General features: G+C 41.1%; 4 protein-coding genes across 10 annotated transcripts in view; 2 read left to right on the top strand and 2 right to left on the bottom strand.

The window, feature by feature from the left end:
• Positions 1-9,500, bottom strand: part of dlgap4b (discs, large homolog-associated protein 4b) — a 108,626-nt gene extending 99,126 nt beyond the window's left edge. For all 6 annotated transcript variants that reach the window (XM_084348149.1, XM_084348153.1, XM_084348152.1 and 3 more), the window contains exon 1: positions 9,072-9,500. The gene's annotated coding sequence lies outside the window, so the exon portion shown is untranslated. The remainder of the gene's footprint in view (positions 1-9,071) is intronic.
• A 36,312-nt stretch (positions 9,501-45,812) lies between these two features.
• Positions 45,813-75,399, top strand: quob (quattro b). 2 transcript variants are annotated; one of them, XM_084349412.1, is made up of 24 exons: positions 45,813-46,083; positions 58,598-58,795; positions 59,428-60,988; positions 62,415-62,621; positions 63,491-63,614; positions 64,375-64,468; positions 65,629-65,715; positions 65,816-65,932; positions 66,476-66,574; positions 66,668-66,816; positions 67,925-68,063; positions 68,182-68,304; positions 68,494-68,691; positions 68,820-69,790; positions 70,018-70,267; positions 70,692-70,781; positions 71,093-71,317; positions 71,944-72,114; positions 72,814-72,991; positions 73,309-73,425; positions 73,521-73,775; positions 74,125-74,402; positions 74,562-74,605; positions 74,692-75,399. In XM_084349412.1, exons 1-23 carry the CDS (start codon positions 46,081-46,083, stop codon positions 74,583-74,585), a joined length of 5,658 nt encoding a protein of 1,885 aa, XP_084205538.1. In that variant the 5' UTR covers positions 45,813-46,080; the 3' UTR covers positions 74,586-74,605; positions 74,692-75,399. The 2 variants fall into 2 exon arrangements, with proteins under 2 accessions (XP_084205538.1, XP_084205539.1); XM_084349413.1 differs by lacking the exon at positions 71,944-72,114.
• A 3,815-nt stretch (positions 75,400-79,214) lies between these two features.
• Positions 79,215-91,495, top strand: tgm2b (transglutaminase 2b). The gene is made up of 13 exons (XM_084349515.1): positions 79,215-79,307; positions 83,228-83,407; positions 84,540-84,758; positions 85,791-85,909; positions 86,323-86,451; positions 86,560-86,737; positions 86,904-87,036; positions 87,476-87,582; positions 87,696-87,935; positions 88,220-88,495; positions 88,585-88,745; positions 90,013-90,149; positions 90,973-91,495. The coding sequence occupies exons 1-13, from the start codon at positions 79,298-79,300 to the stop codon at positions 91,121-91,123; spliced, it is 2,040 nt and encodes a 679-aa protein (XP_084205641.1). The 5' UTR covers positions 79,215-79,297; the 3' UTR covers positions 91,124-91,495.
• Positions 91,496-92,354: 859 nt separating this feature from the next.
• Positions 92,355-115,851, bottom strand: vstm2lb (V-set and transmembrane domain containing 2 like b). Its single transcript, XM_084348561.1, has 4 exons — positions 115,549-115,851; positions 95,870-96,039; positions 94,033-94,077; positions 92,355-93,496 (listed from the first exon to the last, which is right to left on the bottom strand). Exons 1-4 carry the CDS (start codon positions 115,661-115,663, stop codon positions 93,203-93,205), a joined length of 624 nt encoding a protein of 207 aa, XP_084204687.1. The 5' UTR covers positions 115,664-115,851; the 3' UTR covers positions 92,355-93,202.
• Between the last annotated feature and the right edge of the window lie 28,328 nt (positions 115,852-144,179).

Here is a 144,179-nt window from a genome sequence, read left to right as displayed (position 1 = left end):
ATTTGTGCCACACTGTGTTATTTCTGGTGAATGTACTGTATTAGCTAATATACAATTAGTGACAGAGAATCAGCCTGCTGTAACAATGCAATTATGCATCATGGCTCACCCCAGCACGCACTTTATTTTGCTGTAAAGCAATAATGCCTGACATTTTAATATAAATACAGTCCTGTTTTTCTACTTGCTGAAGCTGACAGTTGTACACAGTGTTAGTGCTGCACTATATGGTCAAAAGTGACATTGCGATTATTCTGACAGATATTGCGATTGCAATATAATTTGTGGTTATTATGGATGATTAAATTTTACATCACAATTTTCATTGTCATTTATAAAAATAGTTATTACATCTAGAGAATAAGCTCTGTAGGCCAGTGAATCTTTGCAGCGCTGCCAAATGTCATGAAAACACTATTAATTAGTTGTGCAGCCCTACACAGCAAGTCTTCAGCTGTTTCGCACTCGACGCACAGGTGCGTCTTCCTCTGGTAGTCAGAAAGTGAGGAAATCTCTTCATTTTTAGAGCACTTGGATGACTAGAAACTGTATTACAGGAAATGTAAAAATAAAAAGGTCTCATCTATTTCCTTGTACAAATCAAAGCACTTAGACATGATAAAGCAGCTGGCAAAGTTCTGCTATTGCTTAAGAGCCTTATATTGGACCAGTATTTAATTAAGTTTCAGCTTCTTAGATCTCCTCTGAGTGCTAACATTTGTTCTGCTTCTTAGCGATTCAGTCTAATTTTAGCTGAATATGCTTGTAGCTGCAACAGATACGCAGTTACTACACAGTTATTGCATTATATGTTTTAATGTGTATCAGTATTTCTGGTGATACACACACACACACTCACACACACAGATACATCACATACCCGCACAGTGTGACAGAGAGAGATGAACAGAGGGAGAGTGGTTATTTCTGCGGGCAACTGAGGGCAATAAGAGAGCCATAAAAGTGTTTAAAAGCATTTTACTGATCACTGGGGGATGTTGAGGTCAAGCCTCGATTAATTTGAGCAGAATTTGTTTTCCTAGTGTTTGTGAAGGCCAGGGCCTGTGTGTGTGTAATGTCTCATCTCCATGGCGTGGTACTGCTCGTCTCAACTTGGAACCATGCTTTTTTTTTTGGTACTCCCATTACCTAAACAACCATTTTTTTGGTATCACCTCAGTCGAGGTTCCAAGTGAGCTGAGCCAATACTTAAAAGGTAAAGTAAAAACAGTGTAGACCACTGACTGGCCGGACAGAATTGTCACTTACGCAACACGAGCAACCAAAGTCGTTCTCTTGTCTGCGCCCTGAAGTAGGCGTTTCCATACTGTCTCTCTCTTTATTTAAGCGATCTCTGTGTCATGTCTTGCTGTGTTCAGATTTTTCTGAAATCTTCGACAGCCACATACCGAGAGTCAAGAACATCATCCTTTCCATATCCTCCATTGTACCTGTGTGTGTTTGTGGCGAGTTGAAGATTATGTCATGGTTGTTTCACAAGGCATCGCTATGAAGATCCTCAAAGAATCACGCCTACGTCGAGGAGCTGCTGTCTGCAGAGGAAAACGAAATCGAGAAAAGCACCTGGTACCAAAAGTAAGCCGTTCCATGCAGTGGAAACAAGGCTTATGTGTGTTTCAAAGTTTGACTGACACATTATCAGAATGTTTAAAATAGGGGATTCAATTGTTAATGTGCTTGAGTGAAATTATACTCATACAGGTGAACTGTGGTGGATTTTGCTAATTGTATAAACAACACAGATCAAAATTTTCTAATTACGAGAAAAGATTTAGTTCATTTTGACCAAACATTTCTGAGCACTTGTGAAACACTTTTTACATTATTAATTTTGAGCCAACTACTGTAATATACTGTAAAGAAAAGTGAAACACGATGTGTTATTTATCAGCGAGACAAGTTCTCCTCCTGAACTGCACAGATGACATTATTATGCGGTATTCACAAACTGTATCTGAGTGAATCTATTCATCTCAGCACAACGTGTGCATGTGTGTGAAAGAGAGAGGGAGAGATGATTACCGAGGCATTGTGAGTAGATTTAACAAGAAAATTGAACACAGAGGTGGGTCTCATCTCCGCGTTTTCTTGTGTCCTTTAATTTCATTTTTCACTCTAGTGGGGGGCCACGCATCTCAATGAGGCTCCGTCCAGCTGAGAAGTGGCCTCACTACTAATAAAGAGCAATTCTCTCACACTATTAAGAAACTGGCGGGAGAGGAGAGGGGCGGCGGTAGCAAACGTTATCGGGGAAAGAGTGCATGGTGTGGTCCTTTAAAGGGGAGTTCGGAGGAGTGAGAAACACAGTGAAAGTGGCGCAAAACATCTGCTTTTCACACAGACACAAAATGAGAGTCTTATAGTACTTAGCTTGGCATAAAGACTGGAAGCACTGCAAGCTGAAACAACACACGAGGCTATATGCTGGACTATTTTTTGGCTAGGGAGACTCGTGTAAACTGAGGGTCACGTGCTATATCGTAGGCAACTGGACGTGTTTCCAAGACGCTCCTTCAGTTCTGAAGAAGCCTCTTGGATGAGAGGTGAAACTCCAAGAAACTGAAACACGTCCAGTTGCCTACGATACAGCACTCAGAATCCGACATATAACCCAGTGTAAGACCTTTACTGTTTTCCCTTTGGCTTTCATCCAAAACAAGAGAACAAGATTCACTCATTCCAAAGAAAACTTCAGATTTCAGGATATCTGCAACCATGGTACCTAACGTTCACAGAGAAACTTCACAAATTTGTATCATAACATGAATTATTGGGGGTTACCCAAAAAAGAGGCTTGTGTCCGCCATGAAACTATCCACATTCTCTGCTGTGGGCCTGACGGGGACACTTCCTCTTTGTCGGTCTCCCAGGTCAACGCTCCCGCCCAGCTGACGGATTGACCTCTCCTAACCGAGACACAGCTTTTGACTGTGGCCATTTTCTCACCATTATGTTTAGAGACGGGCCTCTGCCTGCCAGAGACAGGGGGCTAGTTGCTGAGGCTATCATTCATAGCAGAGAGGAGGAAAGGATTAAGGCCACTGAGAAAGAGCAGGAGAGAGAGGGGTTTGCATCTTAATGCAAGCCTGAGTGTGGAACAGCCTTGTTATGAGGTGGCTCAGTGGAGGAGGAAGATGCAGCGGCAGGGTGGGGTGGTAGGTGGCTGCTGGTGGGAGGTGGGGGGCAGGATTAGGGTGACGAAGAAAGAGCAAAGATGTAGAAAAAGAATTGGAGAAAAAAATGAGGATAAGAAGTGTAGAAGAAAGTAAAGAATGCATGCAGAGTACAAAAACGCCCACATCATGTACGGAACAAAAGTAGAACAGCTCTTTTTAATACTGCCAGTACTGTAAACATCACGTTGTCACAGAATATTTCAACTCAGCTATCGCTTTATTGATAACAAGTTTTGGCAGCAAGAGAGAATTATTTTGTTCCAATACAACTTATGTGATTTCATTTTTAATGACCTCTTTTTACTCTCCAAAAAAATTCAAAGCAAAAAGCCTAAATTGTCACATTTGGAGCACATAGTGTTCATTTCAAACAAATCTACAATAATCATTAATTTGTCTCCAACTCCAGAAACATGACATGCAACAAAGGTCCTTGACAAGTTTGTATTGTGGTATGAGTTATAATTGTAGTTGGCTATAGGAGCACCTGATTAATCTGCTCTTTGTTGTGTTTTTTGTAATCTGATGACCCCTAAAAACATAAACCCAAAGCTCATTAACTGAATAAAAGTGTCACGCTAACTATGACAACATAAAGCAAAAGCGGCACTGTTTCTGAAATATTTTTGCTCATGAAAGAGGAGAGAGCACAAACTAAAATATCAGATATAGGTGAGAATTGAGTTTGGTTTAAAAAAAGAGTCCCTTTTCAACATTTGGCAGATGGGTCTAGAAATAAATTCACCAAGAGAAAAGTAAATCTTACAATGCTTCTGCATTACAATCAGACACGATCCGCAGCTCAACAGACACACAAAGTGGGACTCACTGTCACACACACACACACAGATATATATATAAAGAGACAGTCTACGTGCAGACACGAAAACATAAATCCTAACACGGATCCATCATAACAGCATTTCACACTATTGGCTTTCTTCAGTCATGGCTGTTGGCTCTCACACTCTGTTAGGTTACAGTCAGTTAATCACCCCAAAGAAAACAGATCTTCTCTGAGCCAGAGCAGCTGAAAAAGAAAAGATCTCCTGATAAATAACTGACGTTGCACAGAGAAACTGAATCGACTTAACTAAAACACGTTACACTCTTCTGGGTATTCGGTCTGTTGATCGCTTTAAGCTATCGGCCAGTGTGACAACCTGACATACACATGGTTATATTTGCTGAGTCTGGATGTTTGTTTCCATCAAGTTATTACGGCGCCAAGAAGGAACGTTAGCGTGTGTCGCCCGAGGAATACAGGCTATAGCTGAATCCATCAAACACACAATCAAAACACACAAAACACGCTTCTTACTGTAGCTGGCATTGAAATTAAAACCTGAGAATCGTTTGAGTTTCTCACAGGTATACCTCTGCTGACCTACGGTGGATGTTTTGCATACGTTTACATGGTCATTAGCAGATCTTTGGAAGAATGTACAATCATCCTTGAGGTTCCACTGACTTTAAGCTTTGCAGAATAGAAAATGTGGAGAGCCACAGTGTGCAGAATCTCCTTAGTGGATGCTTATTTGGATGCATGACATGCATTTCAAACAGGCAGCAGATAAACACTTGGCAAATCAGTATGCAAACTTTGTACATATTGTACCTCTCTCCGTGTCTGACCAGGATCCTCACATGATACCGCATCAACTGACATTTTCATGTTCTGATTAGCATGAGTGCCTCCAGGATTAAAGATTGGCATGTCGAGAATGAGACTCAAATTCAGCATCATCCAAGGAGAGCTGCCTGTGTGTCTCAACCAACAGTCAAATGTCAATACTGTAACAATCTTTCTCTAATTCAAAGTGTGTTAGTTGTCTTAGCTTAACCACATTTCATTTTTGCTATGCACACACACCGTAGAAGTAAATCAATGGAGAAACAGTGCCATTAAATGTTCGAAAACATCACTAATAATCCACTAAGAGACTTTGTGTTATGTTGGGCTGTAATTCATTTCTAAATCCTTGACTTGTAGGTGCACAAAGAGATTCTTTTTGCAGTGTTAATGACTTCTTCATAGCATCGCACCAACCGCAGCAGCATGTTATGTTGTGTGCAGAATTACAACAGCCTCAGTGGTAAAGCTCCCTCCTTGCCAGCCTGAACCTGTGCCAACCCTAGTATCCCAGCGCAGCATGGCTAGCATGGCTATTAGCTGCAGGCCAGGTGAAAAGAGGGTTTGGCACCCCTTCCTGAGCCCGCCGCCTCCGGGGAAGTGAGACGTAAGGTTTAATTACAGCGGATAGTCGCAGAAGAGGCTTTAATTGATGTCAAAAGTGTCTTTTCTTCATGTCAGCTACATCCACACTACACTGCTTTGATTTCAAGGGGGAGAAGAAGTGGGAGGTTTGGAGCAGGAGGAGGGACATGGCCTCTTTCCAAATCTTTGGATTTAAGTTAAAATAGAATGATCTAGTCTGTGCTTAAAGGAGCTTAAATTCGAATGATGGACAGGTGAGAGCGAGTGAGAGAAAGGTAAGCAAAACGAGGTAAAAGAACAGCATGAGCAGAGCTGACAATGACATGAACAATTTTTCAAAAATCACACACCGGTTTTGTGACTGTAAAACGCCGTAATCAGCAGATGGTTGTGAATTGTGCCACGGCCGAATTTGAATGAAAACGTTGCTTTCATTCAGGTCCATTATCCTCTGTGGCAGTCACTGCAGATTCCTAAACAAATTACGGATCGGGACATTGCGCTTTTTGCCGAGCACAATCAAGTTTCCCAGGAATATTCTTGTTGATTTTCTGGCACCTCAAATAGCTTTCAGTAAGGAAGGTTTGCTTGTTTTCCAAAGCTAAATGGGACTGCAAGGCCGAGGCAAACAAAGAGCAAAAATTGAGGATTGTTTGACGATTTCAATGTGTAAAGTGCTCAGTTTCGACATAGCTGGCTATCCCTGTATACCGTACTACTGCAGAATGTGATGCCTATATTTGCTCTAACATCAAAACAGGTGCAGGCTCTTCATCCAAATCAACCTGTAACAATGTTGTAAAAAGGTGCAAAGCTGTGATCTATTTCTACAAAAGCTGTATCGAGAACAAGTTGAAAAAAGACGCAGAGATATGAAAGATTCGGTTTCTTCTGCAGACAGTTTCCAACTGGGGGGAATGACGACATCTTATCTCTCTAGCGAGGCCGTTTAAATATAGACTTCTGCTACTTTATCTGTTTCTGCAGCTCTAGCGTCGGTTGATACACGATCATAGACTTCCTTTGAATGTTTTTATCCTTGAACTTCAGCACCAGGAACTTTTTGTCTTTAGACATCAACATTATAACTCATATTTACTGCAGCGACATTAAAACATCTGCTCAAATATTAATTACGACCGAGCCCACACACTGCAAAAAGTCGTAACACCCTGGCGAACTCTCTGCAGAAACACAAGAAGGAAGAGATTTTCTTCCCATTTCCCATATAGCCTTCATCCTTTCATTGATGCAATATGGTGTAATGTAGCCCCCCCTGACTGAGCGGTGGAATACACACCTCCGACTCTGCAGATATTTAATACAGGACTGCTCTATACATTATAAATGGCCCTCTGCAATATACCGTCCCTCTAAAATGAAGCCACTGCGCAAATAGAGAAAATAGAAACGACCTGCCCTTGGAATACCGCTGGGGTTTAAAATCTCTATTGTGGTGCTTCTTCTTTCTGTCCAGTACGTCACATGAACGACACGCATTCCTAACAGATAAGGTCAAAGAGGTCATCATGTACAGTAGTCAATCAACAACTCAAGAGGAAGTCAATGTCAACAAATGAACCAAGAAAATAGTCAGAAACAAAAGATGGTGCGTATGAGAAATAAGTGCAAAGATCACCGATTTAGCAAATAATATCCAACATGGCTGGTGTGCTTCTTTTTGAGCGTGTGTGCATGTGCGTGTGTGTGCATGTGTGACGGAGACAAGCAGAGAGGGCAGAGTGCCGCCGAGAGTGACGAGATGCGATGAGACACAGTTTGAGTGAGTGCATACTAGCAGGAGGGCGAGAGAGGTAGAGTGTGTGAAAGTGGACAAGAGAGCGAGGGAACAAGACAGGCAAGATGGACATAAATGGCTGTGAGTTAGCATAGCCTGCTAGATTTTTTCAGTGTGTTTTTTTTTTTTTTTTTTGCAGCTGAAGCAAATTGAGGCCACTAACGCAGCAGTAAGGCTGCTTTTCAGGTCACTCAAAAAGCTGTGCTAAAAGGGTAGCTAGACCTAAATCCATTGTTAATTTGATGGAATGAAAGACACCGCAACCTACTAAAGGATCCGAGTGTGTTGTAGTACATCAGGCGATTACAGCTGGTCTCATGTCATCTATATAGTAGAGCCACCCTGGAGTTAATTTGATTAAACAGCTGGGGAAAAAAACACTATTGATTTGTATTGATTACTACCCATGGCTAAGTGAAGCTAGGGGGTGGCAGGGTCCGCCAAATATAAACACAGTAAAACAGTATGAAATTGACTTGTCCTTTAAGGTCACTTTGTTTATTCAGTGTATTCAGTGATGGAAATGAGAGAAGTTTGTCTATTTAGTTTGTTCAGATAAAAAAAAAATCAGTCAATGAAGATCTTTCTCTTCTGATTACAATTTCTTACCCAAAACTACAAAGTGCACAACTGAAGTGGCTCACAGAGAGAGCCAGAGTCCACTTATTGCTCACACAATCACAGTTTTTCGTCATTATATCTGCTTCTCCATCCTCAGCGTTGTGAGCGGGCCCTGCTCAGTCACGCTGTGGGAGAGTGACTGCTGAGTGGACAGAGCTGCATGGGTGATTCATTAGAGTTTGTGGAGTAACTGACCTTGTAAATATGGGACTGGACTGGGAGCTAAATCATCATCATCTCTGGAAGCAGGGCTAAATGTGAGGATGCTCCAGTGGCCAACATGGGCAGCCATTTCTCATGTGTTTTATCGCCTGCAAAGGACGCCTCCAATTTTATATTTGTTTTATATTTGCAGAAATCTAATCTCACGCTGGATATATTGTCTGTCATCCTCCATAAAACGCACGACAGATCTGCTCCTATAGAGTAAAAGACAGACCTACTTGATTCATGACTCCAAAGACTGGAGTGTTTTAACCAATAAAACGGCGCCTCTCGATGTTGAAGAGCGACAGGCGTAAACAGGTCTCCAGTTTTTCCTCAGGGCCACCTGACAAGGCAGACAGCAACTTCTCAAGTCTGGCTATGCAATAGAAATGCACTTATAGGAAAATGTAGAATAAGTCATATATAGCCTATACTCTGTCTGTAGGAGCCAATAGGGATGTGGTGACTTCTTCTCCACCTGGATGCTGTCTGTCATTAACACACACATCCTGTTGTCTTTGACTGACATGTCATAAACCCAATTAGAGGAGTCACAATGTCAACAGGCCAGAACCGACCCTGAACCTCAGGTAGCATTTCTTTACCTGTCAAAATTCAAACTGCTGAGAAAAAGCGTGGAGGGGGGAGCTGCATTATTTCACACACACACACACACACACACACACACACACACACACACACACACACCACAACAGCACACGGACAGGTCGCCCACTGTTGTGTGCTTTACACTGACACTGTTTGAGTGCATGCAGAAAAGCATAAAATGCCAAGAATTAGCCTGAGCCCTCAGCCTGTTTGTCTTTTTAAAAGCCGCAAAGGCGCAGTGTAAATACTGAGTCCAAAACAGCGCTTGAATCAGTATGAGTCACCTTCCCACCCACTTCGGACGAAATGTTCACTACTGTCTAACACATTTCACTTCGTATGTAACACACACACGCACATACAAACACACACACACACATCAGACAGCAACAGTTTTTGGTGTCTTTGGAGGCGTTTTTACCTTCGACCGAGAGCGCCTCTTGCAAATGTTGGAGACTTGGGAGGATTTATCCGTGTTTTGGTCCGTAACTTCCCGAGCGGAGCATCTGTTCGTGTCGGCAGAGGAGGAAAAAGCAGAGTGAAACACTGAACACCGTCACACCGACCGGCTTCTGTCGCCTCTATTCGTCCGGTGAGTTTGTGTGTCTCCGGCGGGGAGAAAAGCGAGAGCCCCGGTCCACAGCGGTCTCCTCCATCACCATCACCATCACCGACCGAGCTTTACATTCACCTCAGCGTTCACAGGCGACACACACACATGCAGTCAGACAGACAGACAGACAGACAGACGAGGAGGCAGACAGATATGTAGGCAGGTAGATGTAGAGGAGGGCTGCCGCTGTCTGTCTGTCAGGCGAAGCGGGATAGATACTGAGATACTGCTGCTGCACCCGAGCGACCAACTCCTGAGAGAGAGAGACACATACACAGAGAGAGAGAGAGACAGAGAGGGAGAGAGGGGGGGGGGGAGAGACACACACAGAGAGAGAGAGAGACACATACACAGAGAGAGAGGGAGAGACACATACACACACACACACACACACACTCAGAGACACACACACACACACAGAGAGAGAGAGAGAGAGAGAGAGAGAGAGAGAGACACACACACACACACACACACTCAGAGACACACACACAGAGAGAGAGAGAGAGAGAGGGAGAGACACACACACACACACACACACACACACACACACAGAGAGAGAGAGAGAGAGAGAAGGCAAATCACAAGTGAAAGGCTTCAGTGTATTTAGGCTGACAGTCATTCAATATTGGTTATCTGTGTCCACTTGTTTATCCCACATACTGCACATTCTTTGCACTTTACCTCCCCAGCTGACCACTCTGCACACTGCTCTGTTTTTGTTTTTAGAAATGTGGTTGTCCGACTGTTTGAGGCGGCCATTGGCCTCCACTCATTTCCACTGGGTCTGAAAATCTGTGAGCAAATTCCTCGAAACTCGCTTGAATCGTCTAATCCATGAATGTAAACACCAAGTATGTATTAAGTCTTGTGGCAGAGGTCAAGATACGCTGATTTACTGGCCGATGACACCCAAGATATGTCGCTAGAAACGCATCACCAGCAAAACCAATATCTTCATACGGCGCAGATACATTTAATATATTCTCAGATCCTGTCTTAAAGGTGTTGTTTTTTAAGGATTTTGTTGAAATCATTCAAGAATGAACTAAATTTACCAACAGAATGTGCATTTTTGACCCTATGTCAAAGACTTCCTTTGCAAAGATATCTATTGAAGTAAGCATGCTAACCAGCTAGCACCTAGCCACTTTGTACCTCATAAGGTGATAGTGTGATAGAAAACAAATGTCCTGGCAGAGTGAGCAAATACGATGGCTAGCTGCACGGTTAACCCACTAGCTAACAGTGGCTACAGTTAGCAGTTTCCCTGGTGATATTTAGCCTTCTTATAGCCTGGAGTAGGATTTTGACAGCTGTTCTCACTGCACCATTTTACTACAGCAAGTTGTTGCACCACGCTAATTTCCGTTTTGTTTACATCATATGTGTCCAAGTTGGACCAAATTTGACGATGCACTTATTTGAGTCCTCGGCAACAGACCTGCCAATCATGAAGTTAATTGGATGAACAGTTCTCAAGATATATGAATAACAGACAGACAGACAGACAGACAGACAGACAGAGATTTATTGCTTAATAGTTAGATTTGATCACCTGGTTGACCATGCAGCTCCACTCCACAGTGTCTGTAGGGACAAATATATCCTACATTTCCCATGTTGCAACTTGATGTCATTATTTGTTACACCGTCCCTGTCGGCTAAGTGACCACATCTTTCAAACTCAAAATGTGACACTGGCTTTCTGTTATGACTTTTTTTTTATCTCAAGTCAACAACCCTCATGACATCATCAGGTGGAGTGCCCCTTTAATTTTGGTCAAAGTGGCATTTCATTTACTGCATGTAAATACCACACAGCAGTGATAATACAGCTTGTGACAGAAATGAATGCAGACTTGATCTTCGCTTTGATGGACTGCACAACATAAGCAAGTCTTCTGTCGACTGCTAGTCGAGTACTGAGCAGACATAAATGAAAACCAATGGCTGCCTTGAACTGCAGGAAAATATACATGAAAATACATAAAGCGCACATTCAAAAATGCAACATGATTCATAGCTCGGGAGAAAGAACAAACAAAGAGCACAGTAAATATTGCTCCTCGTATAACACTCACTTTCAGTATCATGGATAAATTGCTTTGGCAACCCTAAAAGCTTATTTCCTGTAAAGCCTATACGGCATATAAGAAGCGAAATGAACTGAGAGAGAGAGAGATTTCTTTCTGCAAGATGTGCTGATTGTTGTCTCGCATTAACGGAAACAGGCAACCATACTGAATGCAAATAACACTGTAGATCTTCCCATCTGTTCTTATCAGACTGCTCTTTCTGTGCGGGGAATGTAATTCATTTTGTCACCCTCTTCTTTGGCACTGTGAGGAGCCTGTACATCGTGCCAATAACAGCACAGACTGAGGTAAACTGAAAGAAAGTAGAAGACGGAGAGATATGAAATGGATTCAGGACCATGGACAGCGCTCTGTGTATCCTAACTAGGCCAAACACTTTGCTCTGGTTCTCGCTGTCACCTCTTTTTATCGTGTCAGTCGATCTAAATTCAGCCTGGAACAGACTAAAGATACGCTGAGACTAGTGTTGCTGTGCTAGAACAACATTAGTTCATACACAAGCTACCGGGACAGAACACAGAGGAAACATGCACTGCTGTCCAATGACGGGGAGGAACATGAAGAGCAGTGAGATATCAAACAAGATTTAGTCAGGCTAATGCAGCAGGAGGACCTCGGGGTTATTGCTTTATTATAGGCCTGCTTCCACCTGTCACGTTTGATCGCTCTCGTCCCCGGGAGTGGAAGGCCGTGGAGAGAATACAAGTATTTCATAAAGGTCGACATTTACCTGGATGTATTGCAAAGCTGAGCTCTTTCCCTCACACACACACACAACGGAAGTGAGAACAAGCCCATTCGTAATTTTTATTACTGCTGTGCGACTGTAAAATACTTCCTGTGACTGATTCTGTACCTGCCAGAGATGGTGATTTGAAGCCGGAGAATAAAAATCAGCGCTTTGAATTTTTAAATGTTGTTGGCAACAGCTTAAATTGATATCAGACTTATTAACCCTGACTGAGCTCTGCAGTAAAATAACCATTAGTGGGTGAGAAGGCAGCAGCACAGTGTGGATCTATTCCAAAGCATCTTTCTCTGAATCAATACGTCTCTGCAGTCTACAGTTACCACTTCTCTCCAACGCAGGGCGAGTTCTTGCTCATTGATCATCACTCTTTCATTAGACCTCCCTTCAAGCACTTTGAGTTAAACATTTTACACTGAACTGGTAATGAAGTGACTCCTCAGTTCACTTGACACTTTCTCCAGGAGAGAGAGAGCCAGGAGTGGATCTGCACACAAAGGTGCAGCTTAGCTTTTCACATTTCTCTCTGGCATCCTCTGCAGCAGATGAGTAGCTGAAAGGCACCAAAGAAGACAAGTGTGACTGTAAAAAGCCCTGTAAGATCCAGACCTGGACCCACGACGACGCGTGGCAGGGCACCTCGACATGTATTCTGATCATGTCTGCTGCGGCGTGAACCTCGCAGATAAGCCCAACTCATGTGCGTTTGAATCAAAGAGGCTGCCTGCTGCTCTCTCCCTCTCCAAGCATGTCTTTCAGCAGCATCTGTGCCGTGTGAGAGGGGAATATGAGGGAGGATTACCTGCTTAATTAGAAGGCGAGGTGAGTTTTGTGTGTGTGTGCGTGTGTGTGTGTGTGTGAGGGCGTTATGTGCACACGAGAGAGAGGGTGTAATCATCAGTAATCAAACACCTTAATAGGCGTCTATTTGAGATTTCCCACAGCATTTGCTTCACAACAGAGTGATTAATCGTGTGTCTATTACACCACATAACCACATACGTTAAAAAACATTCATTTACATTTGAGTTAATTCAGCTTAATTGCCACAGCAGCCTAGGATGCGTTCATATTACACATCGGTGCTCGAGGTAAATATGCATTTGTTAGCAATTTATTAATGGATTGAAATGAAGGGCAGAGAATGACTGGCAGGGCAGTAAGTCATGTGATGGTCCAGCTGATAAACAGATGGTCTCTCTCTCTCTCCCTCTCTCTCTCTCTCTCTCTCTGTCTGTCACACACACACACACACACATAATCAAAGCCGTTTAATGTCCTCACTTCCTCTCAGGAGAAGCAGATAAAGTTTCACACAATTAGGGAAAAAAGCAGGAGATTACCGGTTAAAACTGCACGTCAGAATCATTTGGCAGAAAGGAGAGGGGACCTTTCGCTCTGTTACATGAACACTGGTGCGACTGTGGCCTGGACTAATTAAGGAAATAGTCTTATTTAATCGTAATGTCTGCACCTGCTCATCAACGTCCGTGACAACATTGATTAACTGCACGCTGTGTAAGAGAAGGCTTGGCAGCTCATTAACCGGAGAAACAAAAGTTGAAGGGCATGTTGTTGGAGCTACGCAACAGATGAGAGCTCTGTGTCGCCGGGTGCTGCTGAGTCTTGTCTCCGGCAGAAAAACTGAAAAGACTCCATCATTAGCAACACAACTTTTCAGAGCAAGTTTTGATGTTTTGTAAGACGATAGAAGACAAAGAAGAAGAAGAAGAAGAAGTACAGGGATGAGTGTGTCAAAACAAATCCCTGGAACGGTGGTGGTTTAAATAGATAGCTTAGATAGATGGCTTAAAGGAGAAGTTCACCCAAAAATGAAATCTACTTACCTTTATGGATAGTCAGGTGAAGTCAGGCGACATTTCTGGAGCCTCACAGCAAAACAGCATTGAATAATGTGCATGAATATTATTAAATCTAAAAATGGCAGCAAATAGGAAAAAACAATCATAAAATGTGTATTCTTAATAAAACACAATGGCTATTAGCTACTGTATTGTATCAAAAAAGGCAATTCAATACAACAGATTGATTATTCGTCAGATTAGTCAGTTTGTCTTTCTATTGGTTGTAGACAAACACAGTCCACATACCTTTACACCATCGAATTACACCTGGTTTGAACTCAGTGGTGCAGCCATTGAATAATACATCATTTACTCTGGAATACAATCACTTTGATTAAACAAAAGCTTGCATATGGAGTGGCTCTTAGTGGGAATGGGGAGAACATAAACAATAGCACATGCCTCCATTTCTAAATTTACCCTGCCCGCCTGCGCTGCGATAATGTTACGACCAGCACCTCTGAGCATCGCTCCCTGCCAAACACCCATCCTCCTGTCAGATCACTCATTTTAATGCCGACACTGCTTTATAAAAGTCAACAGAAAGGGAGCGCTGCCAATTTAGAAGTCAAACACACACTTATGTGCACACGCACGAACACACACACAGATGCACCTGCCCGCCTCTGCTAAACGTTACCATCTCAATAGGCTGTCAGTTGGTGTCAGTTGCAAGGCTTTTTTCGCTCGGTGGGTAATTGGATTTCAAATTTAGAGCTTCCTACACCGTGGAGAGGACATGGTCAAGTAATCAACACACTCAGGCCAACGTGGTGGGAATGAAACCACCTTTGATTTGTTTTTGTTATGGAAGACGACGTCAACGCTAATCCTGTAAAAGTAATGGCATGCAACAGTGTTGTGCTGTAAAACAACCGGTTCAAATGCTTCGTCTTTATCCCACAATGACGGCACGCGGAGCACACAAAACACTTCCATTCTGAACTCCAACAAAATAGTCTTTGATCGTGTTGGCTGAGTCTTTCTTAATGCATATAATCAGCACTCACTGCCTGTAATGAGCACATTATACCATTCCACAGCGTGTGTGAGGTACACATCACACTGTATAGTGTATGTGTGAGTTCAACCGCGTGGGATTTCAGTGCTATATATTGCCCTGTCAACACCTCTAAAATGTGATACAAACTAGTTCTAAAAATTTCTCTCTGCTAATTTGATTTATTATCACCTCCAGTGCTGCACTTTTAAAAGATGGTGAATAAAGCTATAATGGCTGTGGGCTTCATAGGCAATAGTAAGAGGCAATACATACCCAGGACTGTGCATCTACTCCTTGTGTGTGTGTTTGATTGTGTCTTGTGGTAACTTAGAATCTCCCAAAATGAACAATATTCATATTTGTTATTTGTATTACTTGTTCACATACCTTAACCTCATTGCCTCAGTTGTTGCTGACTTCCACTTAACACTGTGTCCTAACTGGCCACGAGCAGTGCAGTGCTGCGCAGCGCAACATGGTGTTTTGTTTCCTGTTGCTAATGTTAAAAGTGAGACATGGACAAGGATTGGTGGATTATTGATGTTTAAGTGAGGAATTATTGACGCAATACCAGCTCCTTTTACTACAAAAACTTAAATATGGTGCCAGCTGGCTGGAGGGTGATTGTCAGGGAACTGAAAGTTACTGATAAGATAACACACCAACTTTACTCATTGTTGGCTATATTGTATTTACCAGTAGAGAAACATCTAAATATCACAGCATTAAATGTGTTTTCTTTTTAGAAAGTACAAAAATAGAAAGATTGGTAATTTTTGCGACTCATCCATCCAAGTGGTTAAGTCTCCAATCTGATCTCCAGCGCACAGCTAATAGGCATGTGGTTTGTTTGTATGAAGTAACAGAAGGCATATTTAGCGGATTTAGTGTGGACAGCTAGCTGACATTGTGCTTCATCGGGTGCTTGCATGCAGTAAGGACACGATGTAAAAGAGTTACAGGACATCTTTTGACTGATACACAGTTGTTGGCAAAACAGTCTGGTTTTCTTTTTTTACACTTTTGTAAATTCAGGGCCATGACACAAGATATAAAACCGTTGCATCAAGGACGCACACAAGGCAATAACAGCCCAATTGGTCTCTTTGACTGAGCTGCTGCTCAGGAGGAAAACAATGTTACAGGTTTATACCAAATTAAATCACCATATCATCCAAACTTTTATTAGTTTTTGATGGGCATGCTTCCAGGACACACACCTGCAGATGAAAAAAAATAAATAATAAAGATGACGCAAAGCAATACCCTACTGTATGTCTCCTGTGAAATGACACTGCTGCATCCAGACTTGGTATTATTGCTGTTGTGTGAGGGCTCCAGGTGAGTCTTTGAAAGTTGTGGAAATAACAAATGGTATAACTCACTATGTAGCGTCTCATGTTTGCATTACATTGCACAAAATTGCAATGTGCAATCACATGAACCAATAACAGCTAGCTGGACGTCCCCACAGCTTGTTGCAAATAAATAATCATTATTATTTCACTTTATCATTTTTTTCCCCGTATGTGTACAGACTGTAAGAATCTTATCCCAGCTAAGGGCTCTGGGAGGCTTTACAGTGCTCCAAGCTAAATGCTAATGTTAGCATGTAAACATGCTGTTTTATTTGGGTAATGCTTATTCTGTTAACCTTACTCCTTTATTGTGTTAGCATGCTAACATTAGCGAAATAGCACAAAACACAAAATACATGGGAATGTACTTGCAGGTAAACAAAATTATTGGACGAATTTAAACATTTCTCAGATTCAACCAAAAATGACATGGCAATACATCCAATAGTTGTAATGTCTGCCTGGACATAAGTGTTGGACCGACTGACAGAACGACCATCAGACACAGAACCACGCTGCTTGCATCACTAAAACATCCTTCTACAGACCCCAAGTCTGTGCTTGGCTTCCTGAAAAAAAGATTGAAGACCAAACAAAGACAAGTGTAAAGCAGCGTGGTGAACATTCAAAAGAAATCTCTCTGTGGTTAGTCAGGTGATGTGTGCTGTGCCTGTGTAGCTATTTCACCTTCTGCACCAACAATCAGAGCTGTTCAAACTGTGCTGCTCAAATCCAGCAAGTCACGTGTACTGTAGGGCAATTTCAACAGCCACCACATTGAAAACAATACAGTAGATACATTAAACATTAATTGTACACTGAGCTGATACAATGGCTGAGCTTTGCAGAGCTCAGGATTTGTCAGGAGGTCACAGCAGGACTGTGCAGACCTTGTTTCTGGTCTTAGCCGGCCTTCCTTCCATGACTCTGGTCCCTGGAGTGAATGGCGACAAATGAGACTTGAAGTCAGTGACAGGAGCACAGGGGAGTTTATGGGCCACTGGGAGAGGCTGATGGCTGATGATGCCCAGTGGAGTTTACTGCCTCAGACAAAAGCATGCCTCTGCTTTTAGCAATCAGAGCTGCAATACAGCGCAGGAATTTATCTTTGTGCAATCAGGTTAAAGTGCAGTAGGAATCATGACAATGCCTTCTCAGAAATAACCTGTGTAGGATTTGCTCTACATGTAACGGTAACGATACAGTTTTGTGAATTGTATTCTTGATCCCGTGCAGATTAAGAATGAAATGAATTAATCTCTCCACAGGAATCTGTTTCCTGTTTGAACCAAAACAAATGGAAACGAACAGCAGATCACTTGATGCTTTTTTCTTATTACACCATGCATTAAACCAATTGTATTTCAGCCAACGTATAAATGAAAATCCAACACTGTCTTTAATGTAGCCCGCTTTGTTTATGCTGAGGTGTCATTTCTAACTCCCTGTTCTATTTCTTACAACAACATATTGCACAATTCATCTTCCAGCAGTATCTCACATCTGTAAATTACTTTCCACGCCAACACAATCAGCACATTTTCTATTCCTTTTGAACTGAAACAAAAGACGTGTTTAGATTACAGAGCCAACGTTATAATGAAATTCTGGGCTCAATGCTAGTATCTCATTTTGAAGAGCCTTTTTACTTTCATCCACTGCTCGGTTATACACCTTTGACGTGGTCCTACCTGCCCAGCCTGCTGCCTCCTCTCTGACCTTTGCCTCAGCCAGACTGTAACAAGACGGCTCTGACACACAAACACACTTAATTGATCTGTGCTCGACTCCCAGAGGTCACACCAATTATTTCATGTGTGAAAACCGAGCAAAGCACGACAGACTACGCAGCTCTATCTTGAGAAGAGGAGCTAAATTGTTGCATTGTTTCCTTTTTTCGACATATTTCTCTCTGTATTTTCCTTCCCTCTCATTCCGACTGGAAATGTCACCAGAAGAAAATGTCAGAAAAATGTGCTGCCTCTCACTCAGCCGCAACCCAACCGGTTTGTTTCTCAGTATTGCTCTTCCAGCTAACGTCTCTCTTTCTATTCTGATCAGCAGACTCAACATGTCAACATCTGCCCAGTCACGTGACCTGTGACTCAAGTGCAGACGGACACTGACACACACACACACAAACACACACACACACATGCACTGGCACAAAGGTATAGTCTTTACATACATTAACTGTGCAGGCGGGCGTGAGAAAGAAATAGCTAGTGGAGGTTAACCAGCATCTGTGAAGCTCATTTTTTTCATTGGGAAAAATCAGATGAGGGCATGTACTGAAATGTTGTAATGAGTTATGTTATTTTATGTTATTACAGCGTTTCGACCTCTATTTCTTCCTCTCCACTCTCTGTGCTTGACTTCTGCCCTCTTCACAACATTCCTCATACTGCTCCTTCTCACACACACACACACATGTACCAGGCAGTACAAGAAATATTGTAAGCTAGCACAGCATTCTGTGTGGAGTTTACATGTTCACCCTATGGCTTTCCTCCAAAGTCCAAAAGTCATGCAGGTTTTAATGTCATGATGTTTGAAGCCGACACATTTATATCAGAAGTAACTCACGAGGTGTAAACACAGTTCCTGTACTGTAGGGTAGAGAGTTCAAGCATTGTACAGACTGAGCTGTTTTTGCTGACATTTTGCACTAGCAGAAGTCTGTATTGACATACGTACTGAAAGGTCGTGGAGGTAATAGAGATGTAGCTACACATGCTGTAGCTTGGTGAGAATGATGAGTCCAGAGAGATGGCTTACAGAAGCAGATCTCATCCTCTTGCAGGACTCATTCCTGTTTCTTTTTTTAAGTGGGTATGCATATAAAAATATTCATCCTCTAATACACTCAAATATTAATGCTTACTCATGCACAAACATCTCCAAAGCCTGACCATGCTCCATTTGGGGCTCACCCTTCCATTGCTTCTATTTAAAAACCAGAGCCTTGAGCCAGTGGCCAATGAAACACAGCCACAGATGGTTCCTTAATGCTAGCATGGACATTTAGAGATGGGGGGAAAAAGAATGAAATCAGCCAAATGGGAGCAGAAGCAGCTTTGCGACAAAGGAGGAGACTGAAGGATTAGCATGACTGGCTACAGAACAAAGCTAACAGCGCCATGATGCTTTTCTGACCCCTATGAAGAACAATGACAAGATATTGCTCTTCTTCAACACTGTAGGATGAGTTGTGGTGCTAAAAGGCTGTTGACCAGACGAGGAGGACCCTGCTGTCTCGCATGGTAACCATTAACTAAGTGAAGCAATGGCATAGCTCAAACTGAAGATCATCTGTGATGAGATTAAATATCCAGCATCACAGTGGGATATCTAACAGTGACCGAACCTACCCTGAAGACTTGATAAAAACATTGGATAAGCATTACACTTGCAGAAAATTATCACATCACCCTAAAATTATGCAATTAAGAAAGCCTCACACCAATTAATATAATACAGAACTCTACTGTCAGCATGGAGAAAATCCACACGGATGTGCGAATCCCAGTCATTATTCTGCTGGGAAAACCAGCACCAGCTGCCAGTTTATTCTGTGGACTGTCTGTCATATATTATAAATACATAGGCTAGTATGCATCTGTTCTGCACTAGTGCATTAATATATTATTCAGGCCTACAAGGCATTTGAAACACTTGGTGCATTCATGCAAAGTGATACTATTCCTTTGTGGTACGACGACATTAAACACTACTGAAGCAGCCACACTGTTGAGTGTTTAATGCACAAGAAAGCTACAGAACATGTAGGTGAAGGACGGCACGGAGTCTCTGTTTGTCTTCACTTCCTCTTTGTGCTGTTAGCTTGTTTGTATGCCTTTAATATCTACAATTTATGCCTGAGCCACCCACACAGATTATACATATTTACTTTATCTGGCCATTACAGTAATTCTAATTTAAGTCATCCTCAACATGTCAACACTTAACAGTACAGTTAAACTTAATAAATAACAGATTAAGGGTGAATGTAATACGAGAGCGTCTACTGAATGCTCAACAGCAACGCTACGTCTTTACCTGTGTTACTGTATGACATGACATGCTGGTTTGCATGTCACTGATATTATGCATGACCTTGTATGTGTTAATTAGCCTGGACATATGCCGTGTTGGTCCCCTCACTCCTACCATCACCGCACTTCCGAGGGCATTGTATTGACTTACAGTCAGTCTCCGCAGACTGTAATCACTGTTAATCGTAGGGTCGGTGGCTCAATCCGCATCTCCCCCTGTCCACACGTTGACAAAGCCTTGAGCAAGACACTGAAAAAGATGGAGAAGTACTTCAGCCAATCAAAGGTATTGTTGTTCTTATATTCATTGCCAACCTTTAATCGAAGCATATTGTGATGGAGCTATGTGCCTACTTCAACAGTAAGTCATACTGTATAGCACTTTCAAGCTTGCCATAAAACATTTGGCTCCGGCTGCGAGCAGTTAGGAGTTTGCACTTTATGTAAGGTTGTTTTTCTCGAGGAAAATCACAAATTTAACTGTAACATATGGAAGAACTGTGAGCTAGCATAAGGAGTTCCTGGAAAAGGAAAACAAAAATAAAACCGAACAACGTTCACTTTCTACTCGTACCAATCTTGATAGTCTTCAGACCGTTGTTCTGTAATTGCAGATAAATAGAGTCCAAGAAATGATCAGTGATCTGAAGCTTGGTTGGACTGTTTCTTTGAGTAGTATACAACTAGAGTTTATACATACTTGTTATAAAACATGTCTGTGTTGGATTTGCTTCAGAGATTCGTGCTTTTCATGTGCCTGCCAAATTTGTGTCCTTTAATGTAAGTGTAAAGAGAATCTGAGAGTCTGCGATAAGTGTTTGTTTGTGTCAACTGTGTGCGCATGTGTTTATGTGCGTCCATGCGTCTTTATCTTCCCATCTCTCCTCAGGCAGCCTTCTCTCTGTTTTTACAGGATGTTAAAAACTGTTGTATCCTGAAGGGATTCCCAACTGTGCATCTAATGCAAAAGAACTAAATCCATTTAAAGTGAGATAACAGCATTAACAGTAAAAACTCTAAAGACACATTAACTTCTTTTGCTTCACGCTCTCACAGCTCTTAGGTTTAAAATCCTAAACCTTCATAATACTAAAATCTGCATTGCAATGTTGTGAGTTGTCTGCTTTGAAGGAGCGTTGTCCGTGGGCTGTGCTACAACCTTAAAACTCAATAGTGTGTGTTTAATATCCATTATCTTGTATTTCATATTGATATTTCCAATGATCTTGTTCACTTCCCAAACACACGATAACTTTTTCTTAGCAGGCATTTAGACTAACAGCAAGAGAAGCACAGGTGGAACAAATTTTGTTAACAATGGCTCAAGTCCATCGGATGTCCCAGTCTGTTGTATTTCCTCTTGTATGCCAACATGTCTCTTTTTCCACACACTTGTTTTATATTTCCTATTTCATGAACTGTCATTTGGTGCAACACAAGAAAAATGAAAATTACATTACTGTGTGTGATGGTAAGTAACGTTTAAACACATTGTGCAAACTGAACAAGGTCATTTTTGGCTTCCATCTTTGTTTAGATGTGGGAAAAGAACTTGCAACTTCCCAAACAGTAGAGGAAATACATTCAACCTACATTCAACCACAAGTTACTGAACCATTGTTTTCCCTTTCTGGAACAGGCACATGGACCTACAAAGAAGAAATACCATATATTGCATTAACTTACATTAACACAAATTAGCCAAGCAGTATTTTTGCTTTCTTTGGTCAGAAGATCACTCAGCTAACTACTGTTAGCAGCTGACCTGCCAGCAAGGGTATGTAGCTAGCTAGCTAATTACAGTGTAAGCACTAAAATGATATATATTGTTATAATTCAGGCTATATACAAACATAGATCAGATAACAACAAAGACTGGAGTTAATTGCCATGTTTAATCCAAACATAGTTGGAGTTTTGCCTACATCCTCTCAACTGAGATGAGAAGAAAGCAAAATGACTCACTCCTTAGCTACCTTCATCATCAGCTCTAGAATAAAAAAAACAATGTGTTTCATTCCTTTTCATGACCACTAGATTTACTAGCCCAATGTAGCATTTTACTTGCCCCTCGCTATTGGACAATCCTTATCGCTGAGCCCTGCATTGTGTTTTCCAACATTAAGACATTTGTGTCCATCAGCAGGAATAATTTCCTTTTTTTACTTTAACTATTTAATTTTCGTTTGCATAATTCAGAAGAGACTCAATATTTAGCTAAACTCAGATATTGTTTTAAGTTATTCATGATTTTTCCGTTCCCCCCCCCCCACACGCACACACACACACACAGCTCACACCCTAGACATTAACAACAACCCTCTCTGTCTCCTCTGTGTCCTTCACTGTCATTAACCCAAGTGACATTCATGGACAGCCTGCTCAGTACAGAGTGATTACTCGTGACTGGCCCTCACTACGATGTGCATAATGAGAGTTTTACCCTGTCACCTAGCATTGACTGAGGACAGTAGATTCACAAGCATCCCAGAATATCTTGAAACACTCTGTGTCTGATAAATTGTAAATGCGTGTTCATGTGGCCAGTGACTCTGAATAAGTACTGTACCGCAGGAGGGGAAGCTTAGATAATGAAAGGTAATGCGACAAAGCGATTTGCATAATAGGAAAAATAACTCTCCTCTTCACAGTGCCTTCAGATGCAGGTAGGAGGGTGTCACTGCCTGTGAGGATCATTTCCGACAATTAGCTTTTGATCATCTCTGTCTAATTAAGAGTCCCAGATAATGACGGCTTGGTGTCTGTTTTTAGCCCCCTGCCTCGCACGGATTCAATTATTCATGTCATTCTATCTGTTTTTCTCTGCATTGGGTCATCCTCACTTTTAAAATGACATATGGGGATGGAATAAGAGTGAAATTACACACCCCATCATAAATCTGTATCATCCTGTGATTTGATCAGAGAGACAGTTATCTTGCAGTGTATGTGGTAACATCATTTGTTGTCTTGTTTGAATCTGACCACGTGACTATATGGAAACCATTCAGATGTTTTTCTCTGCTCAGGTTACGAATGACTTTGCCACCGCAGCAATACCTACTTGACCCTGCCGCGACTCTTATTTGTGAAGGCAAGCGCTCAAAAACCTGAAAGTCAGTGTTTCTCTGTAGAGCTTCAGTTTTGTCATTTTCTTTTGATATGTTTGTTTGCTCCCCAGCTCAGAGCCTTTCTCAGCATATCCTCGATGCAGAAGTGACAACCCATTTGGTTTGCAGCCCCTTGAAACAAAGCTACTGTGACCCCAATCACAGTTTGAGTCGTGAGCAACCAGAGAGGGATTTTTTCATTCTCACATTGCTTCATTTGAAGGGATTTTGCAGGCATGAAAAGGTCTTAAAGCAGAAATTTGAAAAAAGTCAGAAAACGTTTATATTTTCTCAGGCTTAGTGTGTGTGTCTGTGCGTATTTGTGCATGTTCATGTCTGAAACGTGGAGTTCCTCAGTGTCTCGGATGGTTGTTTTTCGAATTTTTACTCAGCTCAGCCATCAGGACGTAATGTAGACCAGTTAACGTTTCTGCAAACCAAAGTTGGCATTTGTACCCAACGTGGCATTTCACGACCACATTATACACTCATTAGCCACTTCTCACATCAGCAAGTGGAGGGTGTTACTGCAAGCCAACAAGGCTGCCAAACGGCTGTCCAAGTCACACCACTGGATTTTTTTAAAGGACACCTGGGGAGATATTTCCAGCTGTTTTTGTGGTGATCGTGGCAACAGGTATTTCAAGCCAAGCCATGTTTTTTTTTTTTTTTTTTAAAAACCCCTAACCAAGTGGTTTTTGTGCCTAAACGTTAACATTTAACATAAAGTAGCGACATAAAGAAATGGTTTTAACTTATCTGTGGTAATTGCAGAAAGGTATGGAGCTAAATGAGATGTATAGTAGGTCAAACTTCCTCGCCCTGCCTTGCCTCACACCTGCCCTTTTGTTTTTGTCTCCCTCTACCCTCCACCTGTCTGGAGGAAGATTAAATAAAAGATGAAAAAGGGAGCAGACGTCTGACAGAAGTAAACTCTCAGGGCATCATTCATCCCTCCACACAGCATCGCTGCTGCTAGTCTCTGCAGATGAGATCCTTCAATACACCACTCTCCCTGCTGCAGAGGTATAGTGATCATACAACACACGTGGGACATACGGTACATTAACACATTTACACATTGGAGGAGATAAGCATATTGAAAGTAGTCTTGTGAAAATGTCTAAATGCAGTTGACAGCAGTTAGAGAGATCATACAAAGTTACAACCTGGTTCCCACATATAAAACTGAGTTGTGCTCTGGTGTTTGCTAAGTGTCGACAGCGCTGCGTCAAAACGCAGCTACAGTGCCGCACTTTGCGCCCATGATGCATCAACATCCTCTTTTTGATGAGTGTAAATGGAAATCAAATACATTCAAATTTTATTCAGACACACAGCAGGAACAGGATGAATAACCCCAGCACGAGCCCACACACACACACACACACACAGTCACATTCAGTGTTAACCAACTTTCTGCGCTCTGCAGGAACACACCCACACTTTTACAGTGTTTGCAGACTTCACAATAAAATTGATGTCAGAACACCCCCGAGCTCTCTCACTCGTTTCCCTCTCTCACTCACAGTCTTCAATCTCCCCATCACAGTGTTTCCACCAGGCGGCCACCCACCCACTCACCCAGACCTTTTGATCCACTAGAGGCTGCTGTTGCTCATGTATTACACACCTTCACTGTGTCCTACATTTCACATGCATTTAGTAGCATCCTGTCCGTCATTTACTCAGCCAGTGCAGTTTTAATGGTCCTCCTCCCTCCTGTTGCAGCTCATGAGTGTGACATCCCCCTAAAAATATTTAACTTCTCAGCACTTTTTTGAAGGAAAGCAGCTTTTTGAACAAAACAGAAGCGATGGTCTTTAGCCACCATAACTGACAGCATGAAAATAAGAACATGCATCCATTTCAAGCATTATTTTTTCGGGTAATGGTTGTGAAGTGATACAAATATGGACAGGCAGGGTCATCCAGGGTTGCATGAGAGTGAGTGTGGGTGTATTATCTATGTTGTGTAACAGTGTGAATGTGTGTTTTTGTATTTGTTTGCATTTTAGCAGCTTAGGATCAACTGATTCTGATCACAGCGCTTGTGCGCGGCTGAGTTATGAAGTTTGCTAAATTCCAAATCTGCTTCTTTAATTTGCATATCTTACCCGACTGAGGCAACATCAGCACAAACAAAACATTTTATGTTGAAATATAAGATATTTTTGATTTGATCCTAAAACATTTGATCTCTCATAACTTGGAAAGTGATTGAGTGATGAATAATTACTTTGACCTACCATATGAGCAATCCATAGCAAAACAACACATGCAGTATCAGTGCTTGTCATTTAGGTGAGGACATGTGTGATGCTAGAAGGTCATATTTTCATTATGTAAGACCTTCTCAAGCTGAAATGTCTGTAGTAATGCTGTTTTTAGTCTGCAAGTTACTGCTCCTGATGTGGTCGTTTTTCAGTGGAAGGTGAACGCTGAAATAACCATTAATATCAAAGATTAATATAATGATTTGATATGTTGTATGTGGGCTTGATCCGTTGATGTCAAATTAATTGCAGCAGTTGTATCAAAGCATGCTTGTTTTCACTCGGATCGTTGGTGTTTGTACGTGTTTGGCATCAGGAGATCAGCGAGCTGACTGTACTGATTGATCACCCAGCTCTCCATATGCACCAGATATTATCCTCAACTGTGGCACAATGCACAGCAGGACTGTCTCCATTGATTTGCCCTGTGGTGAGGCTTTTAATAACATCTGAGACGGATGTGAGGTTGAACTCCATGCAAACACAAAAATCTGTCAAGAGACGCTGTTCAAAGGTCAAGCTGAGTTCTTTTCAGCCACGAGCAACAATGTTCTCCTAAAATGCAGTTTCTTTTAACGTTATGTAAAACATAATATCATCAGTTTTTTTTAAATAAGGTGGGCCCAAGATTAATTTTTCATTCATACACCATACACCAGGCATGTTGTGCTTCGAACAACATGCCTTTTTGGATGTATGCCCCCATGTTGACGGGAGGAAATGAGTCATATTTTCCAAAAATACACATCTTTGAAGTCAGAGTTAGCCCAAGGACGAGTAGTATTCCTACAGAGGAGTGTAGTCATGGGTGGGTAAGCGCAGGCTGCATATCTCATCAATAAGATCTGAAAGGCAACACAAACAAATGCTGAATTCCCAACATTTTCGCTTTGGTCTCAGACCTGCAGCTCCCACGGCAGATCAAAAACCAACTCATTAGGCTTTCTGTTTGGGCTACACGCAGTTTTCGAAACAGCTCGCTTACTTTCAGCGCTGCATATCAAGTCCTTTCATTAGCAGTTTTGCAGGAAATAGCTGAATGCCTGGAGCAAGTTTCATATCTTGGAGCAAAAGGTAACAAGAGAAAATTTAGCTGTGAATTGTCAGATTAACTGTGAAAACAACCACCTTCTTGCCACTACATTCACATAGTGAAACCTCCTATCATTAGACTGGAAGAAGAGCACCTGTTGTGAAACAGCTGAGAAATAATTTACTATGAGTGGAGAGCTGCCAATGTTATTATTATAATGAGAATTAACAGACCAGTTATGACAAAGTATTTCTGTACTGTAAAGTATAGCTGGTCACTGTCAGTGTCATTAATTTTTGTGTTTTTTCATTTTTATTTTTCATATTTATCTGTTCTTCTGTATGATTATTCAACCATTTCGAAAGTCTTACAATTAAAGCATTTTGTTATGATGATTATGTTTCTTCACTTTAATGAGCAAGTAAACTTGTCTGAATTTGAAATCCTTCACCAGAAAATGTACAGTATTGTTACTTGTTTTCTTCTCATCGTAACAGCTCTGTGCGTCAGTAGTTGTCCACTGGCATCATCAAAGTCAAGGCACAGCCTGCAGGCTAAAAGGACATCAGGTCTGTGGTTTGTCTCTGAGCCACTGTGAATAATTAAAGACTTAAAGGAATTGGTGCTCAGACTTCCACTGGCCTACATCTCTGCATCAGCAGCACAGCAGGGAGCTGGTGATAACATCTCCTCTATAGGAGGAGACACAGTCATGCTGACACAGTCTTGTACTGGAAGTGGGAGGCGCTGCATGAAGCATACTGTATACTGCATGAAGTAAACAGAACAGTTTACGCAGCAGTCTCTGTTGTCGAGCACATTGTCGGTTCTTCTGTACATCTCACTGGGTTAAAACATGCACTGAATATTACATACAGTATGTACAGTATGAGAGCTCATTTATACAAGAATAAAACAAAAAACAACAACAAAAAATTGTCCAACTCACACTTACTTACTTGTGTGTGAAAATGATGATGTTCAAAATTCTGAAAGTAATAATGAGAATGACAATTATATAAATATTATGGTAACACTTTATAATAATGATCATTAGTAAGTCCTTTATAATACATTAGTTAATGATGAACAAATCATGAACAAAACATTAATAAACCTTTGTAAATGATTAGTTAATACTAAATTGACATATCACAACTATGTTGTAAGTCATCTGCAAATGACTTGTTAACCATGGAATATTCATGAACAAATCATTAGTAAATAATTACTTAATGATTTGTTGATATATTATGAATGACTTGTGAGTGATTATAAGAAATTATTATTAATGAATGCTGTTAACATATCACAACTATGTTGCAAGTCATCTACAACTGATTAGTTAATTATGAAATATTCATGAAATAATCATTAGTAAATGTTTACCTAATGATTTGTTATGTAATGAAAGAGGTCTGTTCTTCATCTTTTATAACTCATGTGTAAATGTATTACTGAATCATCTATAAGTCATTTTCAAGTGCTTTTGCATCCCCCTAATCTAAAGTGTAAACACACCACTAGCCCTTTTCACACAGCAGTTTGCATGCGGGGATCCTGCACCAATTCTCTGCATCCGCCTCTGTGTGAGAAAGTTTCAGATGCGGCGAGGGGTGTTTACACTTTAGATTAGGGGGATGCAAAAGCACTTGTAAATGACTTATAGATGATTCAGTAATACATTTACACATGAGTTATAAAAGATGAAGAACAGGCCTCTTTCATTACATAACAAATCATTAGGTAAACATTTACTAATGATTATTTCATGAATATTTCATAATTAACTAATCAGTTGTAGATGACTTGCAACATAGTTGTGATATGTTAATTTAGTATTAACTAATTATTTACAAAGGTTTATTAATGTTTTGTTCATGATTCGTTCATCATTAACTAATGTATTATAAAGGACTTACTAATGATCGTTGTTATAAAGTGTTACCAATATTATGTATAATGTAATAGTATTATTTATATTATTCATAGTATTTTACTGTAGATAAAAATGTAATATGTCAAAATTGAGATTAAATCCTTAGGCTAATTATAAGTCTTTATGTTGACTTCGACTTTTATAGTGTAGAATCTAGTATCTCATCATTTTGAGTTGAAGTCAAAAAGTTGTGGTCGTGTAATAATGTTAACGAAGTCTAAATAAAATAATGAAATAAAAATTCATTTCTATAGTGCCTTTCAAAACCAAACGTACAAGGTGCTGCATGAAGCACATTGCCATACAACAGAGTGTAGAGGAGCCAATCACAGAGAACTAAAACAAAAGACAGACATCAAACCCTTTGAACAGACATTACGCTGCGTCTGCACAGGTGTGTTTCTGAAAGCTTTTTAAATCGAAGAATTGACTCAGCTGATCTGATATGTAGGACGAGTTTGTTCCATAGTGTTGGGGCATAAATCCATAAAAGCACAGTTCCCCTTTTGTTTTCAGCCTGGACCATGTTGCTGTTAACAAGATTTGGTGCTGTGACCTGAGGGGTCTTGGAGAAGAATAAGGGGTGAGTAGTTCGTGTAGGGATTCAAAAGTAATCAATACTTTTCTCATAGTCTACTTAAAGAGTAATTTTTGTAATGTTTACTTTGAGCTGTGCATCGATGCACTTACCTTCCAGACATCTGTCAACCAGCATTATATAAATACATCTACTGCACTCTTTTGCTGGCATAAATCTGACTACAAAATGTGTCATCTGGTGGATTTTTATCAACTACAGATTGTCCTCCTGCATTCATGTATGCACACATCCACGGACACAAAGAGGATATTGTATGGTATAGTAGTATACTGTATACTCTTTGTGTCACTGGATACTGGCATACAAATGGGAATACCACAATCCTTTTCCTGTTTTCTCAGGCCATGTAGCACCAACTTCAAAAACATTTGTGTCTGTCTACTGCAAAGACAGCCCGGTTGTATGCGAGGACCATCTTTCCAGCAGCGAAATACTTCTTTGAGTGTCACCTCACCCCATTGTGGCTAGACAGAATATGTCCTGTCCCCAAAGCTTTCTTGTTGCAATTTGGTGCATCTGCACAAGTAAATAAATAAATAGACAAGGAAAAGAAATCAGAAATGTTTCATTAGATCTGAGAGCGAAGAAATGTTTCGTAGTATTTGTGTGTCGTATCAAATCTTAGTATTTGACTAATGTTTGGCTCTTTCAAGCGTTCAAAGGATTTAAAATCCCCAGGCTTTTGTGAGAGAGCACATTAAGCAGATTTTAAGATGTCTTTTTTTCAGTTGAATTCTTTGTGAGTCTTCAGGAAATCAAAACATTGCAATGAGTGGGTAAACCTAACTATCAGTTTGAATTGTTGTGCGGCATTGGCTTTGGTTAAAAATCACTTCAACCGCCCCATATGATTCTGTGTATGTGCTCTGTCAGCTGTACTAACCCACCACCATGGTGACAATTTAAGTAAGGTGGCTATCAAAGCACGTGAGCATAGGGGTAAAAAGGACGCCTGCGATTCTGATTAATGTTGCAGAACACATACTATAATCCACGCAATGATACTGCAGCCTGAACAAGACAGCCTCGTAACTCCTGGGGCTGCTTGACCCAAATTCAGAGCTCCATTTTGTGTGACGGGTGGAAGGCAGGCACACTGGGCACAGCACAGAGAACAGGGTCGGGCTGTGCATGAGATAGTACACAGCTATATTTATTCAAAAGAGGTTACCTCCAGCAACCTCTATCACCAGCTGATGTCTTATGAAGGCCAGTGTGTTCTCTGTGGAGTCTTCAATGGGGGCAGAGTCACTTTGGTGTTCATATGTTCCTTTATTTCATCCTTCTAGAGGAATGTGTTTCATAATGCTGGCTGAGGAGAAAACAGGATGTTAAGATGGAGTTAAATCAAATTTAAACCCTTCCTCATCTTTAGAATATGTTGGATTAAGACGTCTTATAGTTTCTGGCAGCATCAGTCTTTTCAATTCAGACACACTGAAAAAGAGACACACAGAATAAAAGCCTTTGAATAACTGGATCATGAAAACAAGGCTTGCTGTAGCTTGACTACAGATTCCCAGTAAAACAGGCCCATGTGCAGCCTCCGCCCCAAATAAACCTCAGCCCTCCTTCTTTTTTTCCCTCCACCCTTCCTCCAAGGCTACACCTGTTGCATTGGATATGTTGTTACAGCTTGCCTTCTGATGTTGGGCCTACACAATGAGCTGATTTCACGCAGCACAAGGATGATTCTCCTTTGGTAGCTGGACATAAAGTTGGGAAACGGAAAACTCAGGTGACATCACAAGGTATGGCTTTCTTTTTACTTATTTACGTAATATTATGTGGCTCAAATGCTATAATTAAGCTTTTATGATGATGACAACTACTGGTAATTTTTGTTTTTTATGATTTTCTTTATTTATACTTAAAAAAAAATCATTGAGGGGAGGAACTCATTTAAATTATGTTGAGAAAGAGTTTCAAATAACTTAAAAAGATACAAAATATTAACAGATCCCAAACAAAAGAAACAATTAGGCCTAAAACAAGTATATACATACATTTGTGGTTTCCTCAAAAGTTAAGATCAGCAGGGAGAAGTTCTGGCCTCCAGGTTTGTGAGGGAACTTTGTGGGAGAGTAAGCAACACTCTGCCTCCGGGCTTGTCTGAACTGATGAGGCTCACAGGTTCCTGTGCCTGAGGTTTAAAGTGGAGTGATAATTAATATTTTATACACATCTCAGCAGTGAGGCGTTGTACGGGTCACAATAAATATGCAGTTTTGCAATCAGTTAAACCCATGAACAGTTTCCACAAGAATGAACCCTTTTCTGGTGGCAATTCGAAGCCATGAAGTAGCTGAACGTGGGGTATTCTTGAAAACATGGTCATTAAAATGACCTTTTATCTTTTTTGAGGATTCAATACGCAGCATTAACAATCTATTTAGAGTCAATAAAAGCAGATTACATCAGTGAATTCAGCTACTGTATGCTAATTTAATGGTGCACTATGTAGTTTTGGGGAACACATTTTAATCAGAAGAGAGATATCGTCATGGATTGATATTCATGCCTAAACAAATGATATAATCAAACTGTCCGTCTGAATAAACTGAATAAACAGACAACATACTGTTTTACTTTGTCTATATGTGGCGGACCCTGCCACCTTTCTAGCTTCTAACAGTGTTCTGGGACCTTATTTTCCTCTGAGAACAGCTTGTTCATTCAGTCATGGAAATAATAAATATTTCTGAGTTTGTATTATTACCTCATTAATATTGTAAATATTAAAATTCTGAGTTTCAATTTCTTCTCCAGAACTTCATAGTGCTCCTTTAAGTTATTTCATTTTTGCTGTCTATCTGACCCAGAACATGTGATTCCCAACTGGTCAACATAACAATTATCATGTAGCACTGGATGTAATTGGAGTTCTGGTTTATGTTCAGTGGCAGTGAGAGTTGGCCACTAAAACGAATTCGGACACAGTTTCTAATCGAAAAGCTGTCACCAGAGTGCCACTCAAATATGCAGCATTTTTTTTACATCTGTGAAGTCGAATTACACCAAGTTTTCTGGCTACAGTTAAAACATGTTATGTGAGAGAAATGGTCCTTCCAAGGCTTTGAAGCTTGTCTCAGCTCAGCTATGTGTGTGCAGGTTTCACATCCGTTCAGTAGCAACAGGTTTTCTTTTTACTTTTATTGTTTTGTACGTCCAGATATTTGAAAGTGATAGCTCCAAATCCTCAAAGAAATAAAGAAGTCTGAATATGTTATTTAAGGGCTTCAAAATATTGTGTCAAAAATAATAGGACGGAAAGCTGATACAGGCTATCATCTTAGAGACCTCGCAGCAAGATTAGGACACAGAGCTGTTTCTGTCGGATGTTTAGACAAAAGGCAGTGGCACAAAGTAGGTCAACGTATTTTTTAAGGTGGTATCAAGCTATTCATTTGATCCTGGAGGTCATGTTTCCTACCTGTAGGGCTGTGAACCTACACAAAGACACTAGTTTCACTGACTTTCCTGTGGAGGATTCTGTCTTCTGTCAGGGATTCACACCTGTTGGCCACAGACGTATCTTTTGTTTTCTTTCTAGACTTGTGGGATACGTTGAGTCACGGAGACTAAAGGTCATGACCTCTTAATAGCGTCCCGTGGCCTGTCTCGAGGTCAGCTGCCTCTGTCGTGCTTGAAGACGTATAAAGACTTGGTCTTTATTTATGTGCTTTGGCAATAAGCTGAGCTGCAATTAGGCTTTTCGTAACAGTGTCACTTTTATATTTTATCCTTTAAAGGGGCACTATGTAGTTTTGGAGATGAAATTCAATTGTCTTCTGATTAAAATGTCTTCCCCAAAACTACAGAGTGCCCCTTTAACTGAAATAGATACATGTCATTTCCTCGAACATAGTTTATTTATGTTCGTTGAAGAGGAGTCAAATGTTTTGCCAATCTGCTTTCAACAAAATATTGCCAAGTGCCTTAAGGAACAAAAAAGTGTATTGATTTGAAGAAATACAACAAAAATCAGCAAATACAAAATCTAGACCTTTGCCTGTCCCCCAGGGTGCATTTTGCCTTATCTTGGCAGACAGCAGCTATATTAATCCTGGCTTTTCTATTATTAGTTATTGTTGTTTTTGTCATGATTTCCAGCAGATGCACAGTCACATTTCCCACATAAAAGCTTTTAATGTTTCTAAGAACGGAAAGTCTTACAATCCTGTGCAAACACAAGCACAGACAGATAGGTGTGTCAGTAAACCCATAAAAAAAATGCACACGCACACACACACACACACACACACACACACACGCTCTGTGATTCACACCAGGTTTGTTTTCTATCCATTTGTACAGCCTAACCCAAACCCTCACCTCAAACCAATTAATGCCAAACCTTAACCCAACCTCCATTTGTACCTTATCCCTAAATTTAACAAGGACCTCAGATATAATGTTTTGTGGCATTAGGATCGGTCTTTGGTCCCTATGAGGACTATTGGTCCTCACATGGTCAGTGTCTATGCCAGAAACAGTCCCCTATATGTAACAAAAGCACGTACACACACACAAATGCAGAGTTATTTAAAGGTAGTTGCATGTGTGTTTTTTTTTTTTTACATTTCAGACGTGTCGACATTTAGAATCCACAGAGATTGATGAAAATTGACAAATGCGATGACTCAACTTTAATTCGAACATAACTCCAGCAGAGATATAAAATGCCTGGATAAATCAAGCGATAAAAGAATTCAGTGGGAAGTAAATCTTTAAAGATCTTTACCACCCGTTGTCCTGTAGGCGCTCGCTCTTGACGTCTTGACATTTTGAGAACTGAACTTCCAATCATTACGTTAAAAGGTTAAATCTATGCAGCGTAATGTTTGTGGGAATCATCAAGCTACTTAGCATGAGTAGCTTGTAGCTTGTATGGTGCCCCTTTAAGAACACATCCTTTGTGTGTGTGTGTGTGTTTGTGTGTGTGTGCACGTAGGTAAACATGTCCTTAATGACTAGGCTCTTTGCTACTAATGCCCCTGTCAGGTCGATTGCTTAAACAGCTGCACACTTGAATATTAACACACACACACACATACTCTCTCTCTGTCTGTCTCTCTCTCACATACACACAGACACACACACAGACACACACAGGTGGTTGATTTTTTGCACAGAACACTTTTGACACACCCTATGTTGGACAACTTGTGTGTGGATTTGTGTGTTTGTGGTGTATTTACATCAACACAAGTTAATCTGTTCAATCTTTGTTTTGTTGTTGGGCTGAAATTCTGCGACGCTCACAAACTGAATCACTTTACAACACTCACTTTGTCGTATCACTGCTCTTTGCAACTGACAGTGTCTTTAAACTAAGATGATTTATAATACGACACACTGAGTTTCACTTTCGTATGAGAAGTTGGACTTAATCCAGATTTACCTTTCTTTACAGAGAGATGTGAAAACCTTGAAGTATGCTCGTGTGTGTGTGAATCCCTCATCACTCAGCTCTGCCAGCCAGATGTTTTCTGGTGTTGTGATAATAAGCCCTTACAAGGAGGCAGGTGAGGAGAGGGTCATAATGCCCTTAACGATGAGTGAGTCCACCACATGCCATCTGGATCGATTTATCCCGCCAGTGGAAATGAGGGCCTTCACCTGGCAGCAGGGAGGAAACACTTATCATTAGTCCTTGTTTGGTTCAGGCTCCTTCCAGTGGATCATCTTGTCCTTTTTAGGAAAGGCTGCTGCTGCACTTGAACTACACTTCTTTTACATTCCGGATGCTTTGAAGTCACAAGATGATATGTGGATGCTAAACAGAGCATATACAGAGAGGCACAGACCTCTGAGCTTCTCAAGTTACAGTCACTACACGATTGTGACAGTTGATGAAATATGACACCTAGTGGTCCAACACTTAAACTGCAAGTTCAGATAGTGAAGGAGCCCATATAAGGCAGGGACGCAGGCCGTGTTCAGTGTAAATGTACAAGTAGTTAGGTGTATATTTTCCCCATATATTCTGTATTATAAATGCCCTCCAAAACACATGTAATATAATAGTATAAGTGCTGCAGCATGTTTACTCATACCCAACTTTAAACGTTAAAGGATAAGTTCTCACAAAAATGAAAATTGAGTCATTATCTACTCACCAACTGATGGAAAGTCAGCTAAAGTTTTGTAGTCCACAAATTATTTGCTTCACAGCAAAACAGTAAAACAGAATTCTCCTAAACAACTGAAGTAGATGGGGATTTGTTTAAAAAGGGGTTAAAAAACAGGCATGAAATGGCTCCACACAGCTCGTTCGGTGTAATCCAAGTCTCTGGAAGCCTCAAATTGATTTGAAAAGATGTTATTAGCAGCTACAGTGAAGATTTCAGCTTTACAAAGGGTGTAATTTATTTGTATTTTCAAGCAAATTTGGGATCTTAGAGACTTGAATTACACCCATTGGGCAAGTCCCCATCTACTTCAATTGTTTTGGAGTATTCTGCTTCACTGTAAAGCTCCAGAAATGTTTTATTGACCTACAAAACCCCCCCTTACTTTCCATCAGCACAAAGGTGAGTACATAATGAGGAAATTTAATTTTTCGGTGAACTTATACTTTAATATCTCAATGGAACGGCTATCGCGTGCCACCAGTGCATTTGGTAATAAAACCCTAATACAGAGACAGAATATCCTCTGCATATGGCAAAGTACACTTTTATGAAAGTGGTTAAACTGTAAGTTGTCTTTCATTCAATGTTTATTTGATAGGAACAGATGCATTATACAAAGAGAAATTCACATCAATTATCCAATGGCCTGTCCCTAGAAAGGCCTTTGAAATAACAGGAGTAAATCATGATACAATACAAATAATGTTCATTGACAACAAAGTCAAACTATTTGATACACTTTGTAGATCTTAAAGGAGCAGCAGTGTAATTTGGCATCTTAATATAGGAACAGTATAAACACATCCAGATATGTGCACATACTATATATGCATACATACCCGCCTCCCAACTTGACCTACAATACATCAAACAAAGTCAAGTATTTGACAAGTTGGGAATAAGACTTTAATGTCATATTTAACAATCAGCTAAATGTAAAGACAAGATGAAATGAAATATTAAAAAAAGCAAAAAACCTGTAATGTTCTTCCAGAAAAGTCAGACTTTCAGACCTTGAGCCAAAAGCAAAATTGTGTGTTGTACATTGGGTTGTTCCTGTGGACCATCAACCCACCGCTGTGTGGCGTGGTTTTATGGTTGTGGTTAGCCAAAACATCTGCTGCACCCACAGCCTCAACCCAAACAAAGCCAGGCAAGCAGGCGTGGCTACGAATCAAAGAAACTGAATGCAAACACTGTAAACACAGTTTTACATCAGCAGACTCGCCTCGACGAAAAACAGGAATAGTATCAAAGAAGACAAGAGGGAGGAAAAACTAAAAGAATGTGATCGTCCAAACTAGGAAAAAAAAATATTTGGGAGGAGTAATGAAATAGAAATAAGAGGGTTTAGAGTACAAAGAGAGCAGAAATGACCAGAGAAAGAGACTAAAAAACACGGGAAAGAGAAAAAGTAACAATGCACATATAAGAAATGTTCATGCTCAGTGTCTCAGTAAAGGATTAACAACTCTGTTCAGTTCAAGTTCCTGTTACTGAGTGATAAATCAGACAGATTAGCTCCACTCAGAGGCAGCCACCTCCCAACAGCTGCTCCAGGACTGCTTACTGTAAAAAAAAAACTAAAAAAACTGTGAGAGGGAGGAGAAGAGGGAGAGAAGAGCAGGGACAAAGGAGCTAAAAACAGTGTTCAGCTGGGAAAGGATTAAGCAGAGTGGGAGTTAAAAGAGAAATTAACGCAAGAAGACAAGAGACGTTAAGGGGAAAATGGAGAAACAAAGAAAAAAGCTGACACAGAAAATCATCAGTATAAAAACTATAGCAGTTCGAGGCGATCAGAGACAAATGATCCCAGGAGACACTGAAGAGACAGCAGATGAGACAGAAACTGGGAAAGACAGGGAAAAAGAGGGGTGGGAATAGTTGACGGATCAGAATTACACAGACTTGTGGTGACTCAGTGGTATTTTAATAAAGCTCACACATTACTGTCTTATTGTCTCAGGCGTTCACAACAAAATTAACACCCCTGTTTACTCACACGTCACGCTCTGTGATTCACACCATAAATCTGCAGTCGATACTGGCCACCATGCATTCCACTTCATCTGACAAGAGGCCTCCTCAAATAAAGCTTTTGGATGTCTTATATCCTCCAGTTCCCTCTGTTTATTAGTGGATCTGGTGAGAACCAAACATCACATTCTCAGTATGCAGCTATATGTCCACTCTTGGCTGGTCATGTGTTCGGAGGAGGATAGAGTGAAGATAGCAGCTCTTTTCTCACACACACACACACGCACACACACCTGTTGTCCCCCGTTTCACCTGAAACAACATTGTCTGTGAGTGCAGTTATCTATCTCTGACTCAGCGGCATGTTTGGGTCTCCGTGTTTCCCATGGCCCGGCAGCAGGCGTTGTTTTCATATACCATTCTCCCAAAACACCATTGTGTCCACAGCTTTACTTACATAAGCAAACAGAGTCGAGAGTTAACCGTTAAATACTGTCTTGGAGTGTCCTAATTAGTACCTCAGTCCAGTGACTTCCCCAAAAAAAGCAGTGAGAAACACTGGATGGCTTATGGGATTATTACGGTAGAATGAGCAGTGCTGTGTGCACCTGGTCACTTGAGAGGAAGTTTATATTTAGCAGTAATACTCAGTACCTTATGTCTTTGAACATATTAGCTACATTCTGAGGTTGAAGGTTGAAGGTCATTTAGTTGTCATTATATAACACTTGGCTGCATAACATAAGGAAAGCTTGTAAACTCCTTTAAGATACACAAACATACTGTAGGTGAAAGTAAACCACAGCAACAAGTTAGTGATGATGATACTGTTGACATTCTTACATTGAAAGTTCGACTTCTGGGAAACACTGTCCATCATCTTTGACTGCATGTAAGCACCAAGCATCAATGAGGTAAACATTGAGTCCACCTCTCCTCAGCCTGCTGAGATCTGAGCCAGATCCTAATCTGTTGGCTCAGAACAAGGCCCGCCTATGGATGTTGTGAGACAGGTCTCTACACAGATGTGGCCACAACGGCCTCTGATTTCCTGTTGCTTGGCCGGCCTCAGTCCAATTCGAAGGTGCTACTGGCTGCTGCATCTGCATGCGCCACCATTATGGGGTTGGTCCATCTGTTTGCCCAGCATGAAATATATTGGCACATGGATTGATACAAATTGTGGTACAGGCATTTATGTTTTCTAAAAGATGTCTTTGGTGATGCAGAGATGAGTGCTCGCACTATGTCTAAATTGTGTCCTATGACTATTGATGACAATATGTGTGAACATTTACATGAATGCTAACGACACATGCTAACATACTAACCTTTAACATGCTACCCTGCTATCTGGATTAACATTGAATACCAATTTAGCATGAACAAAATCCTGTTTCTATGTATTTACTAGCTACACTGTGTGAACCATGGCCAGATAAACATGGTGGCAGCATTAAATGTGTGGTACACAATAGCTGTTAACATAAACATGCTAATGAAAGCCATGCTCACATAACAAAGTACAGCATATGCTGCATTCATGTCATATCATTCAGACCATAAATATGCACAGCCGAGTTGTAAAAACAGTTCCCATCAGCCTCCTGGTTGTAATACCAAGTCGGAGATATCAGGAATTTTGCGTCCGGTTTCACTCTTTGACAAACCGCTCTGAACATCGAACACAACAAGACTAATTTACTTTATTAATTCAGCCAGTTTAAATGGTATAAAAAACAAGGCAAGCACTGGGGTAAGCATCTTTTGGAAGAAGAGACGTCATGGTTCTTTCCATTCTGCTGACAGTGTGTGAATGCAACAAAAGCCTGATTAATTTGAGTCAGGGAGGAGAATGTAGAGCTGTCTGACGTGTCCTTAAAAAGCATTTCATGCATCGTTTGTTTTCTTGTGTGTAACGAGCATGACATCCTCTCGAGGCCACTAGTATGCGGCTCTAAACGGTCACTCCTGTTTTATTCTGAATTTCTTCATAAAAAGGGAGGAAAACTTTTTGAGCCAAAGTCTCAAGCTTCCCACATTCTTGTGCCTCAGCTTGCAGCCATTTTTTTTTCTCTCATGTCCGCTGTTGTGAATTTAACACCTGCTTCCTACACTGGACCAGCACCCAGCAGTGGCCAGCTGAGGTTCAAGCCTCTCACTGCTGTGGCTCTCAGGAAAACACATCAGGACAGAGCGGGACCAACCAAAACATGTGGAACTGCTCAGTGGGTGCAGCATGAGCGTTTCACATGTGATAATAATCAATATTACATCTGAATTCTTAGTTCATTCTGTTGACCACAAGCGTGCCCATATTCCACAAAGATGGAAAACCCTCTGATTCAATTTAACAATCCTGTGTCTGTTCCTCTTTAGAAGCTTGTTGCACAGTCCTTAATAACATTACTGTAAATTGAGGTGAGATCACTGAACCGCTAACACTTCACATACAATCCCCCGTTTGAATGTCCAGTTCAAAAAAGCCTATGGAACAAACATGCTTTGTTCTTTTCAGCTCTGGCAAAGATGTTTCCAGTTTGGGAAGTCTTTCATGTATCTCCGCAGAGCATGCACGCTCCTTCATTCTCTGGTTTTGATGTACTTACACAGAGAGACTCAGGCTTTATCCTAGATTGCAACTGAGTGGGATTCATTGGGGAAGCGCATTGTTTTCCAAAAGGGATTGACATTAATATTGTGGATTTGCTATAAAAAGGATTTCCCGATATAAAAACATGAGTAAAGGATGTGCAGAGCATGACCAAAAGGATATCTGAGCTGCTGAACTACAGGCATCAGCAGAGGATTATAAGGAATCTCATACTGATCAAACATGTTACAACTTGTTAGATGGATTTTTTGCTCATGTTTTACCATAATTAAGTGAGAAAATTACATAAGTCGTAACTATTGTTGAATGAATAAACAACAATTTTTAAAGAGATTCTCTGCATAAACTAGTATTTTTTCAACCTCATCACCAGAATAAATGTTGGCAATTTCTGCAAATTACGGATGTGTTGAAACTATATGTTTGATTTGTGAAACTTTACTTTCTTGAAAGCAACATTGTCATTTTTTAACGTTAATATAACAGCTATGAAATCATGTTGATGGTACAGTGTCTTGTAATGGGGTGAACGGTGTCTGTCTCATCCACTCTGCCTCCCTATCACTTGTTTCTGCACTATGTAACTTCAGTGAGAGGGTAGGATCACAGCGTTACACACATTTTTACTTCAACATACACGTTTTCAACACATAACGTTATTATGATGTAATGAGTTTTGTTTGTAGGTAGCACCTACATTACATCTGACAAATTGTTGCAGACCTGGGATTTGTGTATGACAGTGGTGTTGCACTCTGTGGGGAACGCCAAATCACACAAAATGCCAATTTCTACATGATGTTGCTTTAAGGTTGTGAGAAGGCTGTGCTTATTGGTCGAGTTATGTTTATTTATGTTTATTTTTTAGGACATTAAATATTTTGGCTTACCCCGACTTGTCAATACAATCACGGCTGGAAATTGTCTAAAAAATCCTGTTTTTGTTTTGCAAACTGTCACAATGTCTCACTGGAATATCTGGATTTGTTGCCATTAACACGGCTGGAAAATGTAGTTACAGCTCGTTAGAAATATCCAGTTGTTTGACACTTACAAATGTTGAAACGTGTTCTTGAACAGTGGTCTCTGGCTTGTCACGCCTAGCTGTTACAGCTGTTACACCACCACCACCACCAACAACACAAACCCGCGAAATGAGTCGTTTCACTGTCATCATTTGAGCCATTCAGTCTATTTACATTTGGAAAGTCTAGAAGAGCCGCATGATTAATTTCTTTTTGTCCTTATTCAAGTTAGCCGAGCGCTAAATGGGAAGTTAGCCGGCTCAGTCGGCGGAGGTCTCTAGTGCGCACGCTCTATGGGCCACACAATGCAGAAGAACCCCGGCCGGAGCATGGCCCGAAGTCCAGCATTTTTGGCTTCATGCGCCACTAAGCAGTTTTCATAGGAATGAACCGGGCTCCACCTCGAGGGCTGTGTCCACTAGTTATAGGTCCATGACATTAACATTAGCTAACTAGCGTTAGCCTCCTTAGGTGGTGCAACAAACAGGCAACCACTTGAGGGGGCAGATGATTCGAGCCACAGTGGACCAATGTTATCAACAACACTTATAAATCTATTGTCTTTTTTTTGTAAGAAGTCAAATATCTTTGAAAAATGAGAGGTGACTACACAGACAAAAGATTGTATTCATATCCCAGTGAGGCCTTCTCATTGTATTAAAATGTGATGTCTCATTATAAAATCTCAGTGGGAACAAAGCTGTTAAAGTGGGACAGATGGAAAGCAATTTAAAGTGCTGGAGGCATTTCTGTCCTGTCTTTTATTAGCCATAAAAAATGGAGCGTGATATGTAGACCTCCATCGACTGATGGATTTACAATTACAAGAGAAGCGAACATTTGGGAACATTTAATGTCACCATGTATCACTCGACGGCACCTGAATGAACAATGAAAGACAAGCACACATGCACACACATGCATGCAGAGTCCCACTGACCCTGCTGGAATGTCCTTGAATGTACGCCTTTTCTTCTCAAGACCCTCATTTTCTCTTTAGTACCACACAGAGTGACACGCTACTCAAAACATGGCTTAAATCCTCTCTTTAAAGACCCAGAAATCCCTAAAAGAAGAAAAAAACATCTGTGGTGTAGACAGATATTGACGGGGAAGAAGCCAGGACTTCTATCCCTTCTGTTTGTTGAAAGAACAACCAAATGTCTAAATCACAAGTTCAAGCCCCTAATCTTGACATGGCAGGAAATGATGTCACAGTCACAGCAGCAGATCTCCAGACGCTGATAAGGTCGCCCTCCCTGGGAAAAGGAACCAGGGGAGGGACAGATAACCTCTTTGTCTTCTCTTTCCTCCTTTCATGTTGTCCCATCAAGACAAGAGTGATTACAGCCGAAAGCTATTCAGACATTCGTCACTGAGACAGTACACTTCATAATAATGTCACCGGGACATGTTGAAAGTGTTAGGGATCACCTCAAAGAATAATCAATGCTGAGGTTGCTCAACTTGTGTTAAATGAAAACAGCCCGCGACACATAAAGTTAATGAATATGAACTTGGAGCGGGAACGCAGTCGGGTAATTGATCCAAGAAGTGATGCAGGGGGTAGATTGCCAAGAGGAGAGGCAGTGCTTTCCCATCATCTAATAACGATATTAGCCCATACGCTCGCTGTGAGTCATGCTTTATAAACCGTCAAGACTGTAGGCGGCTGTGTCTGGGTGTACGGGAGGTTATGTGGGCGAGTGTTGGTTTGAAATAAATCACTGAAGGGGTCCTGCTCACTCGCCTTCGGGGTCTCCCACTCACTCGAAAGGAATTAGACGAGGAGGGAGGAAGGGGAGACGGAGCGCTCAGGTTCTCGTCCCGCTGTGTTTGCGTGCAAGTGTGTGTGAATGTATGTGTTAAAGAAATTGCAGTGTGTGTGCGTGTTTACACGGTTGCTTAATGAACCCATGTGGGTGTGTGCTCCAAACTTCCTGCCTCTCGCAGTATCTCAGGAAACTCGCTCTCTATCTCTGTGTACATTTCTTTGTCTAGTTTTGTCTGGTTCTGTACCTATGTGTGTTTATGTCTGCATATTTGAGTGCAGCCTCTCAAATCTCCACATTCACTGACTCACACAGCACAGAGCAGCCCCCTCCACCCTCTCCGCCGTCTCTGTGTTGCTTTAGATGGACAGCCCATCTGGTTTTCATGAAGCAGGGATCAAAACTGAGTGTCAGCCCGCCGTGGCCCACTTTCATCCTCCTCGGCCTCTGATTCACCGTCACGTTTCAGCTGGGGAGACATCCTGGATCGGTCTGGAGCTAGAGTGAAACCAAAACACAAAGTAGATTGCCTCGCTTTGCCATAAATCTGTTTTACAGATAGAGCCCGACAGATAGGCATAAATTATTGGCTGAGTTTATCTCATTTCAGATATTTATTATTGCCAAATATATCAGCGGATAAGTAACAAGAACTCGAACCCATAGATAGGTTTGAGGTCACTTTGAAATAATGACATCATTACTTAGTTTGCTCCCCATAAAGCACTGACAAATGTATCTTTCAACAGTAAAATATCACGCTTAGTACGCCTACATATACTGGTCACAATTTAGATTTAAGGGATCCTTATCAATAATGTGCATTCATGTTATGTGTTTATGTTAAAGCTGCTATAATCAAATTGTTTTATATGAATCAAATAAGTACTTGTGATGTGAAAGGTGTTGCTTGTAGCGATGACCATCCATAATTATTACCCCAGTGTACAGATCCCCACAGCTCTACGGGGCTTTTTAGTGTCTTCGAGCTCATAGTTCTCTTTCCAGCAGTCGCCTGTCAGAGCTAACGTTAGCATGTCTGCCCTCACTAGCTTGACATTTAGCTCATTCTTTTTCTTGTCAAAGCGGCATACAGTGTAACGTACTCAGGCTCAAAAACCAAAACCAATAACAAGGAATCATCCACCACCAATTCAGATATTTTTCTTGAGAGTCGGTGGAGACCGAGCTAAACAGAGAGTAAATATTGAACCTTTGTCCAGCAGTTGGCCTGAAACACACATCCAAAGCAATACTTGCAAGCCGAAAACCCACATTTTTCTCTTTTTGTTGCCTTTTCATGGATTTATTCGATGGGACAGATGAGAGAGATGACAGGAAATGGGATAAGAGAGCGAGGGGGGATGACACGCAGCACAGGGCCACAGGTCGACTTTGAACCCTCGGGCCGCTGTGGCGAGGACACAGCCTCTGTTTAGGGGCCCATGCTCTGCCGACTGAGCTACTGGGGCGCCCCAGCTCTAACACAGTACTAATGTTGTTCCACATCTCACATGTATGTGAATAATCAACTTTTAGTCAGAATGTTTGCTAATTATAATCTAACTTTTTTTATACAGGTATAATAAAATCTATCTAATGCTGGGGAGCAGGTAGAGATATTCTCATGCAGAATAAAACATTAAAGACAAGAGTGGTGGTAAGAAAGAGTTAAAGAAAGTACGATTGAAAAGGAGAGAATCAAACAAAGAGAAGAAACAGGGAGTGGAATCGTGCGCCGCATTTTTCGAGAACGTCACCTACATATTTTTGTGGTTTAGGGTGAAAGACAAATTAGCATGGCTTTCTTTCTGTGAAAGAAAAACATGTGAGGAATGCTCAAAAGACTGCAGTTTCTTCAGAGCGGGAAACCACAGGTACGGAGAGAGCCAGAGCCAGAGAGAGGGAGAGGCTGAGGCTTGTGTTTCATATTTCCAGCTGCAACTTCACCTGCTGAACAAAAACACAACTTTTGATTAAAAGAAATATATTCTGCCCTTTTCTCCTCGCGATGAAAATATTCATGGGCCCTCGTGTGATTTCTGGAATTTGAATGAACAAACAGACAGAGGTTGAGGCCGACTGTGAGCTGCTTGTCTAAGCCGCCTCGCTCACACTCATTCTCTGGCGGCCGGCCGACAGAAATAAGCGAACGCCTGTCAATCTTCCTCCTCGGTGATGGACCTCGCTTCTTGCAGCGGCAGGTCTTGGGTTTCGCACTCTATACATCTTCCAACTCCAGATGTAAAATGTAGTCCAGGGGGTGTAACCACGCATTCCTCTGGGCTAATATGTAGGTATAGCAGCGCTCTTCGCAGGCCTGCTGTTTGGCTCGGACCTCCGCAGGGAAGCCCCCTCTGCTGCCTCTCCCTTTGATATGAGTCAAAGACTGGGCAGTGTGCCGGAAGACAATTGCTGAGGAGAGGAAATGAGAAAGCCCGGTGCAGACAGTGGAAGTCTATGAGGGATAAGAAGAGAGGGGAGAAAGACTGACTTAGCCCTCTAAAAGCTTCCAGTGATTAAAATAGAAAGAAAGGGGCCACAAACGAGGGGCTGGATTTCTGCAGCTCTCTGATGCTGGGAGAGCGTGTGCATCTGAGTCCGTGTGTGTGTGTTTACATGCATGGCAGTGTAGGAATTCCTACATTGCATACAGTGACACACACATTCAGCATGGCATGCTTTTGTGCATCCAGTTGTGGCATATTGTGTCTGTGGGTGTGTGACAGAGCCTGTGTGTGTTTGAGAGAGAGCGAAGAAACTTTGAAAAGCCTCGAGGGGGATTTCCTCTGAAAGGGAAAGCTTTTCTCCTCCCCCTCTCAGACACTCTCCTGCCCTCCTTCTCTCTCTCTCTCTCTCTCTCTCTCTCTCTCTCTCTCTCCCTCCCTCTCTCTCTCACCCCCAAACACTCAGAGTGGCCACAGACGCTGTGAAGGAGAAGTGAAAGAGGAGCTGGAGGATCAACAGGCAGCCTGACAATTTTTGCTGCCTTTCTTTGCAACACGCTCACAGACTGGAAGATGACTTTAGTTGCTTTTCGATCGAGACAACTCGCTGTCATGTGGATGTACTTCACTCGACTTCTGTTGTTGATGCACTAAACATGGCAAGTCTCTCTGCTCAGAGCCCAGGGAGGCTGTCTGGAGAGGATTATCAGGAGCAAAAATGAAAAAACTTTCTGCCTGATAGAGGAGAAACTCCTGCAAAGATGGTAAAGTAACAACAAAGTTTTACGCCTGTGTGACATTCTTGTCTCTGGTTGGTTTAAGTGCTCCACTGACCCACTAACTGAGAGTGTGAGTTACCAGTCTGGACAAGTGACTGAAGTTTAAGAAGTTTACACATGCCAGTGCTTTTTCCACTTGCATGATACTTTCTTCCTTTGTTCCTTTTATGAAACTTTATCTTTGTTACACACAAAGGCAGCACAAAGCTAATGTCACTGCACTCTTTAAAGCTTTTCTTTTTTTTTTACCCCGAGCACAGTTGGTGGGACTGTTTCACATCAACAGCCCACAGCATCTCGAGCTTTTCAAGAGTGCACACGCTGACAAAGGGAGGGAGCGACAGAGAGGGGCACATTGTCTTTTGTCTTGCATCTTTAAGTCCTTTTGATTAGGACTTAATTGAGGCGGATGGCGCACATACTTGAGAGAGTGTTTTGGGCGTATAAATGATCTTTGCATGCAAACATAATGGAATCCCCCGGTTTGATTCAAACCGCAGGGCTTTTTACGACTGGAGAGGACTCGTCTAATCCCGGTCATAACAGAATCTAATTAATGGAAGTGAGCGAGCCACAAGATGGGAACATGATAAAGTTTAGTGATGGGTTTGTGGGAGGATGTGGCTTCTTTTGAACTCTTATTTACTGGTTGTTGCTGATGCGGATAAAGTCAAATAAATGCAGATAAGGAGTGAGGGTTGGAGTTAGATAAAGGTTATACTGATGAATATTAACTTGTGCTCTCAAAGACTGGCTAAGGACACATTTTGGATTTTTCATTCAATCTCCACAGTATCCAGTCTACCCTTCTTCTTTATATGGAAAGCAGTCAGACCTATAAATTCTGTCCACACGTGACAGATACATTTACAGAGAGACAGGAAGTCAGGATGTTTAAAAGAGTCTGATCTTGGCCACCACTGTACTTTGTCCTCCCGACACATCCACTCCAGCACTTGTTTGACCAGCTTTTACAGTCCCAGCTGTTTGTTTTACTTACTGCATGACTAATGCTGTTGTCCCTGACCCCCCTCCAACTTACAGTCATGAGCCTGCACAGTCTAAATCATTAGATGACTGCACTGTGCACGACCAAGGGGTTTCTATCAAGGGTAAACACTCAGCAATCATACAAAACCCAGAGGCCTGCTGCTGCATTGTGTTTGCATTTAGTTACTGTGTGACGAGCACAAGCAAGAGTAATTCATTCACCAGCAAGGTCAAGAACTTTCTTCTTAAAGCCTTAAAGCAGCAAGAAGCGTTTCTTCATTCACTGTACAGTCAACACGGTGACCTGTGCAGCGCTGATTGTTCGAGCCTGTTGCAGTATTCAGAGTCTATTCAAAATTAATGCAAATGATCAAAGCGTGTATGAGAGTTGCTCTCTGGTTTTGGATGTGGTCTCGTCTTGTCAAAACATGTTCAGCCTGAGCTTAGCAGGTTTTTCTGTGATTCATCCGAAATGGTAAAAATGCCAACTGCCATCAGCAAAGGTTATTCTTTAGCAGAGCAAGTGAACGGTGGTGGATTCAGCTTTCACGAGGCAAAACATGCATTTTAGAAGAAGAGTGATCTTTTTGATTGAACATAATGAACATTTCTTTGCTAAAATTGATCTTTTTTTTATATCAATTTCGTTGTGCTGTGTACTTTTATCATCCCAAATGTTTCCAACACTGGCCAAACCAGAGGAATCTGTAATGTTATTCAAGGTTACAGTTGTGTATGAAATGTAACTTAACTTAATTAACATTTTTAAACATTACCTCGACGGTTGTTTAACAATATAGACAACTCCCATGATCATGCACTACTTACATCTATTGTTTTCGTTGGAGACCCATAGTTTGCGTTATTTGCTTTTGGATCTGCCTGGGAGCAGCACAGCTAGCAGTAAACCAAAATATTGACATATCACCACCTCAGCAACATAAGCATTCATTTGGCATCTTGTTTTTGTCCATCTGATTAATGCAAGTCCAATATTAGCTCTGTTTTGCTCTCTATAGCTCCTGGGAAAGATATCTGGCTCTTTAAACTGCTAAATGTTGAACTATTATCACTAGCTAGTTGCTAACTTTGCCTATCTGCTGCTAAGTGATAGGGGGGTAGCATACAGAGCTTTTGTTTGCTGTTGCAGAGCTTTTTATGCTAAAAAAAACTACCTATTAACTATGTCTAGAAATGACGCTAAAGGTGAGACTGAAGACAAACAACAAGAAAAATGCGGTAGAACCAAAACAACAAGCTGAAAGATTCCAAAACGCTCAGTAGAGCTGGGGAGAACTGCAGAGTCGGGTGATAAGTTTTTGTGGGTTCGTCCTTACAAGTAACCATCAGTCATTTGACCCATTGTTGAAGCTGCTTTGAGCGTTGTGATCATGTTAGCTAACTCCCTGTCCATTTTGTAGTTAGCAAGTGGTAAATTGAGCGGTAATTGTAGGGACCACCTCCTTATGGACTTCTCTGTCCTGATTGGATAAAGTGGGCAGGGATACCAGAAATGTTTACTTTTCTATTTTACGGCATTAGCGGGAGGAGGAGAGACATGGGGTACTGACCGAACACTCTATGAAAGTGATTACTGTGTAACACTTATTTTAACAAAAATATATCACTTACTGCAGCTTTAATATAAAATATTGATTAAAGCAGCTTGAAGTCTCATGATAACTGAAAGTAACAGTCACAGACTCTCACAGAATCACACAAACCTGCTTCATACCTTCATTCAGCTTTTCAGGCCACTCAGATATGCTCATCAGTCACTGTTTATTCTTCAACCACTGAGCGTAGAGTATACATGCACATACGTTAATCTATTAACCATTCGAAACACTGTGGACACGCTGTGTGACAGCTTCCAGATTGTGATTGGCCGACAGTACACTGTATGTCCTGACCTGGCTTTAAAGGGTCACAGCTGTGTCTGTCTTCAAGAGCCATGGGACGGTCATCAGTAGCTCCCTCCCCTGCCGGTAACAAGTCATCACGTCTTTACATTACTGTAGTCCGCACTCCCTTTGGCCGACACAGAACACTTCCTGCCGACCGCTTCACTCGCTGTGATTTTGCCAAATTTCTACAGAGGCAGCAGGCAAAAGCTCTGCAATAAATTGACGTGATTTGTAGAGAAAATATGTATAATTGCAGACATCTGCCTCGTGGAGCTGCATGAGCCGAATTATTTCTATTTTGCTTCGGTCAGCAAGTCGAGGTTCTGAGACTAGTTATGGAGCTGTCAACCATATTTTCAGTGTGTTTATTATCTCTGTATCGCGAAAGTGGGTCAAACTCAGCAGAGACTGTGCAGTGTATTATCAAAACAGAGCCATTGCCAAGTGTTTGGGGGGAAACGTCTGCACAGCTATAGGCTGTCTGAGTCACTTTCTTTGTCTCTAGAAACACAGATACTGCAGCACTGCCATTTCCCTTCCCGACTGTGTGTTTGTAAGTCTCTGTTGTTGTGGCTCCTCTGGTCGCTTTTCTAGGACGATGTTGTATTACAGCTCGCTCAGTGATCATGACACATCAGTCTGCTGTCAAAAGAAGGCATGTCTTCATCGCTTGAATTCAAAACCAGCTGAACAGCTTCAATCAGACCTGTTGAGCGGAGCACGAGGTGGCACCCTGTGTGACATGGCAACATTTACCGAAGGATAAGCCTTCAATTTTTGTATTTTCAGCAGTAAACCTTTCATATTTTTTTTCTCTGTCGTGCATTTTTAAAAATGTGGAGGATGCCATGAGGGTGCTCCAGCTCTGTTTGTGTATGTGTTTGGACTGAGGGAAACTTTGCAAAGCTCAACAGCAGCAGATGTTAGTGTTTAATACACTCCCTGTAAACACACTCACATGCTGACCAACTAACAAATACCTTGTGCTACGGCTTAATGGATTTCACAAGGCCTTCCTTCACTTGTATGATTAATCTTTTTCAATATCTAGGCTATTTTACCATTGTGATTTGAACTGTGGGAGCTATTTTAATGTGATGCAGTCTCCAAAAACAAACCATTTAGAATAAATTCCTGACAGTTTGCCAGAATACAAACTTTGGGGAAACGGACTTCGATCCAAATTTCTTTTTGTCCTGTTACTGGGAGCGTTTCATTGTGAGTCAGTCATAGAGAAATTCCAGATTAAAAGTAAATGTGAACATTTCAATTGTTTCTTTTTTGTCTACATAGTGTACATATCTCCTGTTTATTAAGCTCCGTATGTGCCTGATACAAACCACACTGCACATCCTTGCCAATCACCTCATCATACATTGGGCAACATTTGCTAAACCAGACACCTGTCTGATCTTGTGGTGCCATTTGAGAAATATGCTGACCTGGCACGACAGGAAAGGAGATAATCAGTCCTTTTGTTGTTGATGCATCCAAAACAGTAGCGTCCTCCGTTCAGGGAATGAAGGAAGGCTTTGTTTCAGATCACTTCACGTTTCATAACTTGAAGTGTGCAGACGTGAGTCAGTGCATTTGATTTCAAAAGAGATTCATGTCTGACGCGCGTGTCAGACTCACCTCCGTCCTACAAGCAGTGACAGAATGTAACAAAGGCTGCACTCACAAGAAATGCTGATTATCGAATCTGATAATCTGTCTGGTGTACAGACAATACATACAAGTAAATATATGTATAATTTACTTTTACTTTTACTTTTAATACATAAAGAGGCTCTGTGGAACTTCTGTTTCGTCCTGGAAGCTTTGCATTAGTTTATGTTAGCGGACTGCATTTCTAAACTAACATTAGCTACTGTTGCTCTCTGTTAGCGGAGCCGAGAAGTCCCATCCCGTAACATCTGACCCTTCACAAAGAACCCACAGTCCAGCAGCATTAAACAACTTAAACAAATTGTCCATAGGCCTGTGTAGGCAAACAAGAGAGAGAAGGTCTAATTTCTCACATCACGTTACAATGTGCTCACGTACGGCCAATAAAAAAGTGATTAGTACATGTTAATTGCTCAAATTTTTTCTGTAAGTACCTTTATTTCCATAAATGTACTTTTGAAGGAGTGATATGTAACAATTGGCCTCCTGTCAAATTCAAACTCAAAACAAATATTGGCAGCATACCAGCAGAGTAACCGCTAATTGCTGCTAACTGTAGCTGCCAATCGCTAGTTAGCTCAATTCGTTGCCCATCAAAACCGCTATTTATTTACATTCTGCTGATCATTCTGGTCATTTTTTAATGTTACTTTTAGCAACAAGTACCTTTAATATCAGATACTTTAAGACTTTAAAGACTTTTAAAAAAAAAAAAATACTATTCATATGGAGGACTTTTTACAACACTGCTTACAAGATGGTGAAAGATGATATTCAGCAGTGTTGTTTTAAGACTTCCAAGAACCATGGTAGATTACTGCAAGCCAGACGTTCATTGTTCATTATTTACAGATTTGGGGTAGATTAATGAATCACTTGTGAAATCAAATCTCAGTCACCCTCATACAGCATTGCATAAACTTGCCAGTTTTAAATCGTTTGATCCTTCACATGAGAACAGAAACCTGACACTCCTCACTTTACAATCACAGCTTGAGTTGTCACAAACTACAACAGAAATGACTTACAGGAACTCATGATTAAAGGTCTGTTACACACACCGTGTTTACCCTTGGCAGCAGAGACCGAGGAATCATGTTGGGAGTTTTGTCTGGTTGGAGCCTTTTGATTGGTTAAAAGGATTCGCGATGGCTTAGCTGAATGGAGTGGCCTTCTGCTGGATCATACACAAAGACAGCACTGTCTCACCGGCCAACAGGAGATACTGAATGTTTGAGGAGGAAGTGGTGGAGAAGGGAAGGGAGTAACTGAGAGATACTTGTAATGTGGTTTTGATTATAATGATTACGCTGACAAAGACTAAGACTGGGATTGATTATAATTACGACTGATTAAAAACTCAACATCTTCCCACTTTTGGGTTCTGTGTGACAGCTGAAAGCTGTAATATATATATATTTTTTAAAATCCCTGAATAAAGAGAAAGAAAGATGAAATCTGCATACGGGCGTGACGGACAGTCTTGTCAGTCTTGTGGTGAGGTGTCATATCCCATCAGCCCTTTGTGATTAGCTGTTGTTGTGGCTGAGTTTGTGGTGAGATATTTGCATGTCCACACATGCAGAACTCAGGCAGTCTTCAGGATTTACCGGCAGGTCTTGACTCAACTGTCACTTCCGCTCATGTTTTGGGTTCAGCCCGGAGGTAGAGTGACAGTCCACTGCTACTATGAGCATTTCAAGAAAATGTGATGACCAGTCAAGATAGAGACATCAACAAAATCCTTCCAGCGTGTCACATCAGGAGCTGCCTCCATTTAGTTGAAGTTAATCTTCTTTACAATCACATTCTGCTCAGCTTACCTGCTCTAATCTTTTGAGCCATCGAGGCTGAGGACACAGATACACATTGTGAGTTACACACCTTGACAGCTTGTTTATTCTGTGGCTCAAATCTGGGTCCTGACTTTCTTCGGCCCAAGCCCGAGGCAACATGGAGAAACCTGCGATTATCTGCTTAATGCTCAACACTGCAAAAACTCCCAGGGGGGGCTGAGGCCTGGACAAGACAAAGAAAGAGTGAACCTTCAAAACAAATGCCTGTTGTCCACACTAGCATGCCAAGTCAGGTCAAACAATGATCTTTGTTGGAGACTGGAGCTCCTTCAAGAGTTAAGTCACAGACCGCACTGGACAAAAGAGAGGGAATCCCCTTGAGTTGAATGTGAAGAGGAGGCGGTGGAGGAATGTGGTCGTCAGCTAGACATTGATCAAGTCCTACTGTCTCTGCAGGCCGAGATAAAGGATCAAGATTTAAGCTTGACTGAGTGCTCCTAACTTGGCTGGTTACCTTGGAAAAAGAAGGAGCAACTCTCCGTCTGTCAACAAAAGGAAACAAGAGCTCGATACTGTACACTGATATATAGTAAAAGAGTGTGTTATCGTAAGGATGGAGGGAAGTGATTGTGTCTGTGCACTCACAGGGGAGTGAACAAATTGCTGTTAACCAGCAGTTTTTGTAGAGGGAGGAACTGTTGAATATACAAAAGGAGTGGTGCAAATCAGCAGGGACACTAAAGCCATACTGAGCACTTTAAATGGGCGTTACAGCTGTCTGGCATCCTGACTGGCAACATGGAGGAATGTGTGTGCATTGGAATGTGGGCATGTTGTATTATCATGTTTAATTTCTGCAGTTAATTTGCTTTTATAAGATTGAGCAGCACATTACTCTGACCCTCAGCAACAGATACAATCTCGAAACATTTGCCAATTGAGATGAGATGGTATGTTATGGCACACATGGAGGTGTTGCTATCACGGTTGAGTGCAAGCTGTTAAATAAACCCGATTCACTTAGATAACGATGCCGTTTTGAGACCACTAGCACATTTTCTGGAGCTTAACAGCTGTGATATTTGTATTCTGATCATAATTCATGTTTTTCGTCCTCTAACGGCTGTAACATATTTTCATTTCCACTGCTGATGGATGCTCCGTCCTTGATTCCAGTCAAAGGGAGACTGCATGTAAGAACGGGGAAACTCCGGCGTGTAACTCAGAACTTAAGGCTTATTTCTGGCGTTTATAGCGGATATGCGTTCACATGACTGCTTCATGTGGTATTGCTATTATAAGCTGGGAGAGCTGTGCAGTGGAGGACTCAGGACGTTTGAGAGGCAGGGGTGAAAAACAATGAAAAGGGCACCAGCTGTATGTGGTGGGGCACCCTAAAGGACACTTCGCCACGTTGTGTCCAGTGGAAGGGCACCCAAGAGGGCACTTTAACATGTTTATCTACCATGAGGCCCCTGTTTTTTAACCTGCCAAAACTTCACAGAAAAGAAAACAACAAAAAAACAACTTTCCAGGCAAATTTTTTTTTAGGTGTTCAAACTGTTTTTTTAAAAAAATTTTTTTAAATGTATCACCTGTCACACATGTTTTTTTCACACTTGCCTTTCAGGGCTTCAGTGAGTGTATCACCACACAACTTTGCTTCGCCTCACAATTATTCATGCTGATCCTCCACAGTGCGGGCCTGTTTGGCATGCTCTCTGGCAGTCTGTCAGATGTAATGAAACACAGAAGAACTCGCTCACAACACCGGCAGCTACCCTCAGTTCATTTGGCTGGCTAGCCTGTCTGAACTGGGTCCAGCGGAGCTATGCTTAGTGAAATCTCAAGAGGGTCTCACTCTTATGAATATCACTCGCCAAACCACCCACTGAGAGGAGTTCCAGTCGGGGGGAAACATCTCAAGCTTTTAACCTTCTTTGTTTTGAGAGAGAGTTTATCCGGGCAGGAGCGTTAGTCATGTCAGCCAGAGTGTTAACACAAAAAGAGGTTTAAATCTCAAATGAGCCTGCAGTAATGTTATGATTATAAGTCACTAAAGCGTTAGTTTAAGGTCGATTTACAGTGAAGGATTGATTTAAAACGAGGTACAGAAAAGTGGACATGGTCCAATCATTTTGTTGAATCACCGATGAGTGCATTTACATGTGCATTAGTATCCTGGTGTTGAGTTTTATCCTGTCTGATTATATTTGGGATATGACTTTTACATGGAACATGAAAGACCTGACTATTCATTTCCCTACATGACCATAACAGTATCCAGGTTTCTGATCAACTGCCTGCAGGTGTGTCTTAAACTCAGTGGCAGACTCAGGATGTATGAGGGGCAGGGGCTAAAATGTAAAACAGGCACCACATATGGGCTGGGGGGGCATTTTTGCAGAGTTTTTTCAAACATGGCGTCACCAGTTTACCTGCCTGGGGAGCATATCCAGATTCCTCATAAGCGGGATAAGGCCTACACACTAGATAATGCTCCTATGAACATTTATTACCCCCACGTGTGACGTTTCAGGCCCAGGTCCTTCTGCAAACATGATTATCCTGGTTTCTGAAACCACAAGTGCAAAACATAACCAGAACTCCAACAACCCGATCGTAACCAGGATACGAGACCGCATATAAAATCTGCATCAGTAAAAGCACCAAACTACAGTTTATCAAACACAACTTACACATAAAGGGATTGGATGTCCCAGCCCTGTACAGTAACTTCACAGAGCTGTGTTGTATTAACTGCGACCTCAGGTTTATCTTTGAGAAATACAGTAGAGCCCGGAGCTGAATGGCTGCAGTCAGTCTAAAACAGCTGTGATGCATTACCAGTGGAGAGCCAGCCCCGAAGGTATTCTGTTCTCCATTTCCTAATCTATTGTGACAGATGTGCACAATCAGAAAAAGGAAGCATTCTTTTGCACTGAGGGCATCCAACGTCCACAACAGATACAAAGACTCAGCATATCAAATATTGATGTTGATTTACATCCAACATCCTGCGTTAACTACTGTTCATTAACTTTAGCTTGTTTCACAGACATCACCAAAGTGTTAGCTAGCAGTGAATGCGAAGACTAAACTGAGTGGTAAAATCAAAGTTAAATGATTTACTGAATCAGTGAAACATGAAACAACTTCATGACCTTTGTTCCTCATGATTCACGGCTGTTTGAGGCGCTCGCATAAGTCTCTGTTCAGCACAGTCCCAGAGCTAACCAGTGTGAGGTCTTTGAAGCTGCTGCACTTGTGTTTACCCTGGGCTGGTCTCTGCTCTTGGTCAGGCCATCAAACTAAATGAGGAAGGGGCTAAAAACAGACTCCTTTGTGGGTCTGGGAGATTAACACAGTGGGGTACTGTGAACTGATTGTATGAATAGCACTGCCTGCTGTGGTTAGCGGTGAAGACCTGTCCAGATCTAAAATAGGTGTCAAGTGCTTATTTTCAACCGACAAGTCAACATGAATATTATTCCTTTTCTTTTCACTACAGGAAAACATTTATTTGACTCTTCTGTGTGTGAATATGAGAACAAAACTGAACATTTCAGTGTGCACGTCTAGTATCTTAAAAATACGTAGAAAGACTGACTTACCTGGAACAGAAAGGTGAAAATGAGGAGTGTATTGCCGATTTTAAGCCAAGCTATGGCTTGAGGGCAATGTTGGTCAGTTCATCGATCGATTGTGACACCATGATGTGGACTTTTTCCTTTTTCAGTGAAACAGCTCAACAACGATTGGATGCATTCCCATGTGATCCTTAAGACTTAAGTGATCCTCTGACTTTTCCTAAAGCCCCACCAGTAGTTTAAAGTTTTCACTTGTCCTGTAAAATGTCTCTTACCTCCATGATGGATTAGCATGAAGTATCTAAGGTATGAGGTTGATATTGTAGATGTTTAGTGAAGTGTCTCAACAACTATTGGATGTTGGTATATTGCCATGAAATTAAGTATGGATATTCCTGTCCAAGTTAAAAAGCACAAAGTCCGCACCAACAGAAGCTCCTCTCTCCCACAGAAAACGCTGCTCCTGAAACGCCTCGTCAGTAGTCTCACCTGCTGCTCTATTGTTGTCGGCAGTGCTGACTCAGTCATGTGTGAGCTGACCAATCAGAGCAGACTGGGTATTCAGGAGGTGGGGCCTTGAAGGTACAGGAGCGTTTCAGACAGAGGAGGAATACAGTGCTGCGGCGCTGGACAGTATAAGAAAACTGATGTGTTTTTGAGCACTAAAGCATGTAAAGTTATTCTAGTAGTAACCCAAAATAAAATTATAAACCTGAAAATGAGCATAAAATGTCTCCTTTAGTGACATTCCTATCAGACTTAGCTGTAGCCTAAACATTAGCTCTGCTAAAATTGCCACTGTGTTCATGTTAGCATGCTAACCTGTTTATAGCAGAGCATCACTGCCTGCTGCAGCCTCACATCTTTTGCAGATGGCTATGAGGTATCTGTGCAACAACACATTCTGAGCGATGATTTAACTGCGACATGTTGCTCCTCACTATCACATCAAAAGTACAGAATTTGCATTGCACTAAAATGCTTGACTCTTACTACCTTATGTTGAGCGCTCGTACATTTCAAAACATCAACACCTCAAATTCATCCCATCAGGCAGGATCACCAACAATACTTTAAAGATTTGGCCTCTTTTCATCTGAAACGTTCCCATGTGTTTAGCTGGACCTCTCCCATGGCACAGCTGGTGCTAGTGGCCTATCTTATCCAGGGCCGACATCTGTACAGGCAGTAAACATTAACACCAAGTGTGCCGCTTCACGCAAAATGGTGTCATGTCACGCAGTCGGATCTTTTATGATGGGACTGTGCATTTCTTTTGTCTGCTTTGCTTCTTCTTGTCACTTTGAATAAGATCAGACAGTTAAACCTAGTCTGCTACAAATACACCAGCTTAAATGAAGCATAACCTGGCCAGAGATGAAACAAGTTGCACATGCTCATGCAGGACAGACTTAATCATCTCCAGATCAAGTTGAAAAGCTTTCCCATAGGCTCACCCACAATCCCCCTCTTGATCCCCTATACATGACAGTTTCTAATTTACCTCAAAGCCTTACGTTAAGTGGATAAAACTGTTCGTTATGTTTAGATTTTGGTGAATTTGGTGTTTTGCTGCAAGTTTTCATTTGTTGGAGATGATGTTGCCTTTAATGATACAGGTGGAGAATCACTTTTTCTTTTTAGTTCCTGGCTACAAAAAACTATCTGAGGGATTCAGTCCAGATCACTATAAAAATCCCTGGTTTACCATAACTGAACCACACTTACATGCACATTGCATAAAAACTGAAACCTAAAATTAGCAAAGACACAGGCATTAAAGAGCAGGCCATAACTGGTCTGTATGAGGGCAGATGGTGTGATTCAATAGACACAATAAAATGACCGATTTAAGGATTATTTTATGTACTTTTTCCCACTTCACTCCTCCAAATATGTCTGAGTATTTCCATTCACAATAGATTCACCTTTTCATGTGCTTATTGCTATTTCCAATTAAATTAATATTGCTGGAAATTACAGAGGCCATTAAATATCATTCAATAAAGATTTAAACTGTATTCAACACTATTAAATTACTGCAATAGCTGATTTAATTATATGACACAGGACCGTCTGTAATGGAAGATTTATTCCGTCTTAATTGAATATTTTATTGTTCATGGACCCTGCTTGAAAGGTCAATACAATTCTCATTTGAGAAGAATGTGCAGATCACACCACTGTTTTATTAATGCACTGACACTAACGTTTTGTTAAGCCTTCATCTTATATGCAGCAGCTGTATTCCTGTGATCATTTGCTCTAAAGTGTTTTTAATTTGACTAGTTTTAGGGTTTGGTTTGGGTTTGACACAGGAGCACTAGTCAAAATGAGCTAATAAATTATGAATCATAAAATAATGCACAGAAATAAAATAACTTTCTCAGACAAAGGGTTTGTGTCTTCATAGTTTCCATTAATTTATCATCTTTTTGATGTTTTGCTGTTTGTGCTGCATTTCTTAAGATGTCTCACAGTGTATATACAAGATAACGTCATTCCACAAACCTCATCTCGCTGACCACCATCTCTCCTTGTCCTCCAGAACCCAGAATCTCTGGACTCGTCCATCCAGAGTGCCCTCTCGGCCCTCTTCCCACCTTTTGAGGCCACAGCACCCATCGTCCTCAGCCAGCTGTTTCGCTCTATTGAGGAACGTTATCGCGGTGATGCGTTACAGTGCCTGCTGGACTTCCTCATCCCCACCAAACACCTGCTGGAGAGCGTCCAACAGGCTGCGTGTGTGAGTATTAATACATTTCAGTGCCTGCTGCACATCTGCACGCACACACTTTTCTTCCTTCCTGTGACTACATTTTCAAGATATCACTATCTCTAATGTCAGCTGTGTGTAAACTTCCTTTTCTAATCATAGAAAAAAGGCACTTCATGTAACTACAGAACTTGCCTGAGAATCATCACGTTTTTAAGTTTTCTTCAGTCTCAAAGTAATCCAGAGATAATTGTCTGTTCATCCACTTGCACATTGCAAAAAAGACAAGCTAATAGCTGATCTGCATACAAAATGTAACCAAACAGGCAAGAAAGCAGGGCTCAAGCTGTAGGCCACAGTGTATTTCACTGACTCCATGGCAACATCAAACTTCCTGTTTACATTTCACAAGCCCCCACATTGTAGGTCAAAAACTTAGAGCAAAGTTTCCCTCCAAAGAAAAAATAATAGGAGTGACAAAACACATGAATATTATTTTTCTCAATGTCAGTGTTTTTTTGACATTATTAAGGCTCAGAATGTCCCATCGACATTGTTGTGATGTTCCTGTAACACTGAGAGTTTGTGGTGGTGAGGGGTGCAGTTCCATAGATAATTTTAGCAAATTAAACAATTAAACAATGCTTTTTATGTTTTTCTAGGCTGGATACTCGGATGTGGTTTTCCGCTGTGAGGGCTGGCCTCTGTGTCTCCATGACAAAACCGTCATCCAGTTAGCGCCTGTGAACCCTTTGCTTCTGCGTCCCGGAGACTTCTACCTCCAGGTGGAACCTTTCGGGGACCAAGCGGCTCGCATTGTCCTCAAAAGTCTCCTGGAGGAGGGCTGTCGAGAAGTGGAGGAGACCCCTGTGCCGGAGACTTCCTACCCCTGCATCTTCACTGAAGAATGGTTGCAAGAGATCAATGAAGGACGCCATGGGACTCCTCTGTCTCGTTGCTTGCTTTGCACAGATCAAGGAGTAATCAAGTTGCCCTGGGCTAAAATCGCCATCCCCGAGTTTTTAGACAAGCCTAAAATCATGCCCACTTACCGAGAGGCTCCTCCTGAACCAAGACAGATCTCCGTTCCCTCACATTTTAACTCCTCCACCCTCCCTATGGAAGCCATTTTCCTTCCTGCAAAAGACAGGATGTCAGCGTCTTTGAGACCTGTGGACTATTCCTCCAAACTTGTCAAAATGGATCATGACAGACGCACCCCGAAATCATGTTCCAAACCTTTGATCAAACCTGTGGGTTGGGTATCTCCGAACACCTGGGACAGCCGAGAGACATATCGAGAGATTGAGGGGGATTATGTAGACCTGGTGGATATCGCCAAAGAGAAGCAGTTTCTAGATAAACAGAAGGGCAGCCATCCAAATCCACCCAGTTCGGTTTTGTTTAAACCTGTCAGGCCACCTCCACCTGTACCATTTGGGAACAGTGTTGCCTGTGGACGCACCCTTCAGTACGCAGAGGAGCCTTGTACACCCTGCAGCCAGAGAAGGCTGGGGCACGAGCTTACCGATCAGGACTTGAAGTGTAGGTACAGAGACTCGTACGTGGCAGCACTGAGGAACCCAGTCGCTTTTGAGAGGGGGAGTGTTGACCTACTGGCTGCCCTGGAGGAGGTTGGCCTTTGCGAAGAGGGAGGGTTAAGGTCCAGGGGTGCATTTGAAGCTCAAAGAGATCTACTGGGAAACTTTTGTAACCACTCTAACAAACCCTTGATAGGTAATGAGCTCTGCCAGTACAAACACTGCCATGAACCAACACCCGAAAACTTTGCCTCTCACCTCCGAGATCGTCCTGTGAGTTTTGACTCGGAAAACCTTATGAAGGAACCACCCATGGTTTTAAAATCAACCCCTGGTTTGAGCCATAGTCAGAAAGTTCACATGAAACTCCTTTCCCACCCATCAGGACACAATGCTAGCGTGCGTCCAGGATCGGATTTGTTCTTCGAGAACTGCGATGGAGACATTAAACCACCTCAGAAGGTGGAGGTTGTGAAACCATCAGGAAAACACAAAGTTAAGGTCAGGTCTCTGTCCACCGTGTCAGACACTTCTAAAGGGAGTCCACTTCTTTATAAACTCAACAACAGGAGCCACAGTGATATCTGCCCTGAAACAATCACCAGCATAATGCAGTGTAAGAAAGTTGAACTGTTGGATCAGGTGACTCAGAAGCTGGAGAGACGAAAGTCGCCTAAAAAAGGTAAGAAGACAAGGCTGAATATTCAAACTTCTTTTTGTAGGGATGGGAATTGCGACGATTTTATACATACCAATGTCATCATCGATTGTTCTTGTGGGTCCGATTCTTTATTGATTCCCTTATTAATTTCTGATCAATTTAGGTGAGCTGGATATAGCCTGAGACATAGCTGTAGCAGCAGTCTGTGGCCCAATCATAATACAGCCCTGACCCCCTCTACGTAGCCTTACCCCTCAGTTTTGTGCATTCACGTTTAGGGGTAGGGTGTCCCAATTCTTGAGGTGTAGGGTGAAGCGTTCAGGCTTCATGGCCCTCCAAACTGAGATTTTTCAGAGGCGCACTTATAAAGGTTATGAGAACTCTGTATTTGTTCAGTGTATAAGGGCCCTTGATAACAAGCATAAAACTATGGCGATAAAACCCTTCCTTGAGGTGTACAGTTCTTATGAATCCGACAATTTGGAACCAGTTCTCAAAGGTTCCAGTTGTCTATTCCCATCGCTACTTTTTTGATACAAGCTTTCATTCTCTTCTCCTTTCCTCTCTTCTTTTTAACTGCCACCCACATACAAAGTTTGTACATTGTTATTACTGCACACACAGCCGTTTATTATGATCTGTTGCACAAGCTAAAAGGTCCAATGAACATTCACGTCAAACAGACTGACTGAAACTCGACCGTGACCTCGCGTGTTTGAGGGAATGTGCTCCACAGAGGGTCGCAGATCATGAGGGCTCTTTAGAAAGAGGGTTCAAAGGTCAAAGATCAGGCTCGAGAACGATCTTCCCACTGCTGTCTGCGCTCTTCGCTACATTCATGTTATTCCCATTACCGAAGGGAGTGAACGGAAATAGCATGCAGCACCCCAGTGAAAGGGAGGGTCTGAACCCGTTGGGTAAAAAGAAAGAGCAGAGCGTTTCTCTAATGCAGAGGGACAGAATAACATGCAAGAAGGGGGTTTCTGTGTCGCCTGCACCCGCCGGCATGCACCCTCATGCCCTCAGAGGAGCATGGTGAGATCCTGACTGGAGACACGCTCGTCATGAACTATTAAAGTAGCAAAGAGAGAGAGCACAGGCGAGGCTTTGTTGGCCGTAAGGACAGGCCAATTAAGATGTCTGGAATCAAAGCCAGGCTTAGTAGCCAGGCCACCGCAGTGTTTTGTTATAGAGACCATGTCCAATGTGTAAAGGCTGTCTGGACACAGATGCATCCATGCTGATAGACGACTATTAAGAGTTATGGATGAAGAGCTGAAAAATGTACTGTTGGTATAAAAGGTCAAAGGTTACTGTAGAGAGTAAGGTGAAGGGTTACAGTAAATCTCAGTGCTGTCTTAGACAGTGATGGATTAAATAATAAGAGAAACAAAACACACACAAACACACTAACTTAACAATTATGTTTGTATTCAATGACATGCAGACTCCCACTCAAGCAGGAGTCAAACTCCCTCCACCACAGATGGACCAGATGTCTCCAAACTCCACAACTCAAAGACAGAAAAAACATCTTCTCCACAAGTTCAGCTTCCTTCTGCACCGCCTGACACTTCACAGTCTCCACAAACCGAGGAATCCAGTCTCAGAAGCATCAGCCGTCTGCTTGAACTGGGCATTATCTGTTTGCCAGGTACTTGATACATAACATACATTTCTGAGCATTCACCCAAATAATGTCTTCTGTATTCTTACTGTATTTCAAAATCTCAGTCATGTTATTCTGTACTGTCATAGCAGCTTTAAATGTGAGTGTCACATGAAAACAATGTCATAACATTTAGTTAGCATTCTTATGTTATTTTAAATGAATACATGTTACGACCTAATTGCATTTATATCTATTTAGCTATATAGATGAACAGTGTCTTTATTTGTCACCATGCTCAAATAACAAACATAAACCACTCATGTCAAATGAAGGTGTGAATGGCCAGATGGTAAAATCTAACTGAGCTAATTAGGCTTCTTAGGTGAATGTCAAAAGCTATTCAAGACCAAAACATCAAATGCAGTCACTCAATACTTGAAGATATTCAATGACTTGGATGAGTAGGAATCTTCATAAACAGTACTATAAAGGGGCACTATGTAGTTTTGGAGAGGAAATTCAATCTCAGAATTTTGATATTTACAATATTAATGAGGTAATAATACAAACTCATGAGTATGTTTTTTTTCCAAGCTGTTCTCAGAGGAAAATAAGGTCACCAGAACACTGTTTGGAGCTAGAAAGGTGGCAGGGTCCACCACATATAAACAAAGCAAAACAATATGAAATAGTGTGTTTCCTTTAATGTCAGTTAGTTTATTCTGTCATGAAAACAGAATAGTTTGTTTATTTTGTTTGTTTAGACATAAAAAAAATCTGTCTTTTTCTGCACCTTTAAGAAAAGCCACAGCATTTAGCCAAACTTTCACGGCGCCGTTGCTTTTCCGAGTGTCAGAGTGATGAGTTTATTCTTGGAAAACAATTCACTGACTCTTTTCTTTGTCTCTCAGGCAGCAGGGACCGGACAGGCAGAGCAGTGGTGGAGGTCCACGGAGACAGAAAGGAGTGGACGTCTCCTCATGTGTCAGCACAGAATGTCTGTGAATTACTGCTCTACTTACACTCGATACCAAGGTACTGGAAACAATTCATACATATCTGTATCTGTAATTGAGAGGCTTTTTGTTAGTCTGAACCATATTTAGAGGACAGTTTGACCCATTCCTGATATGTGGTGCTGAGGATACTGTATTTGTTTTTTTGTTTTTGCATGTAATAGTAGGTTTGACCACAAGAGGGCAGCAGATTACTATTTGAAATATTTCAGCTCTCCAGAAAAGTTTGCTTTTGAATCCAGACTCCCTTTTTGTGTAGTGTACAACTAATAAAACAATACATTTAATGCAGAATCACAACTTTATAAACCGGATCATTGTGCCTCATATAAAGCACTTTAAGGTCAGCTGGCAGTCACGCTGACCTCTGCTGACCCTCTGCTTGCGAACACTTTACCAGTGTTATTTGTTTACTCTGATTTTAATGGAGTCTTTGAAGTTCAAAAAGCCACTTTACCAGATTGCCTGGCCTTCGTCTGTCCCCAGTAAAGAGCCACACCACAACAGTCTCTAGCCAGGCTGGCTGCCAACTGTCTGGTATGCAGCGCCTCGCTAGAATTAGCAGCCATGTCTGATGTAGGCTCACACAACAGTAACCCAAGAAGAGGCCATTAAGAGGGCCGTGTGAAGGCGTCAAAGTGTGGAGTAGGATGTGTGAAGAAGAGTGTGTGGGTGTCAGAGAGGGAGGTGGAATAAGTGAATACCAGTGATGCATCGATCACATAAAGACACTGTGGACTTGTTTGAATGCGCCCTAACACAATGCAATGTTTCGGTAGGAGAGAAATTCGAGAGCTGGGAATGACTTTGGTCATCAATGCCAGGAAGAAACCACCTCCACTTCACCTCTACAAGGCTCTGCTGATGGCCCAGGTTAAAACAAAAAGCCTGCATGCACACGTTGGAGTCAACAATGCCAGCACACACACACACACACACACACACACACACACACACACACACACACACACACACACACCATGTCATCAGATGCAGACAGATGTCAAACTGTCACGTTCCTTGACTCAATGATAAGGAACCTGATGCCAAGCTTAGTGAGTTTGTTTCTGGAAATGCAGTGACACAAGTTCATTTCGAGTCTGTGCATGATTCTGGACGGTTGGTGGTGAAGAGAAACACAAGGGGGCGTCATCCCCATTTTTATCATGTTTACAGCGAAAGAGGCCGAACGCACTGCAGTACAAATATAGACTTATTGTACGCCAAGTACACTTAATTATTATCACTTAATCTTAATTATCAAAGCAAGAGTGCAACTTCTGTTGAACTCGAACTCCTGTTTTAGTCTGCCCTGACTTCTTGTCTTTAACCTTCATAGACTTAGACAGCTGCCGGAGACTAAAAATGGTTATTGTTCTAAAATGTTTAATTACTTTTGAACCACTAGTCCTTTTCATTTGCTTTAAAATCTTGTGTAAAGTGGAGTTTCTTGGACATTCAGGCACTCTGTAGTGAAAGTTTGACATTACTGTATGTTCAGCAGCATTGATTGAAGGAAACCCAGAAAAGTTTCTTCCTCTGGGTCAACAGTCAATGGCTGTAGCTAAGCTACTGTTGATGTCTATATTCAATGGATAATATATATTTATCTGAACAAAAAGTCAATTTTTGATTCAGTGTCTTCGGTCATGATTTAATAATCTTTCAATTTACTCTCTGAACTTCTTGGAAACATCTACTGGAAATAAACCTGCTTTTCATTGAAAAAACACTGTTGATAATATTATAATAACTGTAAAATATCCACGCACCTTTTTAAATTAAAATACATTAATAAACTTCCTGAGCCTCTCTATGAGTTTAAATGTGCACTATGTAGTTTTGGAATATAAATTCCAAAACTCGATCAGGTAATATTTACACTTTAATAACACAAGCTCAGAAATATTTATTATTTCCATAAGTGAATAAATAAACCTTCATCAGAGGAAAACAAGGTCCCCAGAAGACAAGAACAAAAATGTTCCAGGTCTTTGAGGGTTACCCTACTGACTCCCTGCTTTCTCCTACAGGAGCAAGCTCTTCACGCTGTCCACAGCATCGTGATGCTGATGGATAAAGACACTTGTCCTCGTCCTGAGAAGCAGCCAGGGTTACAGGTCAGAAAACAACTTCCATGTTCTCCTTCAGTCACTTTCCTTTCAGTCAGTCTAAAGATGAGGTGCACTCCTAACCCTTGCCTTTGTCTTAATCTACAAGATGGACACGGTGACTTCTATGAAAGCCCTCAACAAGACGGTTGAAGCTTCCCAGCTGACCTCAGACCTGGGAGGGACCTTTACTTACAGTCACTCTGACTGGCTGCAGTTTCATCAGGTAACAAATACATTCACTGTGTTTACAGAAGCGCTGCAGCTGTAGTGTAACATCATATCACACAATCACTGTGGAGTTTCCCGTAGAGTCAGACCTGACCACTGTTCACCCACAGATCACTCACTGGGGAGGAGTCCTTATCTACACACCCACACCAAACATTAATCTTTGTTGTTTTTTTGTTGCCACATTTAGTCTAGCCTTTCAGGAATGGGAAGAATTGGTCACAAGGGGAAAGTCCTATCTGAAAGATAAATTAGATCACTCATTACAGCTTACACTGCAGATATTTTGTACCGGTTATGCAACACTGACCAGCTGAACCCTCCCTGGCTCAGGCCAGTTGTCTGTTGTGTATATAATATAGGCTGTATTAATGACAGTATTTAAGTGTATTTAAGTATCCAAAGCCAACTTTATTCATTACAGACAGGGCAAGCTTTCTCTAGACCAGCCATTCCCAATCTAGTTTCTCTCTAGGGTTCTCTATTAAACATCATATTTTTCCTCACTTTCACTGAGTCTTAATTTAATTCATTTCAGAGACTGGTGTCTTTCATGACTGACCTGCGAGGGGCAGACAGCTTGTTGCAGAAGGCCATCAAGAAAGTGGATGACAGCAAAAAGCTGGACTCAGCCCAGGTAGAATATGTAAATGTTCATAGTGTGATATCTTTAGTTTGCTGCACATTATGGACCAGGTCTGACGCTTCATCTTTGCTGTGGCTGCTGCAGGAGGTGCAGCAATGCATTCAGGAACAGAGGGCCTCAATGAAGGAGGTGCTGGAGGACACTCGACTGGTCACTCTGCAAAGGGAAGGAGGGGCCGTACTGGCCCGAATGAGGAGAGAGGACTTCAGGTTCCCACAGTCTGAGGACTACAGGTATCACATCATATTTTAAGTGTGCTTATGTTCAGCTTCTTGGTTCCAGCTGCTCAGTGTTTTACTCTCATTTGATTTGCATTGTCTTGCATTTACATTTTGTGCTGCATACGCCCACACTATCCTGAGAACAAGTAATAAAACACCTATGTGGACTTTAAGCGTTAAGATTTGACATGCAAGTATATGATCACTTTATAAAGCATGGATGCATTATCATCGATTAAACTACCAAACGGTGTGATAAGTGGTTTGAATTTGCTCCACCTTGACCAGCTACATCATTAAACTGCTGCTAACTTTTTATTGCCTCATTATTAAATCACTGATATATAACACTGTCACTGCAACTCTGCATATTTTTTCTGTTAATACTTCCTACCTTTATTGAAGTTATATTTTTCAGTGCCAAACTATTACCTGCGTTTTTACCCTCTTGTGTTACTGCATTAAATATATCATGTTTAACAATTGTCCATTAAAATGTCTAAAAACAACTGACAACTGTAACATTTTGTCGAGTTGTATACTCATTATCACAAGTGATTCAAAGAACGTTAAATCCCAGAGAACTCTGTAATTTACTCAGTGGTTTCATTTGTCAGCCTGTCGCTCTGAGAGTGAGAATTAAGTCAGCAAATGGGACTGAACTTAACGTGAATAAAACTTTCATCAGCAATGTTTTTTGTTTAACAGTTAAGACAAGTACTCCCAAGATCCCACGCTACTTCCATCTTTTGTTTTGTTTTGATTGAGAGAGCCCAGAGGCAAAAATTACTGCGGTGCGTTCAAGTAGATAATCTGAACACTTCCTCCATCACAGTACGCAACAGATGGATCTGTTTCACAGCTTTCTTTTACTGTAAGTCACAGTTAAAGCAGTTAAAGGTTCAATAGATGCACAGCTGCAATGTTAGCAAGTTATTATGGACTCCATTTCACAGCCTTAATTAACTTAATATTCACATATTTGTAAAAACTCAAGTCAGCCTCTTATTTTCTGAGGAAAACAAAAGTGCATTTACCCCCATATGACACTTTAAATCACAAATAATGCCCCGCAGTATCAGGGCTCAGAGTTTGTAAATGTGTTTCACCTTCTTTGCAGAGATGCTCTGGAGTCTGTGACGACTCTGTATAACCAGGTGGAGGAGAAGCTCCACACTCTGGTGATGAGATCCAACGAGTCGCTGCAGCACCTGGAGTTCATCTTCAGGCTCAGAGAGATGGAGGCCGAAATCAGCACGGTACCACCAGTCCTTCCTACATCGTGTGCTAATGTGGTGTTGAAGGCAGGGAGATGAGAGTTTGAAATCTGTCCTTTTCTCAAACAGACATTGTATAATTCTTCATTACGTCCTGCAGGCTGGGATGTGGTTCAATACTGAAGGCGAACAGGGACTGAAGGACTCTTACACAACAGATGACACCCTGGTGTGCACTGAAAAGGCCTTACAGCACTTTGATCTGTTTCTCGCTCAGTCGAAGGTATTGCAAAAGGGGTTTAAAATTAAGAAACATTACCCTTATTTGGCTGTCCGTGTTTCACCTCACGTACCAACAGCTTTTGTTTGTTTTCCTAATGTTGAAAATATTTAAATGGCTGCAGTAAATAGTAGATTAAAGACCTGCACAGATGAGGGGAAGTTCCACTTGACATCTTATCATTCATCGCAGGAGAAACAACAGACCGCCCTGACACTTGTGACGGAGGCAGAGGGGATTGTTGGCACGAGTGAATCCAGTCCTGCAACAGACATTTTTCGGACTCTGGTCAGCACTTTCAAATCCAACGTGGATGATTTTATGTTGCGGACAGAGCAGAGGTACAAAGAACTGGACACACTGGTGTATGTGCACCGCTTCTGTGAGCAGGTTTGTGTCTGACATTTCTGATTGAAGTCTTTTATGTTCACTTGTCCTTGGTCTGCATACCTCTGACTGATTTGTGTTAACCTTTAATTCTAAAATGCTAGAAATCATTTTTCTCTCTGTCCCTCCAGGCCTCTGCCCTGGCCAAAGAATGCAGTCATTTTCTGGAGAAGGTAGAGCCGGGGTGTTACTCAGCTCAGACCCTGAGCACACTCCAGATGTATGAAGAAAGATTAGGTGGCGAATTCTCCACCCCGCACTTCCAGGATCTGAAAGTTAAGGCCTGTGCCGTGGGATCGGGGGCCTCGGGGTTGATGAGAGTGTGGAATGCAGCCTCGGTCGAGTGCCAAGAAGTCAGGCCGCGTCTGGAGGAGATGCAGAAGAAGAAAGGCGTAGATAAGAACCAGATCCAGCAGACCACAGCTGCAAACTCTCAGGGGGAAGATGGAGGGATGGAGAAGAGGGAGAAAAGAAGTGAAGTGGGGGGAGGTGAATGCCTCCTGACCCAACAGCTAACCTCACAGAAAGAGGTTGTCAAAATTTCAGAAAGTGAAGGAGAAAGCAAAGACGATTTAAAACCTGACTTGAAAGGGAGCGAGACAGAAGAATCCCAGGCGAAGAAATTACCTGAAGCACCAGTTAAAAATGAAATAATGACTCCTGTTTTTCCACAAGACGGTGACTGTCATCCAGAAACCAAACTGAGGCCAAGAGAGCATCACAGCGAGGCAGATCTGAGGAGCACAGACTCAGTCGAAGGGGCCGGCGGTGTTCCACCACACCAACCTTTGGGTCGCTCCCTAAGCGAGGGCTCACATGTGACTCCTTATTTGACGAGCACCTCCGGCTTTTCACCTTTGAATGTAAGACACAAACACTGTCAGAGCTGGACGCAGCCACTGGAACAAAATCCAAAGCCCGTCCAAAACCTGCCCAATTCCCATAACGAGAGTTTACAGTCAGGAAACCTGAGCTGTAAGTCAAAAAGCAACGGCGTTGAAGATGAGAGTGAAGGATGCGCAGCCTCCACCCAGAGCCTTAAAGATCTGAGGACCCCAGAGACATTACTCACAGCAGCAGAAAACAATGGCAGCAATGTTTTGTAAGTAACTCCCCCTCCCTCTGCTGTGATCTAAAGCAATCTTGAGTAAAATTACATATGCTACAGTCATGAATAGCACAGTTGTTCACCAGTTCAACAAAACTGTTGTACTGTACTCTACCTACAAAAACACAATGTCAAACTGGTTCTGATCCCGAGGGGTTTACTTATGAGCTTTAATAAAAATCAATGATTTTTACATTATTCATTTCCTACATGTGGAGCAGGAAGCTGCGGAGGATCATGGAGGAGCTGCTGTCCACAGAGAGGGAGTACATGAAGGCTCTGGGCTACGTTCGAGAGCACTACTTCCCCGAGCTGGAGAGGGCCGACGTCCCTCAGGACCTCAGGGGCCAGAGGGGGAGCATCTTCGGTAACTTAGAGAAACTCCACGACTTCCACCGACATCACTTCCTGAACGAGTTGGAGAGCTGCATGACCGAACCCTTCAGGGTGGGACGCTGCTTCCTACGACATGTAGGTGCCACATGTATTATTGACCATGCACAAATGTATTGTTAGCGTGTGGTGCACTTCGTTAAATCGTGACCAGATGATTTCAATATCCAAATATTGTTTCTCTAACCTGAGTAATTGTAGTTTCCATGACACAATGAGGCTTAGACAGATGTGGGTCTGTGTTTTGCCTAGAGCGGTCCACAGTTTGCTGTTTTCATCTGAGTCTGTGATAAGTGAAATCGATTTGCCCTTCCAGATGTGTCATGGCTCAGCTTCCCAGAAATCAACAGCTTCAGTGTTATCATTGAACAGATTCATTGGAAATAGAGAACGTGTTGCTCATATAGCTGTGAACTGCTACGGTACACTGCCTAGTCTGCATTTTCCAGCGGGGGTGATAAAGATGATGACTAACGATCTTTAATTATTCCTTTTATTTCAGAGAGAGAGCTTTGCTTTGTATGCCCTTTACAGCAAGAACAAACCGCAGTCCGATAGTCTTCTCATCAATCATGGACAGGCTTTCTTTAAGGTGAGAACCGCTGCCGGCCTCCCTCCGCTCCTCATTCCCTCATTTCTCTTCTCAAAGCCACATCATGAATTTCATTAAGCAAGAAGAGGACAGATGGTTTATTTTAACAAGATCAGAGTCTGTAGCCATGCTAGCAGCATGGCGAGGCTGTAATTAGACAATGCTAACATGCTCATGTTTAGTAAGTCATGTTAGCCATGGATACATCTTTGTTTTGTGTGTTCGCATGACAACATATTTGCCAATTAGCACGTTCAATCAAGTATTCACTAAATATATGAATATCCCTATTATATATCCTAATACATCAGCAAAAGCAGCTGGAGCTGGGGGATAAGATGGACCTGTGGTCGTACCTGCTGAAGCCCGTGCAGCGGATCAGTAAGTACAGCCTGCTGCTGCAGGACATGTGGAGGGAGTGTGGTCCGGGACAAACCAGAGAGATGGCTGAGGTCAAGGCCGCCTTGGAGGTCATCCAGTTCCAGCTCCGCCACGGCAACAACCTGCTGGCCATGGACGCCATCCACCACTGTGATGTAAGACTGATGGTTTCTTTGACTTTGCAGGCATTTTGTGAGCCAAAATATCAAGCAAGATTATTAGAAAGGAGGAGTTCATGTTCTATATACAATACATGCAAACACAGGTGTACTGTAGAGATACAGTGTGTAATGTATTGTGGTAAGAATGACTTATGACCCCCTCATCCGGCATTACGCAACGGTGGGATCAGTCCTATTTTTCGGAAATAAACAGGTACAGGCAAGAATTTGAGAGCATTTATTTTAGGGACGATGTGCAGTGAGCGTGAAGAGCAGAAACATCAATCAGCATACTTGGCTTTGTGCGAATGCTGGTAAATCATGGGTAATAGTTTAATCTGCTTTTCCGTGGAATGTAAAGGGAGGCGTGTGTGGGACGATGACCTGGAGCTACATTATCTGTAGAGCAGAGATGGAGGAAATGGAGCCGTAGGTCGTAGGAATTTTGTTTATGACCTTTCTTGCACTCAAAGTACATATGTTGAATATTGGTAGATGAATCAGTTTACGAAATCATGCTTCCTTGTGTTTCTCTTGGTATAAAGAAAGGAACTGGGGTGCACTATTGCTCACTACAGTACTGTCACTTACCAGTTGACTTCTCCTTTTCTGCACTGCAGGTTAATCTGAAGGAGCAGGGCCAGCTGATTCGTCAGGACGAGTTCTTGGTAACATTCAGGAAGAAAAATTGCTTCCGCCACATTTTCCTTTTTCAAGAACTCGTCCTCTTTAGCAAGACCAGGAAGACTGACGTAGGCAATGACACATACATCTACAAACAGTCATTCAAGGTTCGCATATTGCCACCATACACACGTCATTTATGAGAAGTGCAGTTGTATTAATGTGTGCCAGAAGTATCATACAAGGTTCACATATTGCCACCATACGCACAAGAGCCACTTATGTGAAGTTCAGCTGTGTTAATATGTATCAGAAGTACCAGTTAATAGAACTGTGACGCAAGGCCGGAGTACTACTACTTCCTTTTGACGGCAAGTCAGCACAAGATTATCAGACACTGACTTCACTTTTCTCTTGCAAAACTCACTTACAGAGGTAGTTTTCCAGTGTTTGTCACAGCTTAAGGAAACTTTCCGTGACACATAGATGCAAGGGAGGACGAGACATTTGACCCCATGTCAGACAGTTATTATTGTAAAAATCTTTGAATAGAAGAATATGTTGAAGATAGAAAAAGAATAGTGCATTACTTTAATCATTTTTGAAATGTACAGCTGCAGAATTAGTTTCACTGAATAATCAATTTGAAGTACTTTTACTTAATTTTTGTATTACCAAGAGAGTTGATGACTTGTCCTCCGGCTCAGGAGTGCACTACTAGGCCTTCTAACACACCTTATACATACTTTACAAGCCCAATTACAATAGTCTTGGACTCGCATCTGTGTTTTCACAAATTTGCCAAACTGCTTGCTATATTCAAAACTGCCATCTGACATGATCTGTTTGTCTTTGTGTATATTTAGACGTCAGACATAGGCCTGACCCAAAACAGCGGTGACAGTGGCCTGTGTTTCGAGATCTGGTTCAGGAAGAGGAAAACCCAGGACACGTACACACTTCAAGCAGTTAGCCGGGACGTGAAGAGCGCCTGGACCAAGGACCTGGAGCGAATCCTTTGGGAACAGGCTGTACACAACAGAGGTACAAAAACACATAAAAACACATAAAAACACAACGGTTCCAGTGGAAATATCAGGAAAAGGAGCAAGAGGGATGGATATCACAGAGGCAGAGGGGTAAAACAGCATGTAGAGCCAAAATATGTCTGGTGGACTTGGCGAGAGCGAGACAGCAGCTGTTTCTGGTTAAAGTAAAAGGATTTTACCGGACAAACTCATTGATTAAGCTTGGTATGCTTATAATATACTAGCATTTGCATGGCCTGTGTTGGCTGAATCTAGGTAATAATAAGATATTATGAATATTTTCACGCTAATGATTTCATGTGGTTATTTTAGAGGTCCGTATGCAGGAGAGAGTCTTCATGGGTATTGGAAACAAGCCTTTCATGGACATCCAGCCCAGCGATGCAGCTATCAGTGACAGAGCCGTCAACTATGTACTGATGGGAAGAGGTAAAACACACTTATTTATTTATTCCTTAGTTTGAGTATTTTAGTCATTTTAGTATTGTGATAGACACAAACTGAATCTCACCGTCTCTCTGCAGAAAACAAGATGCTGTCCTCTGTGAGTTCAGGTGGATCACAGGGTGGCCTTCCTCGGGGTCGGCCAAAATCTGTCGGTTCAGGAAGCAGCGTGTCCTCCTCCTCATCCTCGGGGAGGGGGTCCCTGTCCCCTGTGGGATACATGTGTGGGCCAAAGCGGAGGGTGGTTTCAGGGGGCCTTGGAGGATACGTGTCTCCTCCTGGAGCTCTGGAGGAGGACGACTTGGACCACGAGAGCGGGAGTCAGAACTTATTATGTGAGTTAAGTGTGTAAAATGAGGCAACTGTCTGTGTTCTTAATTCATGTATGATTATAATGTTGCTTGCGATTCATTGAAAATGGACTAGAGGATTAGATGCAATGCTGCAACTAGGAACCAACATTTTGCCATGTTGTTGTGTTATTGATGGCCCCTGAACAGCTTCACTGAGGCTGCTGGGTATTATAATACAAGCCTGAAGACACTTTTAGAAAGGTCAGAGGTCAGTGATTTGGGTCATGATTTTAAAAGGCATCCAAAGACATTTATGTAGAGTTGTAAGTAAAGACATTTCTCTCATCCATCCATCGATCATGTAAGTAATCAAGTCTTCTCTTTGTTCCAGTGGACAGCTCCGAGTCGTCAGGAGAGAGTGTGAGCGGCTTCAGCAGCTCCGGTCACAGCTACCACTCTGCCATCGGAGGAGAGGCGGAGGACACCGCCTCGGTCTGTGCCTCCACAATCACCGTGAAGGAGGCAGCGCCTGCTCATGGAGCTGAACCCTCTGCAGTCTTCCAAAAACCAAATGCTTTGGCAGGATCCCCAGAAAAAACCCGACCACCAGTTGCACCCAAGCCCAAACCCAAACCACAACACCAGGCCAAAGATGTGTCCTGCGGCAAGGTACAGTACAAAGCTCGAAACCACTAATTGAGTAATTGTTCATGAGGTCAGAAACATTAGTAATGCTAAGTAAATAAGTGCCTGGAAGTGAATTACCCACAAATTCATTCATCACTATCTCTGCCCTCCTTTTTTTTATCCTCTCTTTTACTCTCTTAGGTTGGAAAGTCCACTGAGGTTTGACGCGTGTAATACGGTACAAGGTGTGTATAATGCTGTTATAGTTATTATATTTATGTGAATACACATTGGAAAAGAAAAGTTAAAGATTTCATTTTCTTTCCTACAGATTTGGAGGCAACCCGAGAGAAGACGAGAGCCTTCTGTTGAAGATTAAACTATTTAAATTGACATCTTTTTGTACCAGCTGTTAACGTAATCCGTTACCACTCTGTAAATAGATCTTAAGCTCACCACTAATACAGTAGTGCAGAAAAATGTCTATAAATGTACTGTATGTTGAACTTAAACAGTGATACATTCTGAAATGCATACTTGCGTAGTGTGCTGTAAATCAGTCTAGTTTCATAGCTCATGCAAAGGATCATAGAGTTGCTACGGTCTGCACATTTGATCTCACCTGGATTATTTAGTCACATTCTTTGACTAAATAATCCTGGTGAGATCAAATGTGCAGACGATATGCCTCCCAGAGGCGTTTAATAAAGTCTTGTGATGAGTTGCGCTGGTAGAATAGACCATATTGCCGCCTTTCCTGTCCTAAATGTGTTGCCTTTTGTACAGATTTATCAAACGTAATCACAACATAAGTGTCTTACTTGTTTCCTCTGAAAATAAAACACAGCCACTCTGTCTTTTCTTTGAAATTAACAGTTTTTGTATAAACTAATGTGCTACTTGTATGAAGATTGATTCATGTAACTGTTGTATGGCTTTCTATTTGGAATACAGAATATTTGCAGTGATGATGAGTCTCTTATGTTGGCTTTTGTCTGTGTTTTTACTTGATTCACAATAAACTTAACCAACAGGCTTACAGTCAGAGTGACTTTTCTCAGCTCACATACAGGTGGCGGTGATCTGTCTTTGATTTGAATTTGCCAGATAGTCAGATAGGTTGAGAAACTGCCATATAGCACAGATATAATATATCCTTTAATGCCTGGTAGTCGTTTTTTCCCGATTGAATGAAAACAAGAAGCCATCAGAATATCATTCATGTTTTCCGAAGAGTGTGTCATAAGAGAAAAATCATCAATCTCTCTACATTTCATGTTGAGACTCAATTTACAAAGCTCGTTTAATAAAAAGTGTAGAGAATAAAATTCAAATTCAAAATGCACCAAGCTGTAATATACTGTATCAGACATTTAGTGTAACAATGAACAGTGGAGTTTTAAAAGGAAATCTAATGCTGATTGCCTCATAAGAGGTGAACTGCAAGGGCAATGGTCATGACTTCTGTAAAATGGAAACTACCCTTTTTACCATGTTATGGACATTTCTTCAGAACTAACACCCACACACTAAAAAATGTTGGGTTATTTTGGTAACCCAATTTATGGGTTATTAGTGTTGAGTTAAATTTTGGGGTTATTTTTATAGAGAGTAACCCATTTATTGGGTTATAGGGCTATTTTAACCCAATTTCTGGGTTTTCAAGGTTATGCACCATTTTTGGGTTGTTTTTCAGAGAGTAACCCAATTTTTGGGTTAGAGACTTTTTTTTTTTAGTCATACTTTAATTTTTTTCTTGACAGGGAGTATTTTATGGAGTAATCTCATTAACATACTTTATAATCACACATCTTCCTACATAAAATGCGTCCTTTACCTTCTCGAAGTAAATACTTAAAGGATAACTACCGTTTGTCTGTTATCAACATCCAGGGTCAAACTAGCAGTAGCAGCTACAGGTAAACAAGCCGGCTGTCGCGGGTGCGCGCGCAGCTCAGAGATGACATCGTCCAGGTCAGAGGTAGTAGGTCAACCTACAGACCCCGGATGTTGATAACAGGCAACAGGCGGACTCAGAGGGGAATAGCACGAGCATATCGTAACAAAATATTGGTGAAATGAACTAGTTTTGTGGCAGATAATGCTCATAGAGGCTGCGCTTCAGTGCCCCGATCACTCGCATTATATGGATATATGCGGAGCTCAACTGGATCTAATTTCGTCCGAACGACTCCAAATGACACCAAAGTTATCTGGGTGAATAAATCAACGTATTTTATGCTAGAAATAAGGTCCATGTTGTGCATGCTGTGACTATGACCATACACAGTCGTTGGTGGTGGTAATAATAATAATAATAATAATAATAATAATAAAAATAAATTATGATTCAATGTGGTGAAATTGGCTCAATGGCTGTCTGCCGTTCGAAATAAATTCTCTGGAAACGATGGGCAAAGCTGGAGCTTTATATCGGTGACTTTGGCCTGGAATCATATGAGAAGAAGAAGAAGAAGAAGTGCAGTGTTTGGAACTTGAACTTTTGGGTTGAATATTTAACCCAAAAATTGGGTTATGGTAACTACAATGTTGGGTTATTGCTAACCCAACTATTGGGTCGTGGAGGTGCCAAATTGCGTAACCCAACATTGTAGTTACCATAACCCAATTTTTGGGTTAAATATTCAACCCAAAAGTTGGGTTGAAAAAAATAACCCAACCCGTTGAGTTAAAATAACCCAAAAAAGGGGTTGGTCCTTGTTTGAACCAACAATTGGGTTAAAATTGGGTTATTTTTTAACCCAACTGTTTTTAGTGTGCAGGAAAACTGCCATTTTCTATATGTTTAATCACATTTGGTGCAACATCAGCTGCCTGAAAAGTAACAACTCCTCCCCCTATACAGTGTGTATTTATTATCATTCAGCAATAATGTGCTTGTTTTCCTAGACCAATTTTAAGGGGATTTTCTTTCTTTTTTTTTTTTTTACAATAAATACTATTCTGTTTCCCTACTTTGTCTGATTTTTTACTTTTTTTCTTTTGCTGTCATTTCAATTGTAAATCTGACTCCTCTATAATCTCCTTCTTTTATAACGCCCACACATTTATAGTTTAATCTGGAAGTGAGTTCAGGTGATAGATGCCGCAGTCTCCCTGAAGCAGCCGAGCCTGCCCCAGCAAAGGCACTCAATCATTTCCACTGTGTGGGTTTGGACAGAGCTCTGTTAATCACTGGATTGCTGATGTAATGCCCCACTCTGTAGCCAAGACTCATGTTTGTACTTAATACTAGCCTGCCCAGAGTGCCTCAAACCATATGACTGGCTTCATACTCTATGATTGCAAAATTCATTATTGGCTATTTTCTTTTTTTCTTTTTTTTTTTTAAGCATTTTTGATGCATTAATGGTACCCATTTTATAGAAATATGCAAGTTTATGTTCAGCCCTATAGTACAATGTGTCCTTTTGTGCACTTGAGGAAGTGCATGCCTCTCTTTTTACATCATCGTGTGCCAGTGCAAATTTTCTCTGTGGTGCATCTGCTCTGATGCAGCCTCAAATGGGGCTTGTTTACACAGGGTAAGGCATTTTTGATCGACAGATGACAAGAAAAAATAGATTTCATCCCTTCTTAAAAGGAACAGTTCACCCAAAAGTGAAAATTCAGTCATTATCTTTTCACCCTCATGCGGATGGAAACTTGGGTGACGTTTTCGAATTCCACAAAACATTTCTGGAGCTTCACAGCAAAAAAGCGTTGCAGCAGTCTGCTAAACAACTGAAGTAGATGGGGACTTGTTTTAAAATGTAAAAAATACAACAGAACATTTCCAAAATGGCTGCATACAGCTCATCGTCAGAGACCCTGAGATCCCAAATTGATTTTAAAAGACAGTATTTACACCCTCAATGTTCAGTTGAGCTTGTGACCAGCAGCTACACTAAAGATTTCATCTTAAAAAGGGTGTAAACAGTGATTTTCAAACTAATTTGTAATCTCAGGGCTTCTAGAGACTTGGACAGGATGAGCTGTATGTTTGTTTTCCTCTGTATTACATTTTTAAATAAGTCCCCAGTTACTTCAGTTGCTTACGACAAAACTCAACACTTGCTGCTAAGCGCCAGAAATGTTTTGTGGACTGACTTTACACTCACTACACATGGGGTGAGCAGGCTTGGGGTGTAATGGAATACATATACTGGAATTAAGTATTTCAGTAAACAAAGATAGTGAAAAAATATAATACATTCAGTAAATAGGGATTACTGACAGAATTACAATTATGAAGCAAATAATGACACACTAGTTTGCAGCCGTGCACATGTGCACACATGACAACACTCCACACATCATCCCTCTGACCCTGAGTGAAACTGAATACTATCATTATTAAACAAAAGTCATTTTGATATTTCTCTCCTCTCGCCTTTATTTGCATGTTTGGTATTAAGATTATCCAAAAGTAATGGACATTAATCAAGTTACATTACTTTAATAATGAGATACTTGTATTATGTTACTGACTACAAAACAGGCAGCCTAATTAGTAACTGTTCCCAACCCTGGGGGGGATAATGACCGTTTTTTCATTGTTTTGGTTGATTTGATCCATTTCAGATTAACGCTGGCGTTTTTCCACATAACTCTACTCAACGTTTACAATTTCAGTCCGTCAGTTCTCTGGAAACAACGCAACACCTCGACAACATTTGACGTGTACACTTTAATGATTCACGGTTTGCTGCAGGATGTACGGCGGCCGCATGACAACATACGTGAGTACACGCGGGAGAGGGTGCGTTCCGTTTAGGGGAGGGTCACGCGACACGCCCACCGTCACACACACTGACTGGACCGGCACGAGGAGGACTACAAATAGGAGCGAGATAACAACGAGGGGGCACACAAGTCTTCCTCTGAGCTGGAGATTCACTGAAAACACAGTTTAGTCAGAGACCACAGAAGAAGTCATGGCTCAAGGTAAGTTCTGACCTGAATACTTTATTCTGAACAATTAGAATAGTTTATATGAATTATTAAAAACACATAAATGTTGATCCATAGTGACATAATCTTTATGTGTCTGTTAATATGGGTGTTTGTGCTATAAACTTCAATAACTGACTGAGGAGAAGATGAAGGGCAAACTTACACTGAGTGTAGGACACAGCATGCTGTAGACATGATGTCTGAGAGGGGGCAGATGGAAAGTTATCACTGCCTGCACATATCATCACCCACCCAGTGCTGCAGGAGCAACTGTGTCAGGCACACATTCATCAGAGATCTGAGGACCACCGCCTCTAAAAAAATGTTTCACCCTCATGTTTGAGCAGACGATTGTTGCCCTGGGACCTTAACACTCATAATAGCAGCTGAGAGCAGCTGAAGGCTTCACCGGTTAACTGCTGCTATCTTTATAGAGCACACACACACACACACACACACACACACACACACACACACACACACACACACCACCCTACAAATAGTTTTGCTTTAAGCAACTATTTTTGTAGAGACATTTATATGTTCCTTACAAGAAAGTAGATTACGCTTGGTCAGAATCACATCTGAAGGTTGAAATTGTTGTCGACCTGTGTGTGTGTTGTCTGTTTTGTGTGTGTGTGTGTAAGCAAAATGTGTAGCATAGCAAAACTATGTGGGGGAAGGCTGGAGGAGACATTTTTATGGTAAAGAAGGTATGCACCTTTTCCTGCTGGATGTGTATTTGACAGAAAACATGTGAACTGGAACTGGTGTGAAGCAAAAATGCTTTTGCTCTCTGGTGTATTTATTCTTCATTGTCGCATGTTAGTTAGATGTCTACTGGAGAGACTATGCGCTACACACAGCGGGGATCAACTGATTATCAGCCTGGCTGATTACAGGCACCAAGCACCTTTTCAGTCAGTTCCATACCTTTCCGCTCCTGCTTTTGTCCTAACAGGTGGCAGTAATTCTCCTCCTCTGTGGTAGCTAGCTGCCATAAAACATGCATTCAGTGTAATTGTGCTTTTTGTCCGCTTTTGTGCTGTTGTTAGTTACAGACCCTCTCTTCACGTCCCTGCACTCGTATTTTGAGCAACTCTTTTGTCGAAAAGGAGACAAAACACTTAATGAACGAAGTTAAAGATACATATGACCACTATCAATTTATTTAAAGGTGCAGTATGTAAGACTTGGCCACCTGTCGAATGCATACTACAAACAAATGGGGGGAAGCATATGACCAGAGTAACCGCTTACTGCTGCAGTCATTAGCTAGTTATATGTGCTAGTGCACATATTGCACCTTTAAATTGTTTTAATAGATATCACAATATTATCGTTATTGTAAATTCTTTAGGCCACAATAAGTGTGCAGTGGAAATCTGATATCATGATAGCTGTAATTGGAATCAGTGTTTTGTTTTTTCATCACAAATGTGCTACTTTGTCTCTGAGACCAAATAATAATAAAGTATCCATAATCTGGATCTGCAAAGTAACTAGTAAGTAAAGTTATCACATAAATGTGAAGTAAAAAGGAGTCACTGCAGAGCTCGCATGCAGAAGAAACGGTGTCTGTCAGACGGTCACAGAGCTTTTACTTGAAATTGAAAGTGTCTGTGATGGAGCTCTGAAGTCAGCATGGGTGTTACCTGCAGGTCTGAACACTTCAGACGGGACTTGCATATTTATTTTTCCAGGATTTGAATGGTGTTTACTGTACCGGCTACGACCCAGCTAGGTTTTATTTTAATTTCCTTATAAGGCTTATACTGGACCCAGTGCTGCTTTGCTTACTGAGAGCGCTCCTCTGTGCTGCGGGTCATGGGGGGTAGAGTCAGAGCGAAGCGTAGGCGTTTACAGTATGGGTCAGGGTCAAGGCTGAGGAATCTCTGCCCATACATTTCATATTAGAGCATTGTGCTGCTGAGTTATGTAACTCTAAAGCATTAAATGCAAGTTACAGTGTGGTGAGTTTGGCTTTACACCACACATGCGTGCCATCTGCTGTACCGCAACTGCTTCCCCTGAAACGCCACATGCTGTTGCTCTGCGGCTTGGGAGCAAATCCAAATGAATTTTCTTTTTTCTTGCGATTACCTAGCCACAAAAACACCCTAAAATCACAGCAGAAAGGATGACATCAGTTTCCCTTTTGCACCGTTAGTGTGTTGTTTCTGACAGTTTTGGGTCACAGACATTCATGTGTTATTATACAGTATAATAGTTTTCACAGTCTGTAAGTTCAGGATCCGTTTATTGGGCCCTCTTGCCCTGAGGTGCGAGTACAGTAAAACTGTCCTCTGCTCAAAAGGAAATCTGAATTTCTTGAACCCAAGAGAGATATCGCTTTCTATCTCCAGATGGTTCCTCAAAAAAAAAATAATTGAAAAAGCATCTGAGCTCCAATGCAATGATGATATTTATATGATATTTGCACGGATCAAATGTGAGCTAAAGGACTGGAGAGTGTGCACAGGCTAAACAGCAAAGCCCTCACAATCCGGATAGGTAGCGCTGTCATCTTTAAGGCATTTTCCCCCAATTATTTACACTAATATGTCTTCAATTAGGAAGTGAACTAAGGTCAAGATCAGTAAAACATCAGAGGAATACTGAGGAATGATCCCCCATGGGAGTCGTGTAAAACAGCAGGAGGTTTTTGCAGCTTAGTCTTTGTTTGCTCAAGTCTAGCCCAGCCTTGACACCACCCACCATATATATTGGGAGAGGTTAACCTCCTGACATGTCATGGAGCAGCCCAGACAGTGATGAGGCAAAAGGAGGACCGTGGAGGCTTTATATATGGGGACTCGAGTGTTTCCGACAAACAGGAAGTCAGGGGGTGTGATTCTCTTAGTCACAACCCCTGGAGAGAAGGAGCGGTTGTGTGTTTGCACACTTCACAAGGGAGTGACTTTCTGTCTGTGTTTACCTCTTGTTAAATCCATACAGAGGGTCCTGTGAAGCTAAATGACTTTACCATAAATGACTGTGAGTGTCCTGCACTGCGCTGTTTTTACTCCCAAGGCCACAGGATTTACTTTGATGATCAAATAGTAAACAGTTTCTTTTTTTAAAATCCCTCAGGAACATAAAATCATTATGAAAGTCAGTTTGTTGAAACTAGTCATAGGAAAAAACTTCACTTTTAGAAAACATAAAACCGCATTCAGAGTCAAAACATAAAGAAATCCAGACTCCGTGCCATTAAAAGGAGTAATTTGTAATAATTGGACTCTGCATGTTCTATTAAATATCCCTCATCCTATACACAGCTGTACATTTTACAACTGGCACTTTATCAAGACTGTGTTGTGGCATTTTAATAGTTCCATAAACTTCTACATTATAGTCCTATCAAATTGAAATAAGAACCGCGAATATGTCTGGTGTGCTACAAAACATGTGCATGTTCTACACATTTTAATGAATATACTAGATCACTTCTTAGTTGCTATGTAGCATTTTATGCATCTGTTGTAGAAGAATACGAGAATTCTTTAAAAAAAAGGAAAATATGTATCGACCCTTTGAAAAATACTGTAACATGTCTCAATATATATATATATATATATATCAAGATACTGTCATGTTAAAAAAAGAGCTATTTAAGTCTTTAAGATGATGCTTGTTCTGCATCTATGTTGTAGATGTTAGAGATCAAGATAAACACTTCTTTTATTTTGTAAAGGATACATAATGTGCTAATTCTCAGGTTCATCATTTTAATGTAGGTGAACTACTAGAATAGGTTTACATGCTTTAGTGTTGAAAAAATACATCAGTTTTCTCAAACTGTCCAGTTCATTTTTAACTTTTAAGATCTTTCACATGCACAAGAACCTATACAGCACTCTCTTTTTAGTTTTTCTGTGTTTTTTTTAAACTTCCTCTCTTCTTTCAAGCTCTGGACATCGATCGCTGGAACCTGGAGTGCGATTTCAACAACTTGGACCATCATACTGATCTCAACGGTGCAGACCGCCTGATCGTGAGGAGAGGCCAACCATTCACAATCAGTCTGTACCTCCGCTCAGGAAACTACAAACCAGGAGTCAGCTCTCTTGACTGCGTTGTAGAAACAGGTGCTACTCCCTCATTTACCTCTTTACTTACTGACTGACATCATGCACATAGAATATTTCAACTCATTTTCTCTTTGCAAAATAGTCATATACTCTGCACCAAAAAGGGCTGGGCAAAATATCGATATTATATCGTTATTGGGATATTAGCCTAAAAAATTGAGATATTACTTAAAGGCCCTTCATCCAAACATTCAGAAAGGTCAATGAGCGAAGCTTTCACAGCATGGGAAATGTTTTCATAATGATCCTATAATGAAGGAAAAACATTGTGGTTGGTCTTCTCATTTAGGAAGTTAGGTTCACATGTTTTCTTTGCCCCCTATTGTGATTTCAAAGATGAGAGGGGAAAGTAGCGGTAAAGGAAAAGGAAGTAATTTTGAAATGGCCAGTAATACTGCTGCTGGCTCTCCCATTGAGCACACTTACTGTAGCAACATCTTCTGGTGCTTTTTCCTCTGTTAACCTCAGCTACTCCCGTATTGTTCTGCTGGTGGAAATGGCCTTAACTATTATTCTTGGTAGCGGCAGATACTGTATTCTCATGTATTTGCCTTCACAATACACTTGAAAAATACTGAAAACGTATCTGTCATTTCTCCTCAGTTTATTTGGATAAACTTGATGATGATGAATGATAAGACAGCTGTTACTTGCCCTTATATTCAACTGTTTAAATAGGAAGTGTTGCTTGCCAACAGGAAAGCATGTGTATAATCATAGATAACATTATCAACCATTGAACGTCAAGTGTATTTAGATGGATTGGAGCAGGAGAGTTGAGAAGGAAGTGGTCGAAAAGCCTGCCCTTGGTTTAGTTGGCTGTACTGAGTAGAAGATACAAAGGAATTTAGTCTTTGGACTGAGGCGAAAACAACTTGTTAAATCAAACTTAAATCAAATGAGAACTGAAGTCCCCTTCAGTTTTGGTTGTAATTAGGAGCCATTACACAGTTATGCTGACCATGCATGAGAGCAGATTCCAGAGATGTTTGAACTAAATTTAGGCACGGTTGGGAAAACGGTTTGATGAAAATGAACCCTTTCCACTCCCCAGACACAAATGTTTCACCAAAAATCTCTTGGCAGTTGCCCACATGTAGTCTCTAACCATGTTTACTGTTACATGCAGGTCCTCAACCCTCTGAGGAGAATGGCACCAGGGCCTCCTTTGGTCTGTCTGCCGTCATTGACACTTCCCACTGGAGTGCTGCTGTCACCAGCCCCCCTGGGGACACGGCGACCCTCTCCATCTGCTCGCCCCCCGACGCACCTATAGGCCGCTACACCCTGACCTTGGGGCAATCGGGGCGGATTGATTTCATCCTGCTCTTTAACCCTTGGTGTCCAGGTGGGTAAACAGACCGTACATCAAACTGTCAGGGAGTGTATCTTGTTTAGCAATCTTAGGCTGCTTGATGATCATATTTCATTTCACAGTGGCCGGTGACAAGAGCTATTCACTGAGGGGGATTAGGGCCACTGTTAAACAATAATGAGTTTAGTGACTTTTTATTCTCAATGCTGACTTTTTTCTCAGAATTCTGACTTTTTTTCTAAGTTTAAAGTCAGAATTTTGGAAAAAAAGTCAGAACTCTTTTTTTGTATTACAATGGGCCGAATCCTCTTCTGTAGCTATTCATTTAGGCGAATGGTAGAAGTTTTGCTTCAATTATTATTTTGTGATTTTCTAAACAATAGTTTTGGGAAATGATTATTGTTTTAATGAGAAGATCAATTTCATATCTTTCTGGTAAGTAGAAAGTTACAGAAAGCAGCTAATTAGCTTAGCTTAGCTTAAAGATTGGAAACAAGGAAACGGTAAGCCTGACGCTGTCTGAAGATAACAGTCTGCCTACCAGCACCTCCAAAGCCCACTAATTAACATGTTAAATATAGTTTAATGCAAACAAAAAATAAACTGTAAAAACGACAAATTGCGATTTGTCAAACTGTTTCTTGGCTGGTAGGAACTTGCTGGCTGCAACATATTATCATACACGGGTTGTTGCCTCCTGAAGTCTTGAGAAATGAGATAAAGTGTTGGGTAGTGAACTTACAGGTGTCTGCAGGTGGATTTTGTTACCTTTGGACAGAACTAGGTCAGCTGTTTCCCCCTGTTTCAAGTCTTCATGCTAAACTAAGCTAGCTTGCTTCTGGCTGTACCTTAATGTTGAACAGAATAAGCAAATTTCCCAAAGAGACAAACTATTCTTTTAAGTTAAGTTGAATTTTAAAGTGCTGTGAATGAACTCCGTCCCCTGCAGGATGTTGTCATAGTTTCCAAGCAATTAAAACCAATACTATACTGTACCTGTCATGTTCCACCTATGACATGCATTATGACATTGATTGTATTGTTTGTGATGTATCTGGGCAACAGGAGATAGAGTGTATATGGACGATGAGAAGAGTCTGGCAGAGTATGTCTTATCTCAGGATGGAATCATCTTTCGAGGCAGCGCCAAGTATCCCATACCGACTCCCTGGAACTTTGGCCAGGTACCAACACCAACACCGACACTGTCAGCATTGCTTTGTCTCACTCACATACTGTAGTCAACCATTGTGCCAGAGTTCATCACACTTAGTCTGATAAACAAGGAAATGTCCACTTATCCAGTGAAATATGATGCTTTGCATAACTGCGAATTCCTAATATCTGACAGTGGACAGTCTGTGTCTGATAAAGTGAGAGGGTCTTCTATGATATCTGACACAGTTTGAATTAGCCTGGCGTTAGCAGTTCATTACTTGTGCAGCTAAGGGGTTTACAGCATGACATCTGAAAGGCTGTGTGTTTGCACCTGTTCTTGTTGGACGTCCAACCTTTGCTCTCACTTCTACTTTCCCACTTTGTTACTTCTGTTAACGATAAACAATTAATCAGCAGTAATACCTGCTTTTCTGTACAGTTTGAAAGTGGAATCCTGGATATCTGTCTGAAGATTCTGGATATGAATCCTAAATGTCTGAAATATCCTGGCAAAGACTGCTCAAAGAGGGGAATTCCCACCTATGTTTCCAGAGTGCTGAGTGCCATGGTGAGTCATTTCTGCTATCTCCATCTACTTTAGACGGGTAAGATGGGCATAGATGGGTTAAGCTTGGATTTTTATATCCAAAAAACACTCCTTTCCTTTGCCTGCTAGGTGAATTGTAATGATGACAAAGGGGTCGTGCTTGGAAAATGGACAGGTGACTATGAAGGAGGTGTCAGCCCTCTGTTCTGGAGAGGCAGTGTGGAGATTCTGCGCAACTGGGACACACAAGCCTGTCAGCCTGTTCGCTACGGACAGTGCTGGGTGTTTGCTGCAGTGGCCTGTTCAGGTAAGATAGGACAAAACAGAGCTTGGTAGCTTATCACTAGGAAACACATTTGATTCGTCTCAACCATGCACAACAACATAACACTGACATAACAATATACATTTTGCTCCTCCTCTCAGTATTGCAATATTCATGTGTATATTCAGCTGTTTTTGTTCCCTTTTAGTTTCCAGAGCTCTTGGCATCCCCTGCCGAGTGGTCACTAACTACAAGTCCGCCCACGACACCAACAGCAACCTGGTGATCGAACAATACGTCGATGAAAAGGGAGATCTCATTAGATCCAGAGAAATGATCTGGTAAGTGCGCGTATGTTTTATGTATGTCAGTAGGAGGAGGCTTGTGTAAGATCAATGCAATAGGAGAAGGAGAAGAACCCAACTGTTTCAAGTCTTCCTGGAACGAATGGACCAGACCTGATTGGCCTTTCACTACTCATATGAGAAAGTAAGCCAATAGAAAAGCTTTCAGGTACAAACACAGTTTAACATCAACACAAACTCAATGGTAAACACATGAGTCTACCCACGAGTTTGTCAAAGCTTATCAGGAAGACAACATTTTCTTTGTGCTATTCAACATCATGACCATCATATGATATTCGGATCCACGGATAGAAAGCATACGCAATAAAGTTCAATTGTTCGTTGAAGTCAACAAGCTTTCTGCAGTTTTGATAGTCCTGTTTGTGAGATGTGCCAAAACAGAAAGTGTATGATGTGTTGTTCGTGTCTGTAGGAATTATCACTGCTGGGTGGAGAACTGGATGACCAGGCCTGACCTTAAATCACCTGTTTTTAATGGCTGGCAGGCCAGTGACCCTACACCTCAGGAGAAAAGCCACGGTAATGAAAAAGCTGCGCTGAAGGATCCAATGAGAGCATTTTTACCAAAGCCAATTCCTCACCAATTTGGCTGGTTTGATCAACTTTGTCTCCACACTGTCCCCTTCCCTAAGGAGTGTACTGCTGCGGGCCGGTCCCTGTCAGGGCCATCAAGGAGGGCGAGCTCACGTTCAAGTATGACGCCCCGTTTGTCTTTGCTGAGGTCAACGCTGATGTCGACTACTTCATGAAGAAAGCGGATGGCAGCCAATCCAAAGTCACCTACACTACAACGGTGGGCCAGAAGATCAGCACAAAGAGTGTGGGCAGTGACACTAGAGAGGACATCACTCATCTCTACAAGTACCCTGAAGGTAGACAGACAGAGTTGGTCCTTAAAATTACAACGCACCACAAAAAATGACTGTAACTTGTATATACGAACCTCCTCTACTTACCAGCAGGTCACATCAAGGTCATTTGCTGTGTATGTTCTTAGAGTCGCTATCTGGATTTTTGTTTATCTTAATGTAAATAAAGTCACTTCCTTAGTTCAAGAAGGTCAGATGTATGCTCCTTTAGTATAACAGGAAATTTGTCATTTGAATTGTATTGCACTTGACTGAAGTGTGTGATTTTGGTGCTTCCACATCGCCAGGCTCGGATGAAGAGCGGGCTGCTTTCAAGAAGGCCAACCACGAAAACAAGCTGCTCAAACAGCAACAGAATGAAGGCCTGCACATCACTATCAAGGTGGGGTCAGACATGAGGAAGGGCTGCGACTTCGATGTGTTCGCCGTGGCTACCAACAACACTCAAAGCCAGAAGAAGTGCCGCCTGGTGTTTGGATCCTGCGCCGTGTCCTACAACGGGAACATGGGAGAGAACTGTGGCTTTAAAGACCTGCTCAATGTTGAACTCTCACCAGGAGCAGGTGAGCCGAGTCGTCATGTGGTGTTGTCGCGTGTGGATGCTTTGTACACTTTTCACTGAGCATTAAACGTATTGTGTGGGTTCTTCCAGAAAGACGAGTCCCACTAAGGCTGAACTATTCCAAGTATGGTGGCCTGATCACTGAGGACAACTTAATCCGTCTGGCAGCTCTGTTGGTGGACTACTCTGGCGGACAGCCAATCCTGGCACTGAGAAACATTGTGCTGGACAATCCAGAAATTAAAGTCAGAGTGAGTACTATACAGTGACCTGCAGTACAGTATAGACTTTAAAAAGGGAAAGAGGAAAGGAGAGTATGTGGCTACTGACTATGGAAGGACACCTTGTCACTGACGATGGCAAAAAAATGACAAATGCAGAGTCCAATTAAATGTAAACTCAAAGTCAAAACAAGCCTTGAAAATTGATTAGAAATGATTTTGAAAAAAATAACCATGACACTAAATCACAATGTTAATCCTTCCAAACCACAGCAGAGCAAAGCACCTCAATTTAAGTGTAAAGTCATGCCATAAATCATTAGAAAGCTTAGATTCTTGTGATTGGGCCAGGTACAATCAACAAACAAACAAACAAACAAACAAACAAACAAGTGTTTTGCACTAAGTTTTGCCAACTTCTTTTAATCCCAAACATCCAGTAGATCCATAACAGTGACATATTTTGTTCGTAAAACAGTATTTTAGCATAAATGGCGATGAAATAGCGACAAGCTGCTGTCGCAGATGCTTCTGCATGCCTTTGTCTGTCCAAAAACTCCACTATTTCAAAACAAAAACACATTCAAATGCAACTGCAAGTTACCTAAGATGGAGCTTCTGTTCCTGCCCTGTGGCCTGAAACACCCAATGAGTGATCAGGAAGACAGGAGACCCACTCTCCCTTCTCTCCCCTCTCTGCTGACCCTCTTAAATGCCAGCTTTTCGGGTGATTGTTGCATAGCGTAGGCTTATTTTTCATGAAAAGAGAATAATAAATCAATACTGCAGTGTGTTCAAACTCCTATAGATCAATAACAGAAGCACTTACAGAGGTTATGACTGTAACCTTTCAGAAGAGCCCAAAAACATGTCTGTACTCCAAATGGTTCAACGACAGCTTTGAATTTACTTCGGGCTAGACTGGGATAGGTGCTTTAGGATCATTTTACATGCATTTACAGGAATGGTCCTACATTGTAGAAAGTGAGATCTTTTTTAATAATAAAACAGGTCTGAGTGCCATATAAATTCTGTGAAAGTATGGAAACACTCAGTCCACAGAGACTGCACACAGCCGTATTCAGAAACTGTTCCTTTAAACAAGCTGTCAGGACTCCTGTAAGGTTGTGACAGCTACACAGTCACTGCTCTCAGCAAGCATCTAAACATTTTATAGTAAGCACAACATTTGACCTTTCAGAGCCTGCAGTATTTAGTATTTGGCACAAGCACACCTGCATTGTACTTTCTGTGAGACCGTCATTAAATAACACCAAGCGGTGGCTGTGCTCTGCAGATCCTGGGTGAACCAAAGGAGAATCGGAAGCTGACTGCAGAGATCACCATGCAGAACCCTCTGCCAGAGCCGCTGGAAGACTGCTGCTTCAGCATCGAGGGGGCCAACCTGACCGGTGGAAACGCCATCTCTGAGAGGTTGTATGAGTTCCTGGAAGCTATTATTCTCTCGTCACACACGGAGCAGCAGCTGACCCGCCATGAATTGGAAACAACTGAAACATTCCTAGTTAATCATTTAAACATTTTTTTCTCCAAGACAAAGTAGAAACATTCCACATGTATGACCACAGAGTAACAAACTAGCTCACCGACACAACTCGTTCTGTCTTTACTATCATGGGCTTCGTTTGGCCTTTTGTACAAATCATAATTTTTACGTCATGGAAATGTTTCTTCGCCAGTTGATTTCCAAACTCTGAGATACGAGCTTCATTTTGTAATGATTTGTTGCACTGGTCTTGGTGCAGCGTCCAGATGTCTGGCTGGATGTCTGGCTGGATGTGCCGGTGTTTAGTCAGGACAGGAGCCCACTGGATAAAAGAAACAGCAGCACTGGGGTTCACAGGAGCAGACAGGAGATTTAGGCAGAATGCGTCTGATAAAATGTCAGTGAGATGGCTCATTAGTGGTCAACTTTATTAATATATTTGCAGACTTGGATTTATTTCAGTGAGTCAAGTAATGAGAGGCCAATCAGCTATCTTACATAAGCATAGCTTTGGATTCCTGAGTGCATTAATGATGCAAGATGTGTTTGCACTCCTGTGATTTTATGGCCGGTGTTAGTGTTAGTCCAGCACTCTTCTGCTGAGCAGTTCAAACAGCTCCATCTGCATTGTCTCCCTGAATAGTTCGAGCTGTCATGAGCTTGTTTAAATATTTATGCAATCAGGGGAGTTGGTTTACTGTCCTTCTTGTATCTGTTACAGATAATAATATTTAAATATTTTTTCCACAGTCTGACCTCCTCAGTGGCTCCTGGAGAAGATGCCAAGGTGAAAATTTACTTCACTCCCACCCACTCTGGCCTGAGAAAGCTGGTGGTCGACTTCAACAGCAGCAAGCTGTGCCACGTCAAGGGCTACAGAAATGTCATTATTGGAAAATAAAGCTTTTTTATTTACATTTTCAGTCCATTACACAGCTATATTCTTACTCTTTTTCACAGCTGTTCAGCCAGCTAAAGAACAGCAAATGCACCTTCTTTTGAACAGTGTTTCATACATTAAATGCTTTTCTATTCACACATGTTAGAAGCTCACTGTGTATTGTTAATGTTTCAATTCAGAGCCATAGATACCGAAATGTGACCTGAGAACACTTTGTTCTTATTAAACTAATCAAATCTGAGCATGCAACACTTTTACAGAATATGTACTGTTTCTTGTCACAATTTGAAGTGATTAGTATTTTCAGTACTATGTACTATTTTTTTTATATACTATTTCAGTGCACAACAATAAAAAGAGTTGTTACACGTGTCTCGGAGTTTGTGATAATGTTTCTGTCAAACAGTCAAAAATATTCCCTAAATGTAAAATATTTCCATAAATCATAATTATGAGAATTGAGAATTAGGAGATTAACATGCAATTAGGAGATTTAAAGTCATAATTTTGATAATAAAAAGTCAATTTATCTCATAATTATGACTTATCATAGGAACTTTTTTCCCATCAAGGCTGAGTTTTCATCAGTTTCTTTAACTGGCTCAAATGGACTTCCATGCGTTTGCTTTTGGCCCATTGTCCACCATTTAGTGTAAGTTTTGGCCCCCATAGGGAAAACGTTTGGGCACCCCTGATTTATACAGTCAGCGCAGGCATGTCTGTGGGACACAAGTGTGCGTGATTCATTTTCCTACAGTTAGAGGAAGTGCTGCTCTCTGCTGGCCACAAACAGTGATCGCACGTTTTAAAAACAAGTCTTCTGTCAGAGGCAGCCACACCGTTCAAATTAAAGACGCACAAGGATCTACAAACCAAACCAAAGATTTGCTCTACAGAGAACATGGCTTATCTATGCTTAACTATGGATATAATGAAAAAAGACCAAACTAAGAGTCTTCTGGTTTCATCAGAAGTAAGTTTCTCTTGACACTCTTGTGACGTAAATGTGACAAAGGTTATTAAGTATCCTGTTGGCCTCGAGCTGAACTCATGCACCGTAGTGGTGTCGATTCTTTCACTCAACACAGGAAAGCTCCAGTGACGTCAGCAACATTCGCTTCCTTCTTGTGTTGTGTCAGTATGCTCATAGTAAACTTTAAATTCACTGTACGTTGATTCAATGAAGTACAGAGCTGAAAAGCAGAATGACAAGAGAAATACAAGACCAAAGTAATTTCAACTGAATGTATTTAACAGAACAGATAGCAAACAGCAGCACTTAGAACAAACACAGGCAAGAGGAGAACGTGACTCAGATGATAAACTCCATGAGAGAAAAGGTTTGGAGATGTTAACATATTGTAGTTGTGTTTCTTGACTCATTTGGTTAATAGCATGGAGTAAACTTTATTGAAATGATAGCAGTAAAAGTCGACAGTAAGTGTGAATATACACAAGAATTTATATATTATCTTGATGTGATGAAGGCATACATTATTTAATTTGAACAAACACTTCAGTCGTGGTATAGAAAGCTAAGTACAGATAGAGTTTAAACAAAGACTACATAAATGAAAAGATGAATGAAAAAACGCTTAATTTAATCTTTATTTCATAGAAAGCATTTACATTATAATACTACAGCTTTGGGCATTATGTTTGGTAAAAGACTGGCACATTACAAAGGAAATGATGAGTTCTGTGTCTGTGTCAGTGAGTTGTTATTAATGATTGACTCTGTGCACTGTAACTAAAAGTTCTGGGATCCTGCTTGGATAAAATAGAAAAATAAAAAATTAAGTTTCCTGTCATTACGTTAACACAAATGCAAAAAGAAAAGCACAGAGACAAATAATAGAGCAACTAAAAGAACGCAGTCGTATGTTCTGTCAGTAAAATCGTGCCCTTTTAACAGCATCGGCATCCAAACAGCAATAATAAAGACAGACAAACAAACTGTGAAACACAAACGGTCCAGTTACGTCTGATGCCTCAACTCTGTGGTGACGTGTGTGTTGATGACCGTCCCTCTTTCAAGATAAGTCATGAACATGCAGACCGACAGGCAGACTGCCCACTCTAAAGCACACAGCTCTCATCACAGTCAGTGCTGCTGCCAGCTGATCTCCTCTTCAGTTCCCTGCCCTCTGCTTGGCGATGGGGGTGCGGGTGGTTCCCGTGCGCCTGCAGCTTGACGTCATCCGACCCCTGACTCCTCTCAGGCTCCACCTGGAGGTAGGCCCGAACACGGTGGTGCTGCGCCACGGATCCACTGAAGTCAATGACACGACACTCGTACGTGCCCTCGTCTGACGGCTTGACGCTGGAGAGACGGAGCTTGTGGGAGATGTTGCTGCCGGCCACTTTTACCACCTAATGGGGGCAAAACAATGTACAATGTAGACATGACACATCTAAACTACCTCTTTCACTTAAAGGGGCCCTATGTAGTTTTGGAGAAGAAATTCAAACTGAGAAATGTAATATTTTATATTTGCAATATTAATGAGGTAATAATACAAACTCAGAAATATTTATCTTTTCCATAAGTGAATAAACAAGCTGTGCAAGGTCACAGAACACTGTTTGAAGCTAGAAAGGTGGCAGGGTCCGCCAAATATAGAAGTCAAACAGTATGAAATTGCCCTTCAAGGTCAGATTGTTTATTCAGTTAATTCACTCATGAAAGTTAAGAGAGTTTGTTTATTTAGTTTGTTTAGGCATAAAAAAATCAATCAATGAAGATACTTCTCTTGTGATTGCATTTTTCCTCCCAAACATCACGTAGTGCGCCTTTAATTGAAGCACCGCTCCATGAGTAGAAATATATCTTTAAAAGATACATGTAGTTTTCTTTAATATTGTCTTTGCTTTGTGTTGGTTGCAAGTTAACACAAGATCAAACTCACACTAATTTTGGTGGCATCTTTGGACGTTTCCTCCAGAGGTACAACCTGCAAAGAAACACGGATGATGGATCAGCGACACAGTGCTGACTGAGGCTGCACTTTTCTAAAAACATCTCGTGCTAAAAATATCTCATTGACTCATAACAGCAAAACATTACAGTGGACAGACATGTTTGATGTTTTCTGCAGTGTTTTTTACAAACTAGCCTCCCTGGATTGCTTATCTGTTGCACTTTGTATTTTCTCTTCTGGTTAAGCTTTATGCATGTTTGTGTGTGCGCATGTTCAAAGACGTGCGTCTGAGCCCACGCTCTACAGCCTCTGAGCAAGGGAGCGTGTGTGAATGTGTATGCAGAGCCACAGAGGTATTCTTTTGGGCATAGGTATGAATTATGCATGCAGCAGACAGAGATTTTGAAAATCTATTTCTTTCTCAGTGCCAATTATAGTGTCTAGAGGCACAACAGGGGAGTCTGAGTTCCCCCATGATGGGAGAGAGTCAACCTGTTCCCCCAGTGCAGGCAAATGCTAATCAGCAATTATCCCTTCGTTTTCGCACCAGAGGGTTTCTGCCACGGCTAATATTGCACTCCCCTTATGCCTGACATACGGCGAGCTTTAGTTCAGTCCGAGCAGCTCTGTCCAAAAACAGCTGAAACAGGTTTAACTTTCCAGAAATAATGTGGGTGACTGAGTAAAATTATTCATTAGCATATAAATGATACCTGACATTAGTTCCTTTCTGTTTTCTGTTTCCTTTAAATAAAAACAGAAGCAGATTTTTCTAAACAAGGACAAAGAACGAGTTGGCTATTCATGAATCATTTAAGTTACTTTTTGGGTTCAGCATTTCTTTTTGTCTCTTTCACGCAGAACATTGTTTTTTTTCTGTTTGTTTGTGTTGTTGGTGTGTGAGTGTGTTATTTGTGATGTGATATACAGCCGTGTCTAGTAATCCCAGATGGATGAGCCAACTGTTTGGAAAGACAGAAATAAAAACTAGCTGACTATAAGCGATGAATGCTCTCAGAAACCAACCACAGCCATCTCCCACAGCAGTTCCAGGCTCTTTTTTGTCTGACGTGTCCCCACAACCTTAATACATGAGCTCAAGTAGCTTTACCCTTAATCGGCGCCATCTAATATACTAACTAAGCCTATTTCAAGTCTTTATTCATTAATTTAGCTAAATATTTCAACAGGTCACCCATTACTTGCAGGTCACTATTCAACAGTTTAATCTTTACTTTCAGCTTAATATTTCAACAGTTTATTTAGCCTATTAGGCCTATTTTAGCTAGCTACTCATTAGGCTAACTATGCCTGTTTTAAGTCTTTATACATTATTTAAGCTAAGCAACAGTTTAATCATTACTTTTAGCTTACTAGGCCTATTATTACTATCATTATTTCTAGCTAACTATTTCAACAGATTAGGCTTCCACATTACTTTTAACTATTTCAACAGCTTATCAATTATGTTTCAACAGTTGTGCTTTACTTTGGGCTATTTCAACTTCTCTGCTCATGTGCTAACTAGCTTTCATGCACTCTCAAGTGAAATACATGGTGTTTTGTTAACAACTGACTTGAGTTGCTACTGGTTACTGTAAATTTACAAAAGATCACCTGTTTATAAACTTATTTGACTTTATTATTTATTATTATTTGTCTATTTTAACACACATGTGGAAGTTTCAGTCAATCTCATGACCGTTTTTAAGCTGAGTTCACTTCCATGTGCCCCCTGGCAGCAGCAGCAGTGTACCCCCTGGGGTAGGAATAACAACCCCTGCTGGGACTCACAACAAGAAGCCTGTTATCACTTGCGGCTCACATTATTAGTGATCCGGGCAGGCTTCTCTTGCCAGTCTCTGTGGTTCTTGATGTACCACCACTGGATCTCCAGGGAGTAGGAGGGAGAGCCTGCTCCACGGAAAGAGCAAGCCATCTCTACATCCTCGCCGCTCTGTGTCGTGATGTCGTGTGGCACCTCTGTAAAGAGAGCTGCAAGAGGGAAAAAAACAAAGAGAAATAACATATAAGTTGGGGGGAAACGAAGGAGATGTCACAGAAACATAAACATCAAGATTTCTATTTTCTCAGTGACAACATTTCCCTGATTGCTGCATCACCTTTCAGCGAGGGAGAAACAGTGTGACACATGGGTACAAGGTGTTTGTAACAAGTATATATAGCAATGAGGAAACCGAGAGAAGATGTCAACTCAACAAACCAGTTCCGGTAGTAGATGAAACACTTGCTAAGGTTACTTGGTGGTCGTCACTTCAAAATTTCTCTACATCTGTAGTAGCAAGCGTTATTAGAATAAATAAACTGCACTGAGAATGCCGGAAACATCGCTCTATATAACCCATGCATCAATGCTACAGCGGCCTGTGCTGAAGATTGAACCGACATACTAATTAGAAAGTGTCATTGCTCTTCAATCCCACGCACGTATAAGACCAACAGCCCACACAGGGGAGATTATTTTTTCTGGATTGGCTGCCAGTAACGGTCAATAATTCAACAGAACAGCACATTTTCCATCACATATTATCTGACAGTGCAGTCGGCGTGCGGGGGGACAGTTTGTGATCCTTCTAGCCTGTGGAAAGCAAAATGGAGACATCAGCTGACCCAAAAGCACCTTTTATCTCTAAACACACATTTAGCTTTCTTACAATACACTGTAAAAATCATAGTTTACCCACAGCTGCTGAAAAGATAATGTTCCCTAATGCACCCTCTGGTGTGGTCAAATAAAACAATAAAATGAGAAAAGCATAAATCAGGTTGTTAATGGATGATACTATAAAATAATAAAGGGACAACTTGGAGGTTTTTTTTTTGTTTTACCTCTTCGGAACCATTTGTCTGTTTCGCCAATAGGCTGTTTTCCCACCTAAGCACTTGTTTTTTACTATTTTATGCACAAAGTTAGTGTAAATAAGCAAATAAAGAACTATAATGGGTTTTTGCCCTAGTTACTCTCAAGCAGGGGGTATTCTGAGGTCATGAAATGGCATTTTTAGCCAGACGCCTGAATATTTTCGGAGGGAAACATGTAAATTGTCACTTATATCGTTATGTAATTTGAGCTTGGACCATGTAAGACTATATGATGTTTTCCAGCTAATAGTGGCAGAATGTAGGCAGGAAAAATAACAAATTCAGTGCGTTCAAACTGCAGCATAGATTAATGCCAGAAGCACTTAGAGAGTTTCTAACAGCTTGGGTCAATTTTTTAGCATATGACCTTTCAAAAGAGTCCAAAACCATGACTGTACTCCAAATGTTTCTACAACAGCTTGACTTTACTTCAGGCTGGACTGGGATACGCATTTTAGGATAACTTTTACATAAATTTCCAGTAATTAGAACGGGTTAAATGAGCCTTTTATTCCCCACGAGTTCTGAGTTTAAGTTGTGAGAAATGTAACTCGATGACTACAGCAACAGCTCAGATCAGTGACGACTTCATATCATATAAAATATATAAAATTACAGCTTTAACCCAATAAACAGTTAGAAATGTCATGAAATTAAACTTGACACTTTTGCATAATTAACTTCTCCACACAGAATCAATACAAACACCACCCTGAGGTTGTTTCATTAAGTATTTAGCATTCTAATTATAATACAGTTAATATACAGCGCAGTGAAAGTATGAGGCACATAAACCATCTGAGGAGATGTGCATTGATTAAATGTAAATGTAAATGTAAGCTACCGAGTCTTGTTCTCACACCCACCCAGTCGACACTTCCTCCTCAGCTCATCATTCGTCTTACATCCTGTCTCAGTCTCACTGATTGCATTGATATTACATGAGCGTATTTAAAATATATTGCTGGGATGAGAGTGCTGAATAAAGGATTTTTGTTCCTGTGTGCTGTTGTTGGTATTTCCCTATACAAACAAGACAAAACAAGAGCAGGTCTAGCTATTTTCTAGCTATTTCATTCTTTTGTTTATTTATTTGTTTGTTTGTTTGTTTGTTTGGTCTCTTTTATAGCTCTAGTAGCTTTGTGCTCAACACGTGCTAATTTGACACCGTTTTCTCTGCTTTCTTTAATACTTTGCACTAACTGAGTTTGTTTTTCCACTTGTGGTAACATGGCATTGAAATGTTATCACCTTATTGCATTGGTTTGATGAAAGTATCAGCAAATAGTTGCTTTTTTATCCAACAGGTGTGTGCACATGATCATTATCATCTTGTGCAACATTATCATTCATGTGTGTTTGTGGCCACCTGACTAATATATGTTAATGCTCCTTTTCACATGGCTCTAAATGCTCCACGATGTTCACCAGCTAGTCGATCACTTTTTCTCTCAGCTATCTGGCACTGGACAGGCAGTGAGTGCACAGTGGAATAATCAGAGGTTGTTTGCTGAAATCAGCCACCTGTTGCTGCTGGAAACAGGTTTAATGAGCGCAGTGAGACTGAACCAAAACAGTGGAGTCACAGGTTATAAAACCAAAAGCTAAAATGCACGGTGAAAGACTGCAGAGCTGGTTGATAATTATCAGTGAGTCCATCGTCTATTAGATAGTCATTTGATTATTTGTTGATAAAAAACCCCCCCAAAAAAACAAGGTACAGATACAGTTCTAACTAGACACGACTCTGCAAAGACACACAAGCCAAGTGTATTTGGACCAGGTGAGCAAAGAGAGAAGTCAGTCACCTGATCTGTAATTGACATTCACTGTAGTCAGATAGTATGAAGCTGATCCGGCGATGATCTGGAAGATGTAAGTGAAAAAGGAAGAGAATAGAGAAATGGTGGAGAGGGCCTTCGGTGTCGCTTGACTGACTGGGCCCTCAGGAGTCGTGCCCTTGATGCACCGCTGCACGCAGCCAGGCAGTGGCCTCATTTGTCAGGAGGAGACGTACTGTGGGGACGGAGACGGACAGAGGCCGAGAAGGGTAGAGGAAGAGGAAAGAGAGGAAAAGAGAGGAAAGAAGGACAAGGGCGGAGGTGAATTGAGGTGAGCGTGTCGAGAAGAAAGAGATGAGAAAGATAGATGAAAAAGTGAGAGGAAATGCTGAGAGAGAGGCAGGGAGGCAGAGTGGTCGAATCCACACAGAGACACACAGTGAAGAGATGGAAACAGGACCTTTATGAGGGATTGTTAGGAACAGAATGACATATGGAAATGACACTGTAGTCCAGCCTGCGTAGCATTAATACCTTCTTTTCTCTGTTTCTTTAAATACATGGAGATATTCAACACATTGTCCTTAGATCCCTGACAAGCTGCTGAATCTTCCACTGAAAGCCACAACAGCAATCAGATCCCTGTGTGTTAGTTAAATTCCTTTGCTGAGAGACAAACAAGCCGGCTAACTTTCAGTCCCAAAACAAAATCTCTCCATATGTTAGATGTTAGTCCTTGGAACATCTCCCTCATTATGTGAGGTGTTACATTGTTGAGCATGTGTTTTTTCATAGCAACATGAAAGTCCATTATGTCTGAACAGACAGCCTCTTGATGGTGAAATAAAAACAGCACACGTACCCACTTGAGAATAACTGTCTTTTACTTTTGTGTCTTTTTCATGCAAATTCTCCTGAGATTAAAAGAATAACAGGTGAGATGAGGATACGCCTCAGTCTGCCTCTCCAGTCCTGTCCCACCTCCATCACACACAGACTTTATCACTATGCTGACAGATACCAAGGCGGAAAACAAAGTTTTGTCCTGGTTTCTGAAGCTGATGTCAGGAGGCAGCTCTCATGTAGCAGAGAGAGGACTCAATTCTCAGACCTGTCAGCTACAAGTGGGTCATGAGAGGTGTGCTACATAACACGTGGCCTGAAGCTATCACAGATAAAAAACACATGGCCTGAAGCTGTGGTAAAAAACATGACGCAGTATACTGGGATCAAAGAAAACTATTATTAACTATTAATATGATGATTGTTGGCTGATAAATAAGACATTGCACGTTTTGATGTTAAGATGTCTATGTATTGTATTGCAGAGATACCTACTGAAGTTAGCATGCTAGCCAGCTAGCCCTGGCCAGTCCCAGTTTAAAACCATTGCACAGCTAACTAAACTAACGAGCTAAAGGTGGCTAAATGTAGCTGCAGTTAGTTGTTATTCTGTTGATATGCAGCCCCTGATTTCATTCCAACAATTCTTGCATATTGCACCTTTAAAGATATATAGTTAAATATGGTAATCTGACCTATCTGATGCTTCTGCTGTGCTTATTTTATGTACTACTGTACGTTAAACCAAACAAAACAATGCATGTAATTCAACTGCGGTCCTACGATTGCATGATCAGGCATGCGTGACATTTAGAAGCACTGCAGTGCAAAAAAACTTCCAAATATCAACCTTCCCTTGGAAAGATATAGTTTAAGTTCAAACGTTTTACAAGAACGTTTTACAAGAACATCTATAAAATGAAATAAAATGCCACCGGATGAAACTAATAGAAACTTGTCATTTTACAGATGCAACAACAAAAACTCACTTTAAACTGTCAAACTATCACTACAGACTAAGACCAATCGGAAAACAGAAAAAACAGTTAATAAGATATCGAAGCAGGCAAATAATTTGTTTTCTGGATAAGAATTTTGATGTCTGTGTCGAGCAAAAGGAGACGAAAACACGAGATGCTTATGCAAAGATTTCCTGTGATTTTGCTGCACAGTGGGAGGCACTTTCTGGGACAATTTCCTGCGGCGCTAACTGTTCTGTCGATGCCGATGTAGACAGTAATCGCAACTGCCGTAATGATTTGCTTTCTTCTGATGATACATGTGTCCAAGAGATTCAGACGGAGCATCGGAGGAAAAATTCTAATTATCATTAGAAACTTAAAGGATTCAGAAATTAAACTGTAATGTAAGCACAGCTGTAACCTTTCCAGAGGAGCCCACAGGAGCAATTATAGTACACAGTAGGGCTGAATCAATACCTGGTGACTTGGCAATCATTTATTGTCACAAATTTCTTTTAGTCCAAAGGACAAAGGATACAAATTGAAAGAAATATCCAGAAGGAAGCAGGGCTGAGGTAAAAAGAAGGCTTGAAGCCTTTCAGCCTTGAGAAATATTTCTGAGAAAAGACTCTTCCTCCGGTTTCACACCAAAGATTCTTCCTTTTATAACAGTGCTGCCTTTTGAAAAAAGCACTTTGTACGAGTGCTTCTAAAGAGGCTGGATGAGTCAAAGAATATTTCACCTCTATTTCAGACATATTCTTATTTCATGCATTTTTTCCCCTCCTTTTATACATCTCATTATTCACGACTGGCACTCCTTCTCTCGGGTGCCTGATGAAGAGCACAGAGGGTATGACAAAACTTATCACAATGTATTGCAGTAATGTGTTTTGAGCATATGGTGCCGGAGCTGAGGCCTGTACCAGCAGAAACTTCGCATAAAATATACGAGCAAAACAACAGAGGGTGGCATTTCAATCATCTGAGTTTTCTTAGTATTCGATGCAGGGGCTGGCACTTTTTTCATCTTTATGATACAGTACCAACAGCTAGAGGCAGAGCGCAGACAGCAACATCTGTCACTTTGAACAGGCTGTGTTCCCACACACAAAAAGATGTTTGTGCGACACATGGGAAAAGACACAAAAAGGTGCGAGGAGTGAGCTCCAAAAAAGGACAATATGGAAAACAAATCTTAATGGAAAGTAATGCTGACATTAAAGTTGATAGCTGACCAATGGAAAATCAATGGATCGTTCCATTATCAATCGACTGTTCAGTAAACTTCCCCCTTAAACAGTGATTGTCCAATCATACAGTAGTTAGCAACCATAACTGGACCCAGGCTTTGAGAATGATACTCATTTATTGATGGAAACCAAGAATAAGAGTGTAGTAAGGGGTGATGAATAGATTAAAAAGTATTTTTCTAATCAATAAATCAATTAAACTTTATTTGTGTATCACTTTTCATACATCAAAGTAACACAAAGTGCTTCATACAATGCAAATAAAAACAATTTTCATATTATTTCTGCTGTCGCGGCAGTGTGGAAGATGGTCCTTGCCTAATGAAGCTAAAGTTAGCATACTTATCTAGCTAGCTGAGGTGATAAAATGATTTCATCCTGATAAATTTGATGGTCGCTGCCAAAAATCAAGGACCCATGCTTTGAAAAAATTAGCAAGAATTTGCAATGGAAAATTTACCACTGTTATGACTATACACTGCATGTGTGCTGTTCAGGTGTAGCATACGTAGGCTAACTAAGGAGTGGAGTGAACTATGGCGCATGTCCTTGACTGATATAGCCGATAAAATCCATACACTTCGAGTGCTGCTTGTACATCACCATTTGTCTTTATTTCATAGACTAGTCAAGACCAAGTCAATTATATCACACCTACAATCCACCCTTGATACTTTTTCAGACACAAGAAACATTCATTTTCTACAGCTCACAACCCAAATACAGTACAAAGTAGAACTGATGAAGGATTGATGAAACTAGCTGAGTGTCCACAGCTATTTGAAACCACAGTGTGTGAAGTCAAAGTGGAGTAAAGGAGAGAGAGCTGCACGGGTAGTCCTCAAATACACTCAGGAGTCCCGAGCTATAGCAGGGCAGGCTTATAGCTGCGAGGTAATTCCTACACTTTCCCATTTCCACAGCCTGCCAATAAGACCCTGATTCTGCAAACGCAAGATTTTTCTCAATTTTCCACTGCTCTCTTTCTCTTTAAATCCTTCCTTAGCTGTCTCACTCTCAAGCCCAATAACACCTCCCACAAATCTCCCCCTCTTGTTTTCTCTCCTCTCTCCCTCTTCTACTGCCCTTTCATTCTTACTGTCTCACTATTAGAGTTTCCTCCTACCTTCTGTACTCTCACCTCCCTCCCTCCTCTAATACAGTTCCCCTCCATACTTTCTCCTCCTCCCTGCGTCTGTTGGCTCTCTGGTCTCTGGCATAAAGAGATGCTTCTTACTCTCAGAGTAGCTCACTACATCTCCTGGAGCCTTGCCCACCGGCTCTGGCAGGTGTTCAGCATCCTGGGAGACTTGCTCTGTGTGTGTGTCTCACTGTGTGTGCTGCCCTGTGGCTTGTTGTCAGCATACAGTGTGTGTGTGTGTGTGTGTGTGTGTGTGTGTGTGTTTGTAAATGTAGCTGTGTGGATTTGAGATGCATATTAAAAGGTGTAACATTTTCCTGACACAAATTGTGCTGCTGAGTGTGACTGCTGCATGTTTTATGCAGGCAATAACGCACAGGATGTCCTTATACAAGAAAGTTCAGGGCGTGGGTGGAGAGCCTCTTCAAAAATTATTTGCAACATTCAGCTCCTTTTAACGCAGCATCGCAACCAAAGCGCAGGAAATCAGAGCAATTACAAAAACATCAGAGGATAAAGAAGAATTCCCTAACCAGATGGAGAGGGACAGAGAAGTGAAAGCTGACAAATGAAAACACAGTATATTTATGAGTGAGGCCCCACTTCATGTGCCGGAGGCGTTAGAAAACTGCAAACTCTGCTTTCTACTTTCTTTCTTTCCTCACGAAGATTAAATGTAATTGTTATGCTCTTTGAATCTGTAATATAATTAACTTAGCTCACTGATTTTTTTGTTTCCAGTGAAGGGCAAACAGCCTCATTACCAGTGTTGGGAGCCAGGAGTTGTTAGGAGTTTGAACACCAAAGTCTGAAGTCTTCACCTTGAGTCTAAAGAAATTTCCTCTGAATGCAAAGTATACAAGTAAATACTGACTGCAAGTCTGAGGAAAGTACAGCGAGGTATTCAGGACAGTCCTATTTGATATCATTGCTGATTGAATATTTTGGGGTTTTGATATTTCACAGATTAAATAAATATTCATTGAGCAAAGACAGTAGCGAAGATAGACGTGCACATTCACAAAACCTCATTAGGTCAGGTGTTGGACACAAAGTTCAATAAATAAAGCAATGAAGACAGGAATTGAGGTGTAAAAAAATATGTCACATCATAATCACCATGTGGTCAAACACCTTTATATAAAGTGCAGTTACACTGAACACTGATGTACATTAACTGGGCTTTTGACGTGACACGTGATGGTATAATACAGTCGATGATGACCATATGGCCTGTCAGTGTCTGTGTTTATGTGGGAGGTGGTGGAGGTTAGTGGACAACTGCCAAGCCAGTGACCACTGTTCAAGACTGCGTTTCAACATTTGTAAGTGTGAAAGGTTTGGATATTTTGAAGGAGACCTTGGGAGAATTTCAAGTCATGTTTGTGGCGGCGAAGTTTTGAGCAGAAACATGATCTTTTCCTGACCCTAACAAGATAAGCACAGCATTGTCACAAGATGAAACTGAAAATTGAACCTAAAGAAACATAAAGTTGCAACATAAAGAAATGTTTTAACACATGGCGATTGGGTTGGTTGTCTAATAAAGATAATTGATTATGAAAATACTTTTGTATATTATTCAGTAAAACCTTCCATTTTGCAGGGTTGACACTGAATCCAAGAGATATGCTTTATTGTTATTGTTGCACACGTGCGTGTGTGTGTGTGTGTGTGTGTGATCCATGTAAAACAAGAATCCAATAATTCAACCTTCTTCATTTTTACTGTAAAAATACTAGTTAAAGTGAAAACAGAAAAGAAATATAGTCCAGAAAATCAGATTTCACACCAACTTGCACTTACTCTACTTTTATCTCTTCACTCTCTCTTGCTGGGGGCCATTTTCTGAGCTGCAAGAGGAACTCTTTCATAAAGTAATGCAGTGATCAGCATCTTTTAACACCAGGAAACATTAGCTTTGGGAGGGCGGGACATGCTGTAAAACTCAGGTTAGGAGCAATTGTAACCAAAATGTTGAGCATTAATTATGCCAAAAACAGCTCCCTGTCGGAGAATCAGGTCTGGACATTGTTGAAAGTTGCCCTTTCAGGTGTGTTCTCATCCACTGGAAATACTCCAGATGCGCAGGAGGAGGAGGACTCATCTGACTCATTGGCCTTGATATCAATACTTATTTCATTGGACATATCTGCACACCACTGAAAGAGTGGAGAGTGATATATATATATATATATATATATATACATATATATATATATATATGTATATATATATATATATATATAGGCATGCAGAGAGTACAAAGCAACTACATTCCTTGTCACGTCATCCGCAGGCTCACTCACTCGCTGTGAAATGACCTGCTCTATTCACACATGGGGGAAAATGGACTTTGTACTGGGGTAGCTGGCGGGGCAAAATCCAGGTCACACACACAGCTCTGGTGATATCTGGAAAATGTGAAGGTTACTTTGCATGTGTGAAAGTTTATTTCTGACTGAAACTACAAAGCACATATTAAAGTCAAAAGTCAAAAATGTATCATTTATGGTGCTGTGCTCTCTCCCTATCTTGTACTGCCCCGAGATGTGTATGTCTAACCCTTTTTAATCATTATCCTACTTGTTGTAGTCTTATAGATTAATAACGTATTTTGTGTCTTAAGTCCTCAACAGCCAACTCCAAATATCCATCAAAACTCATGCAGTATAACACTGGCTTAAATTTAAAAGTAAGTAAAGTGTGTACCTTAACCAGATTATGCAATTTAACGTAACTTTAACGTTTATAGGGGCTCTGTTGAACTTCTGTGTTGTGCTGGAAGTCGGTCTTAAATAATTGTTTAGCGGACTCCATTTCTAAGCTAATGTTAGCTACTGTTGCTCTGTGTTGGCGGAGCACTCAAGAACCTGCATAAAGTTGCCTCCTTTAGACTGTCGCATAAAATCTGACCCGAGTCCTTCACAAAGAAATCCACAGTCCAGCAGCATTAAACAACTTAAACAAAAGGCTTGTAGAGGCAACCAAGAGAGACGGGGAAAATTAATTAACAGGTAAACTGCTAGAAATTGTTATGCGCAAAGATTTAATTGCATTATTCAGTGTTCACATCTTCTTCTGTTGAATACTAAATACTAAATAAATATTGTACTTTTCTTTCATCTTCACTGATGTCTTCTGTTCCATATTCATCCAGTTTCATGCACAGTGGTGTGAAACTGAACTGCTTCCTGTAGTTAATGAGATGCACCTGTGAGCTACATTTAACAATAAGCTACGAACAAATTGTGAACCGTGAACAGGATGCATGAAAATATGAAAATGAACTGGCTTCAAATTTCACCTGCAAAAACACTAATTTATTCATTTCTAATTTATGATCTGTACGTGATGTGCGGTTTACTAAAATGTTGCGTACAGTATTTTTCAGATCAGGAAAAAGTGTAACGCAAAACTTTAAAGATTCATTTCATTAATCATCAAACTTTTCTTGGAGTTAAGGAATCAACTGTGTGAAGTGACCTTAGTGTCACGATTTCACTGAAAGTGAATAGAAACTGAATTGTTGCCGAGCCCTAACCCGCTGATCGTAGGATCCTTAATGATACCATGCATCAGGTAAAAGATTGATGTCACTAATGCAAAAACGTTCTGACACATTTTGAGCTCTGTGTATACATTCCACATCATTAGTACCACCAAATCATGCTGTGCCCAAACAAATGTCACACTTTCCTGCCTCCCTTGTCCTTCCTCCTGCTCCTCCTCCTCCTCTCGGCTTTATCGATCCGACAGCTGTCAAATTGCCTGCCGGTTTGCAATGCAGTCGCCCTCCTCAACCTGCCTGTGAAACACGATTTGTTGACAAACAGACTGTCTCCCCCTGAGTGGTGTGCCAACGTCAGGCCCTGGCATGCCTGCTCAGCAGACATCCGACTGTTTCTTGACTTTAATCACAGCAGCCAGTCGCCAGAAATCAATCCCGTAACCTCGGTAGAATGCTAAATCAACACATAAGCCGTCACCACTGGTAAATTTTCACGGCCATGAACTGGCATAGAAAAGGGGGATACTAAATACTGTACTTCAGATGAATATTGACTTCCAGGGAAATCTCAAGCACACTGGGTCGTCTCATTTATAATGCTATATAGCCGGCGCAGAAAGAGTTTGCTTGACTCTGCCTTTTCTAAGTATAGATTTTCACAAAGGCAGTACTGTCAGAACTGTCTTCTAGTACAGGCAGGGGACCCTTGTTTGAGGATGCAAGTACAGTACATGCATTTTTAAAATGGTCCTCCGTGGCATTTTTAACTATATTGCTCAGAGAGCGATGATAGAAATGAGGCCATGAGAACACGGAGGCGGCTGCCTACTATCCACCAAAGACTCATTAAAAATGAAGCGCGGAGAAAATAATGAAAGACAGCAATACGGTGGAGGACATAAATATATAAACAAATGTACACTGCTCGAGCCCAAAGAGACCACTCTTAAATATTTTCTTCAGGTCCCGGGCAAAATGAGAGAAATAAATCCAGCCTGAGTGCCAGCATGAGGTCAATCCATCGATCCTCTCTCCCTCCCTCCCTCCCTGCTATGGAGGGAGGATGAGCTGTTTGAGGACGACTAAATTACAGAGGGCTTATTAGCATGGACGAGAAGCAAGTGTGACATCCGTATCTTTGCTTGTCCATGTGTGTGTGCTTGTGTGTGAGCGAGGGAGCTGGCAGGGAGAGCTTGTCTCCATCCTTGCAAGCCTCTGTTTCTCTCTGTCAAACCATTAAAAGGATAAGGCTTCTGCTAGTCTGTATTTTTCTTACTGTCAACATATCACATGAAAAAAGACCAGGACCAAGTGTTAGTCTGTCTCTCGACACCCTACTTAGTCCCAATTGTTTCAATCAGGCTGTAGCTTTTAGCAAATGTCATCAAACAGAAGCTAATAATACGTTTGTTGACGACCGCCAGCTGCTGATTTATACACATTTAGTGTGCTAGTTATTACATACAGCACCAGAAAAGTGCATCTGGGATTAAGTAAAATAAACTTCATCGCTTGTGTTCATGGTAATGAAATCTACCATTGCAACAGTGTGGCTCATTGAAGTGTTTACAGTAGTTTTGAGCAATAATTAAGATCTATGGCATAAAGGAATACAGTATATCAGGCTTTAGATACTACAGCTGTCACTTTTTATTTGAATGTAGGACAACAGATTGAACCGAGAATAAAACACTGATTCTCGACTGTTAATCATCTGTTCGAATTCAAAATGTTAAGTAATTGTTCTGCCATTTGTCAAATGACAGTTATACATAGACTTCATACATATATTATAGTGTATATATATAAAAAATACTTTTGTCCCAGAGGTATCCCATGGAAAATCTCTGTTGATTCCAAACACATGTTCGATCGTCCCTGGGACGACGGGACACTGCTTCGCCTGACTTCCTCCACTGCTGCCTTAATAATTTCTGTGGTCTCTCGAGGTCTCTGCCTGACAACAAACATTAATATTAGGGATGCATGATAATTATCGGGCTGATAAATTATGGCCCAATAATGAAACATTTTAATATTATCTATTATGCCAATAATTAAATTATAGCTGATATTTCCCCCACTACAGTAGTGCTATGCCACTTAAAAGTTGGTTTGCTATCCACCACTAACACAGAGAAGACAAAGACAAGAAGGTAGAGGAGGAGGAGGAAAATAACAACAAGCACAGCACGCTACCGGTTCAAAGATGTTGCCCATAAAGACATTTTTTTTAAGTTTCAGAGGAAGTCTACGATTTTTTGTACAACAAATCTTATATTTATAATTTATTGCACGTGACAACAGAGGATTTCGCCGGCTAATGGCACATCTGGAGCCCAGGTATTGTTTTATCTGCAGAATAAGCAGCCATAGGCTTTCTGTTCAATGAAAGCCTCTGTTTTTATTTTGCGTATTTAATAAAATTGACAATTATGTCAAAGCAAAATGCTTGTTTGACATTTTTCAATGTGTTTTACTAGAAACAATAAATAAACATTTTAAGTGTCAGAACAGTTTTTTGTTTTTGAGGGTAATAGTGACAGTGAGAGCTTTGGAATATTAAATCATTCATCTTTAGTCAATACATCTTTGCCTTTTTGACCTTCAGGTGCACATTAACTAAATGTTTGGAGCTTTTTAAAATACAAATACAAGAATGTTTTTTATTGGCTATCAGTTGCCTTAACTTGGATGATTAGATTGGATAAAATACAAATAATGGAAGAATGTATTTAACACATGCTTGTATTACCAAGCATGAAATCAGGGAATTCGAGGACGTAGGCACATACCTCACAGTCAGGTACTGTAAAAGTAGCGTAAGAATAAGACGACGAGACACATTTACAATAAAGCCCTGGTAGCTGGAATAACTGAAGAAAATGCTTCTCCTGGTTAAGTGCAAACATTTTTCACCTGAAAAGTTGGCGCCCTACGGGGACAGCGAGTAAAATCAGGGTCATTAACTCAATGCTTCCATTTGAGTCCCATCCATGGGGCACAGAAGAAAAGAAATAATTCATTTAGCAAAAAAAAAAGAAAAAATCAGACACAGTAAATACCAAAACATAAAAATCCAGCTCAACGTCGTAACTTCCACCAAGGTGAATGTAAATCGCCCGTGAACAGCATCCCTGTGGGAGGAGGTATTTCACTCACTTGATGAATGGCTTTAATAATCAGGGAAGCCCCGAGGGAACTGTGGAAGAAACAACAAGAAGCTCCTGCAATAAGGAGACCTGCTGCAGGTATTTATCTTGATTCTTAAAAGGCTTTAATCTCGCATGCAGATAACCAACTTAAGGAAGAAGTTATGTTTGGTTAGTGAACACGGGAAAAGCCTTCAGTTGATTGAGTCAGTTTAGTTATTGTATCCTTTTTAACATATTACGGTATTTAACAAAAGGATGTTTATGGAGTTTTATAACAGTACAGTCAAAGAAAAGTAAAATAGTAGATGTGAGTATTACCACCCTGACCTACTGTACTGCGCCAAGAGATTTCTCCACAGCACAGTTACTGCACAAGTGTCAACTTATAATCAAATGCAGAGAGGAAACACAATAACACTGATAAACTAAAATAAGCAGTCTGGGAATTCGCCAGAAAGTCAATAATGCTGTATATGATTCAGAATCAGCAGCGGGGCGAACAGACAGGAGCATCCCTGGGGAAATAATCGCTTGCTGTGAGACCTTCAGCCTCTATTCAAGGTGGAAGGTAAAATAATGAAATAAGAATGGAGCCGGTAATCAAGCAAGCAGCTGTCTGCCTGTTGCCGCCGATACTCCGGGTCTGCACAGTGAATTTTTCATAGCCCTTGGGACTCGAGACTCAGAGGCTATTTCTGCATTTCCTCCCACTGTGTGGCGACATGAGGCAGCACGTGTTGTTGGAGACATATACCGGTGCTCCCAGCCACTTCTGAGAATGCACAATGTACTCCATCTGGACTCCCCGGGGATGAAGGACAACATTATGTCATGTTCGAGTATGTTGCCCTTGAGAACCTTTAAGTGATGGTGTGTAGGTTTATATGAGATGGGACAATGGAGTGACCAAGCTGCTTAGAGCACTGTGCTAGACATGATCTGTGCAGTCTGCAGCGATGCGAAGAACTAAACTGGAAGTTGGAAATAGCAATGCAAGTTGAGGGATGATTATAAGGTCATGAAATGTAATCTTAATATATTTGAACTGAAGTGAGCTTATAAAAAACATAGAACCGTTTGTGTTCATTGGCTCAAATAGAAATAAAAATGAGGTATAGGCCTTGTTTTGAGGGCAGTAGCCTGCCTGATAATGTAGGTCAATTAGTAAATGTGATATGATTCATTCTCAGTTAGACAGTGGGTAGTTATAGGCATCTCAACGCATTTACAGATAGAAAACCCAACATATATTTATGCAAGTACAACAGTCAGTGTACCTCAGGGCTTGTCTATCACGCACATTTCTGTGCAGCAACAACAGACACACATACTGACGAGGATCACGGAGCAGATGGAGCGTTCGTGTAATGGTTACACCAGAGCCGTCTGTGCTGCGTTGCACTCTTAAGTAGCACATGGAGCAACCTGAAAACATACTGTGGTTATTTAATCAGCTTCAATCGAGGTTTCACATTCACACCGTTCCTGCTGTTGACTGTCAGTTCATACTAAATACTCCAACATCGCTTCAGCATGCTATATTATATGGAAAATGGCAAAACTTACAGGTTCCAAGTTTGTACTGCTATGAAGTTGGTTTCTGTCAGATATAAAACCTTAATCTAACTTCAGCGTGATGAACTTGGATCGATGGTAAGGATCCATCCTCCAGCTGGAGTTTTAAAAACGTTTTTAACGAGGTCCAGCAAAGCTTTTCATGTTACTGGCCCTCGTTAAGAAAGCAGTCAGAAGTAAAGTGGTTTGTAAGAATGTTCCAGTTGTTGTTGGGACATTTCGATAGAAAAATTAAACCATTGGTCGACTTCCTTGGATGGTCTGTGCAAAAAAACATGATATCTCCCGATCTCTGGTTGTTGGTTCAGAACAAATTTAAAGAGCATATTGTGTTGTTATACAGGCTGTAACAAAAACTCATCCGTGACAAGTCTATTAAACTGTTCGTAAACAAAAAAGCTAAAAATGTACTCGTTCCATCTACTAAAATGTGAGTATATTGCTGTTTTTCTCCGTCTTCTATGATAGAAAATGAAATATATTTGGGTTTTGTTTTTGTCTTGAACAAAACAAGCAATTTGAAAACGACAACTTGGGTTCTGATGTGAATTTTAAAACATTTTATGGACCAATCGATCGATTATTTGAGAAAACAATTGGCAGATCAATCATGAAGACAATCATTAGTTGCAGCCCTTGTTGTTATGCTGAGACAGCAATAAGCATTTGACTAGGGATATTAATGATTAATCATTAGTTGATTAATTGCCATTAAGAATCTATTATTATTAGGGGAAGTTGTTTATTAGTAGTCTTTTATGTGTTTTGTTTGTGTTTTTAATCAGACAAACCTTACTAAAAATTGACATTCAATCATAATCAGCCACCATGACAAGCCTAACTACTTCACACCGGAGATAACTGCATCACTAGAGGAAGCAGCCGAACCTTCCGAGTTACGACATGTTAAAATGTACTCTCCATTATCCTGTCGAGGTGGGCTTTGTTTCACCCGTCCATCGGCTCTCCTGCTCTCTCCTACTGAGCCTCCACCAGCAGCCTCCACTGTGACAGCATGACTGTACAATCTGTTGTCCCCCCCTCGCACAGTCAGAGCTCCATTAAATTGAAAGCCAATGCAAACTGTCTGGGCTGGCCGTCCTCATTAAGAGGACACCAAGCAGAGGACTGGCAGAGGATCTCAGACACTTTGGAAGCCTAATGAATCCGTACACGCCCACACACTGTGAAAGTGGTACGCTCACGATGGATAACAGGATGAGCGCTGCCAAAGAGGCCAAGCATGCACTGGAAATGAACCACGTGTGGCGACATCATCACTTTATACGTCATCGTGAAGAACAACTGTCTCCACTGGTGTCACTCGAGCCCCAGGAGCATACAGCAGATGAGAGTTGTACTCTGACAAACGTGGCCTCCAGTGAGATGAAGGTACTGATCCATGTGTGCATTCGGTTTGTACCCAGAACATATATGCGTCTCATGTCTCGTTCTACCCTTCATCTGCAGTGGAATCTGGGGTGCAGGGACCGACCGGGCCCCAGCCAGATGCACTTATCTGAAACAAATGAGTCAGGGCTGAAACTAACAAGCACTCTCCAGAAAAGTGCACCCAGCCTCTCTGCTCTACATGACGGCTCGGCTCCCCCTCGGCTTGGGCAATTTATCAAAGAGGCTTGAGATGAGAAAAAAATAAATAAATAAAATTCTGTGGATTATTCAGCCACAAAGGAAACCACAACTCGTTTTTTTCTCTGCTGTTGTTCAAAAGGAAAAATAGAAAGCTTTCATTTTGATTTCTGGATCGGGTTTTAGAAACCTGAAGAGAGGAGTTTTCATTCTTGTCAAGCCTCCACACCCTGAGGCAATTCTGCTTTATGTCCAGTCTGAGTCATGGAGTGGGGAGAGAACACAACGATTATATCCAATTTTAATTAAGTCCCTTTGGGTGAAAACGCTACTAATTGATTTTCTAACCTGTCCAAGACAGTCAATCCATTTGGAACCATCGCTCGCCGGATTCATTTATAGTGATCGAGCTAAAGCTAACTTGCGAGGCAGAGCGGGCTCAAGGGACAACTGGTGAGACACTGATGAAGTGGTTATCACACAATTTAATTAAGTAACAGTAAATCTCTGTCTGGAGCTGCTGCAGAAAGGTAAGATGGCTAGTAGGTAAAAATGCCAATTATGTTCAAAAGTGCTGACACCGATTAAAATAACAGAACTCAATTGCAAAAGGAGGTATTCCTCATTTGGAAAACAACACTGACTGAAAATGAAAGGACCTGAGGAACAGTGGTGAAGTTGTTTAAGCAGCCGTCTCAACTTTACACGTTACAGCGCTCCAGGGTATAAAAACATTTGAAGTGATTGCACCGGTGTGGCTGAAGTTAGGAGTCAGAATGTTCTTGTTGCGTGTGCTGTGATTTAAACGACGAAAAAACAGGTGTTCTCAACTTCATTCCTGTTTTCCGTGTATTATTGGGTGCAGCTTAATGACTAAGTTAGCTACACCAGTGCAACATTATGAAAAGTTAGTCTGGAGCCCTGCGTTTAAAAAACTAAATGTATTTTAAGATGCCATTACCGACAGGATAAAACTGTGGCTTCCGAAGATGAAATGAAATACAGTGAAAAAGAGATCTGGAGTGAAATTTCAGGAAAGTCACACATAATTGAACATCAATTAGCAGTGTGAGGCAGACTTTACTGTTGTGTAATTGGCTCTGAATCCTCATTCATAGATAGCACCATCCCCGGTCATTAATTTATATATTCCCCTATTTAAAAGAAATGCGATCTACCAGCCGGTTTCACAGACTATCTTTAGTTTCATCAGCAGCAAATGACCCCGCTCGGTAAAAATAATCAAGTCTGACATGAAATATCAGCAAAATATGATCTTTCACTGCAAACCTGAGTCACTAGAAGTCGAACCATAAGTATTATTTGTACCAACCCTAGGGAAATACTGACCAATTATAAACTCAACCTCTGATATTTTGTTCCGACAAGAGGCACCCAGCTGTGAATATAATAAATGATGAAGGCGCTACAGTACAGTAACAGCGCACCTAAGCCTTCAGCCACCTCCACGAAAAGCAGCACAGATCCCCTCTCGGCTTTAGGCGCCTACAGGAGCTGTAACATGTCTCAGGAACACTAAAGGTACATAACCTTGTCTCTTTTTTTCTTTTGAGGGTTTGCATTTGTTTGTTTTATCTCACAAGCCAAAACATTTCTGCCAAATCTGTTTGTTTCTGAGCATAAATTAATCATTTGTACAGCTGATATACTGCACTGTTGGTCCTGTACGTGTTTATAGTACATGCTGACTATTTCATTGACGTACTTTTGCTATATGTAATGATGTATAATTACACACACAGTGGTCTGCTCTGTATAATTCCTAACAAGGTGTCTTAAAAATATAAACTGTGTTTTATATAAGAGATAGTCTTTCAAGATGCCTGTTGCCTCACAGTTTACAGCACGCACCACGTAATCGCATTATTCACGATTTGCTTTTTCCAGAGGGTCGGTGGTTCAAATCCCCCCGTGAGGCTGGGTCGAGAGGAGAAGCTTTCAGGTGTGATCTGATGTATACTATATTCAAACATGTATACTAAATTCAAACACTTTTCTCTGGACATTTTTCAGGGCGAGTGTCAGTCAACATCCTCGACTCAAACAGGTAAACCAGCTGTTTTAAAGCCTACATCCTGGTCCCACTAACAGTCATAATCCACATAAAGAACACTATAATACGAGTTGTAATATTCATAATTATTTTATTAAAGCATTATTAAAGCCTATATACTGTATCAGCATTATCATGGGAAGCCTTTAATGACATTTTGACCATAGATATATCTACTAGAGTTCATTTTTTAAAGCAGAGATAATGAAACAACAATACTGAAGACATTTTTGGTCAGAAGGCTGAAACTGCCTCTTGGACGCAGGTTTTCTCTGCTCTACCTGATATTTTTTTAAAAGCTAAAGGTTGTGTTGAAACTAATTATCTTCTTCAATCTGACTGTGAGGCATGACTATATCTCGTGAAGCCCAGATATTAATAAGCTATTTAAAGTTATCTGCCATATTCAATTGGATGAACATGACTCACCAACTTGCACTTTCATCAACTACTGATATAGATGATAAAAGTGCAATATTCATAAGTTTTATTCAACCCCACACCTCTCATGCATTTAAACTAATCACAGACAACAATGGAGCAGCAGAAATAGTCACAATTATCCTCATACAGAGAATAAACTTAAAAAATAAAATAAAAAGGGGAAGGAAATCACCAGCAGATTAATAACAATAATGTTCACTGAACCCCACCCAGTCACTCCTCCTCAAGAGTGAATAACGTGATAGCAGGAGCTCCAGCTGCCCCCAACAAACCCAGGAGGAAAACAACTTACCGTTTCCAGAGATGTGATTATCCACCTCCCCGTGTCCGACGTTGACAGCCGCGTTAAGTTGAATATAAAGTCCCGCATACTGTAAAATCCCTATTATCACTCCGAAGGCTCCCATCGCTTCAGCCGGTGTTTCAAGGAGTTGTGTGAAATTGTCACATTAGGTGGAGAGCATCGATAAAATGTCCCCGCCGGCGCTGAGCAGCCCTCACAGACATACAGCTGGAGCTGGAGGGGAGACGCGCTACTGCTCCGCTCGGCTCTGCGGGAGGAGACGATGCGGCCGGCGGAGGCGGAGGGACAGAGACAGGTGCAGCGGCTCACTGAGAGTCAATTAGGCGGAGGGATCTCACAGGGATGTGAGTGTCGGTTCAAGTTCAATTCCCGTGAATCCTGTGGGCTCACTCCAGTGACTCCTCAGTTATATTATGAGTTGAGGCGGTCAGGAGAAACATTTAGGCCCTACCTGATGTTTCCTGATAGGAATATAAGACGGGAAATCCCTGTGGGCCGACACCTAATAACACCTTTGGTTCGTGTAAATAGGCGGGCCTATTTTTTTCAGAATAAAAACACTGAAGCTAACTATTAAAGGAGCAATTTGTAAAATATGACCTAAATTTTAGTTCAGAACATTAAAAAATTAGTTTGAAGAAATAACAGCGTTGAGTTTGACGTCAATGTATTGCGTAATGTTGTGTTGAAAATTTGAACCCCTGGTCTCAACCTCATTGGCCTGCATGTGTCATGTACTTTACCAGGTGAGCTATTTATCAGCTTTATTACATAACATGTGTTGGTCATCCAACCTTGGACCATTAGAGGACTTGATGAAGGTTAGATATGTTTTTTGCTCACTGGGCTCGTTGTGAATAAACATCAACTCATCATTTTCGTTTGCCTCCTCTTCCACTTCATGACTCTGCTGTCTCAGCCTGCCGGGTCTTCTCATCCTGGGCTTCATGGTCATGGTGAGAGTCACTGTAAATCACCTCCAACTGCATCCATTCAATATGGCGTTCAGTCCCAGTCTGGTGTCCAGCAGTGTTGACTGGGAAGCGGCTGTGGTTGGTTGAGCTGAGCCCCGTTGACTGCTGCAGCTTTCCCCATCATCCGAGGTTGCAGCGTAGGCAGAATCCAGTCAGGTAGGCCAATGGCACCACTTAGCCCCATGGCTGACATTGGGATCAATCTTCTCATTGAATTCCCGGCAACAACTCAGAATAGGCGCATTTCCCAAAATGTTTAACTATAACTTTATATAGTTCAATTACAGTTAAGTCCATGAAAGAAATCTACAATGTCTCTCATCATAATTGAGAGACATTGAGAGAGTATTATGGGGCTCCTAATGGTCATAGAGATGAGTCCTTGCTTTTTAATGAATGGTTACTGGTATGTAGGCTGACTGTATTTCTGGTGCAGTTGGATACAGCAGAGTATAAATCAGGTGTGGTACAGCTCAGACCTGGAAGTGATGCCACAAAATCTGATCGTATCAATAGTTCTGAATATGTAAGTGTCCCAACCTTCACATGACACAGACGTTGGTAGATATGGGTTTGTGTTGAGCTGTCCAAGGCTGACAGGGTGAAAACAATCTGGGCTCAGAGAAAAGACAAGTGGACTTCAGCCAGAGCTCCTTTTTTTCTCCACAGTTTGACAGCCGGAAGATTCACACAATAGCTGAAGGACAATCGTCAGAGAGCACTTTCTGCTATCTCCATCTCAGGTATCAGGTAAAAATCATTTCACACATTTCTCGTACTTTTAAAAAGAAATTCTCATTTAATATATTATAATACATGTATGTATGTTTAAGGCTCAGTTTTCTTATTTAAATAACGAACACACTGACAGACTCTCCATGTGACGTAGGAAGACGGTTCAGCTGATTTCTTTGAGGTGATGATGTAAAATACATGGGAAGAAAATGATGATATGATACTCTACAGAGAGGTATAATCCCATCACATTTGCTATGGTGCCTGCACACGCATTCGTTTTTGCTTGAGTGTGTAATTAATTATTATCAAAGGGAAGAGAGCCATTTATCCTGCTGACTTTGATCCATCTGTGCAAGAGGCTTGACATGTGGAGCTCACAGCATGCATTTTAGATTTTCTGGTATGATAAAAAAAAGATGAGTACAAAAATTAAAGTTTGAATACATTTAAACTGTTATTTTGAGCACCCTGGTTTATGTGAGTTGTATCAGAGTCACGTAGGGCCCTAATATCAATCTGTTTACTACCATTTCATTTTTTTAAGTCTGAGACACCTGCTGTCTTCTGCAACACTGGAAAATGATTTGTTCGGGGGTTTAGACATTTGAGACATATGCAGCTAAAAGCCTGCTGCCTCAACATACGGGCATGAACAGATAGCACCATTTGTCGAGAAATCAATTCACCGCTACAAAAGAAAACCAGTTAACCTCAGAGGTTTTTGAGAAACTACAATATTCCCTGTGTGCCTGGTCCAAAAGAGGCTGTTTATTTTCCTCTCGGCCGGTGCGGCTGTCTGCTCCCTTCCTGTGGGTGTCAACCAGGCTCTCCGGCCCAGAGGACTGAGGGTGAAATTGAAGCTGATGTATGCAGACGTGAGCCCCTAAGACGGACACAACACCTGCCTGGTAGCTCTGAGCTCAGCACCTCCACAGCACTAACTGCCTCAGACAGCCCCAGCCAGAGATGAGGTGTATATATGTGTGTGTGTGTGTGTGATGGAGATGACGGCTATACAGCGCAGGGCCTGTTAGAAATATAAAATGAAGGGAGCGAACTGGGAGTGTGACTCAACCAGGGAGCGGATTTCAAAGCTTCCACAGAAGCTTCATGACATCCATTATTTATTGAGCTCTCTTTGACACATTCAACCGCCTCTTTTACCTGCTGCTTTCAGAAAGCAGTCTGATCAGATTGATGCAATCACCAGAAAATGTTGCTTTTAACAGGACAATGAATTAAATGCTATTGTACAAGTTGTTAGATTTAAAGTTTTTGTGTTCATTGGCGAATTAAAAAGGATTTTTGTTTGTCTTGTACTATTATCATGGGAATTTTCTCCAGGTGTAGTCGTTGTTCTACCATGGAGGCCCTCGGCAGAAAATCCCATGCGGCCCATGACTGATTTCCATTGTCTATGTATTCCCCACAGTCATATAAATAAAATAACACAACGAGCTAGTAATACAAATTTAAGCAGCACTTTTCCTGTGATTTCCGAAAATAAAACATTTAAATATTCATACATTTTTAATATTCTCCCTGAACATCCTGGACTGTCATGAAGTAGTTAGAAAAAAAAGTCTGTTTTCATCTTGACTGCTGTCTATACAGTACTTGTGTTTGTGTTTAGGATCAATGTAAGTCTGTTAGCCATTAGACACCTTTTCAGGGACCAACTCACTGATACTGTTACAGTAATGTCCATCCAATAAATCAATTTGAATAATTGCAACAACTATCTTTAGCTAAGCTTCAGCCCAGCCGCCATTATATTATGTCAGCAGTTAACATTTCTGCAAACCAGAGATACATTATTCTGGTGACTGGGTTGTGGCCTTCCAAACTATGCTAGTGGTGTTGGGTTGCGAGAGCATTATTTCTAAAGTGCTAAGGACTGTGTCAATATGTGAAACATATGGGTCCAGACCTCTGAATCACCGCCTATATATCTGAATTGTTCTCCAATTAGGGTGTTGTGTTCGGCTAAATTAATGGGTGTTCAATAAAAGCTGGCTAGCTAAGAAACAAGGAGGCAAGCTTGATTGAGATGCATATTTTTGCCAATTTAAAAAGACAGAAGAACACGCAGTGCTCAAGTGCTCTGTTAACAGTATCAAATAACAACAGCTCTTAAGTGCACAGAGATCAGGAGGTTCAGCACTTCATGAATATTAAACTGAGCTCCAAGCTTTGTAAACCATATAACCAGAGCTTTAATGTACAAGGTGAGGGTTTAAAGTGTGTGCACAATTGCTTGCATGCTCAGTCATTTCTGTTTTTCCCGGCTGTTTTGGATCCTTTACACAATCCTGAGGGATTTTGCTCCAAAAGCATGTAAATCCTAAGGCTTCTCCTCTTCCCTCGCTCTCTTTGCGACGGCCAAGCTTTTTATCACGTAGATGGTGCAGTTATTTCCTCTGAAAGCCAAGCTATTTTGCGAGCCAAATGTTGGAAAATGTTGCCATACCGTGGTGAAGACGTGCAGGGCTTGGAGAAGAGTGTCCCTCTCGGGGTCAAACGGAGGAGAAAGCTGACTTGAGCAGAGTGAGACTGTACCTACCTCATAAGGCAGAGCCTCTCTGGACCCTCAGTAATCGCGGTGCACTGACAGTGTGTCACAGGCATCACAAGGGAAAACATGCACTTTCATTACATTTATATAAAACGTTCCTGTACTGATCCCTCTCGTGATGCAGCATATATGCATCAATATCTCCCGGGGCTTTAAGACTGCAGGATGTTTTCAGCAGTGAAAAACATTAACATTAATTTGATCTGCAGTTGAAAAATTATCCCACGTTTACAGCTGCCAAACCGGCCGACTGGAAACTATCAGACCCATCTTATGTGGCACCAACCGATGCAATGTCATTGCCGACACGAGATCCTTCACGAACATTACACCATGACACTTGTTCTCAACAGGAGGAAAGTATTTTCACACTCCACAGAATTCATCACTTTCCAGTCAGGCAGATCGTTGGGCAGACTCTCCCCCTCTCTGTCTCTACCTGTCATCTCGCTGACCGTTCAGGAAAAATTATATGATGGCAAAAACCCTCGCCACCATCTCTTGGTTCACTGGGTACGGCTTCGCGCTCCAGTAAATCTTCCCTGTTCGTTCCTGGTACAATTTTAACTGGCTGCCACGGAGAAGCGAAGATGTCAACTAGCATCCCGGCTGCAGCAGGTGCGGCACATTAACCATCTTTCCGTTTACTGCTTCCCTCCTGAAGCTAATGTAGCTTGACAGGAACATGCAATGAATAAAGATAGAGCAGGGCGTGGTGGTGGTGAGGGTGTTGTGCATCACATGTAGGTGCAAAAAACTGAAATTGAAGTCTAAGACTGTAAACTTGTACATAGTTCTATTGCATTGAGCACAGTGTAGAGTTTTCTTCTACTTAATGATTGGTCTTCATAAACAAAATACTTAGCAGTCATTATCTTTGTGATAACTTAATAAAATGCCGCCTCCGTGGACTCACAGCGCCTGCTACTCTAAGGGATGCTGGACAAGCAAGATCCATTCTGGCTATTAAACAGTACAGAGTTAATACAGCCTCATTAGAGCCAGCTTTTTGCACGGAGCACAGGAGGTGATGCAATTTTCTCTGCTCTCACTCTGAGCAGCCCTTGGCATTTCAGCACAGTGGGCGCAGATTGCAGTCAACTGCTTTTTAATCTTCTACCAATTTTCATCAGTAATGCGGGCTCAGTTTTTCTCGAGTCCACTTCAGCTTTCTGCGAGCCGGATAAGTGACCAACCTTTTGATCAGACAAGTGAAAGCAACACTGACATGCAGAGTGGAGCCCTCAGCGTTATCTGAGAACATTTATTGATTCATCGTCTTATTATAAATCATCACATCTTCAGTTAACTCTGAACAATGCTTCTAGCCAGTGAAATTAAAAAGAGCACACTGGCATCTGGTAAACTGCATCAATCATACGGTGCAATGGCATAATTTGAAAAGCCTTTTTCTCTTTTGTTTCACAGTAATCTCTGGCTGAATTTAGTTATTGATTTATTTATGATAACCTCCGTATGACACTTTCATGTCTACACGTAATGTATAGAACTGTAGCAAGCAGCCAGTTAGCTTAGTATTGTATAAAGATGGATACAGTAGAACAGCAAGATTGGCTCTGTCCAAAAGTAACAAAAGCGTCCCACCAACATTTTGTTTTATCTTGTTTGTTGTAAGCCGTACAAAGACTGACTGGTAAAAATGACATGTTGTTCGGGGGTGTACAAACTATTTCATGGCTTTCTTTACAGCCTTTGTGATCAGCTTCATACAGAATGTCATGGTTTTGGCTTTCAGTTCAGATGTTTCCTGTTTTATTTTGTAGAATTCATCCTCATGTGTCTTGCTGTAACTTTCCACTTCCTGTCTTTGGCTGTTTCCCACCTGTGCTTCATTTCACAAAACCTTTACCTTTAAGTGTGTCAATAACGGTCATTAACAAAATGTAAAGGACAAAATAACAAAACACTGCAAAGCTGTGGTGGCTGAGCACTGTCACATGAAATCAAGACACAGTGTGCAGTTCTTCCCACATTACATAGACTGGAGAATTTGAATTGCTGAAAGCCGGCTTGTATGTATCTTGAGGGGCTGCATCTTCCTCAAACCATGGATTAAGGTAAGATAAGAGCTTACAAAATAGTGGGCTACAAGAGAAAACTTAGTTGTCTGGAAGACAGTCCTTTCCCTCATGAGAAGTTGTTTGTTTTTTGTCTGAGCTGCTGTTAGAGTTGTTGTTCTTTGTGCATATTTGATGAAGTGAGTCCCTTTTTGAAACATCTCTGGGATCCCTGTTGTCACTCGTGCTTAATATTTAACAATAGATTTTCGAAAACTAAGCTTTTGCTTGAAAACTTCCACGGGGAGTGACCACACCGACATAATGAACTGTTTGCTGTATATCGGGTTCATTACAATCCTCTACACACCTCACGGTCACGTGGTTTAAATCACTTGTGCAGCTGCTGCAGATCACCCACCTTTAATCCCCCTCCTTAATTTCATCCCCACCGGCCCTCGCTGTCACAATACTGGGAGACAGCAGTGCTAGTACTGTGGTGAAACCTTTTTTCAACACCACACAACATTAAGATGCATGAATGTATTGAATACCCAGCTTCAAGACACCTTCCTGTTCCAGAAAAGGAACATAAAGGTGTGTAAGGAAGCACAATCTGCCTATGGCCCTCTGAAAAAATGCATTGCTTCATTTGTAAGATGATGGGATGTTTTCAGTGTGTAGGATCCTGTGCTATGTTTATTCTGTGATTGGTCCCGTGTTCATCAGCGTTCCCATTCAGGGCGCAGAGTCAATCACTTTTGCATTTGCTCATGTGTGCAGCTACTTAATTCCATCACTATACCCTGTTGTCATGACAACACTATTATACATAGCCATTGCCTTCAAAGGGAAATGAGAGCTTCAACATTTTAGCTTTCACTGTCGCTGAAATGCATTGGGTAGACAGACTGACAGTGTGAGACCGGTGCAGATCATGGCGGTGTGATCAGTAGCTTGTATTTTCTGTCTTGCATGAAATCTTCATGAAAACAGTCTTTTGAATTGTCAGAAGCAACCTTGCATATTTAATACGCATACTTATTTTAGAGAAACATCACAATGCAGAGGAAGGAGAAGGGGCCTCTTTGAAATTGTCAATATCCAGCAGATACATGCACCCCCTCACACACATACACCTCTACACAATAACACACTGTGGAGGACAGGCGTCAGCTCCAGTGGACTGGCTCAGCGTCAGTCTTCTAACAGATGGGTTTTTATTACAGTTTCATGTGCGACCGTGCCAGGCTCACCAAATAAACTGGCATGTGCTCCAAACTGCTCCTCTGGCGAATTCATGTGTCTTATGAACAACAAGGGCTCTGGTGTAGTGTGCCAGGCTGTAAAAAAGCAGCTTAACAGCAGGGCAGAGAAACGATCGCTATGCTTCCAACTTTGTAGTCATGATAAAACGCAGAACAGGCGCAGGGGTTGTTGACAGCCAAGCAGTTTTGTTCCAAGTCTGAACGTTGATGGTTTTGTATTTTCTCTCAGAAACTGTGCTGCTCATTTTGATCATTTCATGACCAGAAAGAGGTTTGTTGTGAAGGCTTGTGCTGTCTTGTAGGTGGAATTTTACATAACACAAGGCGACAAAGGAGACTTATACATAATAGAAGGCATCATTGTTATTGGGGACAGTGATATGATACAATCATTGCTAGGCCTAGTTTATGTTTTCTGTATGTAAACACATACGCAATTACTATGGCCATGGCAGAGGAGATACTTAAACAGAGAAGGGAAGTAGTAGTTCATACTGCTGTCCTTCTTGTGTTTGTCCACTTCACCTTCTCTGTAATCTAAACCCAAAAACAGAACAACTCTCCTTTACGAACCCTTTGCTGCACTCTGCCCAGTTACTTTTGCCTTGCTTGTCATGCTTAGCGTGGTTTATTTGCAGCCTACGATGATTATAATGGCAATAGTAGGCCTGTCATTTTAGCCGTCGACCATCAATGTTTCAAGTGGCGGCTGTCGCAGGTAGATTTTCTTAGCTGTAGCAACTCAATATTAAGAAGAAGATCCTGGAAAAGGGGTCTTGAATGGCTACATACATGAAATGTTGCTAAAAGACAGTTAACATAACTCTGTTTGGCTGCTTCGCTGGCGTTAGGGTTATGTTTTCAAGCAGCCTATGTTTTCACTCCATCAGAGAGGGCTTTAAGGGTTTGGTCAAAGTGAAATCTTTGGTAAACTAACACAGCCAAATGTTGATACAGTTGCTGGAGTGTAAAACTTTGTCCAAGTCCAATAAGGAGCATGACAGAGCTGCTAACTACGATAGCGTGTAGCTTAACTTTTGGGGCGTCAGTTTGTAGCTTTGTATTGCTGGCTTCAATTGAAATTAACTTGTGGCCTGTTTGCTTTGTTACCCAGCTCACATTGGTTGCCTGGTGTCAGACTTGCAGAAAGTTACACCACACGGGGCAGTTCATCCACATCTCTGAGAGGAGGATGGCAGTCTGCATTTTTGTGGCCCTACAATAGCTCCTTCAGAGGTTCTGTAGGAATCGGCTCTGCTCTCCAGGATGAAAGCAGCAAACTGCTGACTGCATTTACTGAAAAGCTTAAGCTTCATTCATACGGAGCAAGAACTCATACACATACAGGATTACATATACGCCTTGGGGAGATATGAATTATTCATAGTGAGATGCAAGATGTTGGACACTGAGCTCATTTCATGCATACACTGATCACAAAAGACCAAATGTGTAAACTTTGGAAGAACAGCAATCCTTCAAGGACAAAGACAGTCTTGTTCCTTGTTTACTTCTGCTGCGGAGAAATACAGCTTGAAACTAATAAAGCTGTCTGCAATTAAAGCTTTGACACTGTTATTATTCCTTTGACTGTTCAAAGATTATGTTTATTAAATAACCTTAATATGAAATAAAATGCAATTTCCTGATTCTTAAAATGAAAGATCAGACAGGAAAATGTTATTCGGCAATGAGAGGGGAATAAAATGAAATAACCAACATATTGTGGACCGCAGAGGGCTCAAACAAAGAAAGCGTCGAGATGATGAGATGCTGGTTTTAGGCTGTAGACACAGTGTCAGAGTATAATGAAAATAAATGGTGCAATATGAGCTAAGTGGAACCGCTGGGACTCGACAGAAGGAGAACAGAGAGCAGGCAGTTAAACTTCATCATAGTGCATACAGAAAAATATTTTGTTGAGATTTCTGTGGTATACTCATAACTTAATACCAGAGGGGGGAAAACATAATGCTTCATGGTGCATAATCTCTCTTTGTTTTCATTTGCAGGTGCAGAATTTGTACCCAGAGAGTTACTCCAAATTGTAATTAATGCATCAAGACCAGAGTTAAATCCATTAAGAGAACTTTAAAAAGATCCTCTATCTGGATGTCTTAGTATAAAGTAAACTTTTCCCAGGGGAACTTATTAGGCAAAGACTGAAAGCATAGAGCTCACCATTTCTGACCTGGACCTAGTTTTTTCATCATCCTCGATTATATTAACTCATTCTGGAAAAAAAAAAACCTTTGTTAATTGCTTCCCCAAAGCTACTTTCACTGCTGGGTAAAGCAGTCAAGGGAAGTATAAACAGTTCAAGTTGGGTTGTGGTGAAAATATACACATTTATATAAACCAGAAAATCTAAATCCATGTGGTTGTTAAATAATGTAATCTCATTTGTATATATATTTGTAAGGAACCAGCATCTTATGGGAAATAGAATATAGACATGTGCATATTAAATGTACGAAAACATTAATTAGGAATTTGACCATTTAAGCCCATCTGGTCAAGGTGAAACGTTACGACGTCTATATTCTGCATCGATATCTACTGAAGTTAGCATGCTAACCAGCTAGCCCTGGCCCATCTTGGTCCAAAGCTACTGTGCTAGCTCCCAGCCTGGACTGCTAACTGAGCTAAATTATCTTACATTACAGTTAGCAGCAGTAAGTAATTCTGATGATATGCTCCCAACTATTGGTTTTGAGTATGAATTCAGCTAACTAAACGAGGTCTAAACAACAAACTCTAACTGGACCACGAAGCTCGTTGACACAGGAGAATCGGGGAGGTTCAGCAAGGAGAAATTCTGTGAGGTGAAAGGTTTAACTGTAAACTACAAAAGATAATCCCCAACCATAAACATGCACAACTCTGTATGAGATCTGGATCAGAAAACTGACTATTGACATATTACTGAAAGTTATGTGTATACATTTTGTGGTGGACACATGAAAAATCCTCATCAGCAGAATATCATATTTACATTTTCATTAGTGGTTTAATGAGGAGTATGATTATTGACATGTATATTATATGATTACACAGCAAAAATTTTCTTTTATTGATGATAACAGGATGTTTTGACTGACGCACGGAGGGAACAGCATTACTGTACAGGATGCATTACATTCTGTACCTAATAATCCCATCATAATGCCTCAACCCATCATAATGTTACGTGGCTCAGCAATACCTCTCCGTTTTCCTGCTGTAGCGAAATACTTTTTGCTTGAAAGATTCCTGTCGGCACCTCATGTGCTTAATTTATGCCCTTTTTATGCGTGAATCTCACAACCCCTGAATTATGGACACCTTCTCGCAGTGTTTGCATTGGAAATGTGCTATAGGTGGAAATAAAAATGCCAGCGCTGTGACAACACTATTAGTACAGATGAGTGCTGAATGGTAAAACGGGGGCAATCATTTCAAAGGGGCTGCTGCTCTTCTGACAATCTGATTAGCCTCAGCTTCCGGGTGCGTAATGACCTGCCAGTGCTAATGATAGGTTGTAGAGCAGTGCAGGGCACACCATCCTCATCCTCACTGACCCTGAGATGACCCACTGTTTACATTAAACACAGGATCATGGCCCTTTCAAGTTCAATAGGAGTGATATGGACGTCCCTGGTAGTGGACAAAATGTGGTCAGCCACATTCACATGAAAACAAGCATGTACAGCTGAAACGAATGCCTTTATGTTTCATGATATTGCCATGTGAATGCTCAAAGTAAATCTTTGAACTGTTAACCAGGCAGAGAAACACACCGTTTAGATTTAGATCTCTTTGTTTGAATTCAATATTCCACCTCAGTTTTTTTGTTTCAGTGACATCTTATTTTTATCACTGCTCATCAAAAAAGGACCCAGATGCAGAGAGAGAGGCAGGCATGTTAAAAAACAAAAAGTGAGTTTTAATACTAACAGCTGTCCAAAAATCCAAAATGCAAGTAACAAAAAGGCAAGCACCAACAAAGCTGGCAACAAAAAGGCAACAAGGAGAAACCAGAAAATAAACAGTAATACAAAAACAGAGGACACACCATAAAACCACGAGAAACAAATCAGGAACACAGGACCACACGAGGACCAGGGAACAGACACAGGAGACGCAGGATGAAAAACAGACCAACCAACGAAGAGTCAAAGAAAAACACAGCAAAAGGGGCTGGAAAACAGACAAAGATAGGAAGTGGAAAGTAAACTATGACATGATGGATAAACTTTCAACATAAAACATAAAATCAACTGAACTAACCCCCCTCAAAAATGTCCATGATTTCCTTAACAATTCCCAGATTTCTGACAGTAATTTGGTAGGTTGTACGATAAATTTCAGGGATCATGAGATGATTACTGAAGCAGCAAAACAAAAATTGGATAAAAATCTGTTCTTGTATAAATACAGTATTGTTTAGTTTGATAAAAGCCTGAACATTTTTCAAGTAAAGCAGTCAAGGGGTTATTATGAGAATTGCTTTAGGGATTCACTAACAACAAAAAGGGAATCGTTTCTCCAGTTAACTGCCAGTTCCTCTTAGAAAATAATCTATACAATACTGTTTAATGGTAGATTGAAAATTTATATTAGAATAACACTCAATGTGTAGTTTCATTGTACAAACTGATCACAGGTGTGCTGAAATAACACCACCCAAGCATAAAGCACTGGCTGTGAAATAGTCGAATGCTGTTAAGAAAGAGGGTGTATAGCAGCGGTGGGAAAAGTCGGTCTGTTGAAAGTTGTAATAAAACATCACTTTAAGTGGTTTCCTCCAGGGAACACCAAAGCACTGAGGGTGAAAGTGAGGAGAGAGGCCAGAGGAAGAGGGGGAAAGCACTGTAGCTGATTTAGAGATAGTGCCGCAGAATAGAGATTGATGAGGCGCTGGAGAGGAGGGTTGAGAGAGGAGAGCAGATGCAGAGACAATGGTAACAAATGGTGGAGGGGGTGCAAACATTGACGAACGCAGGAGATAGAGAGGAAATTGATCAAACTGTGGGGCTCATTGAAGGATGTAACCCACCTGAGGAAAGTGTTCTTGGCTGCAAAGTAAGTGGTGTAGATGCTGAGAGAATGTCAATGCAGCCTGACTGTACCAGAGGAAACACCTACGGTCCAATTACTGATAGAACAAGAACAGGATAAGATGCAATGCAGGTGTTACAAAAAAAAAAATCATTATGAATTGTGACAATATGTGCAAAAAATGCATTATTTTTAAAGTTATTTGTCCGAGAATAAGTGGTGCAATGTGTGGCTCATCAACATTATCAGGAAATGAATGAGAAAAATAAAAAAATAAATATAAAAATGCCTAAATACACTGGAGTGGGGCTTTAATAAGATGTCTCCATGCTGACGTGATCCACACAGTTCCCTTAAATAACCCCAAAGCTTCCTGCGTCGACTCTATTGTTGTGAGAGCACAAAGAACCATCACACAATAAACAGTCTATGAGACGAAGCCTGGAGGCAGGGCTGAGCTCCACCAGCCTTCATCCACTGTGACACCTCACAGGTCTGCTCATAAAAGTCAAGAGGATCTACATTTACCCTTGTATTACAAGACTGCTGCGCCTCTCCTACCTCAGCCTCACAATTACATTTCACAGCTTTCAAGGTAAAACTTGGATTATGTATATCATGAAGAATACTTGTGTTAATAGTGATGTGATTTGACATGATATAAAAAGTATAACGTCCTGTTTCTCTATATCTCAATTTTCAGTACAGAACCAACTGAGGGCCCTAATTAAGAAATTAATTTATTGATTTGTCCTCTGCACCCTGGTCAGTGGCCTTGCAGGCAAGTCTTGCCACTCGGCAGCCATCTTGGCAACGCCTAGGCTCCTATTAAAATGAATGGGGAGAGAGCCAAAACTTATTAAAAACTGCATGCATAAAATCGGCAGTTGAATCTAATAAAAAAAAACTTAAAAAGTTTGGTGACTTTGCCCATAAATAAGGTTTGAAACTCCTTTTTCCCATAAGTAATACTGCTACTCTGCATGAACACGGCAAGTTTAATGTCTAATCTTTGAATAACCTCACCTTGCCTAGTAATCTTATGCATTAGCATATGTGTCATATAACAGACTCCATTAAAAATCCCCTAAGTGGTCCGTCTCTTTCTTACCATGTGTCTGGCACTTCTAAGTTTGATGCTCTAGGTACTCCTCTAGCGTCTTTTATTTTAGAGTGCCCCTCTAGTGCAGTGGTACAAGGAGCGAGAAAAGTCCATGTTGGGGGATGGTCAAGGTGGCCGGATAGGTCATTCACTAGACTTGTGATTTGTTTTTAAGTTATGTAATAATAACTCATGTGACTGTAAGTTACAAGACTGAACTTTTTTTTTTTATCCCAAAGTATGATCTTTCCTGAAACCTAACCAAGTTTTAGTACTTTAATCAACCAAGCACGACCCTTTGACAATGTCAATAACAGTCCAAAAGTCATAATATGTCAAATGTTTGCCAGCAGGCCTTATTTTGAAAGTCTACCTAGACATTATTTATAACCTAACTTGACTACAGAGCCCTTCACGCCACAAAACTAATGCTAAAGGTAGGTAGACTCATTTTTTGAAGCTTAAGGCCTCTGACCAAGCTGTCGTATTTGACAAATTGGGAGTGAGAACCCTAACCCGCCACACACTTCTATCAGATCACAGCTGATGACTGAGAAGATTATTATTATATGAGGCTATACATTATTTTCAAGGAAAATCCTACATACTATAGCTTTAAGTGCACTTAAAGATCTCATGTATATTGTGCTGTAGTTGAGCTCGTATGCAAGGTCTTACTGTGTCTCATTGTGAGCAGATTTATTTTCCAGGTTTTTCAGACAATAGAGACAAGGTTTACAGAGACACACACAGTCTCCGATGAGGACACAAACCATCTGTTTGTGATCCCTTTACAAAATGGATTTGCACAATTCTGCCTTGCTGCCACCAAAGGAACAACAGCCTGCGAAAGGGACTTAGCAGAAAAGAAATGGATAGATAAGCAGCAAATGAAACGGACACTGGGGTGGCAGTGTCAACATCGCAATAACATACCAGAATTTGACAAGTGGCTGCAAAGGAATGAGTCAGAGTGTAATTAAAATGGAGAGTTTGTCTGTCCGTGACACAGAATACAATTTTGAGATGTTTCAAAAAACCCTAATCACTCGGTTGCTATGAGGAGCACATTCCCGCGCAGTCGTGAACATGAACAACACGGATTAGGGGCTGCGGATCACAGTGTGATGCCTCAATTGGACTAGTGTGTCTGTCTGAATACCAAACAGCTAATTCTGTGGCCTGGGCTCTGGTGAATTCTCTCACATAAAGGCTTCAATCACAGGTTGACCTGAAGTCACTGTAGCAGCTGCTGATGTCAGAGTGTGACTGTTAACAAGACTGTTGTGACGCCTTTCAAGGACTGAAATGTGAGCAATATCAGACTTAATCCCACCAATGCTGAGACAAGACATTTTTTTTGTCAGGCTAAAATGTATTTTTCCAAGAAACAATATTGCATTGTTTGTAAATAATTCCCAGATAAATGCTTCTCTGTATTTCCATTATCTGGAGTTGCTATCTGGATTGCGATCAGCTTCAGCCAGCTGGATTTATTTATTTATTTTGTCCTCATATTTCATAATTCATCGTCTGAGCTTTAGCGTTCTCTGCTGCCGTGTTTTGCCCAGTGATTACTGCTACTGATGCTGCAGAGAGCAGTCACCAAAACAATGACCAATTTCACGTCAACTTGTGAAATAATAATGGAAAACTGTGCGGGTGCAGACTCTTGTGTGCCAGATAATTATGTGACCAGCTCAAGTGATAATTTGTTTTCCACAAAGAGTCAAAAATGTACACATGTGGAAGCAGTGATAATTAGCAATTAGCAGGGGTGATTATTTACCTATTCACGTCGTCTGACTATATGAACGTGCAGATTAGTCTCTACGTGGTAACAGGATCAGTCTTTTGCACATCAGCACATTGAAATATTTCAGTCCGCATTCAACCTCTATATATAATGATATATATATATATATATATATAGAGAGAGAGAGAGAGAGAGAGAGAGAGAGAGAGACAGAGCTAGAACAAAAATAGATTTCTATGAGAGCAGAGATCACATTTGTGGAGTGAGACAAAGCTGTTTACTAAACAGTAATAATTAGCATTATATAATGAATATATTAATTATCTGATTTTCTGAAATGGCTGTTTGCAGATTACAAAACCACAATTATAAGCTTTCTCTATATCATGGGTCTTGTATGATTAATATAATTAATATCAGCCACACAATGTGTGTAAACCTCTTTGATGTAAATGGGGTGAATAATGAATTTTAAGAGAGTTTATAAGGCATACTGTACGTGAGTTAGAAAATGGATGGATGGAAATATCAATATTGGCTGTATACAGTAAGTGTAGTGTTGAGATGACATTTTATAGAAGAACACAAACACAACCATCTAAAACTTCTTCCTTGGTTCCTGATAAGGTTGTCTCCAGTTTAATATTTACATATTACTAATAATACTTATTGGCTGAATCCATGGTAAATGGTATCACATGATCTTGCATTTCTGTTCTAGGCTTCATCACTTTGCTCAAATAACATTTTCTGGGCCAAACAATTACCAAGGGTGCAAAGAGCAGCAAACCCAAACTCTGAGAAAGCCTCTTCAGAAACCTGAATGATGTCACAGACAGTCTTTTAGTTTTTTCATGATATGTGACTTCAGCTAATCTGTATTTATAACTCATGTAGCACCTGCAAGGTTCAATTATTACTCTTTGTCTTAAAAATATTTGGAGTTTATTTTGTTTTTGCTATTTCATATGGCCAAATATCAACACAAAGTACTGAGTCTGAATCAATCAATTAACCAATGCTGGTGCGTGTAATATCTGGCAGACTTGTACAAGACTGTATGACTGTATCATACATTTCTGTTACATAACGGATCAATTATCCCCCAACGTTTTCTTAAATCAATACTGCCAATATTGCCTTCTGCCTTCTTAGATTCCTCTTACTCCTCTGTGCTGACTACAACATCTGTTATCTGCATTTCTTTCACATATTATAAAGTCATTAAGACAGAAATAATGTCATGTATTTGAAACTTTTGATCCATCTGTGAGAGCTGGTAGTACTGCTGTATGATATCTTGTGTTTAATTCATCCTACTACCTTTACCTAATCCAGCTCTCCTCTCAGCTGGAGTTAATTCAGGAAGCTGCAGTGAACAAACACTTCTGGGAGTTACAGCCGATATTGGGACAGTTGGAGACACACACTTATTCTCATGTAATCCTGCCCTCCTGCCACTTCAATTTCCTGTCCAAATAACACGTTCAGTGCTGGCAGGCTCTCATTCACAGCATTGTTTGACTTTTTTTTTTTTCATGCTCACTGACCTTTTGAATGCCCTTGAAGTTCAGCCAGTTGTTTGACTTGTCTGTCTTTGATTTTAACTTGCAAAGCAGAGAGCTCCCGCAAACTCTTCATGCCAGATGTCTTTGTGAGGTCGTCGCTGCTGCATGCATAGTTTTCAAGGACTAGCCGCTAACCTACAGTGCACACATTCAGAGCTTTGATCAGGTTTGCTTACGTTCACACTCGAGCAGTCCTGTTGAAACATGATGGTAACTTAAACGTAAAAATTAGCGGAGCATACTGTACGTGGTATGAGTCGTTGTAATAACTGACTCGACCCTAGAAATCACAGGTATGCTGGTCTACTCTGCCACTGGTGACATACTGGTGGCATCACAGCCTCTAGACTATCGGCCTTGTTTAATCAATCCATCCACAAACACAAATGAGGCCACAACCCATTTAAGCAAAGACGGTTCAGCTGTTAACTGTTTATGTAATTTAATACCAATCTTAATAATGTAATATCAACTGGGCGTGAAACTCACCGTTTCTCTCTGGAGGGGACACATTTATGGTGTATTATTCAAATTACACCTCATTCAAATTACAACTCCTCAGTTAAAATCCAATATTACATCTCATTCAGCTGCATTCTTGTATGTCTTCCTTTCAATCAGCACATGAAATGGCCTCAATAAGATGTGATAAAATCAGGCTACCTCTCTCCTCCAACTGGCCCGTTCTCAGAGTGTCGCCTGTCCGGTCCCATCAAGTGCTGAACTGCCAGACAAAGTGGGGTTAATCAGTGTCACTAATGGAGGCTTGGCTGCCTGGAGACGTGGCCATTACAAGGAAGAAGGGATCAGGGGGTGTGGGCTTGTACAGTCAGGGGGAATTTAAATCGGGTATCCTTCATGCTGGGAGGAAATGGGAACACAATGGACAACCTACACTGGAGAGGCTGATCTAAGAGAGATGAGAACACATTGCGCTCATGTTGATTTTAAAAAATAGATATTTGATATACTTGATATATAAATGATGACTAAATTTGAACCCTAAATGACGAAGTTCATATCATATCTAACCCCCATTTTGAACCCTAAGTTGTGTAGTTCCTTGTTTAGTTTTTGCACATCCACCTGCTTCAGCCTCATCAGTCTCAGCAGAGTCATCACCACCACCGCTGTCTGGACTCAATGGAGATACTCATCTTGCTGCTGCTCAGCCCTTTGATTACAAAATGTGCTTGTAGAGTCTCAGCATCAAAAACTTTCAGACAAGTCTTTACACGTATGATCTGCCATGATAAACAGTTGTCTTTCCTTAATTCACTTGTCCATCCTGATTGAAATAATAGTAATACAATCAGAAAGAAAATGTCTCACAATAAGAATAAACATTTCTGATACCTTCTATTCCAAGAACATCTCTGAAAATCAGTTTTGGAAAGACACTTATTTGCTTCGTGTCATGGCTTTGGTTCACAGTTTTAAATGTTGCCTGTTTTATTTTGTAGAAGTCATCCTCATGTGTTCTGACTTTCCACTTCCTGTCTTTGTCTTTTAGTTTTTTCTTGGATCCTCCTTTACTTGCATTGTTGTTGCCTGGTTTTTCCTTGCCTACATTTTAAAGCTTTGTAAAAAAAACTTGCCTTTTGATATGAGAAAATTGTCATCATGTATAGTATAAGGATGGTGGTAGCAGCTAATTAACTTAGATTATTATACAGATTTGAGGCTTAGGGAAACAGATAGCTTGACAACTCTTTTCAAATGTGAAAAATTTCCATGCTAAGCTTGCTCTGGATCTATAGTCAATGCACAGAGATAAGAGTGATATCATGTAACTTTCAGCAAGAAAGCAAATAAGCATTTTTTCCAAAGTGTCATTTTAATAAATCCAGTTATAGTTTGTTCTGATATAACTGTTGCTTCAGTAGAAACACAGAAGTCACAGCAATATGTGAATCATTGTGCAAAGCTCTACATTAAAGTTAAATTTAAATTCAAGACCTGTCAGTGAGGACGGCCATCCTGCAGCAATTAAAACGCTGCCTTTTTCAGTTAGAGGTTATTTATAAGACAAGCGACTGTGCTTTGGGCGCCTTGTGTTGCTCCTCTTAATAAGCCACTGAGATGAGTCCCCATGAGCTGTAACAATCACAGCACCATTTGTTGAATATTGAGTGATCTCTCTGGCTGTCATTGAGATGCAAAGTGTCAGGGAGTGGAACCAGTAAAGCAGCGGCCCACTGAGGGGTGGCTGCTGTGCAGAAAGCACAGCATTAGCAGTAAATCCAAATCAATAAGGGCCAGATTACCTTCACCCTTGCATGCTGGGATAATTAGGTCAGACAGGAGACGGTGATCTGCGAAAGATGTTCACCTACATTTGGTCCATAATACAGTTTAAAATACATCTTCCACTTAATCCAGTTAAAGAGTTAATGTGATATCAGTGATATTCATTCAGGTGCGTGCTTTTCATTTTCAGCTAGTTTGGAGCTGATCTGAGCTTTCTATCTTGTCAAACGTGACTCCAGTTCGACCTGAGAGAGTGTGAGCGAGCTTCAAGTTCAATTACACTGACTGATTCTCTCTGCCTGTGATATGTGACATGAGAGCTGATTAAAATAAATACACATGCCTTCATCTGTCTGTGGTAGGAAAGATCGTGAGGAGAGTGAGATGAGACTGATCTACTGACAAAGTTACATACTGATAAATCAAATACCAGTCAGCATGCTGCTGGAACTGATAGATAAGACCAGTGTTTCTCAAACTTTTTACGTAGTGTACCACCCAAAAAAAATATAAAGCTCTCCACCATTAAAACACAGTAGCATAGGCCTTCTCTATTCAGTTTACTGTTTTGTGCCATTTGCTGCTAACGTTATAGTTGCTGCTTAAGAAGCCACTAGCAGCCTAACCTTTCATTTTACCTCCCCTTAACTAACTGGCCATCACAGTTTGAGTTTTGAGTTTAGTTGGTATTTAATCAAGGATGACATTTTGCGACATACATGAATGTCACTGTGCAGCAAGCTAAAATCAAAATATTACAGGAGAGAAAAAACTTCTGCAGTATAGTGTCAAATGTTTTTAAATGTACTTAAATCATTTTCAAAAAAAACGTTTTTTGGATTCCTCTGAGTACCACTAGAGGGAGCTCGCAGACTTCTACCGCAGTTTGGGAATAGTTGGATTAGACTATTCTCTGTCGTCAGTGTGCATAAAGGGATAATGCTGCAGTTTTGTTTTTTTATCATCAACAAATCACCTAAAGAGCCGAAAATGAACAAAATTGTGATCAAAAGTCAAAACAGCAAGGTCTCACACTAAGTGAAGTGAAATTAGGAACTTAATTCTTTCTTTGGAGTAGAGAGCTTGAGCAAGCGCAGTAACGCACGTCAGGGTGGTTCAGCCATGCTCACCTCTGCTTCTGGGTTAGGTTGCCAGGTAACACGACACATTACACACAAACTGAGAAACCCCCATTTGACAATTATCACTATGAAATTGTGAGATTGACGGGAGAAAATAATAATTGGGAACACAGCGAGTGAAAGGTGTGAAGGATTCAAGTAAGTGTTTATGCTCAAACATCTCCGTGAGTGCATATTTATAATCTCTAAGAGAAGCTTTTATGTGTTTTCATACCTATTAAACAACAACGTTCAAGAGCAGAAACATGGAGTTATGTAGCTGCGAGGTGCCTTCTTCCTTCCAGTACTGCATCGGGTAGGCAACACTACACCTAGCTGCTACCTTTCAGCTGAGGTTAATTTTGTTGCTGCACATCAATTTCTGTTTTCGATTTTCCAGCACAACTCATGGCTCGAGTCAAGTGTACTCACACACACAGAGTCGAAGGAGAAGTGGGGAGAAAAGTGCAATTATTTTTTACACCTTTCATGAAGTAGAGACCTCAGTGAAAGTTGGCCAGAGGCTGCTGAACTCCTGGTGGACTGTGTCTGTCTGTATGACTGATGTTCTGTGGTTGGAGGGGAACAAATGAATTTTCTATATTTGTAGCTGATCACAAAGCAGCACTCGGTCCCCTTAGACACAGCAGTTCACTGCAGTCCAGCGGATCCGAGCCGATCGTGTAGCAGAGACGAACAGTGTGTCCACAGAGAGGCTGTTTGTCCAACTGACCTTTTCATGTGATGTTTTCTTTACTGCGTATGCTGAGCAGCTTTGAACTGCTCATGCTATGGGCTTGTTTCAGAGAAAGGCTCAAATTCACAGATGTAGCTTGAATTGAATTAAATAACTAAATAGTTAACTACCCAGCTTCACTCTTTGGACATTGCACCCATCTGATCCTACAGCGTATTTGAAGGCCTGCAGTGACAGACATCACTTCTGATAATGAGAGGCCACCCAGTTGCCGGGATAAAATGTGAGCACTTCATGTTTCTGCAAACGCTCAAGTTTGTACAAGTCATAGGCCACGTATTGCACTGACATTTCTACAGGTTGACATGTTTATCAGCTGACTTTAATGTCAGGACGTGGAGGGGATGGTGGTGAACTTACAGGCGGCAAGCCAGTGACCACAGTTCAAGTCTGCCGCAAAACAATGGCAGCAACCATGGGAACGGAGTAGGGTGTATTTGTAGACTACATTGTTTGTTTTGGGGGAGTGAAAGGAATATTTAGATGCTTTTCTGGGTATAAAAGTGCCACAAAATAAAATGTATGATGGCGTCTGTTGCCTCATGTGTCGTTTTCCCTCCTGTATTTCCTCCTCTATCATGATCGGCCAGCTTTTTGTTAACTTCTGGTGATCTGATGTTTTGAGATCAGAAGTTGGAAATTATTAGGAGATTCCGGCTTCGGACGCAGCATTAGATGTGATGAACGGATGCCTTTAAAGGAAAAGGGGAGAGATTTAGAGAGAAGAGAAGTCTAAAGAGAAGTCAGTTAGACTATAACAAATATAGTACACGTTGTACCCAGTCAATTTGGACATTAATCTCCAGTCTTGGTTGTACCACACCTGTCCACTAGGTGTCATCAGTGACTTTCACTGAAGATCACCTGTCTGTCCTCGTGATCCTCCCACCTGCATAGCTGCTGCTCATTAGTTTCAGTGTATTATTACTTAATGAACATTAGTGACTCCACTTTGTTTTCCTTTGCTGTTCATGTTGATTGTAGCTGCAGCTGAGTTACCTGCGACATTATTCAACCTGTCTGCGATGTTTCTCCTTCCTGCTGATTTTGTTCCTGCCTGTCACCCTGACCGATGACAAATAAACAAGCTTTTAGACTGTGTGATTTGTCTATTTTTGGGTTGCTTTGAGATACATCTACTGTATGTTGATGGACTGAATGAAACTGTTCCTATTGTTTTATCTCAAAAAGTGGATCAGCATGAAAAGTTTAGTTTGTGTGTGTGTGTGTGTGTGTGTGTGTGTGTGTGTGTGTGTGTGTGTGTGTGTGTGTGTGTGTGAATCTCTCCTCCCCTCTCCTGTCTTCTGTTTCCTCCTGACCGAGGCCGTCATTTCTCCCTTATAGCTGTCAACACGTTGGCCTGTCGCTCCCTCTTTACGGCCCCCTCCATCGCTGGCACCTCCCTGCCTGTGACACACTATCATTTTCCCCTCCAGCAGTTTTCAATTTAGACTGCTAAAACCAGTATGTTCTTTATAGAGAGCAGCAGAGTAAATCTTAAAAAACTGCTGTGAAAGCACAGTGACAATGTTTCCTGTAAAGTTTTTCGGTTTGACCCCGGGTCATGAGCCAGAACGATCTGATAGAAGCCGACATCTTATTAGTCTTGCATGACCTCACTCACGCCACACAATGAGATTTGGCTTTCTCTTGTTGGCTACTCGGCTATGAAATAATTTTTTTTTTTTTTTTTAAGAAAAGAGTGCATTGTTTGCCTCAAACCTCAGTTTTTTTTAGGTGCAGTGACGCGGATTAAATATGTATCTTAAGGCAACTGCAAGGGATTTTGGAGGGGAAGTCCAGATCGCATGGAGGTTCGGCTTATCAGAGGAACTTTTGTATTCACCTGACACTATACAGACAAGTACATGTAAGCAAATTAGGTGCAACTATTCTGAGATTTTAAGTTTTAATTTTCTTTCCTGCTCATGCGTGGTCAGCAACTGGCATTTGAGCCCTGCACAGTGCCCGTACTACCACTCAAAGTCAGGAATTGGGCTAGAAATGGTTAAAAGGTTTACAGCTGTGGAGATTTGACTCTGGAAACTTCTGCTTTATCGCTGTAACAGAGCTAAACTCTGACGTCACATGTGCACTTTTCAACATAATTGAATCCGATTTACACCACTGATCAAACTTAATGGTTGTGGACAACCAGTTGCAGTGCTGCCAGAGACTAAATCGAGCAGTGTTGGTGGGAAGCTGTTGAGGGATCATGTTTCTGCTGCAGCAATCCACAGGTTTCCTGGGAAGGTCACTGTGGTGATTACTGGGGAAACGTAGCAATAGTCACTTTAAGACGATTATGAGGATTAAGTGTCCTGTTACCATGGAAAATGCTGGTTCCAGTTAAGAGACTGGATGCAAGGAGTCTTCAGCTCCAAAAACAACATTAATTGGAGACCATGAACGTTTTGTCGACTGATTCATCTACCCTGAACCCCTCCCTACATGGTCCACTGACCCATATATAATAGCGCCACCTGACGCCCTCCTTTGCTCCTGTCATAATTACTACAGCCACTAGAAGGCATTATCACTGAAGAGGAGGACAGCACTTGTTAAAAAAACTGATGCCGTCATCCTTCATGAGTCTCCTTTTGATGCAGCACTTTTGTCTGTCTCAGCATGGCCTTCGGCTTTCGTTTGCTCCTGTCTATACCTGCCATACATATATCATGCCCCATATGCAATCTATAGGACACAAATCTCTCTCCTTCAAATGAGAGAGAAGCCTGGTGATATTCCCTCCTTGTTTGTCAGTGGTGTGGGCGTGTATGAAGTGATGACCAGGGGAGATTTTTCCCCTCTGTTGCCATAAAAAAAGGTCTACAGGAGAGAGGGCAAAATGAAAACCCAGACCAATTACCTGCTCTTCCACTATGGGATATCTATTACCTGATAAGGTCAGCGCTCATTCGTCTCCTTAAACCCCCAGTCAGCTGTTGGTGAGCAGGGAGGTTGTGCTGTGATGATCAGACACAGGGAGGAACTGGACAGGGCGCGATCACTGCGGTGCCTTAATGAACGGTGGGACTGTTTTCATCAGCACATGCCAGGAGAAATCCTCCATCACCACGACAGACTAGACTCACCTGGGGCTAGATTGTGAAACAGTTTCTTCCAATTCAGTAAGCAAGTGCACTGAGCAGATCCCTCATGTTTTGATGTTCGGTTCTGTATTCATTATACCTGGAAGGAGGATTCATTATTTGAATTTAGGCCAGCGCTGTGGAATTCATCTCCACTGACAGATCTGGAAACTATCAAGACAATATCACTGCAGATTATGTCTGGGTTGTTTTCCAGTTTAACAGGACAGCTTTTTAGATAACCCCTAAAATAAGACTGATAGCTTCAGTGGATATCTGTAACACAATACATAGATTGACATAATGGCAAAACTGTTGTTCACACTCTAATTTTCTAATTTTAGTTCATTTTTGAATGTTTTAAACCACAATTATTACATATTGCCAATTTAACTGCAATATAAGGCCTCAGTCTGGTCGGTAGAGGAATGTCATTTCCAGTTTCAACTTGCCCACAACACAAACGTCGCATTTGTTTTAGAAAATATAACAAAAGGGATTTAACACTTTCCTGTCCCATGTCTCGCAATGCTGTAACACTCTCTAAACTAAGATTTCATTAAAAGTTAACAGTGTAGAATTCCCTTTCCTATTGTTTTCTCTGCACTCAGCTTCTTGTGCATGGTCTATTACCACTGTGGCTTGGTGTCAATAGAGACTTTCATGCAATAGATTGCAAAGTCAAAGACACCAATCAACATCAGCAGCCACCATTGATTTGTCTGATAATGAGTCTAGATAGCCACTTTCCATGGGGTCCCAAGGCATAACACATCAATACACACTGCTTTTAAAAACTTTTTGTTGCACAAACTTGTATTAGGGAGATTCTTAATGGTAGTCAAATCTAATGTTTATAACAATATGGATTGAAAAGCTTAAACTTATCACTTCCTAAATTGCTATAGCTACGATTTCAAATGCTTTAGTATGTGCTTGCTCACAAAACACAATACAATTAAGGTAAATAAATGTTTAATAATTACATTTCTTTCTTACATTTTAAATTCTTTGATGAAAGCGTTGCTGATGTTGCTGAGATGACAGGCAGTAGCTAAAGCCCTTCATTGTAAACTAAGATGAGTGATGCTTTGAAGGGTACATGCTGAGAGATAATGAACCTGTGAATGATTAAAAAAACAATTACAGTTATATGCCTACATCAAAATCCCTGCTTAAGTTCACTACAGATGAAGGAGCTTTAAAGAGTAATGATAACATTACAATCATGATAACAAAAAGACAGAATATCAATTTCAGTTTATTATACTAAACAAGAAATAAAGGTGCATGATACACTGCAGCATCATTAATAAAAAGATAAAGTGCATGTGTGCAGGCTACAGCCAAATGCTGTGTCAGCTCTATAAAGTGCATTTGGCTGATATCCGCTATACTGTGGTGACAGCAGTGAGGCCGCTTTATCCTCTCCAAACATCTTTGCTTGTGTGTGATCCAATTAAATGAATTTGTCTTGTGAGTAGGTCCTTGAGCACACAGAACTGTAGCAGTGCAGTGTGCTGGGATGTTGCATTGTAGGGTCTTTGTGAATAGTGCAGTGAGTAAAGGGTAACTGCATCACCACTAAGACTCAGATAAGATTTTGGTCGCTTTAAATCTGCACAGTTTTATGTTGAAATTCAACCATCTTATCAGTTTGTTTAAGCAGTTGAGGCAGAGTTAATACCCTCTGATGGAAGCTGTTAGATCTACCATTACATTCTCAAACCAAAAAAGAAAGTATACTCACACTGCAGGAGACTATAGACTATGCAAATTATCAGCCACACTAGCAGCTCTGTGAGGCTGCACCAAAGAGCAGGTGTGCTTTGAGCTAGATGCTAATATTAGCATGCTAGCATGCTCTCAATGATATTGTAAAGAGGTTTAAAGATTAACTTCACCCAAAAAAGAAATTTCCCAAAGATCCCAAATTGATTCAAAAAGACATTATTTACACCTTTTTAAAGACGAAAGCTTGACTGTTGCTGCTTAGCTAAAAGCGTTAGCGTGTACCCCGGGATGTATGAGCTTGACCATGCAGCAAAGATGTAAATAACATCTTTTCAACTCAATTTGGGATTTCAGGGCCTCCACAGATTTGGATTATGCCGGACTGTAAGGAGTCTTTTTATGACCACAAATGTCACCCTGGCCCTAGATTTAAAAAAAAGTCAGGGGGGTCACCAATTATTAGGTTATGGCATCCGAGAGTCATGAATGTTTGTACCAAATTTGATGACAAGAGAGAGATATATTAACAGATAAGTAAATGGTAATGGTGCTAAATTAGTCAGGGGATTCATCCTCTGGACACAGTGAATGTCTGTATTAAATTTCATGGCAATCCAATAGTTGTTTAGATATTTAAAATTATATTAAGTGGTGGACCGTACAACTACATTGCCACCCATAGTACCATGTTGCTAGCATTGCTAAAAAAAAAATAGCAAGGACCTCACCTGAACACACTGGCAGTTTTTTTCCCTCTTATTTCTCAGTGAAGCTTATAGTTAATATTGCTTGTTCTGTCCAGCTGCTGGACATGACATCTGGCCTACCTCAATGACATCTGTACCATTGCCGAAGACAAGACAAGCCCCAACCCCCAACAACTCTTGATTCAGTTCGGCCATTCATCAACAGCCCGTCATTATCAAACCTTTTGCAGTGTGTGTAAGTTGAAAGGGCATGGAAGGCGTGGAGACACAGGTGAGCGCAGGTCTTATTGGGACCCTCCCGCTGTGCCCCAGTTACCCATCACCGTCTCTGGTAACAGGAATTTAGTTCACAGAGTTTAAAATTAGCCCGGGCATCTATCATTTCCCACTGGCTGAATAGGTTGGTGTCGGAGCCCTGGCATGGGTGATATATCTCCACACGTCTGTCTGTCCCGCCTCAGAGCACCATCACTCAAACACACCGACTCGTCACTAAGGACAGAGCCGGTGCCCACGGAGCAGAGAAATATTGCTGTAGGACATATAAGCAAACACTCGTTTAACTCATACTCTATAGTGAGCGACAACAATGGCAACAGATGTATCACTCTGCATGCAATGACACTGAGTTGAAAAGGCAAAGAGCTTTTAATGTCAGTTTTTACATCTTTTAAACTGCATATGTGCGTCTGCAAAAAAAAAGTCCTGAAAATGTTCTCTCTGCTGAGGCCGAAGCGGCAAGAGCACAGCTGACATCACTATAAATCTCCCCCCTGTTTAAGAGCGGGAGTGTCTGAACACTGGACAAGAGCTACAACATATCAGCTGGAGGACACGGAATGGCAGCGCTAACACAAGGCAGCCGCTGACTATGTGGGTTAATATACTGTGACATTACACACGTCCCTCATTCTGCAGCACCAATAGACAATGGAATAACACACCTGAGGTCCAGGATTTGTAAAAGAAACCCAAAAGCAATTTCCTTTGATATCACATCTTTGTCAAAGTGTCTTTTGTTGTGTGAGAGCTTGACTCAATTTGCATATTTGAAACTACTGTATAGCCTGTCTGCATGGTGGCAATGAAACTGTTTAATTTTGTTAAGGCTCTTTTTAAATCCTTTGATTTTAAAATGCATATATTGTAAGATACCGCATATTGAATTCCCCTTTTTTCTGGCTGTGCACCACAGATTCAGATCCTTTTTTTTCTATGTAATTCTGATGGGACCAAGAATTAACCTTTGGCAACATTCATAGCATAATGCCATAATGCCAAGAAGATCATTGAATCCATAATTTAGCACTGATCAAATATGATGACCGTAAATGACCTTTAAGATCACAAATAAGCAAATTTAGATTTACATACACATCATTATTTGCATAGTCACGGTCATTCTGGAGATACATGCTGCAGGACTAGTTCCTAGTAACCCTGGAAGTATGCGTTTGTATTTTATATCACACTGGATGTCCACCTAAGGACACAAAAGCATGAATAAACACAGATAAACACGATGATTTCTGCAGAGGATGAAGTCATGTCTGGGAGCCATCCTCTAAAGTAAGTCAAGGCCCTGCACAACGACACAGGTGTTTTCACTTATGGCTGATGAGTGCCCTGCTCATGTTGAGGCTGGTTGATGTTGTGCTGGTAACAGAGTGCTGCAGGGATGAGTCCTAAAACCTGGAAATAGACTCTTTTCATGGCAGACATTTTGACTTCTCAAAGCAGGAAAAGCCCAAGTAAAGTGTGTTTAGTATAATGTAGTAAGAAGCTTAGTGGTGGTGACATTGAAGTCATGCATTTGTGATGTAATTAGTTTGTAGCCTCACGTTAGTTGATTTTACCAGACTATATAGAATGATACTTACGTAAGACCTCTGTCATACCATATTAACAACATTTTAAGC

Source organism: Pagrus pagrus, assembly GCF_965226575.1.
Source record: "Pagrus pagrus genome assembly, chromosome: 3".
NCBI lineage: Eukaryota > Metazoa > Chordata > Actinopteri > Spariformes > Sparidae > Pagrus > Pagrus pagrus.
This window is presented reverse-complemented; position numbering and strand designations above follow the sequence as displayed.

Coding starts and splice junctions, on each gene's coding strand:
- quob (XM_084349412.1), top strand. Junction 65,716..65,815: donor AGAAGCAGCCAGGGTTACAG/GTCAGAAAACAA, acceptor TTAATCTACAAG/ATGGACACGGTGACTTCTAT. Junction 68,064..68,181: donor TGGAGGCCGAAATCAGCACG/GTACCACCAGTC, acceptor TACGTCCTGCAG/GCTGGGATGTGGTTCAATAC.
- vstm2lb (XM_084348561.1), bottom strand. CDS start 115,663: ATGGGAGCCTTCGGAGTGATAATAGGGATTTTACAGTATGCGGGACTT. Junction 94,078..95,869: donor CTGCCCGGATCACTAATAAT/GTGAGCCGCAAG, acceptor GTTTCTTTGCAG/GTTGTACCTCTGGAGGAAAC. Junction 93,497..94,032: donor AAGATGCCACCAAAATTAGT/GTGAGTTTGATC, acceptor TGCCCCCATTAG/GTGGTAAAAGTGGCCGGCAG.
- tgm2b (XM_084349515.1), top strand. Junction 83,408..84,539: donor TGACTGCGTTGTAGAAACAG/GTGCTACTCCCT, acceptor TGTTACATGCAG/GTCCTCAACCCTCTGAGGAG. Junction 87,037..87,475: donor AGATCCAGAGAAATGATCTG/GTAAGTGCGCGT, acceptor TCGTGTCTGTAG/GAATTATCACTGCTGGGTGG.